This window comes from Oryza brachyantha, chromosome 5 (genome assembly GCF_000231095.2).
Source record: "Oryza brachyantha chromosome 5, ObraRS2, whole genome shotgun sequence".
Classification (NCBI taxonomy): Eukaryota; Viridiplantae; Streptophyta; class Magnoliopsida; order Poales; family Poaceae; genus Oryza; species Oryza brachyantha.
Genome location: NC_023167.2, coordinates 14,169,513 through 14,311,475, shown reverse-complemented (window position 1 = coordinate 14,311,475; position 141,963 = coordinate 14,169,513). Strand labels below are relative to the sequence as shown.

The following is a 141,963-nucleotide window of genomic DNA, read 5'->3' as shown; positions in this document are numbered from 1 at the left end:
TATCAAATTTGGTGTTAACACGCACATGCTAGTCTCCAATTCCCAAAAATAATTTGATTATCTATTATATATATATATATATATATATATATATATATATATAAAAGAATAGGAAAAGGAGGCACCATGTTTACTCTTACGGGCTAGAAAATCCCACATTAATGGAAGGAAAATATGAGAAAAAAACAAGATAATGATTTTCTGGATCGGACGAGAAGTTTTTTGGGGAGAAAAAACATCATTTTTTGATAAAAAAGAACGCGACTATTTTGGATATTTTTTGAAATCGAAAAAAATTAATGATTTTTTTTGGATCAGACAAGGAAAGAAAAAAATCAGGGTTTTTTTTGGATCGAGCCGTTGAAGGAAAATAAGAGATAAAAAAAGAAAATATTTTTTTTTTGAATCGGACGAGCAAAGGGAAACAATCAGGGGTTTTTTGTTAATCGGCGCCATTGTCGTCCAAGGAAAGAAAACAAATCAGGTTTTTTTGGATCGAGCGGTTGAAGGAAAATAAGAGATAAAAAAGATAATATTTTTTTTAGAATCGGATAAGGAAGGGAATATAAGATGAAAAAAATCATGATTTTTTGGATAAAAATGAACGTGATTTTTGAATTTTTTGGAATCGAAAGAAAAGATAATGATTTTTTGGAACGGACAAGGAAAGAAAAAAAATTTTATCGAGCCGTCGAAGGAAAATAAGAGATAACAAAAGAAAAGATAATGATTTTTTTGATTGGACAAGGAGTTTTTTAGGAGAAAAAAGAACGTGTTTATTTTTTGGAATAAAAAAAGAAAAGATAATGATCACCCTACGTAATATTATACATAAAGTAATAGGAAAATAAACCACCACATTCAATTCAAGGGCTAGAAAATCCTATATTAATTAGAATTTAAAATAAAAAAATAAAAATGTCCATGTGTAATAAAGTTAAGAAAAATCTAATTCTTGGATTAAAAAATTTAAATATTTGACTTTGAGGAAGAGTATACAATTTGGAAACATCTAAAAGTCCAGTTAAAAAGAATTAGATTAGAATTACAATTTCAGAAAAATAATAAAAAGTTTCAATGTGTAAATACAATTTAGAAAAATTCAAATCTTGGATTAAAAATTTTAAAATAATTGATATTGAGGAAAGTGTCCATCAATAAATACAATTTGGAAACATCTAAAAAAAATTTAAAACTAAGAGAAGGAGTCAATTTATAAATACAATTTAGAAGTATCTAAAATTTGAAATATAAATTAAATATTATAAAAAAAGAGTTTAGGTACAGTTTAGAATACATGTAAAGGGGTTACGTGAAAAAAAAATATAATTTAGAAAAATTTAAATTTGAATTAAATAATTAAGAAGTAATTATTATCAAGATAAGAGACTCATATAGCTATAATTTATAACGATGCTAGTTGCGCAATATTCGCAGGCCACCATACTAGTTTCTAACAAACAAATAAGCAACATTTCCTGGCACACAACAAAATGTCTCACATTAAGGCCATGTTTGGCCCTCCTATTTCTTACCCCAGATTCCCTCGTTTTTCGCGCGTACTCTTCCCGAACTGTTAAATGGTGTACTTTTTTACAAAATTTTTTATAGGAAAAGTACTTTTAAAAAATCATATTAATCTATTTTATATTTTTTATAATTTATAATTAATTAATCATATATTAATCTATTGCTACGTTTTTCGCACCGGACAACTAACCGTCCTCACCCCCACTCCCGACCGTGGCCTAATTGGGGAAAGTACTACTTCAAGTTTAAGGGCCAGTTCCTGTTTCACAAATCCATGGTTGCAGTATTTCACATATATTATGTCATTACATCTGTTTTCCAAAAAAAAAAAACATGTTCCATTATCTGGAGGTTACTTTTCTTCATTAACCCATTAACATATGTGATCTTCATGATGTTCTCTTTCTTCTTCTTCTTTGCCTTCTCCAAATAGCACCACCAGTTTACTCTCACGAAAGTTGTTCGTACTGAGTTTCAGTTTCCATTGTACTTGGAGCTTTCTCATCATCTGAACTCTCACTTCATAGATCAAATGCAATAAATTACATTAGGTTTGAGTAAATTGAGTGATGTATTCGTACACACTTTGAGAAAGAGTTGAATCTGACTTTTTTTTTTTGAAGTGATAAAGAGTTGAATCTGACTTACTTCATGGAGTAAATGATCAATCCTATGGGTACCACTGCATATGCTAGATAGTAGAGCCAATTTACCTGCGGTTGCACAAAACAATGTTGGTCCATACTAGATCACCTTTATCCTTACATATTCATAACTGCAAAATTTTCACCTGCTGATGATAGAGGAAAACTCGAATGATAACTGCCCAAACATCAGTTGTTAAAAGTGAGAGGTTAAACATAGTTGCTCCACTCATCTGCAAGAGGTGGGCTATCAGAATGGCTAAGTGGGGAATGACTAAATTATAGTTGTTGGTCTTTCTGAACTAGTACTTGGCGATGGGGTTCATATCTACATAACTGTTTGGTAGTAACAATTTTGTTATTTCCTTTTAAACTGTGAATAATATGCATAAAAAAGTTGTACCCATAAAAATAGTTTTAGTTGTTTCCTTCTTATTTCTATGACTCATAAGACATATGGGTTGACCAATCAGATCGCAACTTTCATCACTAAAATGGTTAGTCTGAACTCTGAAGTCTGGATAGCTTGCAGAAACTTAACCTTAAGAACACAAGGGGTAATGGTGCTGAACACTAAAGATGCTACTGCAAATCCAATGAAGAGACTTATCTGGAACAAAGAGAAGGGATGAGTTTTTCTTGTTGATCGAATCAAGAAGTACATGATTAATAAAATAGTTGTATGGTATTGAATTTAGTTTCTTACCATCGTTGGAGACCAATTAATTGCCTCTATATTCTTCCTCTCGAAAAGAGATCTATGGTCTATTTATTTAGGCCAACATGAAACTTTGCTTCATGAGATTTTTGTTCCAGAAAGATTGTGGTGATTATTAAACTAATGACAGGACAAAAATAACTATACAACTGGAACCTAATCATGCTAGTTTTCAGCATATGACATCAGAGAAAGGATACAGCTGAATTCCAGTGACAAGCATCCCGAGTATTCCAAGCATTGCAACAAATTCAATTTTGTCTTTATTCTTGACACAGTATTCCTACATATCATAGGTAGAAGTTTTTTTATTCAAATCATGAGATATTGGCATGCATGTTAGTGATTACAGTGTTTATATCAATTTGACATCACTAACCTCCCCGACGTTGCTAAACGCAAAACAAAATGTTGCAGCAATGATAAGGGCATCCCCCCAAAGTGGTCTTTTACTTGCATCTGCAGAAAATTAGGTTATTCTTAGATTACAACCTTTATTAACTTTGCTCTAGAAATCAGACTCTACACTGCCTGCTCATAGTGCTCATGGAGTTTCTTTTGTTCCCATCACATCCTATATTGTTACCCTTGCCATTTCTTCTAAGATTAGATTACAGAAAACCACATTTAATTCACATCTGAGCAACTAGAATTACATACTTACCCTGCATATCTGAATAATTTGAGTCTGAGAGGAGTACCAGGGCAAGTCCAGCCATGCAAGTCCCTGCTCCTACAAATTGCCAGAAAGAATATCTCGTCCCTAGTGCAAACCTGGTGAGGATCATGACCCATGGGATGGTGCAACAGTTCAACAAGTTTACGCTGGTTATGTATGAGTAGTGGTATGCCTTGATCGCTAAAACACAGGTTTTGGAATGGTAATTATTCAGATAAGTGAAGCATTTACAGAAGTTAAAACTTTATCATGCATAATGCACTGACCTAGACAATTTCCCTGGACATCGATGAAGACCAGGGCGAGGTACCAATACCATGGTATCTGCATGTCAGACAAACAAATCAGCAAGTTGTGGTCTATCATTTATGAGTCATGGTGACAATTGAAGATTTGTTCTTGTGCAACCATGCTTACTAGTAACTTTTGTTGTCGATGCAGGAGAATTGCTCCATAAACTAGAGCCAGCAGCAGGTACGAAAAGAATGACTGTGTAAGTCGTGCATCGGCTCCTGCAAACGATCACCAAGCTTCATCTCTATATATGAATTTTGGATGGATTATACCTATGAGAAAAATGAATTATTCAGTACCGAGGCTAGAAATCTCAGATGTGACAAAGCTGCATACTGCCATGGAAAAGGAGACTAGCTGCCCGAGGAAGACTAGGAACAACATGTTCCATGGCTTGCTCTTGATCTCCATGAGTCTGAGTAGAGTTCAAGAAAACCTCAGGTTGGAGTTGCTTCAGAACTTAACACCTTTCACATGCTTTCAGAAGAGAGAGGAAATGTTGAAGACTGAAGAACACCTTATAACCTTTCTACTACTACTGATCTTTTAGCCCTCTGTGCTCTTACTAATAAAAATCCTTTGGTTTTAGGAGAAGAGAAGAACAGAACACAATGTAAGGTGATGCTACACAATGGAGAAGAGAAGAGTGGGGAGTGGTTGATATATTACAAATGCTTTAATGTAGTACTCCCTCCATATTTTTTATGTATGACATCGTTGATTTTTAGAATCATGTTTGACCATTCGTCTTATTCAAAATTTATATCCAAATATGAAAAATTATAATACATAATTAAACTTTCTATAATAATAAATTATATTATAACAAAATAATTAATAATTATATAACTTTTTTGAATAAAATGAATAGTCAAACGTGTACCTAAAAGTTAACGGCGTATATAAAAAATTATGGAGGGAGTATACACCAAGGTTTTCTGTGCTCTTCAGCCATCCAACTGGTAACCGCTCTACAGGCCAAAGGATCCTAAAGGCCATATTCCACATATTACGGAATCCTTTTCAATTTTGGATCAGCTACGGGACAAGGATTACAAAGGTAAATCTCAAATGATCCAAGCTACCGAACAGCAAAAGGCTCACATACTAACAAAATGCAACACCTTTTCCCTGTGAAACAACACTTGCAAATGTCCTAATGCATGATGCTCTTGCTTAACGTACGAAGTAATAGCTATGGGTTTCTTGTACGACAGCAGAATCAGATTCAGATTTTGTTGTCCACACCGGCACCTATTCTGCTGGATGACCCCAGGGACGTGGATTTATTTACACTTGTGTGTGGTTTTACACTCTCATCTTTTCACATATGTTTATACTTATAAGTCATAATTTAATTTTTTAATTCTAAATTTAAAGTTGATTTTGGAACTTTTTCACCGAATTTTATATTTTAGCTTTAACTTTTAGATCACTACAAACTATATAAAATTAATATGTAGGATCAAAACAGAGTTAACCACGTCTACCAGAGGGGGGTAAATGGTAGGTAGAACCAAAACCCAAAAATCTTTTAGCGGAAATAAAAGATTACTTCTGGTTACGTCGTTCCTGATATTACCTATGACACCGCTCCTATGCCGCCGCCAATCTGTTTATGCCGTTTCTGAGATTAACTTAATCGCGTCACTCCTGTGCCGCCGATCAGATCGTCGGGATGTAGAAAATCACCAGTAGATAAAATCACAAAACGTAGATTGAATGATCTGAACTTTATTGCTTCAACTAGTATTTACAAAGTGCACCAACAACACTCTCAAAATTGTTGACCTAGAATCAACAACTAAAATCTCTCAAAATTTCTAATTCTAAATCTCACGAAAACACACCAAAGACATACTAATCAGTACCTATTTATGTCGTCGAAATTCTATTCGACTCCTACTCGAACACAGTGACACGGCCGCACGATATACTGATTCGGTCTCGTACAACATACAGCCACCAACCAATCATACGGCCCGTACGGCCTACACAGCAGAACGAGCTGCACACGTCCGAACAGCACACGAGTCCAACCGTGCTACAGTTGCGTGTGCTACAGTACGACTCCGATTACTGTAGCAAACCTCATCTTCTTTTTTCTCGTCCGATTTTGATCCGATTCAGTTCGCGATTTTTCTGATGCTTACACATGCAACATGTGAAGCCCGTTACGACTCCATCTCACATGGTGTTCCTTTACCATGTGTCACCTCGTATTCAACATTGTCACCTGGCATTCTTGATCGTCCGGACCTCAGCTCCTCCCTGAGCTTAGTTACGATCCCACCGCCGTTGACCGATATTGACCTCTGAGAATCACGACTGTAGTCCAACCGTATCACATGGCATCCTGACCATCCAGACCTCGGTTTCTCCCTGAACCTAGTCATGGTCTATCCTGACCATCTAGATCTCGGTTCCTCTCTGAACATGACTTGTCATGGTCCTCACCAGCCATTGACTATAGTTAACTTCGAGTCATCTGCACACATAGAGACAAACCAACCGTTTCTGGACACAGATATCACAACCTGACCCACGTTAGTCACACACACTCACACCAACACGATAGCCGTTTCAAACCAAATTATATCAATTTACAAGCCAATTGTTCATCACAAAATATTAATCATGACTATTATCTTACATAATATTGACAATTTCTACGTAAAATAAGTTGGTTTACGATCACCCCTTATTTTCGTAATGGGTGTATCGGTATCTGTGTTTCGGCGAGCAAGGACTCTTGACTCCTGAGGCTTGTGACGTCGGTGCCTATCAATGCAGTATCACGTTGTTCTCACCAAGGCCATGGTAACGACAAATGTCTACCAAAGCATTCAAGGTTGCTGAGGCCATCGTCATTGTTGCTAGCTGACATCTGACATGTGTGATAGCCAGCAGAGCATGGCTAATTATCTTTGCTGACACGTGTGCCAGCAACCAGACTAAAGGCATGGAGGGTGGCATGATGTGGATGTCAAATAGGCCAAGAGTTTTAGCCGTGTGGGTCGAAGATGGCCGACCAAATTTTATCAAGACTAGAGGAGCACAGGGGAAGAAAGGTCCGAGAGGCTGACTACAGCCGCGCGGATGCTTGGTGAGATTAATTAGTTACCCAATCTTCTTGCCACCGATAGTAATACCTACGTCCTACAATATATTAACAACAAAGGGCTGCGCTGCAACTAATTATAACCTTCTTCTATTAAATTTCGTTAATTACTTTTTCCTCTAAACAAATCACAATATTTTTATGGTAGTAGAATTTAATCTGAATTATTTTATCAGAGGGCTGTGATTAAATTATACTACCAATAATATTAGGTGTAGTAGAAATTTGAAGGGACAATATCGTCCTTTTTATTGTGATCTTTATTAAAAAATTACAAAATAATGTTAATCAAGTAATTAACAAAGTATATTTTTTTCTACTGGTAGTATAATACTATAGATAAAATGCAACGGAGAGTTGCCCTAACAACAATAGTATTTAAAATTTATCCTAAAACATAGCGACCTCTCCAATTATATTCTGTTTTCAACTAATTATAACCTTCTTCTATTAAATTTCTTTAATTACTTTTTCCTCTCAACAAATCACAACATTCCCATGTTTAATTTTACATCCTTCCATATATATGCCTGCTAGTGGGTGGGGTTTAAATGGATTTTTTGGGTTGGTTTTCCTTTTGGGTTCGCTTTGGAAGGATTGGAATGAGCTAAGTCCGTAAATGGATTGGTGTGGTTTGGATGGTGGTTAAAATGGGTTGGAGTGGTTTGGGTTTGGTTATAGATATTTTGGACCCAAGTGATTACGATCCATGGATTTTTGTTGGATACCATAATGGATTCAGTCCGCATCATCTCGGATGCCGACGCTAGGCACAAGAGCTGCTCACAATTGCAGTTGAGGGCTGGGAGCGAGTAGCCGCCGCCGGGGAGGAAGTCTCACGGTGGTGCGCGACGAGCAGGACCGGCCGCGTTGTGGCACGAGGCATGGGTGCGGGTGTAGTTGCACACGGTGGCTCCGGCACTACAAATCGGGGTGTGGGCATGCATGCTGATGTCGTGATGTTCTCCGGGGTGGGCAGGAAAGGCAGTATCGCCTCGGTGGGGGCAAGCTCCCGGTCATGCTCACCAAGCCAAAAGGAAGCTGGTGCTATCGTGCGTCGCTGTACTTACCATACTCCCCTAGGACGCAAGGCTCTACTGTGTGTTCCAGCTCTCCAGTTAGCTACTCACGACCTCGTCTACACCGTTGGCCCCAGCAATTAATAGCTTGCTGGGCTCCAACAGATTGCTACCGCAGCACTAACACCCTCCCAACGTCACCAGCAGCAGGAGCACACCTATCATTTCACCATGGCGGTAGCATGATGCCACTCTCCACGCACGCTAAGCAACAGTTGACGACGACGATGAAGATGGAGCAAGGCTCCTCGTGAGCTCACTACATAGCCTGACAATGGTCATTGCACTTGCTTGTTGATGGTCGATTCTAATGGACTGAAATGGTTTTGCAATGGTAGATTGAATCCATAGTAGAGGGATGTATTGATTTGGTTTAGGCTGAGGTGGGAAACGGATTGGATTGGTTTGGATTCAAAATAATGATTTGTGGTTTGGGTTGGTTTGGTCAACTTAGATGGATATTGTGGTTTGGTTTGGGGATGGCGGGTTTTAATCTATTGGCACGTTTATCCGTATATGATATTTGTGAGTCATTGAGTCCTTATCTTTGGATCCAAATCTAATGGCCAGGATACCATCTTCAAGCTCTACATTGAATCCATATATGACGTTTTGTTTAGGAGAAACACACGAGAGAAGATACATATAAGGTAGGTAATTATTGTAGCAATGTGAACCTTGGTGTGGCCTAGATTGCATAAAAGTGACTAAAATTTGTAGCTATTTTCAAATGACTGAAAATTAAGCTAGTGGTATGTCAAGAGATATGGACAACACAAGAGTGCTTGCTTTAACACCATATTATTAGCCCATTAATTTGTCATAAAATGTTACACGATAAGATTTAGTAGCGGACCCACTATTCTTTGGACAAAAGAATTAATACTTTCAGCCTCTACACCAACTAAGGACGAGTGTACGATATTTGTGGACAATGGGATTTAAAATTTGGTAGTTACATGCACCAACACCTCTAACACCACACCAATGATAACCATACTATGTGAAAAAAATACTGTATGCTTGACAACACGCGTTTACCACTAGCTCCATGTTCGAGATGTTAGGACTAAGCCATCCATTGAAAGGGCTGATGGGCAAACACATACGCGAAAACACAACCCCAAGCTGGCCATTTTCACTTTTCAGCCTCATGCTGGCACGAACGTGGGACCAAATTATGGTGTTGGCCTGGTAGGCACTAGCAAGACAACATGAGCCTCGCAGACTAAATAGGCGTTTGTGTACGTTCTTTGTACGTATAATGTTTTCTGCCAAATATTTATATGTATAAAGCTTCTGTACTTTATGTTTCTATGTAGAGATTTTTTAACATCATTAAAAAAGTATCCTGAGATACTATATTTTTTTAAAAAATTTAAGGTATCAGAATTTTGCATTAAAATTATTGGCACCTTAAGGTACTTTTTAAAATGATAAAACGACTCTAATATTTTATTTGGAAAAAATAAATTGTATATGTGTCTATGTCCCTTTTCATTGTGCTTACATCGCCAACTATTTGCACTGAATTTTAATGTAATAGGTTCCACCTAATTACAAACTCATCTTTTTTTTTCTTCTCCGAAGGATATACAGGCAAGAGAAATTGCCTAATAGTCCATGCTGATAAAGCAGGGGTTTCAAAAAACAGAGGAAAATACAAATAGTTATATACAAGGAGGATTCTAAAAGAAGATATACATGCTTTTTTCCCCCTAAATCCAACACTGAGAGGTGTGACCTTCTACATTGACCCCCACTAACAGATATGAACTTCCTCCTGTTGCTTCCTTTCTTGGCTGTCACTGGAACCATTTCCTGTTGAATTATCCTCACCTGGAAGCTGCTGATATTGGGTTGCTGCTTCTGTACTTGCAGTTGTTCCATTGTCCGAAGAGTGATCACTTCATAGATTAAAGAATTAAAAATGTTAACTTTCCACGGCACGAACGGATGATTTAGGTATTATTTCAGCTAACTTACTTCAGTGAATAGATGATCAATCCAATGGCCACAACCGCGAAGGCTATATAGTACAGCCAGTTTATCTGTGGGATTTACCTATAACATGTGAGCATACGGTGTAATATATTTTAGTCTTTGTTCAAGTTTCTGACAGAATTTTTCACCTGTTGGTGATAGAATAAAACTCGAATGGCGACTGCCCACATGTCGGATGTTAGGAGCGAAAGGTTAAACAATGTTGATCCACTCATCTGCAGGCATAATGATCGTCAGAAAAGAACTTAAGTCCTATTTACTGTAAAACTATAATAAAGGGCGTCGTTACAGTATCTTTTACTAGTAGCAGAAGCAGTAGTATCATAGTAAAATTTAGATGGAACCATGTATTTGTATAAGAATATTAAATATTTTGTTCAAAATTTTGGCAAGATATATTTATCAATTTATCGTAAAGTTATATATTTTAGTTCTAATTTTACCCTTATAGAATTTCTCTATCGGTGTAGTATAATAAAATCAGATCTGTTGGATCTAAAGCAAAGAATGGCTCATAATCATTCGAGGGTACCTTAAATAAATCCATAATAAAAGGGCCTTCTAGCTGATATTGAATTCTAGTTCCTAGTTAGGTAATTGTCATAAAATTTGCATCTTTTTATTCTTTGTACGACCAGGTTATTAAAGTAACTCATAACTACTTGATTAAACCACACCTTTTGTTCTGTTATCCCCTACTTGTGATCATTTTTTTCATTCCTAAATCATCCCTACTTGTGATTATTTCCTGCCTTACATGGTGGAGAAACTTAACCTTAAGAACGAAAGGAGTGATGCTGTAGAACATAAATATTGCCACTGCAAATCCTCCGAACAGAGCTAACTGGAAATTGCAGAAAAGAAAAGGACAAAGCAAGAGTGAGTTCAACCAGTTCAATTGTATTGCAGGTAAATCGTGTCTTTCGAACTAAATTACAACTGTAGTTTCACCTACCATTGTTGGAGACCAGGCAATTGCATCTAGGTTCTTTTTTTCAAATATAAATCTATTTTTTAGTTAAAGGTAACAGGATTATTTCTGCCGAAAGAGTAAGAACAAGAACAAATATGAAAATGATGATAATGCTACTGCAGATTATTTGTAATCAGTAGTGAATTATGGTTTGTCGAAAGGATACATCTGAATTATACTGACAAGCAACCCAAAGAGTCCAAGCATTGCGACAACTTCAACTCGATCTTTCTTCTTGACACAGTATTCCTACACATTGAAAGGAAATGAAATGCTCGTTAGAAGGAGAAAATATTGATGCCGCTAGCAGGATATATGATGTATTGCTAACCTCGCCAACATTGCTAAATGCAAAAAATACTGTCCCGGCAATGACAAGGGCATCCCCTAGAAGTGGTATTTTACTTGGATCTGCAGAAGTTATTCATAATCAAACAAGCTTTGATATGGAATTTAAACAGTGTTCATCTATCTTAATGATAAAAAAGCCTACTTTTGCTACAGAAAAGATGACCTAGTATTTTCTAGGTACTCTAGAGAATTTTGGGTACATCTCTGATTTTCGTGGGGCATACATTTCTAATTTTGGATTTTGTATTTTCATCAGTATGCTTCCCAAACTCCTAAATGCTCCGTTTAGTGCAATATACTTTTCTAGAACAAATTTCAACATTGTAGGAGTTAATTATTTGTTTATGAGGCTGACTCTGGTGCATTTTACTGGTAGTAGAATTTAATCTATACCGTTGATCTATTTTTATCAAACGGCTGTAATTAAATTATACTACCAATAATATTAGGTGTAGTAGAAATTTGATGGGGTAATATCGTCTTTTTTTTGTGATCTTTATTGCAAAAAAAAACAAAATTGCAGAATACTGCTAATCAAGTAATTAACAAAGCATAAAAATCCTCTTTTTCTACTGGTAGGATAATACTACCAGTAAAATGCACCAGACAGTTGCCCTTTGTTTATACCTCAAATAGCTCATAGAAATCAGATGATCCATCAATCCAGAAATTTCAGTTATCTCAAACACACTTCAGAAGCAGATTTCAGATTGTGAGGTTCAGAAAGTTATCTTCTACTCCTACCTATTCTCAGAAACTTCATATTATAATAGGTAGATGAAATCCCAATTTGATCTTCTAAGTATAATATTGTATGTTTGAAACAAGATCCTAATATAATCAACTGTACTGAGTTTTGAATTATTACTTCCATTTCTATAAGATGTTTTGGCTTTCCCTAGAGGATACTAATGAGTCTTAACATATATATACAAAATATATACATTGGTTTATAGATGAATTTAGAGAAAATCAAACCACCTTATAACCTGAAACAGAGGGAGTAACTATTTCCTGCTTACCTTGTTCATCTGCTGATTTGGAATCTGAAAGGAGCACAAGAGCAAGCCCTGCCACACAGATCCCAGCACCAGCAAATTGCCAGAAAGAGTATCTTGTGCCCAGTGCATACCAGGTGAGTATGATGACCCAAACCACCGTCCAGCAATCTAACAGCGTTACGCTCGTGATGTACGAGTACTGGTACGCCTTGACAACTGCAGCAAATTAAGTTGTAGGATGAGAACACGTTGAGCTATTCACCACCAGTCGCTCGCAAGAAGCAAGGAGCTGACAGAATCATATTGTTATTATCTAACTGAACGGATTTGGTGTTTCGGATTTCCACTGCAGATTGTGCTCACCAAGATAATTTCCTTGAACATCGATGAAGGCCAGGGCCAGGTACCAATACCAAGGTATCTGCAAGGCAAGAATTTCCCAATCTCAAATTCTCAATGGCTGCAGCCTGCAAGGCATCAATTACGACAGTTTTCCATGAGCCCTACGCTTACCCGCAGCTTCTGCCGTCGCTGCAAGAGGATTGGCACATAAACCAAGGTCAACAACAGGTAGGCGAACAAAGATTGCGTCAGTGGCGCATCAACTCCTGCACAAGAACTATACCCATGAGAACGAGATAGCACATTTTATCTCCAAAAATCGCTAAAATTGCCCTCACCAGAAGCTGGCAGTTTCAGCGTAAGTAAAGCTAAACCGAGGGGAGTAATCGAAGTACCAAGTGTGGCAATGAAGGAGGAGGTGAAGCTGGAGACAGCCATGGAGAAGGCGACGAGCTGGCCGAGGAGGAGCACGAGCAGTAGCCCCCATACATCCTTCCTGTTGGCCTCCATGAGCCCGAGCACCATCTGCGGAAGCCTCAGATCGGGGACGCGATCGCAGGGGCGAGATTTTTATACGTTGAGGGTCTTGAGGAAGAGGAGGAAGCAACAGCTGCCGGAGCTAGCAGAAGAGGAGAAGAATGGAAGGTGAGTGGACTTGCGGGTGGGGCTCGTGCCGTTAACTACGGCAGCACGGTTAGTTGAGCTTGAGAGCAGCATGCACGTGTCTCTCTCTCTCTCGTCCTTGATCCGGATCCTGTGAGGATCTTGTCACTAGCTAAGCAGCTCCTCATTTTAGAATAGAATACACATCCTGTGCCTCACGGCATCAATGGAAAAATATACTTCCTCTAATTTTTTTATATAACATTGTAGGCATTCGAGTTCACCCTTCGTCTTATTTAAAAATTAATAATTATTTAATTATAATTTAATTTATTATTATAGAAACTTTAAGTATGATTTATAATTTTGTATTTTTTATAAAAATTTTGAATAAGACGAACGATTAAATATAGATCTAAAAGTTAATGACGTCATATAAAAAAATAAATGAGTATATTACGAGGCAAACATCGTGGCCCAAATGATTATGGGCCCATTTGATCAATTGGCAAAAGGAAATTGACGTATGGAGATTGGAGAGCCATGCAATTAACCAATTACAGCTGTTGCTGCCGTGGATTGTTAGAGGCATGCAGGTCGAGTTAAAGACCAAACAAATAAACAATACGCTAGGTAGGCGCTGCGTCAAGACATCATTACCAGATAATGACTATACTAACAAAAAATTTCACAATGAAGCTTTCTGAAAGATTGTCAGCATCAGGTGCAAATTTCGATTCTTTGTGGTGGGGGTAACCATCGTGATGTGGTGTGCTGTGCACCACTGAATTAATGCTACTTGCAGTACGGTTTGACAGTTTCTGTGCTGGCATTTGTGGTCGATATGTTGCCACTTATTTCAATTTTTTGAAGCCCCAGTTGTGTCTCAAGTCCGTGCAGCTCCCAAATTTGGCAAAAAAAATCATCGTCTTTGTTTTGACAGTGCGTGGGCCTTGTTTGATTGGGCCCATACCAGGTGTGGCATCACGTCGGTTTGAGGCCCATTTTTCCTGGTGTTAATTGGTCCATGCGCTAGGGCCTAAAGTGGAAACAAAAATGGGGCAAGGTTCATGCCACGCAGCCTAGTTCATGCCTCCTTTCCGCTTGTGCACCGACACTGCATCGATGGGCCAGACCTCGGGTAATCACTTTCCATGCATTTGCATTTGCATGTATGCATGTCGTGTGGTCGGCTTGTCGGATGCGGTGTTTTAGTCGTGGCGCATGGGTCATACATAGTCACTCTATTTATTTAATAATAGTCATACCTAAATTTATATAAACACTAGTTTGTGTATATACCCACATGGGTGGTTGATTGTTTTTCTATAAAAAAAGTCAAACGATATATTTACAAATAAAAATTAATTTATAAATAAAACTTTTATATATATATTCTTAGCGATATAAAATAAATTATAGTTAAAAACAATCTCCTATGTATTTTAAAGTTAAAAATTCAAATTTTAGTTTATAAGTTTAAGTAAAAGCGAAAAGATAAGGCTGACAATATTCTTGCACATTGGAGAGTAATGAAATGCTTGTCAAAAACATAGCGCCTCAAACTACATGTACCACTGATCACTTCTTATTCAAAATTCTTCTCATTTTACTATTAGCTATTCTCCCGACCTTATTCATTTGCTAAATAATGAAAAAAGGCATTATATTTTTTCTTCTTCTCAAACTTAGTCTTTGCTAAATAACCTAGAGCTTATGTTTTGAGACAATAGGTAATATACTATTTTCATTTGAGTTATTTGAACATATTATCATGTAAATCCATGTGTTTTGTATTACTGTGGGATTTTCTTATATATAATATCTTAATCCTATGTTTTTCCCGTCGTTGCTTCTAAAATCTTGCATTAAAGAAGCGGGCACGAAAGGCTGCCATATGAATGAAGAAAAAAATAAGTAAAACTTTTATACGTGTATTATTCACGGTTTAAAACTTAAAAGGCATAGTGCATAGAGTAAATAAATTTAGCTGCACCGGGTAACTTGATAAGCTAGCTAACAAGCAGACAATGAGAGCAAGTATAATAGCCGGTTATAAGCCGACTAAATGCTAATGTGAAGGAGAGAGGGAAGGAGAGAGAATAGAAACGGATTGTAAGCTTATAGCTAGCTCGGACATAAGAATCAAGAAACTCTATGAGATACATGTGAGTCTTGCATTAATGATAAAGATACATGAGTGAGTAAAAAAAACTAAAAAAGGCTTATAGTCAGCTTGTTAACTATATTATTAGCCTTGCTCTGAGAGCACTCCAGAATCATACGAAACTCAGAGCCAGGTAGCACCGTCCCAGTACCAACGTATGTGCAAGACAAGAATTCCCTGCCAATCTCTGTAATCGTTGCAATTGGCTGGCCGCATCCCCTGATGGTAGCCGCCTCGAGCATGCTTGCGCCCCCTCGGAATGCCAGAGGAAGGAGAGCTTGCATATGCGCCCCATGCCGCATGATTTCCTCTCTAATTTTATTCATATAAGCAATTCATTAATTAAGAGGTGATACGAAACAAATCATCTCTGCATTGTCTCCAGTACGTTAACGTCAATCATTAATTATGTCCTGTTTAGAGGCATTGGAATGGCAAATGACAAATGACAAAACTTTTGGTGGCAATGTATTTTTACAAGTTGGTATTTAGAGGCATGCAAAAGTTGTTATTTTTTTTGCAAAAGTGAGAGGTGATCCACGTCCCTATGCACTTTTTAGCGAAATTTGTTAGTCCAGACTGACAAATACTAAATATAAAGTTGTCATTTTCTTACCGTAGTGTTTAGATCTATTTTACAAAAAATGCTTTAAAATAACAAAATTTTTGCTATTTTGAAGATCTAAACAGAGCCTTAGTCAATCTACTCGTCCTTTTTTTCTCTATAAGTTACCCCTTATATGAGAGGTGACTCATTCCTCCTCTCGTACCTTCTCTCCTCCACATCACCATTTAATTCTACATGACATCTTAGGATTTATATCAAGAGACTTACGGTACTTGCTCTTAGACTCTATTGGCGTCCTCCACCTCTCCACCGCCACCACAGGAGTTCAGGTTCAAACCCAACGATCTGGTTGCGCAATTCACTTTTGGCGACACCACATGCTCCTTTAGCACTGACGTCATCCGTGTTGCCAATTACTACTCACCACCCCAACCACTGGAAGAGAGAGGGCACATAGGAGGGAGACGGGAATAAAGGAGAAACCGGTCGCTGACTCATGGGTTAATGTATATATTTTATTTTTTCCTTGATTTTATTGCCACGTATGCGCTACGTGCTACCATATCCACATCAAAGTGCCACATGGATGCCATGTCAACAAAAAGTACTCTCAAAACAATTGTGAGAGTTGTTTTGTACTGGTTTAACAATTGCGGGAGTCATTTTATCTATTTTTGTGGTTGAAGGAAATGATTTAGATTCAACCTATACTTTAAGAAGCCAAATTGGACTTGATCAATGCGCTAGGGCCTAAAGTGGAAACAAAATGGTCTAAGGTTTAGGCAACCAGCCTAGTTTATGTCTCATTTTCGCTTGTGTGGTAAAAAATTGGTGCTATATAATGTGCCTTAAGAAATCCCAACTTCTAAGGTAGTCGTCTATCGAGAGTCTGGATCTATATGTTGTCCAAGGTTATATAGATTTAGAATCACTTTCCAAGCATTTGTATGGATATGATGTGTCATCTGCTTGTTGTTGTTGCGTCTTAGTTGTGGTGCACAGGTTTCATGTATTCTATTTTTAAAAAGAACAAAAGAAATATGATGATTCATACTAATATAGAAAATATAAATTTATAGCCCTGCAAGTTTATGATTAAAAAAAGTAACATATTAAGATCACCTGCTAAACATCGACTCCAACCACCGCTAGGGCCGTGTTCGGCTGAGGGGGAAAGAGGGTAAGTTATCTGGCGCAAAAATATAAAACATAGTAATAGATTAGTATATGATTAATTAATTATTAATTATTAAAAAATATAAAATAAATTAATATGATTTTTTAAAACAACTTTCCTATATAAAATTTTCGTAAAAAATACACCGCTTAACAGTTCGGGAAGCGTGCACGTGGAAAACGAGGGGTCTAGATCTATAAAGGGGTCACAATTATAATACCAAATATTGGCCCCAAATAACTGAAAATCCGTCAGCTCCAAAACATCACCAAGGCAAAGGGTTGCAATTTGCAAAGGATGAGAGTAAAAGACAAGAAAGATCTACTCATTTGTCCATAGACAAACCACCATTTGAAAATATCACATACAATGTTTGAAGAGAAATTAGATAATGAGACATTCAAAGTGACGCATCTAGAAAGAACGTTATGTAAGAAGTACCGACATTGATTATCTAAGAAATGTAGACATGGTTTTCGCTCAAAGAGTACAGCCAAAGAGAGGAAAAGAGAAGCCTTGACAACGACTCTAGAGAAAACATGACACCAAAAAACACCGCATTTGTCGATATGGCGGACTTTTTACTATACTTTCATCCATCCTTACAATTGTGGTTCCATCAACTCACCACCATCAAAGTATTAGGCAAATATTGTTAATTTTATATGTAATCATGGTAATTACCTTTATTTGTGCAAGATATTGAACTATTTTTCCTTGATAGAAAAACTTGAAATAATTTTATATTATTTTTGCCTTGTAGTAAGTGCGAGTGAAATGGACTGACCAAACACATAATAGGCCATTGCAGATACATCCAATGCAATTTTCAGACATGTCTCTCTCAATCGTGTCGCTCTGCAGTCTGCACTTGAACTGTTGTTGCCGACAAACAGAACTCCTTGGTTTTCTCCCTTAACCCCATTGCTCCTCGGAGTTCAGGCCAAGCACGGTGCAACCCGTCCGTTGAAATCAACTCCCCATTTGCTCGTGCAGCCCATATGGCAGCTTTCCTCCGCGTTGAACCTAGCTAGCTCCGTGCATCCTCTGAACGCGGCCATGCTGGCCGTCTCTGAACGTCTTGCACTGCCAGTGTGCATACATACCAATTCGTTTCAGATGGTAGATGATGGATGATTTATCATTCTGATTTTATGACAACTATTTATGGAGATAAATGAAAGGACTAATGTTGGCAAGTGATTTAAACAGTTACTATTAGAAAGTGTCCGTGATAATCTAGGGAAAAATGTGGGCCTAAACAGAGCCAGTTGTCCCGTGCAGAATTGCGTGCATGCATAATTTGGGTCAAACAGTTAGCCGGTCTATCACATTCATATCAAATCTCCATCTGCAGTTCTGCACCGTAGAACTGACCATCAAATTCTTCGGTCAAGGCATAGTAGCAGGCACGCATTTCGAACAGTAGCAATTGTCGAAACTGCAGGCGAAAATGTTGAACATCCAGAGAGCATGCAGGGCCAGGTTTCACATCCTCTCTCAGATGACATGGGTCACACGTCCCCCTTGCGTCTCTGTGAGTGCTAAGCTTCCCAAGTATAAACACGTACTCCACTCTAAACTAATGCCGCACACGTACGCCTGCAGAGACCAGCTCATTTTGTTTAAGGTTTTCGAGCACATCAAGGCTATTGCTGTGCAGGTTTGTGTCACTTGCGTGGCAAGTAGGAGTAGCATGCAGCAGCAGCAGGGGAAGGGGGACAGACACGGAGTCCTAATCAGCCACCCGTGTGACGCTGATTGTTGTGCAGTAAACAAACAGTTTGTTCGTCAGGTCCATGATTCCATTCCCAGCTCGTTGCAGCTACTACTTGCACACGCGCCGTGCATCGGCTTATGCCGTTTACACCGTGGAATGGATATGCTTTGGATAGTTTTTTTTTTTTTTGATAACTATGCTTTGGATAGTTGGAGACTTGGATGGATTTAATCGTACTAACTATCTTCGTCATGGGCTTAATCATATCGAGTCTGACGTACGCAGGGGCTAATACATTAATGCAGAGCAAGCGTGCAGGCTTAAATTAATTTGCTGTGGATTGTTAATTAGCAGTAATCTCGGTTCATCACAGCATCTGGACGTGGCAGCGTGCCGCCACCAAGCTAGTCAAATAACCACACGTCCGCACGCCTCACTTTTTGGTAAGAAATTCCCCAGTTGCGCAGTGATATAATGTTGATATGGTTGCTTTGGTGACGCTACCTGCAAACTTTTTTTTCGCCCTTTTCTCTCTCTCTCTCTCTCTCTCTCTCTCTGAATTTCACCTGTTTTCTATTGGTCATGCACTTACCGTTTCTCATTATATTGCTCTATCATGGGCAGGGTTTGGTTTGTTTAATGTTCATACATCGAACCGGAATCAACCAGTTTCACGTACGCTTGATGTGACGGGACAAATGCTATAATTGATCGAGCATATAGGGACAAGAGGGAGCTGATTGTGTTGCGAAAGCTACAGAAGCTGATCATCGTTCTGGCCGGCCGTCCAATCGGCAGACCAAGACAAACCAGGAGGTATATGTAATCCAGGAAGGATGCCTTCCTTTGCATCGGGGGAGAACACGGAAAGGGAATCTGCTTATCTCTCCACTTTGAGAACAGCTACCTTCAGAAAAGTTGAGCCGTCTATTTAATTTAACTCTGATAAGCTTGAGATTCACAAATTTTACTACGTGCTGGTCAGAACAAAAAATATGTGCACCAAAAAGGAAAAACTCTTCATACGTACTACTCCGGTACGTAGCTGGTGTCTCGGTGACTTGCCTTCTCTCACCATCTTTCTTCCGTGATCTTTAGTTTTTCTATGCAAAGAGCCATGCTTATCTGATTATCTCGATCTCCCCGGCTTGCATTAATTACATAATTATCACATTTGAGCGTATGACTGTAAACTGTATACACCTTCGATCTCCAAAGCTAAATGAGCGGGTTAATTAAACGTGTCCAGCTACTGGTCATTGATCACAACTACTAGTAGCACTTTGAGTTAGCTACCTTATACATGTTGGCCAGACCAAATGGGCTAAAAAGGAGGGATCAAGGTGGACGTCGATCGGCGCGCGCGGCCGACAGCACAAAACGGTGGTGGTGCCGCGCGCGCGAGCGATGGCAACACGCACATATTCCCCCCCACGATCTATGCAATGGGGGAAAAATAGAGAAAACGCAGGCACGCACGCACGTAATTGCGGTTAGCCTCGCGCGTTCTCGCTCGCTCGCTGTCAGCCCAGCTGATAATGATGCACGATGCGTCCAGCTATTTGTCTCTCTTGGCTCGGGCTCGCTCGGGACCCCGTCCTTTTTGACATTCCTGTCACCACGGAATTCCCCTCGCCACCGCCCGCGAGCGCGTCTAGATTGAAGCGTCCAGACTCTTGGCCCCATTCCAAGGTTATTATTACAGGGGATAAAATGAATATTTTAAGGGCTCCTTTGGATTTTTTTTCTTAAACGCGTAAAAGATTTATACGTCAATATATTAGCAGAAAAGAGTTTAACACGTAATACGCCTTAAGTCAGACATGCCTCAACTGAGGACCTATAATAGAAAACGTCGACTAGGCCCAGCGAACGTCTAGCTAGACAGTTAACTAAGGGAGGGGATCAGCTCCTACTAGAGAGAGGGGGAAACCACTCTATACTACACTCACGTCTTCATGTTCTCACTTGATTTCAAAATATAGGAATTTTAAACTTTGGTTATTTGGATGGCTTGTAGGAAACAAATTAAACAAATGAATTTTAGTAGAAATACTTTTTTAAGAGAGAGCTAGAGAGAGAAAGGGCAAGGCACTGAACTCATGTTTGTTTTCTCAACCATATTCCTCCGTTCCAAAAGGAGATAACAAGAAAAATTCCTAACGATTTAAATCCCTCAAATTTCCTTTGAAATTCCTCAGATCCAAATGAGCCCTAAGAAGGGTGTGTAGATTTTAGGTAACTGAAATGTTCACAAATTTTTCCATCACCTGGATGGCAATCAATGGTTCACATCAGTCCTACTATTAATTACTCCCTCCGGATTTTAGGCATAACATCGTTTACTTTTTGTCACACATTTAAACATTAATATTCTTTAAAAATTGTACAAATATGTAAAAAATTTAAGTTATAATTAAATAATCTAATACTAAATCTAATCGCAATAAAATAAATAATAATTATATATGTTTTTTAATAAGTCAAATGCTCAAAAGTGCGTCAATAAATCAATGACGTCATTTATTTAAAATAAACTTCCTTATTTTATAGTAATGTTAAATGATAAATTGAACTAAACTAAACATAAAATAAATTTACAATTCATAAAAATTACTAGATTGCATATAAAAGTATTCAAACTTAGTAGAAAGTAAAGTAATTCCATAAACAATAACAAGCTTATCGTTAGAGTAGACTAAAACTGAACTTAAATAGTCCTGCAATTTTAGGTTTAGCAATGTATAATTTTATATGGCTGAAAATCTGCAAAATTTGTAGGCACATGAAATCTAGAGAATCCCTTTAAGGAAATAAGCTTAACAATAGTTTAAAACAAGTAAAAAATATATTTTAACAACAATATTTCGGCAGAGTATCTGAAAAGAAATACATCGATCTTGACATTCCACTACCCCAGTTGCTGTTACCCCGCGGTCTCAATCTGCCCTGTCTCTTCTATCTCTGTCTTCCTCAAGACAGCATGTGCAGAATTGCAGACGCAGGCCGCTAATTTCAGACGGAGGGTGCGGTGGACACGTATCCAGATTGGAGTCGTCTAATATTCCGTACTAGTAGGCACTAATTAAGCATGGTGCACAGACACATGGCATCGATCATTTATTCGGAATTTTGGGCTGGCACGCATCACGCACGCATGCATGCACCCGTACGTGTATGTGCAAGCACCGTGCATGCTTGTCGTCTTCATGCAAACGTCTGTGCATGGGTAGTAGAAATATTTTAGAAGGATATGCAAAATTTCAATTTTAGTGCAAGGAAATCAATATGATAAATTTGCACGCTACATACAAATATACGGCACTATGCAATACTCCCTCCGATATATTACCGGTTATTCATTATCCACACATGTATCCATGCCCATATCATTTGGGTATTATTAGTATGTATAAACATGAACCAAAATTTTTAAACTCATATTCACGCTACAAACATCTCTCATAGAAAAGGGCATTTTTACCATCCTAAAAAAGTATCTCAAGGTACGAAAAATTTTAGTACAAATTTTTTATCTTAAGATATTTTTTTAAAGATAGTAAAGAAACTCCATAGAAAAAGGTTCTAGGGCTAGAAAATCCCACATTAATCAAAAAGAGACAAAGAAAACAATTAGAATCCAATTTTAGAACTAAAATAAATAAAATAATCCATTTCTAAATACTGTTTAGAAAAATCAAAATTTCGGGTTAAAGTAAAATAATTAATAATGAGTAAATAGTTTATATATAAATACAATTTAGAAGCATCTTAAATTTTTTTTAAAACTAAGTAATATTAAGAGAAAGAGTCAACATATAAAAATAATTTATACGTCAAAAGTTTGAATTAAAAAGTAAATGTTACGTAGAACAGAGTTCAATACAATTTAGAATATATATAAAGTAATAGGAAAATGAGTCTTCACGTTTGCTTTCATGGGCTAAAAAAATCTCGCATTAATCAAAAACAAAAAATAGAATCGGTTAGAAATATAGTTTTGGAATTAAAAATAAAAAATAAAAAAGAGTCCATGTGTATATGGAATACAAATAAATTTATAAAATAGATTTAGTAGTTGTATATCTATAATGTTAGTTTTAGAAAACTTTAACGCCAACCTGTCTAGTTTGTCAAAATTGACTAAAATTTGGAGTAATTGTTTGTTTTATAGAAGAGTAACTTTGTATAAATTTTAGTCTATTTCTACATGTGAGATCCCCGCATTCAATTCTGATCTAGCTCACTCAGTTAATAATACCTATTTAGTTTGGATACAAATATATTTTGAAAATTGGCAAGGGTTAAATTGGGTATGTGTATGATAACCCAACCCTTCATAGTGGCAAACCTACCTTCGTTATTTTACAATGGAGAAAGTACACAAGTAAATGATCAAAATTGTCCCTACTAAAGTCAAAAAAATTAATTTGAATGACTGAGATGTAAATTAAACAAAGTATATTTTCTTTGTCTTTATTACTCCCTCCAGCTCGTAATATTTGAAAAAATGAATAATAATTGATTTAGTTTTACCACTCCTGTGTTATGTTGGGAAATTTCACCTCTCCTTCAAATTGTATTCTCTTTCGCCACCGGTATTTTACGCATACCTCTTTTACCAATATTCAGTCTATACTCATCTCTCGTTTGCCGTGGTCAACGTTAATTGACCAGCATATATGCCCACATAAGACTATTATGCCCTTATGTTTAAGTAAATACGTACTATAAGAATTCCTAAAAATAAGTTCTTGAAAGTTCTATAAAAATCTATGGCATAAAACTTTTCAGTCAGTTTAGAATGTTTCTACATGTAGCTTAAATGACATAGTAAAATTAAAAATATTTTGTGACTCCTGGTATTGGAAAAATCATGAAATATCCATGTTTATAATTACTCAGTATAAATTATTTTGTGAAACGTTTAAGGGCTAACCATTATTCATGGTGCAATTGTTCTGATGGCGGAAGATACAATACGGTTGTAATGAGTGGTAGAAAGATTTTTTTTTTACCTTGTAAGGCATTTCAATAAAATGGACACTTCCAATACTTGCAATTCTATTTATAAAGTAGGTGTGGTCAAACTAAAACAAGACTGCCAATTATTTTGAAATGGAATAATTTAATATCTCTGGATTATTTAACCAAAGAAAAACTAAAATTAAAAAGCAAATGACAAATCTTGAAAATTAATAACATATATAGTAAGTAAATTAAAAAGTCACAATTAAAGGTCAATTATTCAGCTAAAGTAACTTGGCCTTAAATGATTGTTTGGGTCTTGACTGATCAATATACTTACATTAATTGGATAGTTTCAAGCCGCTAATAGATGAATTATAGTACCATGTCTGTAGTTCATATTGTGAATTTATATTAAATGGAATATGATATGAAAAATACTATGGACCTTTAGTCTTTTAAGGTGGTTTGCTCGAATGTACAGAGTTATCGCAAAGCGCATAATGTTTCCATAGTAGGTAATTGACATGATGGAGCTGAGTCGTGTATATAGCTGCCCGCCGTCTTTTATTTTCACATATCAAGGTGAAGAGTATCCACCGTTGGGCCATACGTTTGTGCTTTGATTGCTACGCGGAGTAAATATTTACTCAATTTGTATTTTAATAGATGATACGGTTGGTTTTTTGACGCACGTTTAATCATTTGTCTTATAATTTTTTTCAAAGATATGAAAATCTGAGTCATAATTAAAATATATTTAGTAACAAATCTAATTATGACAAATAAATGATAATTATGGATGATTTTTTAATAATACTAATAATCAAATATGTATCAAAAAGTCAACGTTAACCTCTATTAAAATACGGGGGAATTATATAGCACTATGTTCTCGTTAACAATAAGATCATTTATGATAATAAAAAGTTATATCATTATTATTTATTTTTACATCTTGTTTTATCAATAAAGTAACTTTAAGCATCACTTATAAATTTTCATATTTAAATAATAAGATAAGTGGTCAAATAAATGTTTAAAAGTCAACTTAATGTCAAATATGAAAAGAGGAAGAGAGTAACGAGAACATATATATATATCCAATCATGTAAGAAAGAAATCATATCCTATTAATATTAAAAGAAAATGGTTGCCCTATATTTTAGAACAAAGTATGCAGTGGAACGACATTTAAGCAATCAAATATTTATGACTATGTGAAGCATATTACTTGGTGTATTTTGCATACAATTAATATTTTAATGCTGATAACAATCAAATATATCTAACACTAGCTACTTCATTCAGTTCATGGGTGACCCGTGACCATTTGATCTTAATTCAGGAGGGCGGAGGGCTTGATGAGATGCTATAGTGAGTTAATACATAGGGACGTATATTCTTATAAGACCTTATATTTTTAATGCAGAGGGGAGCAGATAGTACATATCATAGAGTTGTTTGGTTAGATGACTACGAATAGCCAAAACTTTCAACTAACTTTACTAAGGTGTGACCGATAAATATAAAGCCTTTATTTTAGCTACCATGGTACAAAAATGTCACATTTTTTGTGCTATTAACATGTATATTCTGGAATGAGGGAGTATGTGTGCTAAGCTACACCAAGTACTTTTATACTAATTTAAATTGAAAAAAGACCTGGGGATGGATATTTTAGCATGTGCCATATAGCATTTTCACCTGGCCAAAGCGCACTAACATATGTAATTAGTGATCTATAAAACTTTGTTTCCTCTTTTTGGCCTTTTTTACTACCCCACTCAGATCAACTCAGTACGTCAAGGTTGGAATGGACCAAGTAACGTGTGATCTGGTTCAGAGTCCAAAGAGCCCCAAAGTTGGACTTTTAGTCGAAAGGTTAGTAGTACCTCTCCTATATATAAAAGACTTTATGGAAAAAAAAAAGGTATGTCACTCTGCCAATTAACTAATTTTCTCGGCACACAAATGCATATATCTATTGAAAACTCTTTTTAGCTGGACCCTGTGCCGCTGTCCATGCATGCCCGATCTGGATACATAGCTGATTAAGGACCTATTTAGAGAGCTTCTTTTAGCTATAACTTTATCTCTTTTTAAAGCTGCTTGTATCAAAAGCTACCCTAAACGGTCCACGGCTTCTGAGAATCTGTAGTTACCGATTCTGAAAAATAAAACAAGAATCTACAAGTTGAATAAGTTGGGCTTATGAGATTTTCTAGATTTTCAGAAGCTGACTACCAAGCAGCTATTTATCAGAATCTAAAGCTCTCCAAATAAACCCTAAGTAGTGCAGCCCTTGTGTAAATTATCCTTAAACATAATTTATGTCTAATCCGCAAGCGTGCAATGCGTTCGTCGTTTTCTTGACTTCCAAGTTCCAATATCTGTGCCTTTGCGAATGTTGAAACTTGAGACTAATTTATTCGTGAATGACGAGTGCACCCACAGGAAAGGGAAGAAAGTTGTATGCTCCTGAGCAGGTGCTGCATCATAATCCCTTTGTGTACTGATATTTTAATAAATATTTTTTATGAATATATAGTTAAGAATATATTGGAGACAGTAAGATGAATTTGTGGTTCGACTGTTTCACTTTTGCAACTACTTACTAGCCAATATTTGAATTAGAGTAAATTACAGTTTAGACCATATTTTATTATCCAAGTTTCGTTTTGGACTGATTATATTTGCTATTGATATAGATTAGACCACCCCAAACAATTTTTGTTGTCTCGTTGTATGTGCTAAATATAGAAAAGAGTTTGCATAGGTACTGGAGAGGATGTGTTTGAAGTGGTTGGTGTGATGAAAAAATTATTCGGAGTGATCCAATCAACAATAATGACAAATTTATCCGGTCTAAAGTGAAAAAAAATAGGTTTAAGGATGGTCCAAACTCCAAAGTAAAATCTATTCGCTCTGTTTCACAATGTAGACTTTTTAGTCTTGCCTATATTCATATAGATGCTAATGAATCTAGATATAAATATAAATTATATATATTCATCAATTAATGAATTTAGACAAGACTAGAAAGTTTTATATTATAAAACGGAGGTATTAGTTAATAAAATGTGACCCAAACTGTAATTCACTCTGAATTTTGATACTTAATTTTAGAGTTGATTTTTCATCGTAAATTATTTTACAATATTTTCTTTTGAATTATAATGGACGCATATATATAAAAGAGTTCAAAAGGCAAAATAATGGGAGGGATAAACATTTTTAATCTAAGTCGTACGATTTTAGTTACGTGCATGCTGAAATTCTGAAAAATGGCAGATTTAGGCCATCCTTACATAGCCTTAGATGAACTCTCCTACTAACCTGAACAAACGAAACCTACCAAGCAGTTAGCTCTAGATCAACATTATTGATTAATTAACCTGGGAAAGCAAACCTACCGTGATCTGCAGTCTCTATTCAGATTTTGCGTGTATTAATTTTGTATATGGGAGAGTATATTAATACCTGATCGAGGTGTGGAGCAGTTCATGATTTGATAAATCATTAATAATTGTCTAGTGGCGACACACTATATATTCAGGGTATGGCCAGTAGTGCCTCTCCTAGGTTTTGACACATATAGTACAGCTCATTTTAATTTCCTTGATAATGATATATGTCACTACAGTGGTCCAAATGGACAGATGATTAGTGTGATTTAACTTTTGGGACAGTCGATCGAGTCAGTGCACTAAACTGAATAACAAAAACAAAAATAACACATATATGGACGAAACAGGGGATGCATACATTATGCTGCAAGAAACGTATGATCCATGCAAACATAAGGTAATCAAACATAGAGAGACTTGCAAAAAACAGCAACGATCAATCATTAGATGCTGACAACGGATTACTTAACAGATCTTCTTAAAATAAAAGTCATGCATGAGTGATGATACATTGATACATTGGTTGCCAATGCAAACCAGCGTTAGGCTGTGAAGCTGACAAATTTTCTTCCTTGTAAATTTCTAAGCTGCGGGTAACTAACCTTAATTGTGTGTGTGATCAGTCTCCACATGCAACTCCACTAAACATCCATCCAGAAGAAAATTCAGCTGCGTCACTGCCTTTAGATTGTCCTTGGCAACCTAGCTCCATGATCTTATTGCATTTGTGTGTGGGGGTGGTGTGATTAAGGGGGAAGTGTGTACGTGCAATTAGCTATAGCTAGCTAACGATCAAGAAGTAATTAACACTGTCAGTTAATTAATCTTCCGTCATGACGCACAGGCGGCGCCATGGCGGCAGCTCGGTGGTCGTCGAAGTGTATGACTCGCTGCTGCTGCTTGGGCGGCGCGGCGGCGGCGGCGACGGGGAAGTGGCCGCCGCCGAAGGAGCGGACGTGGTCGTTGAGGGAGCGCTTGTGCTTGAAGTCGGAGCCGCAGGCGCAGAACCAGCGCTTGCCGCAGTTCTTCTCGTGCGTGCGCCAGTCGCCCTTGACGGCGAAGGGCTTGCCGCAGCGGCGGCAGGCGAAGGGCTTGGCGCCGTGCTTGCGCTTGTAGTGCGTCTGCAGCGTGCGGAAGTCCTTGAGCGGCCGCGCCCGCGGGTGGACGACGCTGTTCCGGCACCCCGCCGCGCAGCAGTAGCACGGCAGCTTCAGCATGGCCAGCGTCGCCGTCGCCTGCGTCCCCTTCAGCGACTCCGGCCCCTTCCTGTACTCTCGCCCGTGCCCCCACATGTGCATCTGCATCACCCATGCCAAACCATGCGCAGCTAGCTTAGCCCAGAACTCCTCGAATGTAACAGGGAGAATTTTTGTTTTCTTGATTACTGTGTACGTGTGTACTCCAATTTGGTTTTTGCCTCGTCATGGTGGAGAGATAGGATCATAGGAAAAGGCGTGTGAATTGTGCGGTTTTGTTTCTCTTTGCTTTACTGCATTAACAACTGGATTCGTTGCGGCTCATGTGGGTACGTACATGAAATAGTTGCTTGGTATAAACACGAAGAACAGCAAAAGGAAGATAAACAATTAAGCAGTCTCGTGTGTACACAAACAGCATGCACGCGCGTGGTGTATGCACCTAGTACGAAAGTACATGATTGAAAGCATCCACGAGACGCAACAGCCAAAAAGAAAAGAAGAACTCCAACAGATATGCTCGAATTTGAAGTAGTTAATTGAGAGGAGATGATCAAAAATAATCAAGAATTAAGGCATGGGCCGTCCAAATTAAATCAAGATGCATGCATGCATGGGTGCATCGATGGACTGATCAATCACCTGCATGTTGTTGTATCGGTTGAAGGCCTTGTTGCAGACATGGCAGACGAACTGCACCGGGCCGATGAGTATCTGCGCCGGCGTCGGGATCCAATACCGCCGGGTGCGGCCGCCGGCGTCGACATCGCCGGCCTTGCTGCTCTCCTCCACTCCCATGGACACGACGTAGTTCGATCCCTCACTATGCACTTCCTCTCTTTCTTCCACCTTCCACTTCTCATGCCCAGCTGCCTTCTCCTCGTCCTCCGTCTCCTCCTCGTCGTCATCATCGTCTTCATCCATGGGCGTATCATCGGAGCTACAGCCGCCGCCGCTCGCCAGCAAGCCGATGTTGAGGTCAACGCCGGCGTCGTCCGTGGTATTATTGCTCACCTCTTCTTTGACAGGATTGTTCATCGTCCCGACATGATCATCAGGAACAGGCTCCTCACCGAGCCTGCCAAGAAGAGGCAAGCACAGCATGGTACCAGCATCGCGTGCATCCTCTTCACCCCTCGACGGCGCGGCCGTGAGGGAGGAAGACGTCGTCGACGTCGACGAGGAGGACGGCGACGACGGCGGCGGCTTGAGCCACTCGAAGAACGGCACGGCGCCGCCGCCGAAACCAGCTGACCCCTCCACCATTGTGCACGCCCTCAGCACCATCCCGCAATCGAGCTCGGCTCCCAACCTATATACACGTACCACTTCGACGCGGCGATGCGCGTCGGACGGTCTCACCCTGCAACCGAGAGAGAGATCGAGCCGGGTTGCAGTGGAGACTGCTTTATGCCGAACGATCGAGGAGGACGGAGAGGAGATCGAGATCGACAGGTCGTATATGTCAAGCCGTGCATGGCACGCCGGCCTGGAAGAAAAGAGGGAGGGAGGAGGAACCGATCGAGGGAGTTTGCTGCGTCGCTGGTGTTGCTCTCCTTATATGCATGATGCCCTTGTCCCTCTGGGGCTCCGAGGGCTAGTCGCGGTGGTGGTCAGCGTGGCTGAGGTAAGCTAGCGCGCGCATGCTCGCGTGTGAACGTACAGGCGATTCGAGCTGCGGATCAAGCTAGCTTGCTGCCGGCATCGGCCGCGCGCGTGCGGGTGCAGTGTAGGCAGAGCGCAGTGATGCCCGGAGCAAATTCGTTGCATGATATACTTCCCCAGTTCCTCTGTTCTGAAACACTCGTTGCATGATATTTCCTATCTTCTAAAATCATAAGAGTTTCTGCAGTTTAAATATTATATTAAAATATAAATATTTCTGGTATATTCATGGATCGAATTATTCACTTCTCATTCAAACTTTTCTATTTTATTTCCATGTGCGTACCCTTTTACATTTATTTATTTCTTATTTATCAAGAGATGACAAGGTTTTTTTAAACTTTAGTCCTAACTAAATAATGTAAAAAATACTTATATTTAGAATAGTGTCAGTAGCATGTAGCAGTAACTGCCACGGCGCCGTTGGCGCAAGGGGAGATATACTAGGTTCTCTGTTTCTGCTCTTCTGGTGAAACTAAATACTTAGAGCATTTTTCTTATATTTGATAAGGTACTATGAAGTATCACTGTTTTTTGTATCTTCTAGTATCTAATCAAGAGATACCAATTTTTACCTTTTGATTGGTACCTTATTCAGAACGGTAAAATTGCAAGTGGGAGGCTAAAGTCAGGTCAATTCGAGTATACTAGTGGCCCAGGAAGAGAAGAAAAAAACGTGTGCCAACTACCAAGAACAGCTACGGTCGAACGATGTTTGGCTGGAATAGGTAAAACCAGACACCAGTGCGCTTTAATTTATACCGCCAAAACGAAATCTTTACCCCGCCGTACCATACGTGTCCTAAACAATATAAGCATGGATCGAGTCGGCGAAGAAACTTAGCCCGTGTCGTCGTGCCGTACTGGCGCTCGTCGCCTCCTAGAAAACCTTTTTTTTTTTGTTTTTGCACAATGCGACTCGATCTATTGTATAAAAAAAGTCACTCACATGTACACTATTAACACGTGCGTGTATGTAATACTTTAAAAGAAGCAAACGATAGGATGAGTGGTGAATCTTTCACTATCCCACCATCAACATCAACTCCCTAATTCTTGAAAAATAAAATGTCAGACCAACAGGGCCACATACCATGTGAAATATACACGCACAATGCCTCGACACCCAAACTACATCATGCCACCAGTAGAAAATAAAATGACTTTTAGGGTTTAGGAAACGTAGTCACATGTATGAATGATAACTCCGGCCATCTATGAAGTGCTCGACGGTCTGGAGTGCTTTTGGGCCATCTACGAGAAACATTACACACAGATATCTGACATAAACAACCGGTACGATAATGCACGTATTATCGTAGATGGTTGGTTAAGCCAACCACATGTGACCATTTTTTTTCCCCCAAGTGACACTCATTAGTATCTGTTATATAATCATCTCGTAGGTATCTTCTCTTTCTTCGTGCGGTTCATTCTAACCTGACTTTTTTCTCCAAAAACATTAAAAACAGAGAGGGGAGGTTTTGATCTCAAATTATTTGATAAAGGTGATATTTTAAGGTTGGTGTCATGTTTGACACTCTTTGATAAAGAGACGAGAGAGAAATTTTATAACTTTTATCTTGGTTAATTCATAATTCCATTTAGGCCAATTCTCATAGTGTATTTTCAATATGGTGTATTAGGTTTTGTATGTAAAATTCTTTCGTTATAGAATTTTAATTTTATTACGATCGTTCAAAGCCTCAGTCAAAGCCAAGCTCAAGGCGAAATGACCTGTTCTGAGGGGTATTTCAATTTACTCATGTATATTCTTCAACCATTAGTTAAATAAAAGTTTATTGAGTTATATAAAAAAATTAAGAAACAGAGTTATTATATCGGTAGATGGATCGTAGAGCAGTTGGTGGAGATAAATTTTGCGGAGGTGGATTTCCACAACTTGGAGAGGGAGAGAAATAGAATTCAGATATAAAATACGCAAATTTGGTTGGTAACACCGGAAGATATGAGACTGTATGATTATATTTATAAGCCAAAATTTAAATTTTAGTCTTAAATTTAGAGTTGATTTTAATTTTTTTCCACATAAGCTTATTTTACGGCCTTAAATTTTAGAACGCTAAGAATACGTATACAAAATTATTTTTATAAATTATTTTTTGTTTGTAAATATGTTATTTTGCCAATCACCCGTTATGAATGGTGCGATTGGTGTCACTTCTAGGATTTGTGTTATTTTGTCCTCTACATGTATCAAGTTTGGACTTACATCACCCCTGTCTTTTAGTTTTTTCTTATACTTAGTATAAACCAAAATTTAATTTTCTTTAACATTAAATTTAGTGTTGGTTTTGAAGTTTTTATTATTATAATAGTTTATTTTTCAGTTTTGATTTTTAGATCACTGTGAATATATATATATATATATATATATATATATATATATATATATATATATATATATATATATATATATAAAAGTTTTAGGAACACATATATATAAAAGTTTTATTAGCACATTACATTACGATCGTTGACCAACATGTTAGCTGCTGAGCATATATGCTTTTATATCCCTGCAGGTTAATTGTGAGCCCTACACATACCAGACCCACTATAAATTTGGCACGGGCGCTAATCAACGTGCGTGGACAGCTGACCGATCGAAAATTCATGGTATTTGAGCTCTAATTAACTTTTCCTCTTGACGAGAAGTTGCAAAATCGATAGTATTAGTAAAGTCACCGCGTCACCGTCACTTTAATTAGTCAAGCCTCAACCTCAGGTGCAACTTTAACCGCTTTAGAAATAAACCATGCATCAGCATGTTGAGATTTCACATCAGACTCCGTCAAAAAAAGAACATGTACTACGTATGCAGTACGCGCCTCACGATTGACATATATGCAAGCATGTTCGATCGTGTACAAGAAAAAAGATAGTACTATCTACTCTCTTTATGTTAAAATATAAGATCTTTAGGATTTAAATATTAGTCTAATGTATAAATATTTATAACACTATTTATAGTGTGGCTTGCTCCTTCCATTACTTTGCCATTTACTTCCTCCGTTCAAACATACAAGTTTCAATGTTATTTACCATAGATTAATGTTAAAAGAAAAAACTTAATGCACCTTAACAAATATGCGATAAATGAAAGTGGTAGAGTAGGGAGAGGTAAGATGGAAAAATAACTAAATATGAAGTGATAGACTAGATAATTAGTAGTGTGAATAATGTTAGAAATTATTATACTGTGAAGCAAAATTTAAATTGATGGATTAATTTTTTTTCCTATCCTACCTCACCTAGCATGTCACCCACAAACAAATCTCATTTATTAATGTGTGATTTTCTAGCTTAACCTTATTTATACTAAACAACTTAGAAGGAGTAGCCGTTCCATAATATATAGTAATTCTTTCTTTCCTTAGATTTATATGGATACTAATAAATTAGACACATATACAAATAAACATCAATTACTAGATAAATTTACGTAATACTAGAAAATCTCATAATATGAATCAAATGGAGTAGTAGTTTAGGGTATATTTCATCCGTCTCAAAATATAATAACTTATATTATTCAAAAATTTATTCTAAAATATAACGACTTGTTTCTCAATATAATTTCTCTTGTCAGCTAAGCATAATATTTTTCATATTTTATATATATTAGAGGGAGTAGTGGTAGACTCCTAGCGCGGGATCATCTCTCTAAAACTGGACTGCTTGCTCTAACTTGGTGAGCTACACATGGAACCACGGGCCTCTCCTCTCTCGTAACGTTGTGTTCTTTGTTGACGCTATAAACTGCCGTGAAAAATATAGCAGGAGATTAGTATATAATTAATTAATTATTAATTATAAAAACTTAAAAATAATCTGATATGAATTTTTGAAGCAAATTTTCTATAAATCTTTCTAAAAAAATATTGTTTATCAGTTTGAGAAACGTGTGCATAGAAAACAAAGAAAATACAGAACATACGTTAGGAAGAAGGGTTTTGGCCGTAGTGGAGGTGGCGGCACCGTCTGGATCGAGTAGCTAGACGGCTAGACGAGGTAGCATTATTACTACCTGCCTGGACGCCCAAAGCAACGGAATTAATAGTGGGCGAGTCGGACAGACAGCCAGGCTGCAGCCGCCTGAGAGACCGGCGACGACGACATGTACATGCGTCGCCTGAATCTGATACACGCTCCCATTTCACGCGCGCATGTGTTTGTGCGTGGCGTGGCGAAGGTCTCTGGCTGGTCATTGGTTGGACTGGTTGCTGGTGACCGAGAGCCGTTCATTCATTCAGCAAGACCGGACTTTTGGCAGGCGGCAGGCCAGCTAAAAGCTGTCTACCTCGAACGGATCAAGCACGACGAGAGCCGACGTCGACGGCAACGGAAACGAACGGAGACGGCCACTGCTCCGGCAGGGCCCTCGGTGAGGCCCAATACCACAAATCCCCCAATGGATGCTGCTGGCTCAACCATCAGGGGAAGTTGGGCCTCGGCCGGAGTCACACGAACCTGGGCCTTACATTTTGTTAATTAATTTCCCAATCGAATTTTGGTAGTACTGAAGAACAACAATGCACATAATTTCCATGTCGCAACGGCTCTTTAGCTTTTCCTCAGTCTCTTTGCTTTGCTGTTTGCACTAATGTTTTTTCTTTAAAAGCTTAGAGCTAACCCTTCATTCAATTCAAGAGCCATTGGAACATAGCAAGTGATCGAGCCGCCTCAAGCCCCAACTTTCTGCCTAGTGGTGTTCCTTTCTCAATATCTTAATGGTAGAACATTACATTCGCTCCATTTCTCTCGCTCTCGCTCTCGCTCTCACCTCGCTGCTGGCAGAATTTGTACCCTCCTGGACAGGCGTCAAAACCCGGAGAATTGATTTTGCTGAGATTGCTGAATAACCTGGAATTCAGTTCCTGTCGGGCTGGCATTCTCTGTCGCGGTGAAGTTTCTGCCGGAATGCAATGCAGCGAATCAGATCAGATGCAATATTTTGCAGCAATGGCTCAAATCACGAGTCCTTGAGTGTTTCTGTCAGTGCATGGACAGAAGTTGTGACTTACTCGTGAGGACGTGAAGCCCAGAGGGAGCTGAGAGCACGAAGACGGCGATGATACTCTCCAATGGATAGGAAACACCGGGCTGTCTGCCTAGTTGTGAGAATACGCCGCATGTGATGCAGGGTTTCCTGCCTCAGATTATCAGCCTTCGTTTGCAATGGCACATGGGGAGACAGAAGTCAGTTTGCAGATATGGATATATGGCAAGTAAATTGACAGGAAATGTAACGGTAGCACCGGCTACATATCGCGTTGATAACGGCGGTAATATGGTAACTGCAGCATGATGATGCATATTTGTAAAATTAAATAGTATTCGTACATATCTGAAAAGGAGAATGAAATAAAAGGTGGGGGCAATCGGAAGTCCCAATCTCCTCTTTTTTCGAATTCTAAGGGGCAGAGGACAGAACAAATAAAAAGACAGAAACTCCCTTTTATTTACTCCTTTGATGACGTAGGATAATACTAGTTTAATTCAAGGAACCTCTGAGTCATTTCAGAGTGCTGAAGTGAAGTTCAGGCGATTGTGTCCTTTTCTTGACTACGATTGATGAATTGGACAGATAGGCATCCATAATACACTTTTCATACATATGTTTGTGTATCTGCCTATGTTTTAAACAAGAAATATGACCAGCAAGAAGAGCATAGACCCACAGAATAATTTCTACAAGTCAAAGTGAGCATAATACCTACTTAGGCTTAATGTTAGGCCGTGATAAGTGTTTGTGTATATGGGAGACATTTGTTTTACACAATAAGATCTAAACCAAGTAATTAGCACTGCTAACATCATATTTGCAGCAGAGTTAGCAGTACACAACATAATAATCATCCATACTACAAGGTGCTAATGGTGCTTACCTTCATGTTTTACCCAGTTAATCACGCATGGTTAGCCATGCTACAGCTTACACCATTGCATGTTTCTAGTAAAATAGAAGAGATGGACCTCCATTTTTTTTTTCCTTTTGCAAGAGGCAGATGAAACTCAGTGCTAAATTTATACTTCCTTGAAATTAAAATAATTTAAATTTCAGATAGTACAGTTCTATCGCTCTGCACATCGGTAAATTTCTCGCGTGTTCAGAAAATGGTTAATCATGCTGCAAGCAAAGATGTTGACAAGCAGGATGTACGGACCACGAAGAAGAGGAAATACTGACCTGCCGATAAAAGCTCTCGAGGTTCTCGAGCCTGCCAAGAGCTAGGGCCATGAGGCCGGTGTAGTTGGCGACGTCTGCACCGTCGTTGAGAGGACCGGCGCCCACCGCATCGGCCAGTGACTGGTGCAGTTGCTGAAGCCCCTGCGCGAGCGCCTCCTCTGTCTGCTCCGACGACTGCTGCAGGCTGCACATCCCCATCAGCTGCTGCTCCGTCAGTGGATCAAGCTGAGGTATCAGCATCTGGTGAAAAGGCAAATCACAGACAAGGCCCGCGTTTAGCATCGCCTTAATAATCGTGCATGGGTTCTGAGAAAAAAAATTTATATGTTGTCTACTTTGAGAATTTCTGAAGGCCGGAAACCGGCCATCCAGAGGAAGCACCGCTCGGCCGGCGCCGCCCACATGCCGGTCATCAGGTGGAACACATCGGAGCCGGCAAGCACGGCCCTAATGTGGAACAGTTCGTCGTAGTGGCGCATGCATTCTTCAACGATGGCGCCAAGGTTTCCGTCGGGGAGTTGGGCCTGTAGCGCGCCCTGAAGCTCTGCCATGTATTTGCTGTCGTCGTCTAGCCATCGGGTGTACTCCATGTCAAACATTACGGCACCTGTAAAAGTGAAAAAAAAACACGAGCTCTTTGAAACAACTGTTAACACCGTGAAGCTGGTAAGTACCAGTGTAGTAGATGAGATGGTTACCCGAACTCATATCTCCAGGTGCACTGGATCCTCCAGGAAACGAGCCCTGCAATAATTGGAGTCTCATAGAATAAGCCAACCTTTTGTAAACACAGTAGTATTAGATGTTGCCGTCTTGTAAGCCGAGTTGGAACCTGTGAGCGTGCTCTCTGAAGCTCTTGTTCGATTTGCTGAAGCCTAATGCGACTTGTCTCAAGTTGCTGCACATATGCCTGCGACATATGTGTAAATTCTTTGTCAGACATGGTTTCCTAAAAAAAAAAGTGAACTTTGTTACTTTTTTGTTTTGCACCTTTTTCCTCAGCCTGCTCTTTCTTGCAGCTTCTCTGTTCTGAGCCAATCTCCTTTCAGTCTGAGAATATGGAACTGTACAAGTTAGATTATGGTACAATTGCAGGGCGAAGCAAGGCATAACTCTGACACCAAATACAATCACACCTTGGCATCTAACAGTTTTCCGTCTTTTCTTATGGATCCATGCTTCCTCTGCACCAAGCACACCAAAGGTAGTTAGAACAGTGTGAAATGCTAGATATACAGTGAGCAACCTTTTCCAACATCGTATTGGAGCAAAAACTCCTGTTCAGTGTCACTATACTACCTTTTCACAAGCAACTGTTTAACCGTTGCTTCCTTCTAAGAAGAGTAGCCGTTATATGCTAGTATTGCTTCTTTCTCTTTTCCAAAGTTACAGTTCATGGGGATAAAATCATACTGCTTCCATTCAGAACCAGGAGAGAAGATCCACCGGACCATTAGGACGGCCTGGGTGAGTCTGCCATAGATCATGCTTAACCTATGCCAACTCTCTAGTCGTTCTAGAAAATACCATTTCCCTTCTAATAACAACATTAGCACCCTAACAAAGGCATGTATGGTACAGAAATCATAATCTAAAAATCCTAAAGCCAAATTAAAGCTTACATAATTAAATCGTGCTAGCAGGATCCTAAGGAAACAAACAAAAGCTCCAGTTTGCATTGGTTTAATACACGAAGACGACAAGATCGACAAAGTATCAGAATGTCACTGTTACCATGTCTAGGCCTCCTGCATGTTGCTGAAAGCTTGGTGCAGTAGCTATTGCTGCTCCAAGTCCTTGTTTGTAGTTGTAATCATCAATGGTCACCATCAATACCTCCTGTTGTTGCTGTTCCTGCCCAGAGTCGGACCTCATGCTTACTGGGGACACCAACTCGGCCTGTGACATTGTGTTCTGAGCTGAGCTCGAGTCAGTGGTGCTCCCTACTGACTGCGAATTCTGCTGTGAAGCAATTAATCAAAGAAACAAGAGGAGCAGACAGTGAGCAGCTAATTAACCAAGAACACCTTTTTTTCTGTTGTGGTCAGTAAGAAACTGTACGCGACTGTAACTGATCAAGAGAAGCAGTGCTTACACTGTATGGATCCTGTAGATGACTCATTGGCCATGAAGGGAAGATCTCCAGTGTGGGGGGCCTAGCTGCAAGATATCCTGCTGCTGCATACATACAAACGGAATTAAAGGCCTTGTCAATCACTCTCTCTTTTCCCCAAGAGGTTGCAAAAATGTAGACAAAGAAAGAAGACAGAAACAAGATGTAGGGAGTTGTGGGATCACACCATTTATGCTGCCTCCCAGTTACATGTAACCAGTGTTCATGACTGTGTATGGCAAGGAAAAAGGCAAGACAAGCTGTGCCTATGTATGTGGTGCTGTTGGTAGGGAGGCAAAGAAAGAACCTTTCTCTAGGTGGTTAAGGTTTGGAGAAAGAGAAAGATAAGAGGTGTAGAGGAAAGGCAGTCTTACACTCTTTGTACGCATCACTTTGGATCATGCCAGGATCGACACCAGCACCAGCACTGCTGCCATGGATAAGGGCCTTCTCCAACTCACCAAAGTAGGCAGCAGCTGCAGGTTGCAACTCCCTGGACCAAGCAGTAGAGCACAGGATTCAGCACCAGTGGTAACCAATAGGCTTAATGGCCATATGCAATATATGGACGAGCAGATAAAAACTGAACTTTTCAACAATGTAAAGGCAAGCACTGAGTGTGAGCCTATGAGGGTTAGATAAGGATGAGAGCTAAAAGATATGTAGCATGAGGGTAAGCAAATCACTTACAGGATCCAGGCCTTAGGCATTAAGAAACTATTTGGATTGCGAGAGGAGGTGTAATCCAGTGAGAGGAAGCTTGGATATATATAGAGCAGGGGAGTTGGTTATAAAGATGGTTAAAAAGAGGCGAGGAGAAACGATACTTTAAAGCAACTGCAGGACTTGAAAACTAGTACCTAGTTGCAAAAGAACTTTAGCTGTGCTGTCTATGCATGTACTATTAGTTGAAAGAGAAGAACAGTGTAGATAGGGAGATAGAGACTAGAGAGGGAAGCGGCAGTACAGGAAGTTGGCAGGTGGTGCAGCAAGAACAGCATGGCCTTGGATTCCATATGCAACTGCTTGGTTGTGCGGTACTGCTCTATCATGATCATTTGCCATCCTCCAAGAACTCCCCTCACCTTGCACCATGTCAATGAGCAGAACTCTCAACTTAGAAGAAGAGGCTAGACTAGTGAGCTAGGTTCACATATGCATGCACCATGCATTGAAGTGTTGCCATATTCAAGAGAAGGGAGATAGAGGAACTGAGGAAGGGAGAGCATATATAAGTACCATATGATAGGATGTTGCTTCGTTTCCTGTTTGTCTTCTCCCACACTGGCAAATCGAATCCCCCTTGGAGTTTCATCTACTACTGTACCACAAAGAAGATCTTGTGTCCTTTTGAACATGCCCTACGAGCCTGCCTCTCTATATTTTCAGTTTTCACAGCCTACAGAGAGAGAGGTGAGATGAGTGATAGCCTAGCTAGTAGCCTTGTAGTTGTAGGCCTTTCCCTGTCAGGATTTCTGTCTCCTACTCTACCGCTTGTAACCACCTTTCATTTCTCACTGACTGCCCTCTGTGCTCTGGCCTTTCCTCTGAGATAGCAAGTACTCTCAGCAAAATGATCATTGAAGCAAAAGTGGGGAGAGATGAGAGGAAGGGATTCCATTTCCAAAGAACAAATTGGCCATGAGGATCCATGCATGTCCACCTTGTCATGCACCAAATACTGAAGCTTTCTCTGTCAAAAGGAAATTTTATTCTAGAATGGCCTTGTTTCTCTGTTTGGAAATGCTATACATCACTATCGATTATGAGAATATGTGTAGTGACCAAGTTGCCGCTTAATTAACTTATTAGTGCTTGACCCTTTGGATAAAGTAGGGCCTCCAGTATATATATGAGAGAAAGTGTGGTGCGGTGAAGCGAAGATGCATTTATACTCACTGGAAAGCTCCTGACTCGTGAGGTCTGCTCAGATTTGCTGAATCCTTTGGCTACAGAGGCCAGTAGAGATCATTTACTACGATTTCTTTGCTTCACCCCTCTGACTCTTGTATTGGAGTCCAATGCAGCCATGAGAAAAGGAGAATATTTGCAAAGATAAAACATACTTGTGGATAATGATGAATAACCTGGGCATAACACTAAATATACAATGCAGTAACCAGCCAATTGTTTTTCAGACACGGCAGCATTCTTTTCCGGCTGAAGATGAAAGATGAAATATTATTTTTTGATAGCTATTAATGGTGTAAACAGTGTAATTAAACTACTGCAAAGTGGAAAAACTAGTTTAGAAATGTAATATGACGAACTTCTATATTTTCTTTTGCAAAAAATACACCATTTAACTATTTGAGAAGCGTGCATGCAAAAGCCGAGTAAAAAGCTTAGGGCAAAGAACGCACCCATACTTTTAAGTTTTCTATTCAAATATAGCATGCGAGATGATAAATTTGTGTAAAGTTTTATAGATTCCCAACAGCTTCCAACTGAAATTTCTCATGGACATACGTAAGTACCTAACAATGTGCATGTGTATAACTAAGTAGGAGTACTTAACAATGTGCATGTGTATATCTATGCACATGACAAGATATTATTCTATACAAAATGGTAGCACAGGAGATCAAACCTTGCATCTTAGCCATTTCAATTCACAGGAAGTTGTAGAAATTTTCAGAAATTTGAAGTTCATTTAAACCTGTAAAAATCATAAGTGGATTGATCTCTGAACTCTGGTAGATCAGCATTATTGAAACTGTAAGTTGTGGGTGTTAAGGTAGGAATATGGTGTTAAGAAAGCCAACAGCCCTCATCTAATCACAGGATTCAGACTTCAGAGCTGTAGGATGCATTTCGTCATTAAACGTGTAAAATAGGACTCCTAAAAATGTAAATAGAAAAAAGCTAAAAGAGATCATCATACATAATAACAGATTGAAGGAAAAGTATAATTATAACTATTTCTAACTTTTGCAGACTGAATTCCATGTCAGTAAATCATTTTCTTTACAAGGACTGATCACGGTTAAACCAAAGGATGGCCTGACGGCACGAGAGGCATCCTATTAAAGGGATTAAAAGGGTTTAAAGGCAAAGAAAATGATATACTTTTTTATTCTTTTCTTTAAGATATAAATTTTCCTTTATTATATACTTAATAAAGGCTCACTGGGCTCTGTATTGGCGTCAGAAAATGGGTTTACAAGCTTAGTAAATGTTAATTTGGCGATATATTTTCCTTTTGTTAGATAGTTTGATGTCAATATATAAATCTTGGGAATTGGGACATGGTGATCAGATATAGTTGCTCTTTCATCTTATAATGGAGTTGGGGCTGATATATATTTTTTACACCTAGTACCCACAAAAAAAAATGTGAATACGTATACATTAACAAGTAATATTGTTTTCAATTTTATTTTTAAAAATGACATTCTTTGCATGTGTATATGTCAGTGGCTTTACCTGAATTAATCATGTATACAAATTTTAGATTTGAGAATAAATCATGTATATGAATTTGTCATCGGTAACAATACTGGAGCAAAAAGCTAGTATATATAAGATTCTATTGAAGAATAACCAAACATACCTGGCCCTTGTGTCATGGGATTAAGCGCCTCGACAAAATTTTCTGAGTGAAGTTACGAAAAAAATAAAACAAGGTAAATGAACTCAAAAGTTTAATAAAATTATTATTTCTCAATGAAATAGAAGAAATTGAAGAGTTTGAAAAGTAGAACTAGATAAGAAAACAAGTAGTTCCTTTTTACCAGAAAGAAAACTAGTTTTGTGGGGCTATAACTATTGTGGTCCATAAATGGCCAATATTTGCAGCCCTAGTGAACAGTGAGATCCACCTCAATAAAACTGAAAGCTAGTGACCAGAGAGAAGGTAGCAGTCAGAAGGACATGAGAGACAATGGAAACAAACAAGAGAAAAAGGGCCCCAAAAAAAGTGGATTTGCATTGCCTGCAGAGCTGCAATATATAGCTTAAGAATAATGCTGATAGGAAAGTTTTGTGCAAATCGAGCCGTAAGTAATTAACAGGTCGATTCCAAAATGAACCCTTACAACATATAAAAAGTACTTCAACTGAAGTAAGGCATGGTTTAATGGAAGCTGATGAAAGGGCCAGTCTTATTCAAATGAAATAACAACAGTTTGGGAAATCTTAAAACGAGGTTTAAGTACCATCTTGTGCTATTCAAATACTTTCTAGACTCAGAACGAGCACCATGAATCATGAATGGATGCATGGCATGTTTCTTTGCGATGTGGACGCATGGCAACAACTTGCAATCATTCCAAGGCTCCATAGAGCGTGAGGCTCTGAGCCTACTAAGGTACCCGTCCTGCCATCCGGCATAGTTCTGCCAAATTCTCAAATGCAGGAAGGACCCTTGCAGGCCAAATCGTTTCAAAGTTGCTCACATGCACCTACTCGGTAACAAAAGATGCAGTCCACCGACGGCTTTAAATGTAGGCCAATTTTACCACAGGTAAGGTTCAACAGAGCAAACAAAGATCAGAAAACGCGGTTTCTACAGCGCAAAGAGGCCCAGCGGAGAATTCCCATGCTTAACCTGCAATCTGGTAAATTCATGGCAGAGAGGGAAACCTGAGTTCATACACTAACCTAGCACTCCTATTTTTCGCCTGAATATCAATCCCTCAAACGGAGAAAACGCAAAACCATAAGCAGGAAAGAGGAATTCTAACCAGCAGCATCTGTGATCGAGTACGTACAAGAGGGCTTTCAAGGATTCACCGCGTCTCGGTAACGGAAACTGCAGCGATTACCCCCGGGGGGGGGGGTGGACCGGTACCTTGCAGGATGATCGATGGAGGAGTCGAACGAGGCGGCCGGCGGTAGACGAAAGGAGACGAGCTGGATTCGGACTTGCGGAGAGGCGGAAGTGGCCCGGTGTTTGGCGTGCGGTTTCGAAGGGGTAGAGTGGCCGGCGGCCGCGGCCGCGGCCACTCGAGGAGAGTCGGCGACACGGTCCGAGTGGCCGGAGAAGAAGCGGCCGGGTTCAGCTCTTAGGCTAGGAGGTCTCGTCCAGGAGGCCGTCAGGCCCATATTGTAGAAGAGCCGAAAGTTTTGGTCTAATTTCCGGCCCATCTATATGGGCTTTGTGCTTCGACGAGGTTTATTTGTTTCTACCGGCTCCGGCTCCGATTTTCATCTCTCAACCACGAAACTAGAAATATCACATTCATCGAATATCAATTTGCCTCCTTCAGACGTTTGTAAATTGTAACCCAGTTTTGCCCCATGTGGCATATTGGCAGCTTGATCAATTTGTCTTCTTAAGTGGTTTGTAACTTGGTATTGTCCTATGTGACGTAGTGATAAGTCAATCCTTGATGACGTGGTATCCACGTAATCTCTTTTAGTGTGTTCTTGGAGGCTGTGTGTGGAAGGAGATGACAAATGCAAATTGGGTGTCAATCGTGTGGAGCAGTACTATCATACAACAACAGTTTGTCCGGACGGGAGTGTCTTGGTGATGGCGTCGTCGCTCCTATGTGTTGTGCGCCACTCCTCTAAGGTCGCTCTTTCATGCATCAGTGTCGCTTCTCCGTGTTCTTTCCGTACTGGCGCTCTCCTCTATGCTTGCGTCGTGTCTTCGCATCGCACTGCGCTCTCCACCAACGCCGTCCGCAACACCGATCTCCGTCTTTGTTGCTCCTCTTGCCACTGGTGCCGATTTTCGTCCGCCCTCTATGTCTCCCTTGCACTCTACCATGTCATTTGTGTTGTTCTCGTCACACGACGACGATAATACCAACGGTTATCATTTAGTTTATAAATTTATCCTGTTTGAACGGGATATTTTTTTAAGTTGGTTTGTTTTGTATTTTGTTTGGATTGGGAGTGTGTTTAGAATGGGTTGAACACAATTTTTATTTTCTTTTTTGGTTTGGATTGGCGGTGCCCTTGAATTGAATTGGTTTCGACTTTACAAATGATTACTCGATCTGGATTGGTTTAAAAATTATACTATAAGATGCAATGGAGGCTGGGCGTGTTTGGACTGGATTTAAGTCCATTGACACATGGGTTTAGCCTAGCCTTTGGCAACAAGATTCGTCTGAACTGAACACTTGTGCACCGACCGAGGACGCAGTTTTTAACGCATTTGTGTATATCCAACCATTGATCATATGTCATCTAAATAGTCATCAAAAAATATAAAAATTTGATAAGATAGATTAATATGAGTTATATCACTCTATAGATATATAAGTTTAAATTCGACTTTTACATGTGGCAACAAAAATAATTGTGAATATGCGTACACTAGTTTCAGTTTTTTTTTAATTTTTGCTATAACTTGTAGAAGTTGAATTTAAACTTGTATCTTTGTGGAGTGATATATCTCATATTAATATATCTTACCAAAAAAATTTATATTTTTAATGACTATTTATATGACATGCAAGCATGCGGGTGAATGCTTAAAAGAGTTTCTCCACCGACCGATGCTAATTAAACTTTCAAAATTACATCGTGGCAGTATCAACTCACACCAAATTAGTATGTCGAAAATTTTTAGAAAAAATTTGGTTAAACTTTTAAACTCATGGTATAATAAATTTACAAAACGTTTACACTATTTTCTCTAGTCAAAAATATTATCGTTTAGAATAATATTTGAACAAACCTTAAAATTGTTGATAAGCAATTTTATGCTAAAATAAATTATCAAATATAATAAGTTATGATAGTATAGTAGTGTTTTCGAGGATAATCAATATATTATTGTCATATATTTAAACTAAGCATTAGAGGAATTATGAATGGTCGGATTAAAAATTAATCAAATTTTGTCAGAACGACATTTTTTTACATGAGGAGGGAGTCTTACAGGGTACCATTTTAACACAAGCATTGCAGAAGATGTTTTTCTAAATTTTAAAATTTTGATCTTATCTCATTCTAAACGTTAAATATCTGGGGTAATTTTGTAACATGCCATACTAATCAACAAATGAATTCAATTAAGCAGTAAAGCCGAATTACCAGCTACCACAGGCACTCATCTGCAAAACTTCCACCAGGCAAAATTTGGCTGGCATGAACCACCAACCCGAACGAAAGAGGAAAGCAACGAGGAACGCAACGCAGCGCAAAGTCCAGAACGAGAAGCCACGCCACACCAACCCGAAAATAGAGGGAGAGAGAGAGAGAGAGAGAGAGAGAGAGAGATTTCCGACGCGCGCGCGTCCCCCCTTGCCGGATTTGAATCTGCTCGGAGTGCGGTATCGCCTGTTGGCGCCGCCGCCGCGGGGGCGGTTGGGTCGGACGGACCCCGCTCGATGGCGGAGGGCTTCGGGCGGTGGGAGGCGGATCCGCTCTTCCCCGCCGCCGAGTGCGTGCAGGACTCCGCCGACAGGTCCGTGGGCCTTTCCCTTCCCACGCTTACTCTCTCGATCTGTGTATTTGCTACTAGATTTATGCGCGTAGTTTGGTCTGCGAATCTCGCGGGATATGCCGCGCATTTTTTTGGGGGCGAGGATTCGCTGCGTGCTCGACGTGATTACGTGCTACCTGTTCTCAATTCTTCGATGCGGTTTGTCCCGTTCATGTAAATTCTGCGGGATTGCCGGATTGGCTGACCAGGAGAAAGCTACGCTTAGAATTGGTGCCTGATGGTGGAGAACATTTCGTCGGCTAGAGCTTCATGTGAATTCTTTCCGACTTGAGGCACTCCTTTCTGGATGCATAAATGACTTTTTCTGTGCACGCCCTCACAGTTACTAAGCTTTAGCTTGGGGTAGGTTCGTGGAGTATTTTTCCATGTAAATAGAAGTAGGATACACTTAATTAATTAGGTTTTGGTGCTAGTCTTGTGTTTGATTATCATTTACTACTTCATAGCAAATTCTGCTTTGTAACTGTGGTAAATACTAGCCATCAGCCCATGTTTCTGCACTCCACATTTATAGGGGAGTTAGGGATGGGTATGTGTCGATTCACGGGTAATTTAGGATCAGCTCTAGTTTAACAAAATGAACTAAGTTTCACCCCAAAATAAAATGTAGTTTATTTAGTTGAACTAAAAGCGACCCTAAAATCTCCATGGATCGACCCACAGCCATCCCTAAGGGGAGCTGAATTTCATATTTTAGTTGTAACAAGAGGTAACATATACACCTCCACATGCACGTGGTACCATTTAAACATTAAATCTAAGTGCTTCTTTCTCCATATGTGGTCTTTTTCTTTTCTCTTGATTGAGCTAAGAGCTACAAGTATACAGATAAGACCCTCTTCTGACAAAAAGAAATTAGAGCTGAAATGTAATTTTTGGTTGGTCTACAGGATGGAGGGTGTCTATCGCTTGCTCTTGCACGAAAGAAAACTGATACAAGATGATTCTTCACATACCAAGCGTCATGTATCAATACAGTACGAGAGAGATGTGTCCACTGCTCTTGGAACAACAAAGTGGCAGGTTTGCACAGTCAAGCTTTCCTTTTTTAGCATATTTTTAGTTCTTATCTATATATGCATGGTTTTTTGGGTTATCTATCTGCTTATGCATTTAAAGTTCTAAGGTCTTTATTCTCCTAAAACTGGCAGTTGGAGCAATTTGAGAGAGAAGTGAATACAGCTGCATTGTCTAATAAGTCGAATTCAAGGGAAAATGCCATCTTGCAATTTAGGCAGTTTATCAGAGCTATAGCAGAGCAAATTTCTCAGGTGGAAGATAGTTTGGAGAGTCTTAGGACTGATTCCAGTAGAACTCCAAAACATTCATACTCAACGGAACATGATGAATTGGCTTATTTTCTTTCTGGTAGCAACAGAAACAATAATCATGTGTTGTATTCCACCGACACAGATGAAATTGTTGAGCTCAAGCTTGATAGTGTTCCTGCAGTGAATGGTTGCCATTCTGGCCAAGAATGTACATCATGTGAATTCAGATATTCAGGAAAGGATGTGGAAGGAGCAGCCCAACCTCAATGTTCTTGTGGGGGAAGTGCATGTGAAGGGGGTCATAATGATAGCAGTATGCATAGTTTGGATTCTGATGATTCAGTAGGTAGGAAGCATCATTTCAAGAGCAAACTGAGCAGGAAATATCAGAGTTTTATGAGAAATTTATGGTTTACAAATAGAAGACATGAGAGCTTTACAAAGAGGAGGAAAGATGGAGAAGTTTTGGAGAGCTTGAGAAATGGAAGTACACTACCTTCATTCAATATACCTCCATCTGGAAGGGTGTGTTGTTTTCTCCACATTTGCTTTACTTTCTGGTTGATTATATACCAGTATATCGCAATCCATCTACAATTTTGGGCTAACAAGGCTGTACTTAAAAAAAATGTTGTTTCCTATTTATTTCCCATGCAATAACTAATAGTCTAATAGTTCATATTGATTTTTGCAGGCCATGTATTTCTGGCCTGAGCTTATCAAGAGGAGATTAAGTACATTGGAATGTTCTACACACCAAAAACGTCTTCAAGTTCGGTCAGCAACAGTACTACTAATTGCACTTGCTGTACTTGGTGAGTTGCACCAAAGCCATCTGTTCTTGAGCATTTCTGATGATTGAACATTCTCCTATTGAAAACAAAAGGATGATAAATTTCAACTTTCAAGCAGCAAACTATCTTTCACATCGCAATGTTGGGCACTTTTAATACCGTAAAGTCCATGCATCTAATTAGTATTTTTCTTGGTACCCATAATGTTCTATTTGAATATTTTTGTAATAGTTAGTGGTAACATACATGAAAACTAGAAATGAAAGCAACATGGTTGTAAACTCTTCACACCATTGACATGATTTTACCTATTACTAGCAAAGTACTCATGTTTTGTAATGGTATATCAAATGTTTTATAGATTCTTTGAGAGGGATAAACTTGTATTCTTGAGATGAAATAAGATATTAATAACATATAGAAAAACTATTTTTTAACACTAAAGGACATAGAGTAGTTGGTAAAGAAAACAAAATAGGTGGTGGAATGACAGATTCACTACCACCCCCATTGTCTTCTTTTAAAGGAGTATAGATTACCATATCTTTCCTTTTTAGTCAACTAGCAGAATTTCATTACCTGCATCAAAACAGGATATTATTTTAATGAAGTGTAAGATTCTGCAACATGCAGGCTTGCTGGTTTTGCATGGGAGATGACTGCGGGTAGTATCCAGTTTTGGTCCCTGTTGTGTATGTGTCGCCATGTGTTGCATTCTACCAATCAATCTATTTCATAGTTCCTGATGAAGAAGGATCCATGTGCTATGAAGATCATTTGCTACTTCATACTGCCATTCGATGAAGACATAGGTTTTCTGAAGTTTGATTGCTCCTAGTCTGGCCCAGCATCGACATATCCTGTGATTCTCCACCAATCCACGTTTTCGTTCAGACCTGCCACGTGAATACACGATGTATTGTGAATTATGATACTGGCGCAGTCAAGTAATCAACTATGGCCAGGTCAGTGAGATGATAAAGCCTGTCCAGATTTTTACGGTAGCCATCCTGTTAATATATTCTACCCAAAGGAAGGCGCTCGAATTTAATGCATTGTGGGCTTGTGACACAGCCAAGTGGCTCTGTAGCTTGCTAGTGAACTGTTTTCAATTCCGTTCAACCATGGGCGCTGGGTTGTTTGTGTGTGTTTTCCAGTTTGATTCCCTGATTGAACCTGCAACTTTGTCTGTAAGCGTGAGGTTGGCCGCAACTTTGTATCCAAAAAATTGCAGCACTTGAATCGAACTGATTCGTTGTACAAGTTTGTGACTGTCCCTAATCTGGTGTTTAAATTCGCTCGCCTGTGCACTTGTACATGGCCGTTTTGCCCTGTGGGCAGACGCTAGCCATTGCCTTCTCGCGATCGCGAAATCTTCCAAATCAGAAATCGACGGATATATAATTAGACGAATCTGTGTGAGTTTAGCGGCTGTGATTTGTGAACGCATGAGGTAACCGTGGTCACCGGCCCGTGGGTCCCATCCGCCAATTGCCAATAGCGGCCTCCCGCCCTACCAAAGGGACACGGTGCGGGCCGTGCGGCTCGCGCTCGTACACGCAAGAGGCGCAGTGGAAGGGCATTTCTCTCACAATCGTGTTAAAAAATTATCTTTCATAATATAATTTTTATATCTTATTATTACATGACTCATTCATCTTTCTCACCATTAATTTTATTTTTTTAATCTCTTTTTAATAAATAATTTACCACATCATCAAATTACTTACATGCCGTAACAAAAATATCCTTGGGAATTACAAGTGCCCTTAGCAGGAAAAAAAAAACTAATCAGGTCGTGTTAGGCTGTTAGCAACAAAAAGGGCATTTTGTTGGTGCTGCACGCGCCCTTTCGCCCACGCAGCCAGCCGCGGCGCCCCACGGCCCAGCCGGCCAAACCCGCGCAGCCAGCCAGCCAGCCGGAGCCAGAGACAAGGCAGAGGCGCAGAGCGGAGCGGAGCGGAGCGCCCCTATTAATACCGCCGCCGCGCGTGCGCCCTGCCCCCACCCCCACCTCACTCGGCTTTACTCAGCTCGACCAAACCCACCTCGCGATCCAAGGGACAGCCTGACCTCCCCTCCTCCAGCACCCGCCGCCGCCGCCGCGTCGAGAGGGAGGTACGCGTCGACCCGCCACCTTCTTCTCTTCCCCGCTCTTCGATCCCGCTCCGCCTGTTCCCGGCCCCTGCTCGTGCCGGCGAGATCTTCCCGTACCTTACGTACGGCTTAGATCGCCTCCTCCTCCTGGTGTGACCGGCGCGTGAGAGTCCTGGCGCTTTGCCGGATCTGATTCTGTCCTAGTAGTATTGCCACGCTCTGGTAGTGAGTAACTGAGTACTACTACGTACTTGGCTTTCACAGTATCACGCACTCACACGAGGAGGGGCTTTTGTGGGATGTAGGAATGGGTCAACTTTTAGGAACTTCTCCAGGTTTGATAACTCTCGAGAATGAACTGGGATACTGCTGTCCCTCACAACAGGAGGTGGGGCTTTTGTAAGGATTTAGCAAATGCCAACTTTAAGTAACTTACTGTGAAGAGTGGACTGGGATAGTGGCGCAGTAATTGGTCATGTATTTTCATGTTGGTTTGCGAGATTAGTTGTGGATCTTCCATCCGGGGATCAGGCACTGGCTACTGTTGTCGTCCGGTCTGAAGTGCAATTCTTTGGCTTGTCGAACCCTCAATTTCACCTAAATTAGCTGGGGTTTTACTCGCTTAGCATTACCAAATTCTTCGCATTTCACATTTGTGGTTTCTTTCTAATTCATCAGGACTAGCAAGATGTCAACTGCAACCGCTCCAAGACTGTGCTTTCCTAAATCCGGCGCCAGTTCCCGGGCCATTTCTCCGGCGATCAGGAGCCCTTCCTTCGTTGGTTATGCGAAGCAAGCATCGAGCAAGTCGAGCCTAAGGACCTCCAACAGGTTCAGGGCGTCCGCAACCGCCGTGCACAAGGTCAAGCTCATAGGCCCGGACGGTGTGGAGCATGAGTTTGATGCCCCTGAAGACGCCTACATTCTCGAGTCCGCCGAGACTGCCGGGGTGGAGCTGCCATTCTCGTGCCGTGCTGGATCATGCTCCACATGTGCGGGCAAGATGTCATCGGGAGAGGTCGATCAGTCGGAAGGATCCTTCCTTGACGATAATCAGATGGACGAGGGATATCTTCTGACCTGCATTTCATACCCCAAGGCGGATTGCGTCATCCACACCCACAAGGAGGAAGAACTCTACTAGGTTGTGCTCTTTTTATGCTTCTGTGGAATGTTTGCTGATTTGAAAAAATGGATTCGCTGTTCAGTTAGCTTTTGCTATCCTAAACAAGGGCATATCTTTGTATTAGTCGTTTGATGGGACCGCTCCCAGTGAGTTGTGAGTTTGTGACAATAATAATTGTTGTAATCTTTCAGCATTTCAAACTGCTTTTGCTCAATTCACAGCAGGCCCAACTTCCTGACACTTTATCAAAAGTTGTGTAATGGGATGGATGCTTCCCCGTCTCAAAATGTTAAACCTAGTATACTGGATTAGTAATTGTGGATTTGTGGATCACTTTTTGTATGACGTCATTTGTGCACGTACTATGCAAGATGAATCATAAGTTCAAAAAATGTATAACGATTTTGTATACCCCTGAAGACTGCAATCTGCAATCTGATCAGTTCCTGTGTACTGCTTCACTATTTCCTGATGCTCCAGATTGTCGAAAGCAGGTTATAACTTGTTGACATGACACTTCAACTTGAACTGTTTATCTGACGATGTGTTCAATGCTAGTAAATGGCTTAAGTGGTTCCTTGAGAGTGTGCATTCCTTCTTTCAGTTGAGCTACTTACACATGCGCCCTGAAGCAGCACCCACTCTGTTTTTTTGCACTAAGGTTCACAACTATGCTCTCCTAAGATCAAGCGTTACCTACTAAATCTGAATTGTGGAATTAGTACTCCTATGCACTGCAAATGATGTAGCAAAGTCAAATTTTACTCACTGTAAATGCAGCAAATGTCACTTTGAAGCAAGGAAGGTTTTTCTCTGGTATCAAACCGCCCCCCTGCAAAGAGTCATAGATTGGATTAGACACGCCATTTTAGATTTGTAACTTATAACACGATTGAAACACTTGCATCAGTTGCTTTCAAAAAGTTCATATGCATGCATGTTCATCCAACGTTGAACAAGAATATGAAAGCAAAAGATAGAGGAAACACCGGACAATTAACAAATAAATAGAGCTCCTAGCTTGGATTAGTTTACTTAGCCACATCCTTCTTTAATAATTACAATATATGTTCTTAAATAGACCACGCTATTGACCTTTTGAAATGACATTTGACCATATATCTTAATAGAAATATGTTATAAGTATAATTTGTTTTATTGTAACTTATTTTATTATTAAATATGTTTTATGTGTGACTTAGGTTACACTCTTTTTTATTAGATTATTTCTCGATTTTTACACACACTCTCAAACTGCTTAAAAGAGTTTATATATAAACTCATCATCTCATAACAGATTTTAATTTTATAATAGTTAATTTTATCATCTATATTATTAAACAGCTATAAATATTAGATAATCTTTCTCGACCAAAATAACACATCATTTACAAATTTTACATATTTATTCTAAAATTTCAAACAAGGTAAATAATTAAATACTACGTCTAAAAAATTAATAACGTCATGTTCGTGTAGCAATGATTAAAAATTAGCAACTATCTCGAGAAGAGATAATAAAGTAGCTAACCTTTCCATTGCGTTCATATCATCAGGGCCTTTCGTTTTCAAGCTCACCGTCTGACATGACGCGCTGACGTGGAGGCTTAAATACTGGTAAGCGACCGCCACCAGCCGCCTGCCGGCCGCCGCCGGGGAAGGTGGCAGCCCCCGGCGTGCGCGTGCGTGCGGCTGACGGCGGCGGTCCGGCCGGCCCGACGACGTGCAGTGCAGGTGGCAACGGCGTCTCCGTTCCTGCGTTGCATACATCGTCTCCTGTGGATTTTCTTGCCATGGGACATTTAGGACCATTTAAATCATAGGAATGAAAAAAACAAAATAACAGAAAAAATATAGGATTTTAACAGAAATGTAGGTGTAAAATAGATGATTGTAAAACATAAATAAAACATAAGAATGACCGTTACAGGAATTTGAATTTGAGGTGGGAGATAGACTCAAATAATTTTTTCCATGAGGTTCAACCTCTTGTTAAATTTTCTTCAAAACTTACATAGGAAGATGCATTCTATAGGAATTTTATAGGATTCAATAGGGTTCATTTCTTTGATTCAAAGGGTTTTGTAGGAAAAAATTTCTATAGGAATAAAATCTTCTAAAATTTCTATAAAATTCCTTTGAATCAAATGGGGCTTATTTCTTTTGTCGTTGCGTCGTTTTGCCTGCAGGGTTTTTTCTTTCCTTCGAATCCATTGTGTTCGAGTAGAGAGAATTTCTTGACAGTTTGGACGTCGCAGGCCTGGGCGGGCCAAAAACAGTTTGGACCTCGTGATGGAAGGTAATAGTGTATATAGGTATACTAGCGAGTTTGTTTTATCGTTCTTAGAAAAACATCACCATCACCATGAGTACTACTCTCTGTTTTTTTATTTAACGATATTGATTTTTACGTCCACGTTCGATGATCTTAAAAAGTTTATATAATTATTATTTTTATCATTTAAGTTATTATTAAAGGAATTTAGAAATGAATTATAATCTTACATATTTACACCAACAATAAACGGTTTTATGAAAAGTAAACAAAGTCAATTAAGAAAATTCAGAGGATCGAGTAGATATACCTCTGACCTTTAGCTACCATCTTATTGACCATAAGATTTCAGATAATATACTGGTAAATCCGAGCAGGTGAGAGTAGACAGACACTACTATAAAAGCATGGAAAGGTAGAGAAAAACGCTCGAACTTAATGCAAGCAGATGCGCCTAGCTGCTCTCCCGTAGTATATCCAGCGGGCGCCGCGAGCGGCCCGAGGAAGAAGAGAGACAAGACAGCCCAGGCGACGGAAAGAGAGGGTCAGCCCGTCAGAGCAGGAGATCGATGGAACTCCGCGACATCTCCTCCTCCTCCTCGCCCTCCTCCGTTCTGCTGCTGCTGCTCCTCCTCCTCGCTATCATCTCAGGTAGGCAGATACGCAGAGCTGGCTAGCTAGATCTCCTTCCTTTCTGTTCGTTCCCTTGCGTGCGTGCTTGGTTGGTTTGGTCGAGAATTTGTTTTCGCGTAAACACGATGACCAAGGATTTGTTGGGTTCTCCTGCCTCTCTTGTTTCTTTCTCCTCGAATTTGTTTTGGCGATAACACAATGATCCAGGAATATGATGGTTGGTTTCTCATGCTGTTTGTTTGTTTCTTTTATCCTTCCCGTTTCATTTCGGAGGGGGCATTTTAAGAGTTCTGATCGCGGATTCCTTTTTTCTTAAGCGCGTTTATGACCGGAATGAAGAGGAAATTTGAGCATGGAGAGTTGGAGACGGAGTAATGTCATGCAAAACAGCTGTACAATAGTCAAAGTGTTATCTGTAATTAGAGATACTGAAATTAATTATAAAAATTATATTGTCTTTTGATATAATTTTTTAAGTATGATAAAATTGCTAGTTATCTAGCTGGAGTGAATTGCTGAAGCAGTTGTTCTACTATTAGTCTACGAGGTTGTTTTCTTCTACTAATCAAGCATGTTTCAGGCGGCTAGTCCGACGTGTACTGGATAGCGAAAACATTGAATATTCCACGGCGCCAGCGCTTGCTGAAATATTTTCACGGCCATTTGATTTGATATTGTCTGATATTTTCCCTTGCTTGCAAGCTCGCTGTTTCTGTTTGTCGAAAACGACCTCCTACCCAAGAGCATCGCATGTAGTTTATTTATCTGACAGGATAGCTCATTTAATTTCTCCGTGTTAACTTTTCATCTTACGGAACTTCAAATGACAGTCTTCCGAAAATGAGAATTTTGCCAAGTGGGTTTATCTAACTGTTCTAGGTCCTTGTGGTGAAATTTATCTTTAGATCATAGATTTAATTAAGACATGTGCTCGTATTTATGATTAATTGTTCTCTCAATAGTCAGTGGTAGACTAACATAAATATCATATGTTAATAGCAAGACATCGTGGGGATCGATCAATATCATGACATGATTGGTCTAGTTTTTAGATATGCTTATAGGGGGTAGTGTGCACTTGCGTGTGTTCATATGGATGGATACATGCATGTGACACACGGTTGCATATGTCAAGTGTTGGGGAAAATTCAAATAGCCTGCTAATTAGTAATTATTGGGTTTGCAGTTGGAAACATCATGTTTAGATATAATAATACTTTCTCTATATTTTAATAGATGAAATGTTGATTTTTTCGCATGTTTAACTATTATATTTTAAAGAAAACTTACGTAATTATTTCTTTTTCGACTGAATTGCTCATTAAATACATTTTAAGTATAACTTAAAATTTGTACATAATAATAATTTTTTAAAATAAAATATACTCCGTAACTGACAAATATTTGTCATTTTAACCCTCCTTAATCTTAATGTATTAATTTTTGTCTTCTCCAACGCCATCACCGCAGCCAATGACGTCGTGTCGGCGGCGACGACGCCGCTCAAGTTTGGCATCAACTACGGCCAGATCGCGAACAACCTGCCGCATCCGACGCAGGTGTCCGGCCTCCTCCAGTCACTCAGCGTCAACCGGGTCAAGCTCTACGACGCCGACCCCGCCGTCCTCACCGCCTTCGCCGGCACGGGCGTCGAGTTCATCGTCGGCAACGAGGACCTCCACAACCTGACCGACGCCCGCAAGGCCCGCGCCTGGGTGGCGCAGCACGTGCAGCCCTTCATCCCGGCCACGCGCATCACCTGCATCACCGTCGGCAACGAGGTGCTCTCAGGCAAGGACACCGCGGCCATGCAGAGCCTCCTCCCGGCCATGCAGTCCGTCCGCCAGGCGCTGGTCGACCTCGGCCTCGCCGGCAAGGTGAACGTCTCGACGGCGCACTCCGTCAACATACTCGCCACCAGCTACCCGCCGTCGGCCGGCGCGTTCCGGGAGGACCTCGCGCAGTACATCCAGCCGCTGCTCAACTTCCACGCCGAGGTCGGCTCGCCGTTCCTCATCAACGCCTACCCGTTCTTTGCGTACAAGGCGAGCCCCGGCAGCGTGTCGCTGCCGTACGTGCTGTTCGAGCCCAACCCCGGCGTGCGCGACCCGGCCACCAACCTCACCTACGACAACATGCTCTACGCCCAGATCGACGCCGTGTACGCGGCCATGAAGGCCATGGGCCACGCCGACATCACCGTGAGGATCTCCGAGACGGGGTGGCCGTCCAAGGGGGACGCCGACGAGGTGGGAGCCAGCGTGCAGAACGCCGCCGCGTACAACGGCAACCTGATGAAGCGGATCGCGGCCGGGGAGGGGACGCCGCTCAAGCCGGGCGTCCCCGTCGACGTGTTCGTGTTCGCGCTGTTCAACGAGGACATGAAGCCCGGCCCGGCGTCGGAGAGGAACTACGGCCTGTTTTACCCCAACGGCACGCCGGTGTACAATATCGGGTTCGACGGCGCGTCCTTCAGTCCGTCGCCGACGACCTCGACGTTTTCTGCCTCTTCCAGGCCAACGGTAACACACAAAATTCTGAAATTTATCCCAATTTGAAAGTTTGAACATGCAAATAAAAATTCTGCATAACAAAGTGAACTTCCAAAGGCAATGTCTTTTTCTGTTTGCTTATTGCATTTCTTTTTCTTGTGTTCGTTCGGCAGAGTACATTTCTGATGGGGGTGGTTGTCCTACTCGCCGCATTCTTCCTCTGACCATTTCCTCCCCCAAGTATATTGCATCAGTGATTTGGGATTGTTTTTTTTGACCGAGAGTTCGATTTGTTGTTACATAACTAGCACACAAAGCCGGTAGTACAACCTGGAGGTAAGCTTATCTTAACATCCTTGCTCAACTGTGGCTGCTGATACAGTTTTCAGAACCATTTTTTTGTCAGAACAATTACCAGCCATGAAACTGATTACTGCAACATAATCTTGTCAGCCATAATGTTAGGTGACCGATCATCCTATCTCAGTGGAAGGATATGTTTGGCCTTTTTTCTAGGTTCTTTGAAAGTTGCAATGTCAGCCACGAAATTTATTAGTGTAACATAATCTTTGTCAGCCATAATGTTAGGTGATCGATCATCTTATCTCAGTGGAGGGATAGGTTGGCCGTTTTCGCATCTGGTGCTTCATGTGAAGGATGTCGCTCTGCTAGCGTATTCCCCAGGGTGGTAGGCCGGTTGTTGATCGGTTGTTTCATTTTAGGATTCTAGCTCTCGCCATCTCACGGCCATATAGTTCTAAACTGACCAACCAACCAGCCAGCCAGACAGCCAACGAGAAGATTCTAGTTCGCGTCATGCACAAGAATCGAATAAGCATTTGGCACAGAAATGGGCATTATTCTGGACCCATTGTTCATCAATTCTCTCATGAACAGAGCACCAAACAAAGCAACAAATTGAACCCTCAATAATCATTTGACTTCGTTGTCTTAGTTGTGGAATCTTAAGAATTAACTAATTGTTGCAAAAATTAGGATTTTTTTCCCTTCCAGATATGGATGTTTAGGCATTTTCTCTTACATTTCCGCATAAATGAAATGGGTAGGAAGAGTGATCTGTCGAAGAGTTGACAAAACGTAGAATTATGTGCTAGTAGTTAGGACAATGGTTTTCATTCATTGTACAGTCGTCCTATAGATATGATCAAACAAGACCGTATTTCACCTGCTTTCCTCAGCTACTCGCTCTTATAATTAATGAACCGGTAGCTCTCTTGCGGTTAGGTTCAGAGTAAAAGATCAAACAGGATCATGCGCCTCTCTGCTTTTATATACGGCGTGCTCCACCGAAATGAGAAATTAGTTTGAACTCCAGTTTAATTTCTACCGTACATAGTGAAATAATCTCCCTTTTCTAGATCTTACACGTAAAATTTGCAGTTATATATGATGCCATTCTTCATGCCAATACAACTCTTAATAATATGTTGCTCCATCCATTTCTAATACAGGAGAGCTGGGTTCGTATTTTCCATCTCCAGTGTGGATTTTGAGATTGTTTTCATACAGACACAGGAGAATGGTCAACATAGGCTGATATAACACGCCTGCTCAAGTACTCGTTGTCGTCATTTGCCAATGAGTCAAATTGAATCCATGAGTTAAATTGGATCACAAATGGTTGTGGCTTTGTTTTGTAGTATGATAAATTTATGTTAGGTTTTAGACCGTCTCTTGCTTTTTATAATTGCTGTAAAAAAAACCAATCAGTTAGCTTATTCGTTTGGTGCCCAGTTATGGATCAGTTGTCAGTGTGATTGATGATAGAACCTCTAAGCCCAGTTTTCCTAACGGGTAACTTGAGCTAATCACTTGTCTCTAACAACAAAATTAAACAACATAGAATGACACGAAGCAACGCAGCTGCTTGTGTTCATGAGTCCGGTGCTCCGGTGACAATGGCGAACGGCGGCCGGTTTGCCGCTGCAGACGCTTCCTGCGGCAGCAACGGAGCCACGGAGGCGATAGATTTAATGATTTCACACTTTCTTCGTTAACTAATTATTTAGTTAATACTCATAAGTATGATATATTAAACCATATGAATCAATAAAAATAACTAGGATATTAAATAATCGAACATCAATCATACAAGTCAAAAAAAAAAAAAAACAAATCTCTCAACGGAGGCAGAGCCGCATGCCCGCGGGGACGGCAGGCGTTGGGCCGCCGGCCATTCTCGCGTGGTAGGCCATGAAATCTCCTCGGCTCTCCGTGTGCCGTGAAATGGGCCTTCCGGAAAGTGGAGCAGACGGAGAAGCAGGCAAATGAAAGAGGTCCATTTTTGGTATCTCAACCAAGGAGCGAGTTATATTCACATTTCTCAAGGCTTAATCACAAAACCGGTATAGAAAATCATTTAGAGCAATTTTACCATAAATACTTAAGGAGGTACTAAGAGACTATTTTTTTATGTAAAATTTGATATCTCTTGGTACCTTAGATACTAGAAGGTATCAATTTTTACGTAGAAAAAAATGATACCTCCTCAAAAATAGGAAAAAAGCTCAATCACTTAACTATCAAAACCAGAGCCAATTTGAGATCTTCGGCTGTCTAGAATGTGGTTTTGTTCACCTAGTCTTTATCTAACGTGGAGACTACGCGGGAATACGATTAGAGAAAAAATATTTTAAATAAGTAGGATCCACCTGCAAGTCTCCCACCATGAAAATAAAAAAAATTGGGGTTTGTTCTTTGTCAGATGAAAATGAAACATAATCTAGTTTTTGTGATAGTTATTTATTAGTGTAAACGAGAAAATTAACTATTATAGTTTATAAAGTTGACCTACTTCATAAAGATGAGATGATAAAATTATACACGAAAACTTTTTGAAAAAGTCCACCCTTTAATAGTTCTTGAATTGTGCGCGCAAAGTCGAGGGAAAAGATTGAGAATAATCTGAAGAAACAACAGAGCATGCATCTTCTCTCTTATATTCTCCTGTTTCGATCTCTCTCTTTTTTTCTCTCACCTCTCTCTCACCTCTCCCGAACCAGAGATCAAACTCAGACATAGCAGTAGCTCTAATGGCAACGAACAAGATGGGATTGGGACAGGAGAGCTCAAAGCTGACCGTGAGTCCTTGACAGTGCCAGCACGAGTGGAGCAAGTTGGGAAGGCAACAACAAACCTTGAGTTCACGCACACAAAGTGATGCAATGTGCGGCAGCGGGCTACGAGCCTCATGCAGGCCACTCTTGCACACTTGTCCATGCTCGCATACTCCCACCGGCTGCCGCCACTACTCCCTCGTCCATGGCCGTATATCTCATCAAACTATTTCTCCTGTCCTCCTCGGATCTAGGCTTTGGAATAACTCACCCTATCCTGAGCTCAGTATCGTGCACAACAACATTGAGCTCCTGGGTGGCTGCATAACTCCTCGACAAGAGCCACTCCATCGTCGTGATGGTGCCGCCGGTCGCTCCTCGCACCCAATTTGGCTACTCCAACCCACTCAAGCAGCGGCGAGAGGAGGGGAGGTGGAGGCAGGGCTGGGGACAACTCCATTGTGCTTGAGCTATCTACTCCAGCTCGCTTCAGGCTAACAGGGGAATGGGAGGGCTAGCGATGGGAAGGAAGGGGAAGGATTAGGAGAGAAAGGATGATATTGACACGTGGGCTCCACCCGTTTTTATTATTTTTGATTGATAAGTGGGTCTTATAATTTTTTAATTATATTTGCTGACTGGATAACCATAATATTTTTAGGTAGGATAAAACCAACTCATTTGGTGATTGTAGTGTAAAGTAAGTTTCACGTAGGATGAAACCATCTTCTTAACCACGGAGGAATAATTTGCTTTGGTTTTGAATATTATGAATATTAATACTTAGTTTTACATATAAATGATATCCGACACATTTATAACAAATTTAATAGTAAAACCAACAACTGGAGTTATAATAGAACTAACATGTATAATGTATAATATATGTGCTTTTTTAATATTCTTAAAAAAATATCTTAAGATACCATATTTTTTATAAAATTTTAGTACCTTGAGATACAATATACCCTAAGGTACCATAATTTTGTACTAAGATTTTTTTCAAGAATAATAAAAGAGTCCATAATACATTAGTTATAAGATTAGCTCCTTTAAGTTTTGTACCATCTCTATTTTTCACGGAAGTATCTATGTATGAGCACATGTAGAGCAAGAGAGGGCATGAAAGCTAACCCTATCTCTTATTTTTTTTCCTACTTCATATATGCTCGCACCTGTATTTTCATTTCTGTTTATACTTATAAGTCAAAGTTGGAGTTGATTTTGTGGCCTTTTTTATCAAAGTTTATTTTACAGGCTTAACTTTTGGATCGCTAAAAATATATATATAAATTTATTCTTAAATTACTTTTTATTTATAAGTTTGTTGTTCGGTCATTCCCCTTGCTGTTGTAAAATGGAGAGCACACAAAAATGCAAATTCCAAAGCGGCCGTGTCGCAAGTCAGGAATTGGGCAGAAAAAGCTACCGAGGGCGATAGACTACGCTGGTGACGTAAGGGCATGTACAACAGTCCAGACATCAGCTGTCTATTTAACACATAGAGACAGTGAAATAGACGTATTGTACAATAGTTCAGATAGTTGTCTTGTATGTATGTTATTTAATGCATACATGCATCCATGATCAAATATGCATTGATCTTTATACGATTTTTTGTTGCTTCGCTAATATAAGTGACTATCAAGTATAAATAAGTTCAGAATGTTAGTACTGGTCTTATTTTTTGCCATCAACAAAGAAAAGGTGTGGCATTTTTTATGTTGAATGTATTCCAATCTCAAAATTTCATTATTTCGAAAAAAAAGAGAAATCAGACTGGTATACGATCGGAAGCACGAGTATATATCCATGAAGCCATTGGTGAAGCCATTGCTGAGCCAGCCAAGTAGTGCTGGTTGAGCTCTCGGAGCCGGAGAAGTAGGGGAAGCTTGCATCCATACAGCAATCAGTCGTACTCTCGTCGCCGGCAGCAATCGTGCCCAATCTTTTCCTTTCCTCCTCCACCGCTGTTGTGCCTTCCCTACGGCTGCAACCAACGCCGTCGTGGCATTCCGAGCTCCGGCCAACCGTTTCTTTCCTTGATGCCGCGTCCGTAACCCCTTTCCTCGCTGCACACCACATTGTACCACCCTTGTTCTCTACCATCGGTGTATTGGCCTGCTCCTCCTCCCGCCCCATCTACCTCCAATACCAGTGGAAAAGAACGATATGTGAAATGAGAAACAAGGAGATAGGAAGGGAGAAGGAGAAAAATGCGTGTCTTCAATCCTTCCCGCCATCACTGGACTTTGCTTGCACGCGTATTGGATCCGAGACGCCAAGGACTGAAGCGACAGATTGGTACAACACGCTTCCGGGTCGGCGCCTCGCTTTGGAGCACGATACCAAGCCGGCGACGAACAAAACGACGACTGCCTTCTCTCTCCGGGATAAATGCTACAAATAGACAGAAAAATACGTAGACGTGGCACTATATACAGGCCCGTCTAGCTGTTGTACATGCCCTAATTTGAGATTCTCTGCGCCGTCAGATCACACCTGTACGGACCCGATTAATCGAAGAGATGTTGCAGCCTGCAGGCAGAGAGTCTCCGACTACCCCCGACCCCGCGGCCCGCGCGCTTCGTGCGACCGAACCTATCTGTGTGAGTGTCAGATCCGTCTCGCCAGTCGAGCGCCCATCTCGTCCCCACCTCGCCGTCGCCGTAGTCCGGCGGGGGCGGCGGGCCGGAGTCCTCGGCAGCGATGGCGGTGCGCGCGACGCTATCCCGCTTCCCCGCGACGGCGGAGGCGCTGGAGGCGTGCGCCGTCCAGTGGGGCGTCGCCGTGACGCCCTTCGCCGCCGCCGACGAGCGCGGCCAGCCGCCTGCGACGGGCGCCGGCGGCGACCGGGTCCCGCGCTGCGAGCACTGCTGGGCCTACCTGAACAACCACTGCGACATGGAGCGCTGGGGCTGGTCCTGCGCCCTCTGCGGCACCCTCAACGGCTTCGACGACGACGCGCTCGGCCGCCTCCAGCGCTCCGACGCGTGGCCTGAGCTAAGCTTCTCCTTCGTTGACCTCGAGATCCAAGGTTTGTGTCACTTGTGCCTTTCTCATCTTTGTCACTGTGGTTTCTCCTGCCTCCTAGCAGTGACCCGTGGATTGGGTTTGTGCAGTGGATGGGTCGGAGGATGCAGGAGTCGGCGTGCAGGCGAGGCCTGTGTATGTGGCAGCGGTGGATCTTGCCTGTAAGTGGAATCTTTCGCTTACTGCACCCTGATCATGGAATTGTATGCAAATTTTATCCCGTCCGTAGTTTGTAGTGGAAGTTAATTTTGCTTGTTATATGATGAAGTACCCAAGTAACCGAACTACTACATAGACGAGGAAAAAATACTACAGGTAGAGAGAAAAAATGAATCCGTATAGCTCAAATTTGCTTGCTTTAATTAATAATATCTGTAAGTACGAGTCTCGATGCTCAGATATTTCAGAACCTTGTCTTGTTTGAATGTGCTCAGGTTCAGAAGAGTTTCTGGAACTAATCAAGAGTGCGCTCCTGGCAGCACTAGAAGGTTACTATTTTGATTACTTGAAACTTACTGAATTTTTGGTTGCTTGAACTGTGAATTGTGAGCAAGCATGTTATTGTTCCTCAGTTGGCTTTTTCTCCGTGCATCAGCTCTGATTCCAGGCTCCCTGTTTGGGCTTATGACATTCAGTCACAAGATTGGGCTGTATGACGTGCAAGGTCCAATTCCAGTTGTAAAAAATGTTTTCATCCCTCCAGACACAGAAGAGGAGGGGCTGCCGGTTGCTCTTGAAGATGCCATGCCCCTACTTTCTTTTTTGGCTCCTGTATGTTACAAAAGTATAAGAAGTGTTACAGATTGCTTAGTCAATTTGAACATGTCATAATCATAAGATAAATTTTATGAGCAGATCGACACATGTAAAGATCGAATAGCTGCTGCCCTTGATACATTGCGACCTACATCTTCATGGGAGAGAGGTGCTGCTTCTGGGCAGGAACCTGATACTGTTTTGCTTGGTGGGAGAGGTTTTGGGACAGCCATGTCTGCTCTAGTTGACTACCTAAGTTCAGAGTATGGAACTACTTTTGCTTTGGGTAGGTTATATTCCCAATCTGCAACTTTAATAATTCGTGCCAATCATGCATTACTTTTCTACGATAGGATGATGTATTTGCTGATATTTTTATTTAATCTTTTTTTGCCTAATAATTTGCATTTTCTTAAAAAAATCATACAGCTAGGGTATTCGCTTTTCTGTCTGGTGCTCCTGATTATGGAGATGGTCAACTAGACACTAGGAGATATGGTGAACAATATGCTAGCAAAGGGGAAGACCCTGACCTTGCATTACTTCCTGAACAAATACCATTCTATAAAGATCTAGTAAGCTCCCAATGATTCTTGAGAGACAAGTTACATTTTAGATGAACATGTCTGTCATATGTCAACCTTATGGAAATTTGAAACAGGCAGCTGTCGCCGTTCAAGCAGGAGTATGTGTAGACATATTTGCTGTAACTGACGAATACACCGATTTGGCTTCATTGAAGTTCTTAAGTATTGAAAGTGGTGGCTCATTATTTCTGTATACAAATACAGATGATTCAACACTTCCCCAGGACATGTGAGATTGATCATTTGTTTGTCCTTTTTATTCCTGAACTTTCAAGTTTTCTGATCTACATGAATGGCTTTTGCCCCATGGTTTTTCCTCTATCAGATATCGCTTATTGAGTAGACCCTATGCATTTGGTTGTGTCCTAAGGTTGAGAACATCTTCAGATTTTGAACCTGGCAATTCTGTAAGAATTTAAGCTATTTATGTTTATGTTAACTTTAGTGTACTCTCAAGCTAATCTCTAATGCATGTATCTTTCTTACAGTATGGCCATTTCTTCCCTGATCCTCAGTACGAACATGTGCAACATATCATCTGCTGTGACTCATTTGCTACTTATGCATATGACTTTGAATTTAAAAATCCTGAGGGCTTTTCCAGGTATGATTTTTTTTATCTCAGTTATTTTTCACTCTCAAGTCTCAACTGTTGAAAACCATCCAACTTTCAGCCTTGATATGGCTCTGATTTGGGCTCAAGCAGCATCCTGACCAATCCATTGTGCTAGCATATCATCTCGTAAATATGAGTTAGCAATCTAATGCTGCATGCCTCACTCCTTATGGGTCTATCTGCCTCTTGGCTGCATGCCATCTGCTACTGTCCAACGGATTGATACTACCCCCCTTTGTTGTGTCACAAGACTCACAACCATGGGAGGTCATTGCAATTGCAAAGAAGCTTGATTGTGATGCTTCCATACAGGCAGTCAGGAAAATGGAGAATGATCGTTTCATTGGAATTTGCCTTCTTGCCATCAGTACCAAACTCCTGATGAACTGCTCGAGCTGGAGCACACCAAGAGCTGGCAGAACTTAGCCACCTCTAGATTGCATGATCTGCATTCCAGTCCATAAACATCTTTCGAAATAGAAAATAATTCATAATCTATATATTTCCCACAAACAAGCTGAAGCCACCATACTGTTCACAGGACAATGTGTTCTGTTGCTAATCCACAGCCTAGCTGTTGAGATAAAAAGTTTTGCTTATGTTGCACTATGCAATATTTAACTCAGTAACTCATTAGGCTCTAGCTACCGCATGATAAAAACCAAGTGGCAAATGTTTCAGGGTCGCTGAAATGGACAATTATCAGATGCATGTTGCCCATTAGCAAGATTATCCCCGGCCAGAACCATATTATGGGACAGAAGCCAAAGAAAAACATGTATTCTTGGAGGAATATGTAGCTTCTAAACAGCAGGAAGGAGCATAAGCTTAACAGCTCTGAAGTCAATGACAGCATAGAGTTATTGCATATAGTAAACCTGAAAAAGTTAACTTCTGAAGCTTGGAATAATCTTCACCACTAAGCTAGTTAGAAACAGCAATGTTTAGAACCTCATACCAAAGATTAATTAACCTCTTGTCAACACACTTTTAGTTAATCTTGTCCCAAATAGAGGCAATAAAAACATTTCGTTCATTCACAATAATATCAGAGATGCTCCCAATAGTGATGGCTAAACCAGTAAACCCAAGTCAGTGTCTTGCCAGAACCAATCACTGAACCACCGATAACACTTTTTTGCTCCTTTGCAAGACCAGGTCGCCCCTTCCAGAGTGGAGAGGCACCAATGGCTTCACAGGAATGAATCTTAGGCCCAAGCCCCTGATTAAAAAAAGTCAGTCAGCTTGTTCCATGTTTTATCTCTGTCCAGGGAATACCTGCAAAGTCAGGCAGCACAGAGGCATAGATTCTGGTCTCTAATACCAATAACCCCAGGTTGCCGAAGTCCTTTTGACTGTCTAGACACCAATTACCCAAATGGTATTTTAAAGACCCTAAAATTATTTCTGATTTGACATGCAAAAGTTATAGCAAAGTCGGTATTGATCCTCCAGTTTACAATACCATGGAGAAGGAACTGCTAGAATTAGACTATCCTTTTGCAGGTGTCATCTAGTTTAGTCCAGGTAGATGTTGACATAGGTTAGAAGTATGAAGAAGAAAATTTCAGTTTGTAATCACCATTCCGTCAGAACATGCTTTTCAATTATTTTTCATTTGGACTAGATAAAATGTAGTAAAAAAGCCAAAACAACATGATCACATGAAAGAGAGACCAACACAATGTGATTTCGTCACATCATTATCTATAGTGTAGAATGGGGCTTATGTTTTTGTAACAAAAAACTATATACATGTTGGTGAAACTTTACTGTATGAAGAGACTTTCTTCTTGCTTGATCCTATCAATTTAGTGAAGACACATCACATGCGATACCTGTCATCAGTGGTCAGATAATATATTTAACTTATTTCACAGGCACACAGATCCTGCTGTTGTACAAATTGCATTTCAGTATAGTGTTATTGAACCTGTTGAGACATCAGAGAATGCAACACAGTCATCTTCAAGGTATGCAGGATTTTGAGTATCCTTAGTTTTGCTTTCATTCTGGCTGAACATGCCTTACCTCCTGTGCTATTAGCATTTAATATTTCTAGTTTGTCTCAACAAAGTTCCTGTGCTTAAAACAATAAGTAGAGTGATGTTACATATCTTCATTTGTTCCATCTTCAGTTTCATCTTTGTTGCCATGCTTTTGGCCAACCTGACTAATTATAATGTCACACCCTTACAGTTACATGTTTTGTCTAAAGAGACGGTTGAGAATAAGGACACTGCAGTATCGACCAGCTAAAAATATCAATGAGATCTATGACAGTGTTGATCCAGAAGCTGTCCTACATATTCTTGTACACAAGGTAACCATGTTTAGTTTTCTCAAAATCATACCACTTCATTTGAAGATGTTCGTCAGTTTGTGAAGAAAATCTCTAAAGGTTCATTGGGGTTTCTTTGTTGCAAGATATGTTTTTTGAATTAGGAATGTGTGAACTAGAGATCATTAAAATAGTTTGCAATGGATTTCATTGGTGAAGGTTCTGTAAGTAAGATTTCTCTGAACTCTGCAGATTGAACTCTGTAGTAAAATCATTAGAAATACATTTTTGGTAGCTTTTTCTGCAATTTTGTCAAATGATTATCCAAACTTTTCTCCTAGATTTCCATGTTTAGGCCTTTTGATGAACGACACCTGTCAGAAACACTACTTTTTCCTCTTTTTCTACAATTTTGTCAAATTATTATGCAAGTTTTTCTCCTAGAGTTCCATGTTTATGCCTTTTGATTAACGACACCTGTCAGAAACATTACCTCCCCCTAAATTGAGGGATCTGATTTTTTGACACTCATAAGATTGAGGTTCGATTATTTGACATACTGTCCTATTGTCATTGACCCAGATGGTTCCACATGTCATACTCACGAGCGTCAATATAAACAATTGTCTAACGAAGGAAGTGTTAAACAATTAAATTTATCCCCTAAATTAACTTTGATTTATGCTTTTACTACTTTTGTCCTCCTAACTTATGTCTCTTCTGGAATGTTGCCATCAGGTAATTTTAATTTCGTTGGATAAAGGGGTTAAAGAGGGCAGAAGTTTGGTGCATGATTGGCTGGCTCTCCTTATGGCTCGGTATAATCAGGTGTTGAGATCTGATGCACGAAATCCGGAATCACATGTTGATGTTGACTTCTTACACTGCCCACAGCTGCAAATGTTACCTCAGCTTGTGTTTGCATTGTTGAGGAGCCCTCTTCTTCGCTTGCATGAAGAAGGCATTCATCCAGATTACAGGATATATTTGCAATGCCTTTTCAGGTGAGAAATCAAATTTTAAATTGTTACTTGTGGCTTCTGTACACTTGTTTATTGAAAAATATCTAAAATAATCATAGCTCTTGTACATGTTAAAAATATGTGCAATAACAACAACCTGTGAAAATTTTATGATCATGTATACTATAAGACAAAAGATTGTACACATTTGTGCTGTAACAAAGGCAAAATGTTGGCACTCTGACAACTAAAAAAACATAATAATAAATTGCTGATGCTGCCGTTGACCTATCTTGCTTTCTTATGATTCGAAGCCATTTATTTACTTCCATGTTCATAAGTTTCTTTCAACAGCTTTTATAGAAACTCCTTTCTATTGTTATTTCAGTGCACTAGAGCCATCGTCTCTAGCCAAAGCTATGTACCCAGTTTTAATTTCATATTCGTCACCTGACAAGCAAGCATTCCCTCGGCATACATTGAGCCGGGCGGCTCTAATCATGAGTGAGAGCCCAATATTTCTTCTGGATGCATTTACCAACCTTATTGTTTACTATTCATCGACTGCTGATCCTTCAGTTCCTTTTCCTCCACCACGTGACTGTAAGTACACCATTTTTCTGTTTGTAGGGTATCCTACATGCTTTTTTCGACTTGATTACTTCATCTGCTTGTTTGGTTTTTTGACTTGTAGGTCTTTTGAGAAATAAGATTGATGAATTGAAGAAGAACAGGTGTATAACACCAAAGCTAACATTTATCCACGGAGGACGAGAAGATTCAACATTATTTGAGAGCTATCTTATTGAAGAGCAAGATGTTGACGGTTCAGGGTTTACAACTGATAAAGGGTTTGTATCCTTCCGTGAGAGTATTAGGCAAGCTGCAGCAGAGATCATCGAGGCAGAAAGTAGTTTATAGTTAAACACCAAGGACAATTCAGCTCCGCAAAATTAGTATAAGAAAATCATAAAGAGCTACAAGTTCCTTCATGGCTTCATCTAATTTCCTAGTAGTGCGAAAGGACAGTTTTTCAGGAAAGGACAGTTCTTGCACAATTCAAATTCGGATGGATTCTTGCTTATGATTGTTTTTTTTCCTGGTGTTTGGAATTTTGTTTTGTTTGCACATGAAAAGCAGTCTATAAGAGTTTGACACTAGCTAGACTATATCACTAATACGACTCTTTAATGTGTATCATTACCACCTCGGGCATATGGATAACTACTACAACATTAGAAATGTAGCGGTTATGCTAGTCTCTGTAACTGCCCGTGTTTGTATACCATCATACAATCCTCCTATGGTGGGCGGAGCTACTTCTATCAAGGGGTCCTCTCAGAAAAAAAAATTTAGCTTTATTAATTTTCATGTGTATCCTCTTACTCCAAATTCAGTTACCCATAACAGTCTAAACTTAATTTAAAACATTAAAAAATAAATAAGTGACACCTTGTTTATTTCACTCTAGCTCTACTCCTGTTAGGGCCCTAGATGACAATATGCAAGTGCAACAAAGATTCAGCCCCGTGTCCACAAAAGAGTAAAGCACGATAGTCAATCGAGTCGAGACACTCATGCTGCGTTCAGTTGGTTGTTAGATATCGTGCAAAAAATAGTAATAGATTAATACATGATTAATTAATTATTAATTATAAAAATAGAAAATATATTAATATGATTTTTAAAACAACTTTTCAATAGAAAATTTTCATAAAACACACGTCGTTTAGCAATTCAAGAAGCATACACACGAAAAACGAGAAATCTAGGTAAATGAGTGAGGCCAACCGTAGATTTGACCCGATGGAGTAAATTAGAAATTTGTTTTCGTAACAACCGAATATCACTTTGACCTATAGTATGAGATACAATAGAATAGGGATCCCATACAGATCGACTAGTGACGGAAAGTTTAATAGTCTAAAACTGTCTCTATTTTTAGATCAAAATTTAAACGATCCAGTTTTACTAAAAGTACCGTTCACGAGGACGTGCTATAGTAAATGGTACCGTAATTCTTTGAACAGTGTTTTTTTTCCATCTAAACCACTGCTATTTAATCCAACGATGGTCAGTATGACGGCTAAATTTACAGTCATGCTGGCAAAAGTAGGTAATCTCAATTCTAGCAAAATATACCAAGGGCAAGAGATAATGAAACGTGAAAGCTAAGAGCATCTCCAATAACCTTTTCATCCCACTCTCCAAACCAAAATATAGCCATTTAGAATAAAAATCGTGCTCCAACAGTTTCTCCATCCTATTATCCAAGCCATCCGGATGACTAAATCCCCTGTATCACTTGCCAAACTTAGTTAACCTACTCCACTTACCAAACATAGGCCCCATGCATGGGCCCACTATCTTTCTCTCTCCCCCGGTCTCCCATTGACACCGCTCGACTAGCACGACCGCTGCCGTCTCCATCCTCCTCTCTCCAGATCTCCAACTGCCGCAGAGACCGCTACCGTCCGTGTGCGCCGCCGCTCTGGGCCGCACTGCCCCTGTCTCACCGGCCATTGAGAGAAAGAGAAAGAAAGAGAAAGAGAGAGGTGGAGAGAGGAGAGGGAGAGAAAGAGGCTAACATGTGGGTCCCCGATGTCATAGACTCAGAATAAAGAGGATGAATTGAGAGACTGTTGTCGTAGAAAATGAATTTGACTTGACAAAAAAAAAAGAGTAACCAAATAGATATTTAGAGAGTTAAATTTGAAGAGGCCGTTGGAGATGCTCAGCGGACGATGAGGAAGGCAACTACTCTGACTGAACAGCAGAACAGGTAACACAGATCGGACAGTAGTCACAGTACGGTAGTTTCCTATGCATATGCCCTGATCCTGATAGTTTTCTTCAATCCTCGGAAGGTACTGTCCCAAAATAAACAAATCTACACTGCATGTGTATGTATCTTAGTAGAATATATCACGTCTTATATTGGTTTTATTTATTTTACAATGGATAGAGTGATATTAGGGGGAATTTAATCTTTTGCTAATCTTATTAATGATCAAAACAGATTTATTACTCGTTATCTATAACATATGGGCTTTTACGAGTATATGACATTTGGATCGAAACAAATCTATTAACTAACACTCGTAAGAAGAGTGGCACAACTTTAAATGCCCCCAATATTAGGTGGGAAAGTGTGTATCCCGAACATTCGAAGTGATCAATGTCGCGTGTTCAGAGGCTCAGATAATCAACGTAGCAGCGACGCCGGTGGCACCGGCGAGGACGGCCGGCCAGGTGAACCACGGCAGTGCAGCTGCAGCATTACTCTGGCTGTCAGCCTCGGGCGACGGGGCAGGTGCAATGGCGTCCTGCGCCGCCTTGGGGATCCTTGCACCCGCAGGCGGCGACGACGACGGCGCCGGGACGGGCGCGTGCAGGTGACGGCATAGCGTCGGCGTTGACGTCGGCGGCGCTGCCGCCGCCGCCACCACCACCAACGAGCACAAGAAGGCCAAGTGAGCACCTGACAGCGACGCAGCCATGGATCGTACGTAGCCTTTGCGCGCACGACGCAGCTTCACTTCACTTCGAGAGTACAATGCAACCTCGAAGCTGGAGCTGAAGCGATCGAATGGCAGTGTAGAAGCTGGTGACGACGCCGCGCACGTACTGCTCGTAGGATCGTTTATATATGAGGCGCGCGAATGCACGGAAAAGGCGAGAAATTGGTGCCGGTGCGATCCCGGAAGGCTTTGATTTTTGTATGCAATTGCTCGATTCGTCCTGGGCGAAGTTTTCGTGACGAAAATCTGTGCGCGAAACGGGCGAGAATTGATGAGCTGCCAAGTGGTTCTGTAGAAATTTGGATATTTCTGGACAGGGCCGGTCCTGATATTCTAGAGGTCTAGGGCGAGATAAAAATTAAGGCCTCTAAAACTATGACTATCCATTTTAAATTAATCATAGTTGCATGTTTGTCACAAGTAAAATAAATCATATATATCGATTTGCCTCGAAATGGACAAACATAATATCATGAATTTATTTGTTTTTATAAACTTATTCTAATGTAAATTTGATGATAAATTTTTTTATGTTTGATCGAATCTTGACCCAAAAGTTAAATATTTATAACCAGAGCGAGTATTTATTAGATTGTGAAAACATAAAATAGCAACGATTTTATTTTCTATTAATATTACCACAAGTCTAAAAAAATTTAAGATGCTGCTGCTTAAAGAAAAATACTAGTAGAAGAGTTGTTCACCATACCTAGAGACAACAGCTTCTAGTGCTATGAATTAATGAATAGAAAATCATTTGTTGTATGACACGTAGGATGTAGTACATCACTAACAACGGAAAATATCTAAAGCTCGGCGGGGCCCTGGGCGGTTGCACCGCTCGCCCAGCCCCAGGGCCGGGCCTGTTTCTGGGTGTCAGCTCACCTCTCTACACTCGACGAAAAAAACTGACAGCTGTGGGCCTAAATCTGGCGCCTTAGACCACTCGGCCAAACTGTGTAGTTTAAATTTTGTTTCGTACGTATTTATCTCTTGACTTTCTGAGCATAAAATTCAGAGAACACGCTGCTCTTTGTCCGCTTGAAGATTCTGAACTCTTTGTAAATTATGGGTACTTACTGAAATTGGTCTAGGATTCTGTTCAAAAAAATATATAAAATACCATTAACATTCTCCCGTGGGTCGTGGTGGTTGGACCGGATGCGTGGAGGGGAAGTCGGACCACTAGTCTCCAACCTCTCTATACACCGTGGCGACGTAACAGTAAAATTAAGATGCTGCGAAGATGCTCGATAAAGATAATCGGACATGATGCATTGATGCATATCTTGCCTTACTTCGTCTTCATCCCGCCCGCTTGGTGCTTGACATACTACATCGTGTACGGGAGATAACAACATTGTGGATAGCGGCTGGCAGAGACAGAGTTGTGGAGGCCACTGAAGTCGCCTCTAGCCCAAGCCAAAAATGCCCACTACAATGCTATGGATGCCGCAAGGTAGACCAGACTGGCGGAGGCGTTGCCACACATCCTTGTGCTCTTGCATGGCACATCGTCGACGCATGTAAACTGGCAACTGGCGGCACAACGGAAGATGGAGGGGACGATGAGCAGGAGCGGCAAGCGACAGAAATGGGATGACACGTATTGTCACGAAATCGGAGATGAAAAGTTGGATCAATTGTCTCATGTAGTCATGCCTAGTTGGTAATACTTTATTAATTTCACAGGTTGCTTATATAGGCTGGCAGATGATAGCTACTCCCTCCGTCCCAAAATAAACCAATTTTTCACTTTTCACATATAATTTTTAACTTTTCGTCTTATTTAAATTTTTTTGCGATCGATAATTTTGTTTTTATTAAATGATAAATCATGAATAGTATTTTACATGTGACTAATTTTTTTTAATTTTCTGAAAAATTTTCAAATAAGACAGATGGTCAAACGTTAGACACGGAAATCGGAGAATTGATTTTTTTTTTGACAGAGGGAGAGGGAGAGGGAGTAGCTGTGCGATGCTGTACTTGGAGAGGGTCTGTAGTTGAGGAGCGTGGTAGGGTCTAGCTGGGCCGATCGGCCCATCCTGCCTAATAGGTAGGTCCATCGTGGGCGCAACCACTGAACCACCTGGGTTGTTTTTATATTAAATTAAATTATAACAAAATAATTAATAGTTATATATTTTAATAAGACAAATTAAAAGCAGACTCAAAAGTTGATAACTTAATTTTTTTTGAAGGAATACTAAGCTATATACATGAACAATCTGACGGAAATAGAAGTCACTCCCTCCGAACATGTGAAGCATACATGAACAGATAACAAAATAAAAATAAAAAACACGGTCGATGTGCTTGTGTTTCATTTAATTCAGACCACCCTTATTAGCCGGAGGTAAGTAGGAGTTTAACGACTATTTCTAAAATTCAAACCTTATATTACGACATAAATATTTATAACACTATTTACAATATTATTGGTCACATCCATCACTTTATATTTAAAATTATTTTTATTTTATTCCTACATACCATACAACTGGACCTGCCACGGGTTGTTCATTAACCATCCCATATCCATACCTATGTCATTTAGGTATGGTATGAATAAAAAATAATTATCCATTGAGATTTTGGGAAGGGTATTACCCGTTTTATTCGTACTACGTATAAACTCAGACCTAAAAATTTTAAACTTGCATTTACACTCTAAAATTTTATTAAATTTGACTGAAATTTGGTGGAATGATTTATTATGTAAAAGAGCAAGTTTGTGCAAATTTCGATCAATTTCTTCATTTGGGATCTACGTATGTCTCTTGCCTTACCTGTTGATTACTCATACCCATTAAGTAATACCCATTTAATTTAGATATAGGCAATTTTCGTTAAAACATGTATGGGTAAATTTGGGTATGGATATTTGTTACCCAATACCCTACCCAATGTCAGATCTACGTAACACCCCCATTCATTTTGTCATCCATTAAGTGATAATATGATCTTTTCTTTACAACTTTATTTTCTATTTTAATAATTTAAAAATATTTATATTCTTATACGGACGCATTAAATCATACTAGGAATTAATCCTACGTGAGTTAATTAAAGTCGCTGGATCTCAAGATCTTGTTAAAAAAAAAAGACAACCGCATCGAGCGCGTGTGGCTTCCTCCCAGGACACAGCTGTCCAGTAGTCGCACTCGCACGTATCATTCGTGCCGGTCTGCGGCCGGATCATCCACCGGAACTACTTTTCCACGGTTTGTCAAGCGGCCGAGCTATTAGCTAGCTCTCCACACGGTCAAGCGCTTGACGCTCCAAGCTGCCAGCCTGTTGTATGATTTGTACCATCCCGTATGCCGTTGACGCAGCAAAAGCGCGGAAAAAACCACCCATCCATCGGGTCAACACGCCACCCTTTCCGCTCCCTCGGAAACGCGATGCTCGCCGATCTACCGTCGGATCGGTCGATGACGATGGACCACATTCGTGGCAGGGATGATAAAACGTACTCGCCCCTGCCCTCAATTATTTTAATTTTAACTTTAAATTTAGATTTAGAGTTAATTTTAGAGTTTTTTTAAGTCGGTTTTACTTTTAAATCATTAAATACACATATATAATTTTTTTATAAATTATTATTTTTTTAAAAATATATTCTATTTTTTAAAAAAGAAAATGACAAAAGATAAGGCTGCCATTCTCCCACCGGTCCCCATCTCGCCTTTGAATTCACCGCTTGCGTCGCCTGCATGAAGGTGACTGGTACGTACAGTTAAGTGAGGGGTACTGTTGTAATGTCTTTTACCGCGGGTGATACGATGGGTAGCTGTCGAAATGGCTCTACCATGCGTGTAATGTTTTTTTTTCTTTTCAATAATAAAATTCATTCCGGCATCGCTTATATCAAGATGTAGTCGGTCAGTGGCTTACTGACTGTCTCAAAAAAAATATTTTTTTATATCTTGCACATACCAATATATTTCCTTTTTTTTTCATTTCAAATGCATTTATCTCACACTTTCTCCGACCTCAATAAATTTATCCCATGCTTTCTCAATTTTAAAAGCAATGATTACTAAAAATTGAAGTTTTTGTAGGATATTTTTCTTTCATCGAGGAGGGAATGTTTATGAGACGGAGGGAGTATTTACCATCGAAACAAAAATTCAGGGCATGAATATTGTCTTAGTAATTCGATTGTTACGTATTAGTGGTACCAATCACCAAATATTAAAATTCTAATACCATATTAATCATATTGGTTATATTTGAAACTATAGCTATTTATATAAAATAAAAGTCCATGAAAGTTAAAATTTTTTATTTTAATAATTTTATAAATAAATTAATAAAATGCTAAATTGAGAGTCCAAGATGGGTATATGATATCATGTTGCTAATTACGAATTTCAGAATTATCAAATTAGAGTCCATACTACTTTCAATAACATGATTTGTTTAGCACAAACTTTTGGAGTAACCTATGGTCAAGATAATTGCTCTATCAAAATTAATAGCCAAACTTTTATGTTTAACGTGAGAGCTCTTTTATAGTTTTCAGTTACCATAAGTAAAGGTAGATAGATGTTTTATGATATAATTCCCCCTTCTAAAATAAGTGACTACTTTGTATTTAAATTTCATCCGAAAATATATGATCTCTTTAATTATCTTTTTGTTTTAACCCAAACTACCCGAAATTCATAGACATCCCTCATTTAATAAGGACCATCTGGTTATTTTTCTGCGCTCATAAATTATTCTCTCTCTTAAGTGGTCACTTATTTGGCATGGAGAAAGTATTAAACAAATCAAATATTACATTTTGTAACTAAAGGTACAAATTTTTATATAGTATATATTCAGTTTTTAACCATCGTTGATAAAATGGTATTTTGAGTTACCATATTTTCTAATAAAAAACTTGATACCTTCATATGCTATATATCTCGAGATATCAAATATTTTCTCAAAATCCATAAAATAACCGTATGTTCGAAAAAAATAGAACTTTTATTTTCATCTTGCTCCTGGCACCTAAGAGTTTAGGAACGGTCCTGCTCATCTTCCCTTCGACCCGACCATTCAGCACACCGACCGCACCTCTCTGCCTTGCTGGTGTCTCTTCCCCCGTTACTTGGACCTTTACTTCCCCGTCTCTTTCGAATAGAACTCGATTAGTGGGTTGTGGGTTAACATGACTCGTTACTAAACTTTTAATTTTAAATTTAGATTTTTTTCATTGCAATTTATTTTTCAGCTATTACTTTAAATATTAAAAACATATATATATAAATTTTTATTTATAAATTATTTATTCATTTACAAATATATTATTTAGCATCTTTTCGAGGAAAAAAACCATACGGAAAGGGTGGCTCATCGGTAACGGGTGACTACACGTACGACCTCCGTGTCAGAATAAACGAATTTCTGAGCTTTTACATAGAATTTTTGACTCTTTGTTTTATTTTTTACAATCAATATCTTTATTATTATTATATGATAAAACATAAATATAAATAGTACTTTACAGTGAGCTCAGAAAATTTTTTTTGCACGGAATAGTAGGGTAAATCGAGACTATAATAGACCGGGTCACACGCAAAGCACTGCACTTTTAGTAGTAGTAGTACTTGCCGGCGCGCGCGCACATACGCGTGCGTGGGTCGCAGCCGTGAGCTGTCACCTGCTAATAACGATACCGGAATGGGCACGTACGCGTGCGTGGGTAGGTGAAGGCGAGAAGTGAGATCGAGCAAGCGGGATCGGTGCGGTGCTCTCTGCTTTTCCGTGACAGCGCGAGCACTGCACTCCATACGTGCAGTGACCGGGTCGCGGCGTCCGCGATCGACGGATGGATGGCCGAGGGGCCTGCAGGACGCTGTCGTCCTCGCCGACTAGCTGTCTCGCGGTGGAAGCCGAGTAGCGCGCAGCCGGAGGCAAGCGACCACGTCGAGGTCAGATCACTCGCTCTCGCTGGTTCTCGTTTTTTTACGAAGACGCCCAGCACATCGTATACCTGACTTATATTAAGAAAAAAAACATGAGCTAGTTAAAATAATAAAAAACAGAAAAGTAAAACCAAATTTAACTTAGGCAATGTTCTTTTTTTGTCCCGGTAGGTTTAGCCTTATTAGCGGCACACGAAACGAGAAATATGATTAATATATAATTTGATTAAGTATTAGTTAGGAAAAATGTTTTATTTGATTTTTAAAAGAAACTTTTTAATAGAATTATTTTTTGTAAAAAAATCATATGGCTAATAAGCCAAAACGTAATTATTCCTCAATTTCCGTTACCATGTTTTCAAATCAATATTAACACAAAAGTAAAGCAATAATGCACATAACTGCACTTTCTAAATTTAAATATAAGCTTAAAAGTAAAGCACTAATGTAAATAATTGCACTTTTTAAGGTGGTGTTTGGTTATTTAGTTCTAGGACTAAAAATTAGTCTCTGGACTAAAATCTTTCCCTACTGTTGGGTTAGAGCGACTAAAAGAGACTAAAAGTGTATCATATATAGAAATTTTTGTTGGGGGTTGGTGTGAAAGGAAGTTTTAGTTCCAATAAGTACCTATGAAAGGGACTAATAGACTAATATAATTTTAGTCACTCCTGTTTGGGTTTTTAGAGACTAAAATAAATAGACTAATGGATTAGTCACCTAAACCAAAGAGAGCGTAATTCTAATTAATGCATGCATGCAAAAACTAATTAGGGGCAGTGCAAGAAAAACACAAGTTCTACACGTGCATGTCCATGATTTCAGATATCATTTTGTTTGGATTCTGAAATATTTGAAAATTTTATGGTAAATGTTGCTTTGATTTCGAAAGACTTAAGTTTTCAGATAAAACAAGCTCGGAATATTGATGTGCTATATATATATATATATATATATATATATATGAATTGTATTGAAATTCACTACATAATTTGAAACAATAATTCAAAATGTGGATATACATAAGATGTTCAGACTTTTTATAAAAAAAATACATATGCACATTGTAATTTGAATTTAAAAAGATGAAACTAAGGTTGTGTTTGTCCGTTAAATTTTTCTTAACTTTTTACTCGACTTTTGTACGCATGTTGTCCGAACGGTTAAATAATATGTTTTTTTAAAAGTTTTTATATAGAAGTTACCTTTTAAAGTACATTTTAACTTTTTAGTAGTTTATTCCATTATTTCTGTTATTAAAAAGCTATGAAGAAATTAGATAATCTTTCTTATACATCTTCATCTTCACAAAAGAGCACAATATTATTAGTGTTACCTCTAATGAGGTAAGAGTAATAACATCCACTGGATTAGTATGCAATGAATGGTCTAATATAATGCAGAGAACTGTAAGAAACGTTGCTTTTTTACTTTATAATGTTAAGGTTGTGTTCTTTCTTTAGATTATTCTAATTCTTTTTCTTGTTTTCTGAAGTATAAACGGTGTGTTTTTTTCAAAAAGTTTTCATATAAAAATTTATTATCTCAATTTTCTCAAGTAGATTTTTAACTTTATAGAGTTAATACCATTGTTTAAACAATTAAATAGCTATCACAAAAATTAAATAATTTTTCATCTTTCATCTATAGCTAGAAAGGAACTAACTTGATTAAGAAATAAGCGTATATTTGCCAAAGGAAGTAATGTCATTGTATATTAATTTCTTGCTATCTCCATTCCTAAGGGGTTATGTTTTTTAGCTATAAACCTAGATAATGTATTTTATAAACGGATATTAGAAGAAAAAAATTATTATTCTTGAAAAAGTACATCTATGTTCATAAATTTACATCCCAAAATTTGATACGCAGAGGTACAAATAACTTACGATATCGAATTTTACGGCAGAGGTAACCAACCTTCGATTACAGACCAGAACCAACCTGTAGCAGAATGAAAGGAGAAAAGTCGAACGGACTAAAAATGACTATTATACTCATCTTAATGCAGGAGCAGGTGCTAGTAGTCGATCTGCGGAATTCCGTATGGTTGCTGGGCCATTTGGACGACAGCACTATGGTACTAGTGCTACTATTGCCATGTCTCCACTGCTTCACTTGACGCTTTTGATTTGGACTGTCATGTAGGAGTAGTATGACTCGTTAAAAACTTGAAAAAGAAGAAAACGCATGAAGAAGAATAGAGGAAAGAAACAGCAGTTGTTGTTGTTGTAACGCGTGGACCTCCCTTTATTCGTCTCGTAGTCCCCTCAATTTCCATCGATAAGTACACCCGAACCGTGCGCGGTAAGGTTGACATAGACCGTGTGTTTACGCGTTTCGTTGGGTAACGGAGTTGGCGGTATGAGATTTGGTTAATACCCGGAACTTTAAGGAACTTTATAGTAGAGATTCACTAAGGTCATATACGACGCTGTACACAGCTGCTATAAGTTATATATATACAACAAAATAAACAATCAAACAGCTTATATAATAAATGTCTATTTAACTGTCTCTTAATATTTAATACATCATCTTCTATGTTTTATATTTGTTACATGCAACCAATACAGGAGCACGTGTGATGGGACTAAACAGTAGAGGGTGTTTGGTTGCGTGCATGGGACTTGGCTCGCACCAGTGGAGCAGAGAGATAGAGAGATGTATGTTTGGTTGCCTGCATCTCGTGCAGGCGGTCGTCGTCGGGGCGTCGCTCCTTGGCCGTCGTCGCCTCATCGTCGTCGCGGCCGTCGCTCCTCAGTCGTCGCGGCCGTCGTCGTCGCCCCGTTGTCTCCGATGTCGTCTTCGCTGGATCCACTGCCGCCGCGCCGCCCGCCGCCGCCCGTCACTAGATCCGCGCCGCACGCCGTGGGCACGACGCCGCCCGTGGCCGGATCCGCGCCGCACGCCGTCGCTCGTCGCCGGATCCGTGGGCACGACGCCGCCCGTGGCCGGATCCGCGCCGCACGCCGCCGCCCGTCGCTGGATCGGCGCTGAGCACGCCGCCGTAGCGCGCCAAGCTATCATGGCGGTGGATGTGGTGCCTGACGCCGTCGAGGTTCCGCGCGTCGTCGCGGACGCAGGCCACACGGCCGCCCGTCCGCGCGGCGGCGACGGCGAGCGCGACGGCCGTGGCCGGGGACTCGTCGGCCAGCGCGGTGAAGTACTCCATGCTCCTGGGCTCCATTACCACGCCGCCGCTGCTGCTGCTGCTGTATGAATGATAAAATTAATATATGTGCTATTTTTTACCACGCTGATGCTGCTGCTGTAGGAATGATAAAAAAAGTTAATTAATATATGTGCTATTTTATTTGCTGGATTGTTTGAATAATTTTGACCTATAAACCATAAAAGAGGAGATAATCAACCAAACAACATCTTAGGGTATAAAGACTTACAGATACACCAACCAAACAACTTCATTTGCACCCACCTATCCAGGCCAGAGTCAGCCTGAATGGCTCATACGGGCCGTGTTAAACTGATACAAGCAACCAAATAGGCTCTAGATGAACGAACAGATACCTTTCAAGTTTTTTTATGTTAATGATGTCACGTAGGATAATTAATCTGACATGAATGTATATAGATGACTATTGTCTTACTGTTGTATATACCCTAAACTGAACCCATACGATGGTTAAATTATATATATTTTTGCGGTCCCTAATAAAACATATTGGAATACCAAATTTTTTATGTATATTTTTTGCTAATTTGAGATACATACTAACTGAAAATATAAAGTTTTTATCTGAAAAATATGATACTTTGAGATATACCATCGTAGAATTGGTAAAAAATTCTTAAATTATTATGACAGAATAACTTGCTCTTCTTTTTATTAGCCTTTTCTCATCCTCCAGAACGAGGTACCGTATTTTCTAAATGCAGAAACCTAGTAGACACTAATTCCAGAGGTACTTAGGCCGTGTTCGGGAGATGGATAAGTTATTTTATCCCTCTCGTTTTCCACGCGCACGCTTTCCGTACTACTAATAGTGTATTTTTTATAAAAGTTTTCTATAGGAAAGTTGTTTTAAAAAATTATATTAGTATATTTCATATTCTTTTAATAATTAATAATTAATTAGGGCTCGTTTGGCACAGCTCTAGCTCCCAACTCTAACTTATCTAGAGCCGAAGTTATGCCAAACGGTACAAATTCTACTTTTTTGGAGCGGAGCTGCTCCTAAAAAATAAACTACAGGGTGGAGCTGGGTTTTTGCTACTCCACAGCTCCACTCCACGCCAAAAGACCCACTATCATTTGTTATTTTATTATAATTATTCGAATTTGCCACTCAGGTACTAAACATTTATATTATATGTTAAATGTCATATAGGATTTTGTAACCATATAATTGTGTCGTTCAAATTAAAAAAATAATCGGTATTTAATTATATGAAAAAGAAACATAATTAAATTATGGCTTAATCATGACTCCATATGATCCACAAGGGTATTATTGTCAATATACTCTGTATCCTCTCTTTTAGGAGTTCTGGAGCAGACCAAGCTAGTCAAATAGTTTTGATCTGCTCTCCAGCTTCCACAGAAGCAGCTCTCATTGGAGTTGGAGTTTGAAGCTAGGATCTGGAGTTCAGAGCTCTACCAAACAGACCCTTAATCATATAATCTATTGCTACGTTTTTCGGACCAGATAAGTTATTTTATCCATCTCACCCACGAACAGGGCCTTAGAAATTACATTGAAAATTTTATACCTCTAGATATTTTCTCTATGCATTTTCTTGAAGAATCGTACAATATGTTTTTATTTCTAGTGCTCATGGTCTACTCAGAATATAGGTAATTTGTAGAATTTTAGTTGGAAAAGGTCAGTTGCTCAATTTTTGTTTAAAAACCGTCCTATCCAAAAAGGGTCCTCAGTTTGCCTCCATAATAATTTCTTTCCCCACCAAGTCCTTATATATAGCAAGCATAATAGTTGAATAAGACCGCATGATAATTTTGTTATTCAATTTTTTTTGCAAATATGTGAAAAAATTATATATCATTCTTAAAGTTTTTAAGTAATAAATTAAATCATAATAAAATAATGAATAATTATAAAAATTATTGAACAAGACAAATGATCAGGCGTCAAATAAAAAAAGACATAGGAACTAGCTAGTAGGTTAATTATGAGCTAACTATAAGCATAGATAGAGAGGAGAAAAAAAAGAGGAGTGTTAGTTTTCATAGCCCTACACATGTTCCAAAATATATCCATTAAATACATAGGTGATCGAAAGAAATAGAAGAAATATAGTTGAGCTTAATATTAGCTCTACTGTTCCATTAAGTACCATCACCTCACTTTAACCATAAATTAATCTTAATGTTTATATTATATTATTGAATGGTAGTTGTATTGTTATCTTTATGATGCTAATACTTTAAAAATATGTTAAATAATGTGGTCAAAGTTTAAACTTAAATAGTGCCGCCGTCAATTAATATTCGAGAACGGATCGAGGAGTATTAAATTGTTAGTTGCTCAAGAAATTCTTAACACTAGCCTGCAACATTATGATGTTACTAGTGTACCAACTATTGTACTGAACGATGGTTCTCTTTAGCTACCTCCACAGAAATGACATTCAAGATTTATTTCTAATTATAGTAGGTGAATGTTTGGTTTTTTTCCAGTAACAAAGTCAAACAACATATTTATAAATAAAAATAGTTGTGAATAAAACTTTTATATACATGTTCTTACCGATTTAAAAGCAAATATTAAAAAATAAACTAGAATGAGAAAGACTAAAATCAACTCTAAATTTAAGTTTAAAATTTTAATTTTAACTTATTAACTTATAAACCTAACTAGAGGTGAAAAAACGTTATAGTTACCTTTACCGCACTCAACATGAATTATCCTGGAGTTCTTGTTAATTTTTGGCCCTGTTTAGTTGCGAAAAATTTCCCCTAAAAACATCACATCGAATCATCGGATACATAAATGGAGTATTGAACATGGATGAAACAAAAAACTAATTGCACAGTTATGGAAGAAACCGTGATACAAATCTCATAATTAGTCATAAGTGCTACCGTGATACAAATCTCATGATTAATTAGGCTCAAAAGATTCGTTTCGCAGTTTTTGGTTGAGCCGTGAAATTTGTTTTTGCATTCATGTTCGAAAACTTCTTCCGACATCTAGTCAAACGTGTGATGTGACTGCAAAAATTTTTGTTTTTGCAAACAGGTCCTGTTTAGTTCGTAAAAACTTTTTCCAAAAACACCGCATCTAATCTTTGGATACCTAAATGAAGCATTAAATATACATGAATAATAAAACTAATTACATAATTATAGGAAAAATCGTAAGATAAATCTTTTGAGCCTAATTAGGACATGATTAGCCATAAGTGCTACAGTAACCAATATGTGCTAATGATGGATTAATTAAACTCAAAAGATTCGTCTCGTGGTTTTCAGACGGTATCTAAAATTTGTTTTTCTATTTGTGTCCGAAAACCTCTTCGAACATTCGGACAAGCGTTCGACTTGATATTTTTGCCAAAAATTTTTGCTAACTAAACGAGGCCTTAAACACCCCCTAACCTATCGACGGCAGTACTCAACGTTGTAGTTATACCTTTACCACAGTCAACCCCGTTTGATGTGTCGGAATCGGTGACGTCTCTTTCCATGGCCATGGTCTCTCTCCTCTCTCTTATCTTATCTGAGACCATGGGTCGTGGTCTATGGTTAAGCATTTATTGATTCCTGGCTGCTGTACTACTCCGTCAAAAAAAAATAATTTTTGGATTTTGTATGTCCAGCGTTTAACTATCGTTTTATTTGAAAAATTTATTAAAAAATTAAAAAAATTAGTCGTATGTAAAGTGCTATTTATGATGGAGTAACAATAAAAATATTAATTATAAAAAAATTTTAAATAAGACGAAAAGTTAAAAATTTTATCTAAAAACACGTAAATTCGTTTATTTTACATCAGAGGTTGTACGCGGTACGCTGTACGGCAAGATCTTGATTAGAGAGCAGGTCACAAACTGTATCTATTAGTGGAGTATAATATATACTCAAGTACTATGGATCATTCAAGTGGTCAAGAAACTAACAGTTTTATGGGTTAATGTTTAATACAGCTGCTTTAATCATTAATAGCAACTGTTTGATGGTGCCTCCACCAAACAGCTACAGGTGATGAAAAGTTTTCTACGTAAAATGGAAAAACTGCATCATCTTGAAAATTTGAGAGTTCATCCTTTTAATTTCCAGAACTGATATATATGTTGCATCCTAGATAAAATTATAAATCTTTTTGTTCAAAAAAAAGATAAAATTATAAAACTTTTCGTACATAAAAGTTTAACTATTCGATATTTATTGATAGTTGAAGTTAAAATTATACTAGTCAACAGCAAAAAAAAAAATTGAAACCGAAGGGTAAGTAACTTATGGAAGATTTATTTACTAGAAAAACTACTTTTATGATATAAATGGAGTTTGAACCCCTAGTGTGGTATTAATTGGTAAAATATAGTTGTGTTCTTTTAGAAAATTTAGTAAGACATCAAAACCATATAGTACCATATACTTCTAACTTAACCAGAGAATGTTAATATATTTTATAAAAAATAAAAAAATGATAACACTAGAACTTTGTAAGGCTAATTTTAACATAAAACCAAACATGCATGGTCCAAAATTTGCATTTCTTTGTTTATATATGCAACCGTTCCCATTTGAAGAGTCCACACGCCAAGGGGCTTAAAATTGATAGGGAAAATCCTCAAGTTATCTCTGTTTTTTACTCGCTCTATCAAAAATACAGCTAACTTTATAGTTTAAGATATCTTTGTAGGTCAAATAAATTACAAAGGCAGCTATAGTTTACAATGAGTACTTTACATTCTTTCTTTTTCAAATGTAAAAAAGTACACACAAGACACGAATTTTCTTGTCGTGATGTTACTTCTTCTATAATGCAGTGCGGCCGTGCTACGGGTAGCTATCTGATTACTGATGTCACAGGCCCACAGCAAGGATAGCGAAGACAACTAATTAGTTATTACCTCTCTATCATAATAAGTGTATTTCTAAATTTTAAATTTGTATTATTTAGCGTTATCCCATCGATCACCTCATTTTCTAAACTTGATCTATTTTACCTTTAAATACCTATCACTCCATACAATTCCTTTGTTTAATGAGGGATATCTAGCTTATTTTTTCTTTGTAACTATTTTATCTCTGCAGTGCTATAAATGTATAAATGTATTTATATTGAGACGGAGTGGGACTAAATTCGTCGTTAAAGCCCTAACCAGAGGGTTGAAGCGAGTGATTATTAATAAAAGAAATCACAGAATGATAATACTGACCCAGTCCTCCTCTCCCTCCTCCCCTCCCGGCTCCCGCCACTACACGCGTCGTACTCGACCGCACCATTTGCTAGGGATGCGACCTCCACACTCCAAAACTTGGTTTCCACGCCGACCAGCAGCTGAAATTTTCTCCCCGATTAACCCTCGCCATGTCAACCGACGACCACCTCCCCCCGCATCCTATATAGCCTCACGGCCGGCCGGCACACGATTTACCCTAGAAGCGTACTACTCACTCGATCGATCTGTACGATCTCCTTAGCTAGCCACGAGAGAGACGATCGATCATCATCATCGTACATCACCGGCGTCCGGCTGGCTGCTGGAGTGGATTGGTTGAGATCGATTGGCGGCGGTACCTGGTGGCCTGGCCTGTACCATGGGAGAGCTGCCGCCGGGGTATCGGTTCTACCCGACGGAGGAGGAGCTGGTGTGCTTCTACCTCCGGCACAAGCTCGACGGCCGACGCTGCCGCGACATCGAGCGCGTCATCCCCGTCGCCGACGTCTGCTCGCTCGATCCATGGCAGCTCCCAGGCACGCCACGTCGTCTTCACAGTTCATTAGTTCACACCCCTAGCTAGACACGCCGGCCGCTTGCCGTGCAATGTGTGCGGGCCGCGGCTAATGGTTGCTGATTGGTCGGGTACGTTGATTGTGCGTTCTGCAGAGGTGCACCAAGGCGCGTGGACCGGCGACGAGGAGCCGTGGTTCTACTTCTGCCCGCGGCAGGAGCGGGAGGCGCGGGGCGGGCGGCCGAGCCGCACGACGCCGTCGGGGTACTGGAAGGCGGCCGGCACGCCGGGGTGGGTCTACTCGGCCGACGGCCGCCCCATCGGGACCAAGAAGACCATGGTGTTCTACCGCGGCCGCGCGCCGGCGGGGTCCAAGACCAAGTGGAAGATGAACGAGTACAGAGCCTTCGAGGGAGACGACGACTCAGACGCCGCCGCCGCGCATGCAACTGCCCCGGCACCAAACCCTTATCTCCAGGTAAATTAAAAATGCCTCTTTTTATCCGAACCTATATAAAAAAAACCCAACACCATGGTCAAGTTGCAATACTATCAATCATGTCTCATTCCAAAACATATTCCTTTATGCTCTACTTGCAATGGTGATCGTGATCTTGTATGCTAGCTAGCTGATGTCTGGTGATAGTCTACCTAACTGTAGATGCACGAGCCGTGAGGGAAACTGCGACTTGGGATATAATCACATAATACCTATCCAGAGGCCAGAGCAGCTGATCAATAACCGTTTATGTTTGTTCGATCATTTTGCAGACGAGGAGCGAGTTCAGCTTGTGCCGGCTGTACACCAGGTCAGGGTGCCCCCGGCAGTTCGATCGCCGGCCGAGCTCCTCGGTGGCCGCCGCCGGAGGTGGCAGCAGCAGGAACAACCCAGCGCCGTCGTCGTCCACCGCGGCTGCGTTTGCCGACGAGGATGCTGAAGGGGGGAAGGGTCAGAAGAGAAAAAGGAGCCCACCAAACGACGGCAGTTCGTCCAGCGGCGACGGCGATGGCTCCATGCTGCAGCAGCCGCAGCCGCAGCACAGGCAGAGAGGCAACGACGAGGAGCTCGTAGAGTGCAGCACGACGGACTGGTGGGCAGATCTTCTGGGCTGGAATTGATGCAGGAATTCGATTCTAGTTAAGGTCGGCCGTGACCTCAAATAACCGCGGCCGATCTCTATTTATTATTGCTGATTTTTCATAATCATTTCGTCGTTCCAAAATTGATTTTGAGCATAAAGGGGCTGAAAAGTTTCGGAGAGCTCAAAGACGTATACAATTTTGCACCCATAACGGAAACTAAGACCGCAGAAAAAAAAACTAATTGATTGTAGCATTTGTTGAATCAAGCCGTGTTTCTTTGATGCAACTTTTGACAAGAGAAATTGATCATTGCAATGCCAGGAACTAACTATAACAAAATAATCTAGGTTTTTTAAGCAGATATGAGGATTGCAAGGAAAAGACTATAGTGTCATTTAATAAATGAGAAATGTATGATGGTGGGAACGTGAGGTACATGGTAAGTGGGCATAAAATAAGAAAAAAATAAATAAGAAGTAATTAATGTGATAAATAATATTATAAATAGTATAATAAATACCTATATTTTGATACAAAATTTAGATACTAGAATTATTTATATTATAGAACAAAGAATGTACTTCACAAATTTTTTTGGGTTAGGCAGATGAGACAATAATTGCATGGACTACACTGATGTGATGGCCTATTCTGATCCTCAAGCATCCACTTTATAGTTTGATCTGAAGTTGAGTTTATGGATCTCACAAAATTTTTATCGGTTTTTTTCCATAAATATGGATAGTTGAGATATTGAAGTCAGGTGGACACGGAATATTTTTGTCGTTGTTATGTTGTATATTATATTATACTTATTGTAAATGAAGCATGTTCAAATAATAGAGCCTAATATAGTCTCTTAGACAATACATGTCATCTATAGACTATCCTCCTCGAACGGTTAACAAATAATTAATGGCTCTAAGCATAAACCCACTAAAATAGTTTTTTGTACTAATCTTCCTTTTCTTCTCAATCCTCATGAAGAAAAAATTCTCTTGTGGTAGTAGAAGCTAAGAGTTGATGTTAAGCCAATGTATTTATCTCTCCTCTCGCTCCACGTTACTAAATTTGTCTAGTTGGCCAGGCAAAACCCCCTTATTGATGGCTGTCTTATGCTCTAAATTATTGTGGAATGAAAACTTTGCTCCATCCTCAATACTCCTCCGATGTAGTAATTGTTAGTTAGTTTTATGAGTTGAGTATTAGTTAGGTTAAATGTATTACCGAATATCGAATATCGTGTTTTTCTTAATTGTTTTATATAATACTATTGTTTTTAACATATAATAGTTAGATAAAAGCAGTTTACCAAATACCAAAATATCTTCACGTTGGTGCCCTACACGAGATTATGTTAACTCACCGCAATACTAAAAGAGAGCAGAAAATGCAACTATAACTCTACCACCACACCTAAGTTTTTCCTCTGTCCCTACTATTTGTTTTAGTGCAGGTTTTCAAAGGAGGGGCTGACTCTAGTGTATTTTAATTGTAAGAAGAATTTAATCTATACTGTTGATTTATTTTTATCGGACGACTGAGAGTACATTATACTACCAATAATATTAGGTATAGTAGAAATTTAAAGGGGTAATATTGTCCTTTTTATTATGATCTTTATTTAAAAAAACAAAATTATAAAATACTACTAATCAAGTAATTAACAAAGTAAAAAATACCATTTTTCTACTGATAATATAATACTACAAATCACCAGAGAGTTGCCCTTCAAAGGATAGTTTTGGACCGAGAGAAGGAGTTTTGAGCAGCAATTAGTTAAGCTTTAGGACTTAGGAGGGATTTAACTAGAAGTTGTGTATCTCATCATTAAAAGTAATAGCTTTTCTAATAAAGGAAAAGGTAAGATATCAGAAAATATAATTAATATATTATTGGGTTTGTCCACCAATTATTCCATGGAACCAATTAACCATAATGCAAGAGAATACACAGTACAACTTGCATTTTGGTTTTGCATACTTCATATATAACCATCATCATTCACCTTTTTTTTAATGAATGCCACCATTCATAGCCTTCATACCGTTCGAGTGCATACATTTCTCATGGAATAGACAATCGTGCATAATCGATAACTAATTAAATGCAACTTGTTCTTTGGGCATGCATGCACACGGAAAGATTCGTCCGTTGATCGTGACATCTTTATTTCTATAGCGTCGCCAAAGAGATCAAGCCCACAAGCTCCTAGCCACAACATGACGCCATGCACAATTTCTCACCAATTCTCACGTTGACTATCCGTTGAACACCGGTTGCTGATAAAATACAAACATTCCCGTTCGTTTTACACTAGTTCCAAAAGTCTCTTACGTGCCGGTTGAAATCCACGTCAATATGCGGTTGACGAGCTGCCAAAAAAAAAAGAGAGAAGAAGATTGAGCTGGCTCGAATTAGACAGAATCAGATATAACTCCAAATTAAATCAACAAATCAATTCATCAACAATAGACAAAATCAATATACACATATAGATGCCCAAATCAATACCCATAACATGTCACCGGCAACTGTTCTATTAATAAAATAATTAGTGGTCAATCCCTTGTCATAAAAAAAGTCATGTATTTTGAAACAGATGAATAATATCCTGGCATGCTACAGATCTGGTCGTCGACACTGCTCGTGGTGTTTGGCGCGATTAAAGAAACTAATCTAAGGCCCTCCTTGAATCATAGGAGTGAAAAAACAGAGAAATAGGAAAAATATAAGATTTTAACAGAAATATAAGTGTAAAAAACACAGGAAAAATGTAGGAATGACCGTTTGATTGGATCACAGGAAAAACACAGGAATTTGAGAAGATATAAAGAATCATGCCCCCTTTGATTCAAAGAAATTTCATAGGAATTTCAGAGGATTTCATTCCTATATATAGAATTTTTTCCTACAAAGCCCTTTGAATCAAAGGAATGAATCATATGAAATTCTATGGAATTCCTATGGAATGCATCTTCATGTACAAGTTTTGGAGAAAATTTAACGAGAGGTTGAACCTCCTAGAAAAAAATCCTTTGAGTTTATATTTCTCCTTAAATTCTTGTGTTTTTCTTGTGGTCCAATCAAACGGTCTTTCCTATGTTTTTCCTGTTTTGCAATCCTATGTTTTACACCTACATTCCTGTTAGAATACTGTGTTTTTAATATTCCTTCGTTTTTTCATTTCTGTGATTCAAAGGGGCCCTCAAAAGGATTTTTCCATGAGGTTCTACCTCTGGTTAAATTTCCTCCAAAATTTATATGTGAAGAGGCATTCCATACAAATTTCATAGGATTTCATGGGGTTGATTCCTTTGATTAAAAAGATTTTGTAGGAAAATTCCTGTAGGAATGAAATCCTCCAAAATTTCTATCGATTTTCTTAGAATCAAAGGAGGCCTAAGTAGGGGCTATTTTGGCCCATAAGAAAAAATGGTATGCAAAAAGAAAAAAAACTAAGGACGTCCGTGCCTACATAATTGCACGATTCGAATTTAACAAAATTAGTAGCATCCACCTGATTTTAGTCTTAGCAATGGTATTCTCAAATAAGACATTTTAATAGCCGCGTGATCCAATTGACCTAAACACAAGGCCACCATTGCAGGATGGGCCAGCTGGACTATATCGCCTTGTTTGGGCCACACACACACACACACGGACTCGTGCGGGCAATGCAAGCGGGCGTAGCTGCACGGCTCGGCAGCTTCCGAACCGAAAGGCATTTCAGCAACCACGCCGCGCTAGCCGTGGGACCTGATCACATCTCGGGGTCGGGGCCCTGGAATCAGATTCCGATCGAATCGACGCTGCATTGCCACGATCGAGGCACTCTGCATACGTACAGATTCCAGACGCACACTGCAGGCATGCGCCGCACAACACAGAAACGCGCGATCGTGAAAATGTTAGGCACGCACCACGGTCGCCACCGATCGATGAGGAAGCTTCAGATCTCCAGCCATGCATCCAGTTTAGTTCACAGCTGCAGATGAACCTGATATTGCACGCCCCAGGTTTAGTTTACACACACACACATGTTAATTTCAGTTGGAAAGGGATCTAGGCTTCTTTCGGCTGCAAACGCCGTCCAGACTCCAGAGGATGACCCCTCTCTGCCTTGCCAGCAACGTGAACGAATCACGGTGAAGCAACGAGGCGAAATACGCACGTTGGTCGGTTGATCCGCATCTTATGATGACACGATGTACTGCCCATGATTCTATCTCGACTGCGATGCCTCCTTCCAGCTATCCGTTTTTCTAATGATCATTGCAAATATTCCAACCGCGATCAATGTTAACTATTTGGCTAACTAGACAACCACACCAATTAACAAAAGAGTGATCCGTTCGATGGATCTCCTTTTCCTGTCAGCATACACGCACGTACGGCTAAAAGTGAAGAACCAAATCAGCACAATCACCACTGGCAAAAACGAGAGATGCAAGCCTGCAAGTTGTGCCCAATTAGGCCGGCGGATAAGGTGGACTAGTGGAGGGCGTACAGGCGTGCACATATACGTGCCACAAATTCGTCGTGAGCTCGAGAGATCCGGTGGTTTACACGAGATTATACACACGAGACGATGAAAGGTTTGGGTCCGAGACTCCCACTGCTCGGTGCTGGGCCTGCTGGCATCCCAGATGAGCCGTGAGCGTGACGTGACGTGCGTAATGTGGAGGGCTCCGTGATCGTATCCTTGGGAAGCTTTCTGTTTATATTTTTAATTAAAAATTAGCAACAATAGTTTTCTAAAAATCTATTTTTTGATTTTTAATACTCCTCCATATTTTTTTATATGACGCCGTTGACTTTTACATCCACGTTTAACCATTCGTCTTATTAAAAAATTATACAATTATTAATTATTTTATTATAATATGATTTATTATTATAGAAACTTTAGGTATGCATTATAATTTTATATATTTGGATATAAATTTTAAATAAGACGAATGATCAAACATAATTATTAACGGTGTTATACATATTTTTGGAGCGAGTAAGAATGTGTATATATATACAAATAAATAAACTTTGTTGGGCCCACGCCCGGTAGTTGGGATCCGGTGGTCCGGCTCTCACGTCACTTGCGGCCGCGGCCCGCAGGGAATCTCCAAACGTGGGCGGCGCCCCCACTGAATTCCCACGCGCGTTTATGCAAGTGCTTTTATTATTTGGCTATTTGCAATCATGTACTAGGTGTATTAATAGAGTTTTACTTCGAGATATCGGTATCTCATAGTACTAAATCGTTTCTGATCATAAGATCCAACAGTGCATACCGGTACCTTGAGATATAAAAGAAAGGATTGGAGTAAAACTAGTATTAATAACATGGGAGTTGGGTATTCATTTCTGTCGAAATAGCCGAAACAATCCGCTCTAATCAACGAGATTGTCACCTCATCTTCCTGCTTCAATTTATAGTTATAAGTTAAAATTTAAATTTTTAATTTTTAATTTGAAGTTGATTTTTAAAGATTTTTTAATCAAAGTTTATTTTTCAGTAGTAGCTATTAAATCGCTAAGAATATATATATATATATATAATATTTATCTATAAATTATTTTTGTTTATAAATATATCGGTATGGAAAAAAGCCACAGCTTCTTCCAGTTTGAGCGTGGCTATGGCGCTCGCCAAGTCGTCAGCAAAGCGAGGAGTATACCAGATAAAAAGCCGCTTGATTCGTCATTCATCGAGTCGGAATCGGTCGTGCCAATCCTCCTATGCTCCCCCCCCCCCCCCCCCCCCCCCCCCCCTTTTCTGCATTGTTCGTTTGGGCTGCGGCGAAGACGTGAAGAGGTCGGCGCCACGCGACCCGAACCCCCGAATCCGTCCAAAAGCGCATGACCGCAAGGCGCCTACTAGACGAGCACGGCGCGACAAGGGACTTGGCCAGTAGCCCAGTACCGGTTTTGATATACGAATCCAGAATAAAAATTATCGGAAATACTAATTATTTAATTTTTATACTTGTACACTAATTAATATGGTATAATTTAGTAAAAATTAGATAATTTATCCGAGATCCTCGGACCCCGAGTAACTACATATAGTAGGTTCGACCCTGTCAGTTCTCGGTTACTCGCTCCCATCAGTCATCACTTTCTTCATTAATATAGGTTCGGAGCTATTATCTTCATTTTTATCTTCACCCTGATCAAGGCAATTCGTCGTTGCAACAGGGCCGAGTGTGGACATAGCAGTAACTTTGAACGTTCCCCGTAGATGGTCGTGTTAGAACACTACATTAAACTGGTAAACTGGATTTTTCTGTAATATATACTCGCCCTTTTCTCAAATAGAACAACTTAATCTGAGATGTAACACGTCTTAGGACTATAAATCTAGACAAATATGTCTAGTTTAGAACAAGGATACATCTTATCTTAATTCTATGTAGCTATATTTTAGGATGGAGACAGTAAATGAGAAGTAAGCTGCGTTAGCTGAGTCAGTCCAACTATCCGAATCCTGGCGCTTCCATATATGAAAGGACTCCGTCTAACAACAAAGCAATACGAAGGGCATGTTCTTTCGATGATAAAAAATAGAATATTATCTGATTTTTTATAGCTATTTAGTGGTAGAAACAAAGAAATTAACTGCTACGAGATTATAAATCTACTCTATAAACATGACATGATAAACCTTTATATAGATATTAATTTTCACAAAACACACCGTTTAACAGTTTGGAAAACATGCACGTAAAAGTTGAGAAATAATCTAGGATTAATTCATGAAAACAACACAGTAACACCCCATCATTTTGCTTTTGTTTATGATTATAAGCTAAAATTTAAAATTTAAATTTAGAGTTAATTTTAAGATTTTTTACCTCGTAGTTTATTTTTCAGTCTTAGATTTAGATCGCTAAGAAAATAATACATATAAAAAATCCATAAATTCATTTTATTTGTAAATATGTTACTTAGCTTTTTGTGAAATAAGCCAAAGGATCCCCTACGCACAGAAGACTAGAAGTGAGGTACACATCAAAGATCACCATTCGCCAATGAGATTTGTTTTGGTGTAACAAAAAGTATCTTGAGATACCGGTAACTCGAGATACCAAATATTTTCTATCATTGGATCTGGCTGAGTAGGATGTGCATTGTTAGATCCAACAATCAGAAACAATTTGATACCACGAGACACCGGTACCTCGAGATATTTTTTATTGGACGGAAGCAAACATCTTCGCCAATGCTCGTGACGGCAAAGCATCCGGCTGCCGGTCTCCCCTACTGTACGCACGCACGCACGAGCGCACTCTGAGAATACTCTGCTTCGTGTATCTCAGAGTGAGCTTCAATACCCCTGGCTCGGCATATGATCGATGATGTATCATTATCCGCAAGACCACCAAGACCACAACCACCAAAGCAAACATTCCTTTTACATGTCCAAAACCCAACAAACAACACTTGCGCTATCCGCATTCCCAACACTCCCATACCAGTCTCACGCTGCAGAATCCTTCGGTGACGATGAGCTCGGGCGTGCTCTCTGGATAAGAATATGCACAGCGCGCGACGGCCGGCGGAGCGGGCCAGAGAGCCGAGAGCGCGTGCCGAAAATCTCCAGACGGATGGGAGCGCGCGAGGACGGGGCGGGCGCACTTTTTTTGCGTGGCCCACGGCGGACGTGGCCACGCGTCCTGCCACCCACCGTGCGGCCGCCGCCGCCGCAGCAGCAGCAAGTTGCAGCTGAGCTGATCTGAATCCGATGCTCTCGCGCTCGCGCGGCCCCCACGTAGAGGCGATCGATCGATCGCGGCTAAAGTGAGCGGGGGCAGGCCACCGATCCCCGACCTCTCCTATTGCATGTCACGACAGCAACGAGAGATTCGGACGAGCGTGATGGGGACATGTACAGTAGCGCAACGCATGCCAAATCGAGGGGGCGAACGCATGCCTATGTGTTACAGGTTACAACCATATGTATGCACGGGATTGCATGATAGGCTGTGTGACTTCGTGTCCAAAGCGTAAGATTCTTGTATCGATACGAGCTTAACGGGGGAGAAAACGACCGATACCGCCGGCAGATTCGTCGGCCGTACGTGGGCAGAGGAAATGTAGAATTTTTCTCGCGCTGCGCAGCACATCGGAACGGCTCTCCGGCCACGGCTTTGTTCTAAGATTTGTTGAAAAGGTTCATTCGTTGGTGTTAATGGTATATTTATAAACGAAAAATAATATGTGAATAAAATTTTTATGTACATATTCTTAACGATCTTAAAAAAGGCTGAAAAATAAGTTATAATAAAAAACTCAAAATCAACTCTAGGTTTATGGTTAAAAATTTAAATTTGGCTTATAAACATGAGAAGAAACGAAAATATGAAGTTGCTAGTTAAGTTTAATAAAGATTGAGGATATGTAAATAAGAAACATAATTAGCATATAATTAATTAAGTTTTAGTTATATAAAAATTTGAAAATAAGTTTATTTGATTTTTAAACAACTTCTATATAAAAGTCGTTCACACAAAAATGTACCGCTTAACTGTTTAAAAAACGTGCGCTCAAAAAAAAACAAGTAACTAAGCTCATTTAGCTGATTAGAATGGAGCCTGAGTGTTATCCCCACTTATTATGGCACACATAGATGGCGATAGATCAGGGACAAGTTAGAAAATCTTTAAGAGAATTATCAAATAACTCTTTATACCAAATTCTAGTAATTATATTGAAAAAATTATTCTCAAAGAAAATACTCATGTGACTTACTATACCACCTGATCTTGCCCTACCAAATCTTTCACAACTTCAATAGTAGCACATGTATGTTTGATTTGCTACTAATTTTCACCCATAGTTGTACAAATTCTATACTATCAAATTTGGTTGTACCAAAATTTGTCAAGGTTTTGGCAGTACCAATATTTTTGGACTACAAAGGTTTTGGCACAACCAGAACTTGCCAAGGTTATTGCCAACTTCAATAATAAATAGTACCGTATGTATGTTTGGTTTGCTACCAATTTACACCATACTACTATAAATTCTGCATTACCCAATTTAGTAGTACTAGAACTTGCAAAGGTTCTAACACTAAACTTTTCACACATAAAGTAGAAATACAAATTAGAAATATCTGAAATTCAGATAAAATAAATAAATTTAAAAGTTAAGACCATGTAGAAATACAATTAAACGGCAAGATAGAAAAAGAAGAGTCCAAATTCAAATTGAATTAGAAAATATGAAACTCGGAGTAAAAAAATGTTCTTAAAACCAGAGTCCATGTAGAAATACCACTAAAACAAATCTGAAATTAAGATTAAAAATAAGTAATGTTGAGAAGAGATCAATGTTTAAAATTTGGATTAAAAATAACTAATATTGACAGAATAGTTCATACCTAGTACAATTGGATACCAATACCAATTCAAGTTGCAAAGGTAACTAAAATCATATCAGCTATTCAGATTTCAATATGGTTTCCAAAGTCTAATACAAACATCATAAAAATTCAGCAACAATAAATGATAGAATAACAATTTTGAGTATCTATAGAAAGAAGTCAGTATAAAACAATATTCTGTAAGAAATTAGGACTATATGAAATCCATGTAAATCTAATTCTAAGAATGATTTCAAACTGAAATAAAAAAAAAAGTCGACAATATTTGTTTTCGACAGAAACTCTAATAAAACATCTCCATCTTTAAAATATGAAGTAAAAACATAAAATATATAGTAAAAATATTATTAGTTTATATCAAATATACCATATTTGAATATATGTCAGTTGGAGTAATTCGATTGCTATACAGCCTTAAAGTAAATCATTATACATTATGATTTGACATAGACTAGAGATTCAGAAAACATCAATGTATAAAGTAAGAGTAATAACCTAACAGGTAAATTTCTCTGTGCTAATATATAAGATATTATAATAATATATTTGAACGAGCGCATTTATCTGAAGAATACTTTACGTTTAAGATGTGTTAGTAGTATCTCGGATTCTCAAGCAAAAGAATGTCACCAAGGTACTCAACCATGAACACCGCTGTGCTGTCTGTGCATGACCAGCTAGAATGCTAGATAGACCCATAACAGGCACAAGGACAACTCAACACTACACCACCGTACTCACAAAAGACCATCAACGGTTCCTAAACGGTATCATCATTACGTACCGAGCTTGCGTGAAGTGACGGAATCAGACTCTGCAGGTCATATATGCATCTCCATTGAGACCAGCCAATGCAAGAAAGCAAAGGAGCAACTAATACCATCCTAATAAGTTTGCCATTACGATGATTTTTATGGATGTATTGGAAAGATGACAACCGAATATAACCCGTTGCCCCTAACAAGTATCAACCATGTGCAGGACTGCTAAACTCCTTTCAGCTTACATGCATGTCACTCACACACGATCGATGAAGCAGATACAGTTATTATTCAACAAGTACACAAACTACTATATCGCAGCACTTGATCACAGGTTCCAGCCGATCGAGCTTTAATTAGCTTCAGTTCTAGCCTAGCTACATTTTTACACGACGGGAGCGAGCGGAACTAACGGAGATGCATGGTCGGTGACTAGACCCCACCGTTCGTTCTCTCCTCGTCGATGAGGTGATCGAAAGCAACTGGTTTGGGTGAAGCAAATGCATGCTCACTAAGCCCTGGACCAGACCGGATCGTGCTGCATGCAAATATCATATATGTATATGTCGTCGCGCAGGAGCCGCGCGCCCACGCATCACGGGGCGGTGATGTCGTGGATGCTCTTGCGCTTGGTGTCGCCGCGGCTGCCGGCGTTGGCCTGGCGGATGAAGAACTTCTGCGCGTGGCTCGCCACCTGCGTCGGCGTCCGCGTCTTCACCGACCACCGCGAGATGTTGCGCCAGTCGCCGCGCCCGTACTTCTCTAGCCCTTCCAAGAACAACCTACGCAAACATGAAAAAGGAGAAAAAAAATTAGGCGATCCGGTGTACGGTGTACGGTGTACATAGAACAAAAGTAGAAGTACTCCGTACTAGGAGTACTATGAGCTATGGGGACATTTGCCACTCATCTTTTCGCTTCTGTTGATACTTATAAATCAAAATTTAAATTTATAATCTTATATTTAGAATTAAATTTTAAGATTTCTTATCTTATTTATTACAAACTGAGCTTTTAGATTTAAAAATAAGTATAAACAAGTTTTATTTTTAAATTATTTTTATTTATAAATATGTTGTTAGACTTTTTTCCCTGTATAAGCCTAGCCCCTTGGCCCGGGTGACCGTGTGTCGGTGGGACTGGTGTAGTGGGCCACGGAATAATCCGACGTGGAAAGATTCATACTCCTCCAGAACCAGTAGTATCTAGGACCTCGAAAACTAACCGAGAATAGCAAAGGGGGAAAAGGACAAAAGAAAACCACGGAACACACGGCCGAGATTTTCACGGCGCGAGCGGACGCGTACCTGTGCTCCTCTTCGGTCCAGGGCACGCCGCGGCGGCGCTCATCACCACCCGCGCCCCCGCCGCCGCGGCCGCGGCCAGCGCCCTGCACCCCACCGCGGCCGGCGCCGTCGTCGCCGTCGTCCCAGCACCCCGGGGACTCGACCATCCCGCGCTCGATGAGGTCGACGTCGCTCACGAGCGCCTGGTAGTGCTCCCAGACCTCCTGCGCCGAGCGCCCCGGGAGCCGCGACGCCACGAGCACCCACCGGTTCGGCGTGTGGTCCGGGAACGCCACGAGCGCGCTCTCGAACACCTTGTCCTCCGCCTTGCTCCACGCCCTGCTGCTCGGCGCCGCCATCATTGCTGCCGCCCACGACGACGAGCCACCTCGGTAGAAGGCCATCGATCCCTTCGTTGGCGCGCGCTAGTGAGAGCAACTTGCCCGTGTGTTGCGACTGCCGGTGCTCTGCGTTGGATCTTGTGGCACACCGGGAGGCAAATGGGCGCCTTATATAAAGATTTGTAGCGGGGTGGCCAGCGTGTTGCCCTTTTTTTTGTTGTCATTCCTGGTTGCTTTAATTTTTCTTTTTTGTTGCCATATGAGGTGCATGCGGAAAGCTCAAGCTGATTGCCTCATGATGAGGTGGCTGGCTTGTTATTTCGGCCAGAGGCATATCCAAATTGCGTACAGCTCTTGTGCTCTCGTACCATAGATGTTTAGATTTAGATTCCCCGGTCGAAAGGTAAATTTGATCAGCAAAGAATCAAAGATCTGATGAGCACCATCCAATCCACTTTTTTTCTTTTCAATAGATCTTGAACGAAGCCGTGACCAGAGAACCGTTCCGATGTGCACGCCGCGAGAAAAAAAAATCCTACTTCCTTTTGCCCGCGGCCGGCCGACGAATCCGCCGGCTGTACCAATCGTTTTCCCTCCCGTTACACTCGAATCTGACACAGGATCTTACACACTTTCGACAGCACACACCACACCACATCACGCGGATACTGGGTTTAGTGCACACGGATGCTGCAGTAAACACATACGCGTTTGTTCTCGATTTGACGTACGTTACGTTACTGTGCATGTCCCCGTTCGTCGGAATCTCTCGTGCTGTCGTGACCTGGGCGAGGTCAGAACCGGTGGCATGGCAAGCTGCTCAGCCGCAAGCGAGTAGTACCGGATTCGGATCAGCTCGGCTCAGCCGCAAACTGTTGCAGTGCAGAGGCGGCGGCACGGTGGGTGGCAGGGCGCGAGGCCACGTCCGCGTTGGCCCACGCACGTACGCAGAAAGTGCGCCCGTCCGGCCGGTGGGTGCTGTGCGCGCCGCCGTCCGTCCGTCCTCCCAGCCGGCTGGAGGTTTTTGGGCACGCGGTCGTAAACCGGGCCGTCGCGGCTTTGTGCTTATTCTTATCCAGATCGCGCGCGCGAGCTCATCATCATCGCGCTCCTCCGTGATCTCCCCTGTCGCTATCTATTTCTGGAAGGATGCTGCTGTGCTGTGCTGTGCGAGCTCGATGAGAGTTGTTATTTTCGTTTTTTTTCCAATGCTTATAAGCTAAATTTTAAGTTTAGAGTTAATTTTGAGTGTTTTTATTATAATTTATTTTTAAAATTTTACTTTTATATTGCTAAGAATATATATATATATTATTTATAAAAGAGACCCATATCTACAGCAGTGTTAATGGAGGGCGTGGTTTGGTAATACACCAATTTGGCCACTATTAGTAGATATAATGATTTCTTTCACTTCACAATCCCAAATAATTCGCTTAGGAGTCAGTACATAAAGATTTAATTTCATATTTTTTATTTGTAAATATGTTATTTGTTTGTTTTAAAAAAACAAACAATGGGGGTGTGAGTGTGGGGATAATGCAGGTGTTGTTGGGTTTGGACGTGTAAAAGTGATCTTTTCTTTTGTGGTTGTGGATAATGATGCATCGCTCGATCGTATGCTCATATGTGGAGCCGGGGAGTTCGTTGATGCCCACTCGAGACACGAAGATGAATAATCTGAGAGTGCGTGCGTGTGCGCGTTCGTACAGCATGGAGGCCGGACAGCCGGAGGCATTGTCGTCACGTGCATTGGTGAATTAGTGGTGATCTCTGATTCGTACCGCACTTGTGTGAACAGGGAGGCCGGGCGGACGGAGTGTCCTTTCGTACATGGAAACGCCAGGATTAATTCGAACTAATTAACCCCTTCCCATTTATCCTAAGAGTACCAGTTTACTACTTTAAATCTAGTGATACGACTGCCTATACTGGAAGGTTCAAAGTTACTATTACTGCTGTGTGGGCACTTGGTTCTGTTGCAAGGACGATTTGCCTCCCCTGATCAGGAATTCAGGATGAAGATAAAAAACGAAGAGATTAGCTCAGAAGATAGGGATGAGCGAGACTAACTCACTAACTGATAACCGGTAGTATTTGGCTAGTTCCTTGTCGCGGTGCGGTGCGGTGCGGGTCCAGTAGGCGCCATATGGCCAGCACGGTTTTGGATGGATTCGGTGATTCGGGTCGCATGGCGCCGACCTGATCTTCTCGTATTTGGCCGCAGCCAAACAAACAGTGCTGGCAAGGAGGGCAGAGGAGGATTGCGACAGACGATTCAGATGCGACGAATCAATGGAGGTATCTTAGGGAATTTACTACAGCAATTTTGAAATTTTGGTCATTTTAAAAACTTAATTTATAAATAGATCCATAAAAGTACTTATAGTACGAATCAACTTTTTAATCGCGCCAACGGTAGTTGCGTCGATATTGAATAGTACGACACCAATATTGTTGGTGCCGTCCTCCAAGCGTTATACACACCATTATGTTATGCTCATGTGGCTGGAGGACGACGCTAACGACATTGATACCGTCTAATTCAATGTCGGCACCAGTAACGTTGACGGTCAAAATGGTTTATTCATGCAATAAGTTTTTTAGCGATACGATGAGTGGTCTAGTTCGCCACATCGGTGTGACAACGGTAACTTAGCTAATGGCACACCCTTACAAGGATCGTTACTCCTTACAGAGAACACAAAAGCCTCGTTGGACCAGGGCCACGATTGGGGTGAAGCCACAACACCCACTGTGTTAGGAGGGTCATTATCCTGTTTGTGCTAGGAAGAAGAAATGGAAAAGAATGGTGACTAACCTAAGCAAGCGATGGCGAGGACAATGCATCTGCTACTATTGATGATCACCACCACCACCTTTAGGAAGACCGAAAAATTTGGCACAATATACTCACATTTGAGTTATTGCCACCATAGGCTACCGCTCCATCTTTGAGGTCCCCGTTGCCACGGCCCACTGCTTGGAGAAGGAGAAGCACCATCCTTGGAGAAGAGGTGCAGCGACGAGCAGAGAAGGGGAGGGAGAGGCTGGAGGAGGCGGCGCTCGTCGTAGAGAGGGAAGAGTGAAGGAAGAGGGAGAGGGATTACCAATAAAGAACCGGAGGTATATGAAGTTTTATATTTGTTCATTTTGTGGAGATTTGAGAGATAGGTGGATATATTTTTTTGGTTTTTAAGGGCCTTTTTGCAAAATTATGGATTTTCTTTAAAAATAAAAATGACGACTAAAATAAAATATAGAGTAAACTAAACAACTGGTTCTAAACTTGTAGTGATGCGTTATCCAGTCCTCTAAACTCTCAAAATGTAAATCCAAGCCCTAAATTTAGTAAAAGTTGTTTATTTCAGTTCTAAATCGTCACAGCCTCTCCGAGATTTCATGTGGCACGCCAATGGATGCTAATGTGGGATGCAATTGTAGCAAGAAGGATGAGAGCAAGGGGAAAAGGTGTAGTAGAAAAAGAAAAGAAGTAAAAAGGAATTATTTGTCAATAAGCGATGATGCTAAATTAGTGTCACGAAGGATATCTAAGGGGTTATGGTGATTTGGGACTATAATAACACTCTTTGATAACTTTGGGGATTTTGATGTGTATTTTATGTGTTTATAAACCTAGATAACACCTCCTATAAGTTTAAGGATTCCTTGTGCACTTCACTTTAAAATATATTAGGGACCAATAAATCAAAAGTATCACTTAAAACCTATATTATGAAAGAAAAATCTTGATGAATAACTTCAGCTGATATGACAGTTGAGACCACCCAATTTAAACGTCTTGCCTCTCTATTAGGGGTTATTCCCCGAATGGTGTGATCCGCACCTGAACTCATGTCTTGAGATCTGTGACCAAACTCGCTTTGTTGATAACGCGTCGCTTGTTTATGCAATCGACTGTGGCCACGCCTAAAATGTATGAAACAACCTTTTAGGTGATCGTTGAGCCATATTGGTTGGAATCGATTCCTAGTTCCCACAAAATACCAAAATCATTATATTTGTGGGAATGAATTATAATCCCTCAATGTGATGCTCATTCCTTTGTACATATTACATAAATAGTTATGATTTTTTAAAATATTGATAACATAAATAATTTTGTGATATGTCACTATATATAATTTAATCTCTATAAATCGTAAAAAAAATTCGATATCACATGCTGTATGCCTATATGATATGTTTTGTCTCGCTCATCATCTAATCACAGGTGATCTCACGCTTGCTCTTTCCACGAGAACATTCCGATTGCAGCGTCCAAACAACGCCGCTGAGCTGGAGCTGCAGCCTGCAGGACCGCCCGTGGGACGAGAGAAAGAAAAATCGGTGGGCGGCTGGCGCGGCGTGCCCACGCCGCCCACGTTTGGATTCTCCGGGAACGGGAGGAGTGACGCCAGCGCCGGCCCGATCATCCCACCACACAGGATGCCCCACCGCTGGCCGTGGGCCGCGCGTGGTAGCGGCCAGGGATAAAAGATTACGCAGCCCACCACAATTACACCGAGCACCAGCCGTCTCCTCTCTTCTCCTTTTTGCCACACGGCATGTCACGCTTATGGGCTCATGGCATGTCTGATGTCTCTGGTGTGATCTTGCCCTCATCCAAAGATAAAAAAATAAAAGATATATGATTTATTATTAACTATTTAATATTTAATGATATAAACAATGAAATTAGATACTGCAATGTTAAAAATCTATTTTAAAAATGTAATATGGTAAACTTATATAAAAAGTTATAAAAAAGTATATTTTCTGGTAGTTTGGGAGGTGAGCGTGCAAAAATCAAGAAAAAATCATAAAGAAAAAAAAACGGAGTCCACTTACCGGACCTCTGGGGCTCTCGAAGGACTTGTGGCACGTATATGTGCACGCCTGTAACCCGCACTAGTGCACCTTAGCCGCGGGCTAATTGGGCAAGTTGCAGGGCTGGCATGCATCTCTCGTTTTTAGCAAAGTGGTGGTTAATTGTGCTGATTCGGTTCTCCACTTTTAGCCGTACGGCCGCGGGTATGATGACAGGAAAGGGAGATCCATCGACCGATCGATCACTCTTTCGTTAACTAGTTTTCTTGTGTAGTTAGCTAGCCAGTATACATTATATGCTGTTGGAATATTTGCAATAATCATAAAAAAAGAGGGTGGAGGAAAGCGCGCGCGAAGCACATCGTGATTGCGATGGAATCATGGACTATTACACACGCGCGCGTCATTATCTTTAAAAAAAATTGCACATTGCATCATCCTAAGATGCGATCAATCGAGCAACGTGCGTATTTTTGCCTCGTTGATTGACAGCATTCCGCTCACATTTCTGGCGTAAGCGTGCATGGCAAAGAAGAGAGCGATCATCGTCTGGACGTGGTTTTGCAGCCGAAAGAAGGCTAGCTAGATCCCTTTCGTACTGAACGTGTGTGCGTGCCATCTCGTGGCCGGCTCTTCGGTGTATTTTACTAATAGTATAATTCTATCAGTAGAAAAAATATTTTCGTATTTTATTAATTACTTAATTAGCAGTATTTTATAATTTTGTTTTTTTATTAAAGATCACAACAAAAAGAACGATATTACCCCTTTAAATTTCTATTATATCTAATATTGTTGGTAGTATAATTTAATCATAGCGGTCCGATAAAAATAGATCAATAATATGAATTAAATTATACTAAATGCACCAGAGTCTGGTCCCGGTGAACCAATCCTGGCGAGTGCACTGTAATACTGGGACTCTATCTGCAGCTGTAAAAAAATTAAGCTGAACGCATGGCTGGAGATCCGAAGCTTCGTCACTGAACGGTGTCGACTGGTAGTGCGCATGCCTGCAGTATGCGTCTGGAATCTGTATGCAAATTGCAGCATGCGTTCTCGCTCGATCGGTGGGTGAAAGATTAGGTGAAGGTCCGGGCGTGGAAATGCAGGTCGATCGATTCGATCGGAATCTGATTCCAGAGCCCCGAGATGATCAGGCCTAATTAAGGTTCCAGCGCTTGCTCAGTGTGGTTTTTCTGAAAATGCCTTTCGGTTCGGAAGTTGCCGAGCAATGCAGCTTGGGGGGGGGGGGGGGGGGGGGGGGCGGTGTTGGTGCATGTGCGTAGTTTGGCTTGTATATGTGCGTGCAACTAAACAATAATATGGATTGTCTGAGAGCTCAAATCTTCATTATATTTGGGATATGAGTGATCCAACTTACAAACTATTTTAAAGACCGCAACACAAATGCCAATTTATATTTTAAGTATAGATAATAGAACTTAGCAAAAGTGCATCATGATATACGTCTAAGAATCAATAATTAAGAAACGTGACTTAAAGAAGGTTATAAAGCTACAAATGTGCTACAGCAGTCGTAGTGTTTAGTGCAAAAAATGAATGACATGCTACTTAGAAGAATATATGCATCGAACGGTACCCCTAATCAAGCCTGCAAAAACTTTGTGTAAATGATCAAACTAAAATTCATAAATATGGATGATTACTTAAGATGTGAGAAGTGAGAAGATCATAAATGTGGATGATTACCTAGTGGCTTCTTGTGAACTGTACGCCTATTTTGCTGCAGCCTGCCCGGTTGTTCTTGCCATCTGGCTAGCAGAGTCCGCTGGGCCCGGCTGCCCTGGTGCCGCCACACCCTCAGTTGAATATACAAGCACATAATAATTTAATTTATTCTATAAATAAATCATAATATTAACCATGTAAATTATTATGATACGATCTATACATGTAAACTAGACAGTAAAATATAAATAGATCATATATAAAAGACATGACGAACATATACCGAGTGTTCTGATTTTATTGTTGATTATGTTGATGAGGAACCGCGTGTACCAAAGTAACGAAGTGAAGTATTGGATGTTGTCATCAGCACACAGCTCTCGAGCGTAGAGGTAGACAGGTCGTCGTGTAAGATCAGCGAGCAGTCGCGCAATGCGTTACCCAAAAACCTTTTGCCGCCTTCTTTCGGTACAGGACGTCAAATGCGAAGGTTCTGAAGACCTGCTCTCCTGATCGCCGGTGCACGCCATCGAGCAGGACGGAGTAGACTACAAGCGACGGCGCGGTACAGAGGATGAGGCAAAAACCTAGATTACTTTTTCATTTTCGTGTTATACGACAAGGTGGTGGCTCGGTATATATATAGAGGTAATGGGTAACGTGATTAGGCCGCCTTCATTATCTCTATTTCACGTAAACGAGCCGAATAAATCGTGCGTATATTATCCAGACTCCATACCACATTGTTGCATGTACCAGGATATTCTAAACAAAATCAAATCGCAACCGAATTACAGCAAAACAAAACTACAAAAGATAGATGTGTCTACGTAATGATGAGGATCCAATTTTGACGGACCATTCATGCGCATATTTTTCTCTCGTTCTCTCCCATAAATGTCTCAAATTGTTATGACACAATCCCCCTTATAAATAGGTCTCCCTCTCCTACAGTAAGTAAGGTGGTACTAAATTTCCTCATATGTCATACCATGAGGTGTGCTTTTGTGATTTTCCAAAGACTTAATCTTCATATGGGCTAAGGCCCATATATTAGTTCAGCAATCCCCCACCAGATCTCAAAATCCCCCAAAATTTGTCTTTTCCAATATACTGTTTATATACTAGCGTTTTGATAAAGACCGGTTAGGTTGAACATCTATCTAATACTCTCCAAGCTACACTTACTCACAACTTAAACAATGGACTACATCTCGAATTGCAGGTTTTGTGCAAACAAGTTTTACTTAGGGTCTTATGTGATACTAGACTGCCATTAGACTATCCCTCAGGCAAAGCGTATAATTCATACTCCATGGCCTTTTATAAGCTTCCTAGTTACCTAGCTAGGTACATAAGTGAGACAACGATTTGGGAGTATTCTAATTGATTCCTAGGAATTCTCTTATTCTTGCAAAGTAACAAGTTAGGATCATAAGGTATTGAAGAAGAGTTGCTCCGAAGATAGCTAAAATGACTCAACATCTTCTCAACATAATGGGACCACAAGATTTTAGAAGACCGAAGCAAGACAGTATAAGATTAAAGTTAGTGAAGATAAACTGAGTAGGAATTATGTGTGTTTAACCCCACAATTGATGGAATAGGGTGACCTATCGGCTTTGATTTCTAAACTAGATACAGTTCTCGGTAAATATTACTGTTGTTGAGGGTTAATTCTGATAGGTTGGACTAAACCAATACAGTATATGATTGATCACATGTTATTCAACAAGGGCACAGCAACTATAACCAGCACTTGATCACAGGTTCCAACCAAGTTTAGGTCCAGCTATTAGCTATAGCCTAGCTAGAATTAACGGAGATGCATGGCCGACGACTCCTCCGTTCTCTCATCGCCGATTGGCCGGGGTGAAAGCTACTGGCCGGTTGCGGGAAGCCTGGACCACTGGACCGGATCGTGCTGCATGCATGCATATATTGTTTAGAATAAATTGGTGTAACAAACCCCATGAGCTGACCGATCGAGTTTGTGTTGGCCATGCGTAGTAAGTTTCAGTAGAAGGGATCCGAGGATGTCGATCTCAGCTGGGTTGCCGGCGTTGTCGCTCCGCATGAACGTGACTCGCGCCGTGCACTGTGGGAACTAATGGACGCAGCAATATGCGTGCAGTAAAAAACGGTCTTCGTAGCTATTTTTAGTTGTTGCTTATTCATAGCAATGAGATAACCACAGAAGCTGCGAGGTTTTGACACCACAAAATCCTTTTTTTGAAAAATCGGTTTCTGTTTTCTTGCGGTTTTTTGGCCGTACAGTACGCCCTGAGTGTGTGTTGAGTTCATGAGAGACGAGAGATTCTTTGGGATTCCTGACATAGATATATGTCCTCTGACCGGAGTCGTTAATTAACGCAATCATGGGGCGGTGATGTCGTGGATGCTCTTGCGCTTGGCGTCGCCGCGCCTGCCTGCGTTGGCCTGGCGGGTGAAGAACTTCTGCGCGTGGCTCGCCACCTGCGTCGGCGTTCGCGTCTTCACCGACCCCCGCGATATGTTGCGCCAGTCTCCGCGCCCGTACTTCTCCAGCCCTTCCAAGAACAGCCTACGGAAACAGAAGAAGGGAGAAAAAGGTTAGGTGTCATCTTTTGGATCTTTTTAAAAAATAAAAAGACATATTTATAAATAGAAAAATAATTTATAAATAAAATTTTTATATGTGTATTTATAGCGACCTAAGAATCAAAACTGAAAAAGTAAGACTATAAATTCAAAATTTGGCTTAAACAAAAAGATAAGAGTGAAGCGATCTGGTGTGTTAGAGTAACTCCAACAGGTACTTTAAATTGACCAATTAGCTAAATATTGAAGAGTTGTGGTTAAAATTAGAATCCAACAGAATCATCATCTTCCTCCAAGGAAAATCACGGCCGCCATTTTTCTGCCTGCGCTAGCCAAGTTTGCCGATTCCGAGTGGATCGCTATCCCTCTGCAGCGCGGGCGATTTGGTTCTTTCCCGCGACCTCGCGCTCCTCCCTCGCTCGTTTTCGCCCGCTTTACCTCATTCCCGCGCAAGCAATCTTCCCACACGCGCCATTTCTGTTTCCCCTCCTCGCCCTTGTCCCGTCATTCTCCGAATAGATCCGCCCAAGCAGAGAATCGCCGTCAGGTTTCAGTCCTGTTGGAGTCGACATGAACCGACCACGGCCGCATCGTCGTTCTACGACTGGAGGTCATGGAGAGGTATGCACTGATGCCGCTGGATGGTCATTTCCTATTCCTCAGGTTGCGCTGGGAAGGACAGATGCACAGGCCAATCGTTCAGAGGGAGGATTCGATCACGCCGGCGGCGGACTGATGCGCCATCGCGTGGCTCCTCCTACACAGTTCGATGACCGGATGCCAGAGGAACCGATTGAACCTGAAGTAGAAGGCAATGGTGAGTAATTGATAGCAAATTACATATGTACAATTTGTAGTCTATACAATGCACTGTTAAATGAAGTATTCAGTATTAATCTAGCTAAAGTAATTGCAGTATATGACTTGTTAAATTAGGTATTCGTTGTTACATTAGGTTCTGTTTATATACTTCTTCCCAATTTTGTGCGAAGGACTTCAGCTTACAGAACAACATATTCTCCTGGTGAATTCTAGCTATGAGCATTGGCTTGTATTTTACTGTTTGTTGAGAAGAAACAAATAGAATGAAAAGGATGCAAAATTTGTAAGCAAGCTTAGAAATGCAGCTAGGTTTACTTCTGTATGGATATAACTAAAGAAAAAAAAGATCAGGTTTGGTTGCAAGGTGAGATTGGGAGAACTTTTTTTTTGGTTTGTAAATTACTTTATCTAGCAGTAGCATGTCATGTCTCTATAAATTAATCTAATGTTTATCAATCTTGTCTAATTGTTGCAATCTGATAAGTAAAATTTGAGTATGCACATTTCTATATGATGCTGAAGATGTTCAATAATAAACGATTGTGTGCACATATGAAGAGGTTCCTAAGGATAAGGTCAACATTCAGTAATGACAAGCTGGTAGCTTATTTATGCACTATATTTGTCTAGCAGGTTATGTCCACTATTTTACAAACCTCCTAGTGAATAACCAAGAATCTGATGATCTTCCACCTCCTAGTCATACAAGTAATGATGACGTACCGGGAGCATCCAAAGGATCACAGAAAAGAACAGAAAATTTCAGAGATGACGAGGATAGATTTCTTGTGTCAGCTTGGCTTAATATTGGCATGGATCCTATTCAAGGAAGTGATCAACCATTGGGGGCATATTGGAGAAGAATCCATCAATATTTTCATGCTAACAGGACATTCGAGTCAGACCATACACAGGGTTCGTTAATGAACCGCTGGGGTGTCATTCAACATGATGTGAATCTTTTTTTTTTGGATGTCTGTCAAAGATTGAGGGAAGAAACCAGAGTGGTTGTTCAGTTGACGACAAGGTTAGTTTATTTTTTACAAATGAAAATATGTCATGCATGTTCATTGGTGACATCCTAGATTATTTGTTACAAATGGAAGGACAGATTGCAAGTGCATGTGCAATGTTTAAGGCTGAAGACAGTAAGAACAAGAATTTCGCTTACACGCATGATTATTTATGTTTGTTTTATTGGGTGCCCATAGCACTATTGCCAGCAGTGATTCTGGATCCCAACAAGAAAAAGTTATACCTCGTCAATTTATCATATTTATTATGACTGAAAGAGCAAGCACACAAATACACAAGGAGCAAGGAGATAAACCAAAAAGTTAATACTGTAATTGTTTCAAGATGGAAGTTCCTGTCTTTTTCAGAATGCATCGTTCTATACCATCTGAAGAAGTCGACAATGTTTAGTCTTACAGCCCCTTTTTTTATGCTTCAGTTTAGTACAAGACATTGTCTCTCAGTTTCAAAAATGTTGATCTCCTAACTAACTTACATCTTCCTTTTAGGCTGACATTTGCAGCCAAAAAAATCCTTTTTTTCCTGATACGGTTCAGAATACTATTTAATTGTCTTTAATTAAGAGTTGAGGAAACCCAACTTGTTACTAACTGAAAATGGGGCTAAACATAAATCACAAAAACAAATATGCCATCATGTTCTAGAATAAATATTAAATTGAGCTCATAAAATCTGTCTGCACTAATCAATCTCGTATAAATTTAAATGGTTGTGCCACAAGTGCTCGATTAGGTCCGCTTGAAGTCGAGTGTGGGTCTCCTTGTCCTTACTGTTCTTGTAATTTTGAATGAAAGCATCAAGTTCTGGTGCTTTATCGTGAGAAACTGTCATATTTTCTCCCATGTCATCATAGTTGCAATCATATTCCTTATTGTGTTCATCCCTCTCGTCCTCGATAATCATGTTATGCATTATGATGCAAGCCATCATAATATTTCCAAGTGTGTCTTCATCCCACAAACGAGCCGGTCCACGAACAATAGTAAAGCAAGATTGTAGAACCCCAAATGCTCATTCAACATCTTTTCTACATGCTTCTTGTGCTTTGGCAAAATTTTTCTTTTTATTACCTTGAGGCTCTGGAATGGTCTTCACAAAAGTGGCCCATGACGGATATATACCATCTGCTAGATAATAGCCCATGGAATAATCATTTCCATTGATGTTGTAATTAACTTGTGGACCTTCCCCCTCAGGAAGCCGTGCAAATACAGGCGATCTCTGAAGCACGTTGATGTCATTGTGGGAACAAGGCATACCAAAAAATGCATGCCATATCCAGAGATCTTTAGAAGCAACTGCTTCCAGTATGATTGTTGGCTCCTTCTTATGACCCTTGTACATACCATGCCATGCAGTCGGACAATTTTTTCAGCTCCAATGCATACAATCTATGGACCCAAGCATACCAGGAAAACCTCTACTCGCTCTAATTGCAAGTAATCTAGCAGTATCTTGTTCATTAGGCAATCCCATGTACTCTGGTCCAAAGACCTCAATATCAGCTACAACAAACTTTCTCAAAGCTTCTAGAGCAGTACTCTCACCAATACGAATATACTCATCCAAAGCATCAGTCGCTCCTCCATAAGCTAACATCCAAAATGCCGCTACGACCTTCTGCACACAAGATAATCCTAGAGTATCAGCTGCATTCCTCTTCTGCACGAAATAGTTGTCATGTTCCTCAACAACATTCAGTATACGCAAAAAAACATGCCGCCTCATCCGAAACCTATATGATTGACACAATAAATTTTATTTAGCCAAGTTGAAATACAAGGAACATAATAATTCAATAAAACACCGTACAAAACATACAAACCTCTGTCTAAAAACCTTCGGTCCAAAGGTAGGATTGTCTGAGAAATAATGCTTAAAAAGAAGGTTGTGCCACATCAGTCTGTCACGATCAAGTACGTCATGTCCCTTGATAGAACCTATTCGACCCGGATGATTAAGGGAATCCTCAACTATTATATGTGTGGCAGCACGAAATACTCTTTGCTCATCATCCGATGAGGAATGCATCAATTCATCCATTACAAACTGATTGAATTCATCATCTGAACCCATACTTTAAGCGTTGATTTTCCCTAAAAAAACAGATCAACCGAGCAAGAATTCAGACAAACGGAGGCACGAAAGACAATCAGAACATACAAAACTTGGACATACCTCGTCCCGGGCAGGCAATATGGCGTGAATTCACTGGAATGCGATCACCGACGTGCAGCGTGAATACCACCAGTCCACCACCAGGCGATCACCGACGTGCAACATTTACGGCTTGGAGATTCAATCACCAAGCCGATCAGCATGTGTTGTATTTGTATGCGGCGGCGGCAGCGGCTATCACCAGGCCGGAATTTTGTTTCGCGATTGGATTAACAAAAGAAAAGAAAATTATGACGTGAAGGAAGTTTAAAAATATAGAGGGTCTAGATTACCTATTCTGTTGGTTTGGTCCATACTTTTAGGAGGTTTTATTATTTTTTTAAAAAGAGTACGAACACTAAATTTAGCTAGTTGGATAAAACTACTGTTGGAGTTGCTCTTAGGGAGACGGGTGGGAACGTGAGATGGACCATGTAAATAATCCAACGCGAAAGGATCCATAGAAATACTACTCCACTCTAAAATACACAATAGAAGATGTTAAAAGATTTTCTTTTGTCATTTTAATAGTCAATTTTAAATTTTAAATTAATTAAATTTTCTTCCTAAACATATTATTAGCTCTGAAATCACCTAGAGGAACGAATCCCGAACAGCAAGTGAAAAGGATAAAAAGACAGAACCGAGATCTTGATGGCGCGATCCGGCGATCGGACGCGTACCTGTGCTCCTCCTCGATCCAAGGCACGCCGCGGCGGTGCTCATCGCCGGCCCCGGATCCGCGGCCGCAGCCCTCACCCTGCGCCCTGATGCGGCTAGGGCTGTCGCCGTCGCCGTCGTCCCAGCAACCCGGGGACTCGACCATGCCGCGCTCGATGAGATCAACGTCGGTTAGGAGCGCCTGGTAGTGCTCCCAGACGTCGTGCACCGAGCGCTCCGGGAGCCGGGACGACACGAGCACCCACCGATTCGGGGTGTGCTCCGGGAACGCCACGAGCGCACATTCGAAAACCTTGTCCTCCACCTTGCTCCACGGCCTCCTGCTTGGCACCGGCGGCGCCACTGTCGTCGTCGCCGCAGCTCACGACGACGAGGCACCCATGCCACCACCACGGTCGAACGCCATCCCTTCCGTCGTCGGCGCTACACTCTCCACGCAGATTCACGTGTAACAGCTTTGACGTGTTCTTGCGGAGGCAGCTGTTTATAAAGATTTGGAGCGGGATGGCTGGCCCACGTTTTGGGCGTGAGATAGCACCGTGGCGTGCCACCGGATAAACGTACGTGTGTAACGTGGTGGTGAATGGTGAGTATGTGTAGCTATACAATTTGGGAAGTGCATTGAAGCGTGGGCAATAACATGTGGTTTAGTCATTTAGGGTATGCAATTACTCACTCCGTTTTTTATTTAAGACGTATATATCTAGATACATCAGTATCCATATGAATTTAGATATTTCTATAAAGTCTTATATTATAAAACGGAGGTAGTAATTAGTATCGATCCCTATGAGAATCTAGAACGAGTTTTTGATTGGATCAATTTATAAGTTTGCAGCAACAACTTTAAGGTGTAAACAAGTGTCTCAACCAAGTATCAGGCCACCCAGACTACTCAAGAGAAATGGAGAGAACTCCAAAGGGTGACCACCCCTTACTATCTGAATCCAGCTTGTCGTACTTGAGGGTGGTAATGGACCAAAACCCTTGGATCCTTTCACAATACTATTTAATCCTTAAAAACTTTTAGCTAAAAAATATAAATCTTTGTCTAAGTTACTTTGGATCAAACTCTTAAATTTTATATGTTAAAAGATTAGCCTATTACCACCTATAGTCGCACCCAGGGTGATCGTCATCTTGAGAAGTTGAACCTGACTGGCACCCAAGCTCGGACGGCGGTAGGGGCGACATGGGACATGAGTCAGCCCTCAACTAATCACATTCAACAAGGTAGCGATGAGCAGGCAGCATGCCGATTGGCATACATGGCATGATGCAAACAAGATGTATAATGCTTCGTCCCTTATGCACGGATGAACGAGCAATGAGTGACCTATTAAGCATAGGCCACTCCCCTCATGTGGTATACCCCATGCCTTCTAGACAATGTGCCCTGCTTGGGAGACCATGGGGTGTCTCACACACATGAAGGCCTTGGGGTTTCTGTATTGCTCCAGTACAGGACCTAAATACTTAAAATTAACTGAAAATAGGTATGTCAGTTAGCTTAACTAACAAGATATTAAAAAGCGAGATTAAACGCTAAGTAGTTGATCGACCTCTCAATCAATAGACACTTCAGGACCTATCTAATTGTGATAATCGGCCTTATAGGAATTTATATACGAGGAAAGAAATATAAAACAACTCTTACTAACTAGAATAAAATATAAAACCCAATGGATCATGCTATTCATTAGTAACATTATTAGAAGATCAAACCGAATCGAGGTATTTTAAGATTGAAACTAGGGAGAATAGTCTCAAACTAGAATTAAACAAATTTTAGTTCTTAATGACCTAAGGTGACCTATGGGCCTTTGTTCCTAAAGTAGAAAGTCTTTTGGCAATCTTTAGTTTTGCTAAAGGCAATCCTAATAGATCGGACCGAACCAAGACAATTAAACCAAATATTTGTAAGCCACAAATCCAGCCAATAGGCCATGAGATAAATTATTAGTTAAAACTTCAATAAAGCACTTCATACCTATGCACAACTTGATCTAAACTAGAAACCGAAAACATGCGTAATTGATTGGACCAAATTGAGATAGAATTAAACATGGGGCGATTCTAAGCTTGAATCAAACTGATAATACATATGAACTGCGACGAGTAGGGGAATCCCGATCGGTGGGATCTCCCATCGGCGCTGCATTCGATCCGCGCCTAGGGCATCCTTGTCGTGGTTCCCTGATGTCCTCCCCTTCCTACCGGTAACTTAGCTAGGGAATCATATGGTACCACCTAGTATCATGTAGTATCAAATTGAGCACCTTGATACCATTCCCTTTTAATGTATTTTATTATTTTATATATTATTCTTATTTTCAGGATATACTATTACATGATAGTATACATAAGCACTATACATGACCACATTTTACATGGTATTTTCTTACATGGTCAGTTATATCTTACCAGTTTAGTAATGAACTGGAACCACCTGTATCACGTGGTCCTTATGTTTAGTACTGTATATGACCATATCGAGTTGCTTGACCGAGCAACCCGGTGAGAGCACCTCCCTGGGCCCTGGCTGCTCGTTCGACGAGGGGGCGCGGCCGGGCCAGCGAGGACTCCGCATCCAGCCCGCGCGTCGGCATGTCTCAGCCCAATTTGACGTGAGCGCAGCAGGTTCCGGCCCCGTCCAACAACAAGCCCACGCCGATGCGCAACTCGCAACTACTCCAAGCCTGCTGCAATCTGAGGCACACCCGAGCCTGGGCCATTGGAACAGTCTTCTTCTTCAAGTACCAAACCGCGAACGCGAGGCCTAGGCACAAACGTATCACGGCTTATGACGGCCCATCCGATCACCACGTCGAGCGAACTCGCCAAGCTCAAGTCGCATATTATAAACTCGCTGCACGCCGCCGGGCTGCCCTGCCACACAGCAGCAAAGCATCACGCATCATCAGCTCGTGCCCGGGCTTAAGATTCCTCCTGGCGGGACATAAAGACCGGCACATGGCGAGCTAATTCCAAATACCAACCACTATATTTATCTCGCAAATTTAAGCCAGGATCGCTACGTACGTGGTATAGGGAGTGCAGCAGCAGCAGCCAGCAGCATTACTTTGAGCCTGTGGCCTGTAATGACAACCACGTCAGTGCCATTTATGTGCGTGTACACTCCCCTTTTGGGCCTCAGCGTCAGCGCTTAGTAGCAGTGGCGTGGAAGCATTCAGACTGCTGCAGCATTGTTATTTATCGCTTGTTCACCACAGGGGGAGGCAGGGTCTGAACCCGATTATCCCCATGGCAATCTCGATCGGTCGCCCGCAGCTGCCTGCACTGCACGCGCCACCTGCGTTTCAGAAAATCAGGGCGTTTCAGAAAATTAGGGCCCGCGTGAATGTGAATGGGAGTGTGAATTCTGACCGCTGGCTAGCTCGCTAAGTACGCGCTGCCTCGTCGTCGCAAAATCCAATTCCGATCGTCCCGTGGTCCCCCAATTTGACGAGAAAGAAAGAGGCAGAGCGTACGATGGAGTCAGCATAAAGACAATTTTCTCCCGGGCGGTCAGGGACAGACCTGAATTAGGGTTGTCACTTGTCACTTGTATCCGTTACTTACCTCATATTCATACACATATTATTATTTGGGTGAGGTATTGATTACTCATTTGAATTATGGGTATAGAAATGGTATTACCCATCTTTTATGTTTTATATGTACCTATTTTGTAGGTACAAATTCAGATCTAAAATTTTTTAAACTCATTTTTTTATATTACAAAAGTTTGATAAATTTGACTGATATTTAGAGAGATGATTTATTATATAGAAGTGTATAAATTTTAGTCTATATCTGCATGTGAGACCAACATGTATCTTTTCTCTTACCCATTGGATTACCATACCTATTTAGCAATACTTAGAGCATCTTCAAGAGTTGTCTAATATTGATCTCTAAACCTGAATTTTAATAATTATGCTAGAAAACATATCTCCAACATATTTCCAAGACTACTTTCAATATTTATGCATGCTTAAAATCAACCCTCACCCATCCTATATTTGGGACCAATATATCGTTTCTAATGCAAGTTCACTATTATAGAATCGGTTATCTTTGACGGGCCTAAATCATAATTTGTGACGGACAATGGTCTGGCCAGTGATGGGTGGTCACTGATGAGAAAAACCTATCATTGACGGGCCAAAGTCTGTCACCGATGGGCATCATCTTTAACGGGCCAAAAGTAAAACCCGTCACCAATATGCTCATAGCCCGTCACGGATGACTCATCTTTGACGGGTTAAAATTAAGGCCCGTCACGGATGACTCATCTGGGATGAGCCATGAGATACGGCCGTCACGGATGACTCATCTGTGACGGGCGCTTATTACGGCCCTTCACGGATAGTGAAATACACAACAAAAAATAATTTGATTTATTTTGTGGCCTCACAATGTTGCTCGCTATACTCTCAAAAAATAATGAAGAAATATATATATATTCTCATAACCCCCACATATATATCCATCCATACATTATTTTAATTTCAACACTGCAATAAAAACTACAGCCTACAGAAATTTTACTAAAACTACATTCAATTAGAAGTACACTAAAATAATTTCTATACCAAGCCGCCGTCGGATCCCCCGCTGCCGCCAACGGTCGCCCCCGTCCCTGCTCCCGCTGCCCACTCATGTCTACAGATCCGGGCAGGACGGGGCCCGTGTCGCCGCCCACTCTTCGTCGTCGTCGGGGTCAACGCCGACGCCACCATCCGTGTCGTCGTCGTCATCACCCACTCGTTGTCGTCGTCGCCCATCGTTGAGGTAGGTGCCGCCGCAGAGGGGGCAGCGACGGAGGCGACGTGCCAGCCGCCACGCGCACGACGCCCACTCGAGCTCGGCGCCGAGAGAGGAAGAGAAAGAGAGGGAGAGGAGAGAAAGAGTGAGAGATGAAGAGAACGAGTGAGCAGAACATAAATATATTAGGGGGAGGAGGGAGAGATGAGGGGAAAGTTAAAAATTTTGAAGTGGTGAGGAGGAAAAATTTCATTAGAAGTCTTTCATGTCATCTTTGACGGGCCATAATTAGGACCCGTCACGGATAAGTCGTGTCGGGCGTAAATTTTGACCCGACACAGATGATATGTCATCGGTGACGGGCCAAACTGAATAGAGCCATCTACAACGGGCCTTATTTTGGCCCGTCACAGATGAGTGTGGGTGTGACGGGCTATTAGGTTCCGTCACGGATGACCTGTCAAATTTGCTAGGTTCTGTAGCAGTGGTTATTCAGTTTTGAATTTCTTTTATACGAGGATGTAATTTGTTATGGCAAATATTTTAGATTAGTGAAATACAGGATTGTAGGGATGGCATAGGTTACACATTGCCCTCCTCAATGACAGTCTTAGAGTGAAGGATATATATGCGCGATTTCCTCGTTGTCATTGCACTGAACCTTTTAATTTGCTCAATGTCTGTCTGCCTCAGATCGATCTCAGATCGATATGGACATTGCGAGGCAACGTCGATAGGAGGCAGCGTCAGCGGGAACGGGCAGGGCGGGCTGCCGACGGCGGCGGGATGGGCGGCGCGGTTGCGGCGCGGTTTGACGGCGACGTTGCGTGCAGGCAACTGCTGGACGCACGAGAGAGAAATATGAAGAAGCTCATGCACTTGTTGGTCAACGTACACGGGAGAGAAATATAAAGGAGAGAGAAACGAGGCGTGCGATTGGCTTTTATTCGTCCTGTTCGGACAGAAGGACGTGGAATAGTTTTTCTGATTTTTTTTAACCAATACAAGTAGCATTTTCCTATCCTCTTAATCTACGCCAGAGTTCATGCCATAGTCTTAGGTCGTTTAGTTTCCAAAACTTTTCTTCCAAAACATCACATCGAATCTTTGAACACCTAAATAGAGTATTAAACATAGATGAAACGAAAAACTAATTGCACGGTTATGTGAGAAATCGTGAGATGCATATTTTGAGTCTAATTAGTCCATGATTAGTTATAAGTGCTACAGTAACCCACATGCGTTAATGATGGATTAATTAGACTCAAAAGATTCGTCTCGTGGTTTTTAGAGAGCCTTGATTCGTTTTTCCATTCGTGTCAAAAACCCTTTCCAACATCCGATTAAACATCTGACGTGACACCCAAAAGTTTTGGTTTCACTAACTAAACACCTCTTGCTAAAACTGAAAATATTCGCCACGATTCCATCACCATTCCTTACTGCAGTCTGCTAGTCAACCACTTGTCTGTATCTTCGCCAAGAGAAACGGCGACTCAGGCGGAGACACGGTGCATGAATGTTAGCGAAATCAGACGCAAGAAGGGGAGTAAACAACACAGAAGAGCTAGAGACCAAATCAATAACAAATCGAGCAGAGGCGCAGAGCTAGCTGAGAGCAGGTATAATAGCAGGCTATAAAACAACTATAAATATATTTTAAAGAGATAAGAAAGGAGAGAGAAGAGAGATGTGCTACTAATTTATAGCCATGTATTAATGTTTTGTAAGTAACTATTGTATAAATTGGTTATTAAATTAACTATAGATGAATTAGAGCCAGTAGTTGGCTATACTATTGAACTTCAGAGACTCAATATTCAGGGACACTTGCGTCTTTCTCGCAAGAAAGTGCTATGTACAGATCTTATCTGAACCAACAGTTTGGATTTCTCTTTCTTTCTGAAAAAAAAGGGAGCGACAATGTTTGGAAAACGGAAACATCAATAGGTGCATATATAATTTGTGTGCATGGAAAACGAAAGATGCATGATAGTATACGGATCCACGCACTGTCCTCTTCTCCTGCATGCGGTATTTGGTACACCTCTCAACCGTTAAATTAAAATGGATAGATGAGATTTATCGCCACAGCTAATGTTACAGCAATAAACAGTGTTTTGGGTTACTGTTGCTATAGTACTTTATGCACAGTCTGTGGCATTGATTTACTGCTCTTCTACATCAACAGTGCTCCTCTGCATTGCTGTGGAGGAACCTGACCCATGCATGCAGTGGCAGACCTTCTGTTGAATGTACGGCTCCGGTATATGCTCTACCAGGTAAATATTTACTGCAGGCACAGCTAGAGTCAGACAGTAACACCATTGGGCCGTACATCCATCCAGCTAGCTCATTGACGCATCCTCCGTACCTTGGCCATGCATGCACGCAGCATGCGTGCCCTCTCCTAGCTAGCTACTCCCACACTTTCATTTCGACGGATGAATTACTAGCATGTATATATGAATGGATTGATCAGCTACGTACAAGCAGGCTACACACCAAAGTACGTGCATGAATGTCTATCTATCATCCGTAATGTTCGCTTAACTCTTCCCATCCGATTTCGCAATCCAATTAATACATTAAATCTCCAACGACAGGTAAGAGAAGGAGCTGTGTGGTGTAGTGCAGTAGCGTGCTTACTTTAAAATCAAAACGGGAATAATCAATCAAGCAGCTAGCATCGGAATACAGTGTGCGGGAGAGCGAGAGCGCTACTAGCAAGCAAGGATGTAAATGCGAGCTGCTGCTACTGCTGCTGCTTCATCTCGGGCAATTAAGAAAACCATCACCTCCATCGATCGATCCAGCGATTCAGCATCGGCCTCATTATATAACGCAAACGGGAGCTGCACCACCACCCCACAAAAACCCAGGCACGCACGCACAAAGGCCTCGCCCCCCCGGCCGCTCGCTCCTTTCCTCCCGTCCGGCCGGCCGGCACGCCCGCGCGCGCGTGCAGTGCATGCTCTGCCGCGTCCGTCCTACTAGCTCTCGCTAGCCACACAGACGCACGGTCGAGGCGTTAGCGAGCTAGTTAGAGTGATCAAGATGAGCAGGAACAATGGTGCGAAGGGGTCGAAGCTGCAGGAGCTGCGGCTGAACCTGTCGCGGTCTTCGCGCGGGGGAGGGGGGCCGTCGGGGCTGGACGGCGGGAGCAGCCCGCCGAGGAGGCTGTCGTCGTCGTCGTCGTCGTCCACGACGACGCCTTCGCCGCCAAGCTCGTGCGTGTCGTCGGAGGGGAGCCCGGAAGCTGGCGGCGGCGCGTCCGGGATGATCCTGGCCGGGTGCCCCCGGTGCATGATGTACGTGATGCTGTCGCGGGAGGACCCCAAGTGCCCCAAGTGCCACAGCACCGTGCTCCTCGACTTCAACGACGCGGCCGCCGACCCGCGCCAAGCCGGCGCCGGCAAGAGCAAGGGCAAGCATCGCGGCTGACGACCACTCTTACCTCGCGCGCGTGTCGCCGGCCGGAGCCGAGCTAGCTAGCTGACCTGGCCGTGGTCGCCATGACGCTCTAGCTAATCAAAATTCCAAAAGCTAGCCCCTCCACTACAACCGGTCGTCGCCGCGATCGAGCTAGCCCTCTACTTGCATTGCTTGCGTGTTCTTGTTCTTAATTTCGTACGTGTGATCGAGTGTGTGTGACAGTACGTGTGAGTTGATCAAAATGGAATTATCACGTAGACCCGTTGTTCCATGGATCATTGGGCCAGCCGGCGATGTGCCAATGGAACGGGTCTAGGTAATAATTTCGCGTGGGTCGTCGTCGTGGTACGTGTTCGATCAGGGTGTAGTGTTGTAGCGTGTACATGTCCTCCTGGTGACTGAAAGTCATGGATGATTTAAGATGTGTACGGGGCAGTACTACTGCTACGGATTAAGATTTTGTCTCGGGGGATTTCGCGGAACGTAATGCTCCTGTCAGCTGGTGTGCGCGTCAGTCGGGCGAAAAATGCAGGGGTGATTGTGCAACATATTTACTAAAGAAAAATAATTTATAAATAAAACTTGTATACACATATTTTTAGTTATTTAAAGTTAATATTAAGAAAATAAAATTCAGTGAAAAGCCTCAAAATCAATCTAAATTTAAAGTTAAAAATTTAAAATTTGGCTTATAAGCATAAACAAATGCAAAAAGATAGGAGTGGCAGCTGCAGCTTGACACGCATGGGTGTAAATTCGGTGCAGCGGAACAGCTAGCGGTCGGTTCGTATGTGCCGTGTATGGGAAGTGCAGGGTTTAGAAAAAAAGGTTTGCCCAGCGAAAATGCCTTACCAGCAGTTTCGTCGGAAACGTACTGTTACTTAAAAAAAAGTCAAATTCAAACAAATGAAAAAAAATTAACTTTCGGTTTGAATTTCCTGAACCTGATCTGTTTGTAAAAATAGACTAGTCCTAGGGGACCATGGGTGCATGTTCAGCTGAATACCCATATATTTAGAAAATACTTCCTCCGTTTCATAATATAAAATAAGATGTCCATATATTTAGAAAGTACTAAAAAGTATGGTATCTTGAGATACTTTTTTAAGGATGGTAAAAAAACTCTTATACTAAATTTTTGGTACCTCTCAGTACCTATTCAAGAAACGTAACATTGCTCGTTTAGATACCACGCAAAAAATGTGATTTATATATCCTTCCTGATGGATTAGAATCTAGCTATTTCCCTATGTTAACCTACAACGTAGCTTGGGTTTCACACAACCCTGGATATCCATCAGAATTGTGGGTTCACCGTTGCATACATATTCAGCGATATCTGACGACACTAGGTGTCGATATCATAGTATAAGAAATGGACCTGATTTCCTAGCCTTTTCGTGATTTTCTTTGAACCCCTAGGGGTTGTACCTCTTACCTCGTTCTTTTATAATAAAATAGAACAATCTCATGCGGAGTCCTTCAAAAAAGAGATGGACTTGATGGTAGCTCGAGCTAGCTCGGTGAGCACACGGCTGCATATACAGCTAAGCATCGTTTTTTCTATACTTGGAGTAGCGGTGGTTCTCTGCCACCATCTATCCTCATTAAAGTTTTATAATTTAGTCATCAAATTTCTTGATATTAAAAATCAGTTAAATATAGATTGATATCTATATATATAAATTTAAATTAAGATAACTATTTTATATAAAAAAATTTAATAACACATCATAAAATTTGTAGCAAATCACGGCGGTACATATCTCATGATTTGCTTACCTAGACAAGGTTGTGGAGTGGAGCCGACCTAATCCTCCTGGTACGTACGGATATGATTCGACGAGCTAGCTGCTGGCCCTGTAGCTAGCTAGGTAGCACTAGCTGGAACCCGACTGTACGCAAAGTACTTCATAAATACGTACACCGGCAGAAAGAACTTCTGAATACATGCATATCTGCGTATCTTTGTAGTGGTACATGTATATAGCATATAAGGGGGTCATTTTTAGGTTTTTAAATTAAAAGATCAACTGATATATTTGCAAACGGAAATAATTCGTGAATAAAATATTTATATGTGTCCATAGCGATCTAAAATTTAAGACTGTGAAATAAATTTTAGCAAAAAAACATCAAAATCAACTCTAAATTTAAAATTGAAAATTTAAATTTTAGACAAAAGATGGGTGGCAAGAATGCATGGAGTTGAACGCATGCAGATGAAGGCAGGAGGCCAGGATCGATCAAAAGGCCGGGAAACATATGCTAATTGCAGTATGGTTCAGAGTTCGAACTATAATTCAGATACAGATCGACTACGATTCCCTGCATATATGGTTTCAGAATTTCAGATTCTTGGGCAATCAAAAGGAAGCAGATATATGCATATATATGGTTCCAGAATATCAGATTCTTGGGCAATCAACAGGAACCAGATACATGCATATAGCTAGCTTGCAGGCACAAGGTTGAGACTGGCCGTCCGGCCGGCGAGCCGGACGGTGATCGTAGTAGGATCAAAGAGGCTGGCTGATCGAGGAAGGTGCTGGGTGGTTAGGATCATTCAAAGGGGAGACTATTGCGGATTAACTCGCTTTTAAACCCAAATAAATGCACGAGTAATTGGAGACAGTTGAGGGCAATAAGAAGGGGGGATTGTGTCAGGGTGATGAAACCACAGTTCATGCCAACCTTGTCGCTTCAATGCATTGTTGCAAATTAAGGGTCGAATTGAAGCGCACTGCTTCCAGTTCCAGACTGCCACTAAATGCTCCCGAAGGAGTACTGCCACTAGCTTGGATGTGTGTGTGTGTGTAGGCATTCAGCATCCTGCTTTGTTAGGTACTGTAGCTACTCCTCCATGGCTCTCTGCCTCTGCAGCAATTCATCGAGCATGATGCAGTACGTACTCCAGTACACTGCCATGGCTAGCCTAGTGGTGGTGCTTGTACCAGTACTCCTAAGAGCGTAGTAGCTACCTGGAGTAGTACTGGCATTGGGTATTACTACCATGGAGGCATCTATCGATCGATCGCTGATGCATCGCTCGGTGATTTAGCAGACTCTGTTGCCTGCTGCCTGTTGGTTGTTGTATCATGTTAAGGACCAGTACTGTACAGTGATCAGGAGCAGTATAGGCTGTATAGTTAGCTAGGCATTTGGGCTTAAACCAAGCGAGACGTTCCATGCTCTGCATGCATGCATCACACCTCTGTATATCTATCCAACGAATTAGCACTGTCCAAGTGTTCGTCAAGCAGCCACGACCTACTGTGCCAATCTTTTGTTCGCATATGCTACGTGCATGCAGATGTGTGTGTGCAGGGTGCAGCTAGGCTAGTAAGCTCAAGCTAGCTGCACTGTACCGCTGGAATAGTACGTTTAAATGGAAACACAAATATTTGTCTATGTGAACACACAAATATTTGTCTATGTGAACAAATGTGCCCTTCATTATATTCCATCGAATCGATCCAATATGCATGATGCATCCATGTGATGAAGCGAACGAGGGGGGCAAACGCAACGCAATCAAAGTCGGCCAACCACTCGCTGATCGATTTTTATAATAATCCCTCCTAAAAGATCAGCTCGTAACCTCACAGCAATTAAAGGCCATATAGTGCCTCGAGAGAAGATACAACAGTACTGGGGGGTACTAAGTGCTCATGAATAAGAGTTGTTGCTTGGCAGGGTTACAGCTAGCCAGCATTGCATGCTGATCTCCAACTGAGCTGTACTGCCTGCGTGTGTGTGTTCGACAACCTGATCGATCGATCTCTTCTCTCCGTGGATCCACACGACCCATCCATGCATGCATCGCCCCAACGTCCGTCCACGACATGCAAATGCTGACATGAATGAATGCCAGAGAGTGAGTAATGCTAACTGATCATCGTTCATAGCCCACTTGGCGTTGCTCAATATCTGTCGCCATCTAGAAGCTTGGGGCTCATCCATGCAACCACGGTCCAGACTCTGTGTTCTTTTGTTGCCGAAAGATGAAAAATTATTTAATTTTTGTGATAACTATTTAATTATATAACTAATTAGATCGATTATTAAAAAAATTGAAAAATTACTCAAGAAAGGTAATAGATAATACGATCAACTTTATATATAATTTTTTTTAAAAAAAAATAGATCATCTAGCAGTTTGAAAAGCGTACACGCAAAAGTCGAGAAAAACTTAAGAAAAATCTACACGTACACAGCCAGCAGTAACCAGGGTAAATCGAGAAAAACAAATCAAAACTTACTAAAATTTAAAATTTCAGTTTAACTTTTGTTCGAACGTACTTGGATGGGTGGGTTACCTCGCCTAGTTTTACCGTTGTCGCGCTCCTAAGCCGAGCTGCCGTGGTAACAGAACTGAATGCAACATGTTTGGTGGATTGATGGATGAACATTATTCGGAGATGTATTGCCAGTGCTCCTTATAATGAAGTTAGGTTACACAAGTGAGATGGAATTAAGTACTGATCGACAGAGGAGCACATATACAGCTAGATCAACTGACAGTATGCGTCGATCATGCGTACCATAATTAAGGGGGATAATTAAGGGCAAATTAAGCAGTGTGGGTGCAACCATACCTCAGCGGAACTGTCGTAGTTGATAACATCACGCGAGTGTACAGATACAGCTTGCAAAGTTGTTGCGCAAAATCGCTATATTTATGGGGTCAATATATATATATATGGTCCCTGCGTGTCACGCTCCATATTCCATTTGCTAGCTAGCAACTGCAACTCCAGCTCCTAACCTCCCACTGGAATCAGAACACTGCAGCTATGGCCCAAAAGATCACTGCTCATCGTTGGTTCCTAGATTCCCGGTCGTTGCTTCTCTAGGTCATTGATCCTCTCGATCAACAACCGTGGCAATGGCATGCTAGCTAGTTATTGTGTTGCAAAAACATGTAAAACGAGATGTGAAAATCGGACGGCCTGGCTTGATCATGGGCCGGCCTGGCTGGCCATCGTTCACCTTGGGCCTACTGCAAATCTATCAAACAAATCAAATTGGAATCTCGTGCACTTTCGACTGAGAAGCACGAAATCACGAGCTGAAGACGCATGGTCTTGGGCTACGTGCTATGCTGGCCCATGGACTGCACAACTGGATGAAAATGGTACGCAAATTCCCGAGACTGATGTATTTCTATTTAACAATGTTCCAAAAATTGTATAAGTGTTTTTACTGATCCAGTGGTATATTGTTTTCATGTGAAAATTTTGAAGAATCACCATATAATACCGACAATCCATAAGCCACATGTACCTCAAGAGGCTAAAAAAACTATGTTCCGACGTAGATATCTCGACTTAACCTCCATATTAGTCAAAGTATCCTTATGATTTAGCTGCAACATAGGTAATTTCAACTTATGGTTCATCTACTCACAGCGTGCTAACATGCACCGTCAATTTTTCATCACAAACATAACTACCAACAAAACATGGATTCACAAAATGTCATTTCTGGATTTCTTCCACAAAGTTCATAACTGTAAACAACAGAGTATAGGTCAGGGAAAAGAAACTTCTAGCCCGTTCGGCCAGCCAACTTGGCCCATTAGGGCGACAACCATATCCAACTAGAAAATTTATATTACATCCCTCAACTTTAGCCCAAGTCCGATAGGACTCCCTCAGCTACAAAGCTTATAGCACATCCCTCAATTATCAATTCTGACCTATTTTACCTCCTCGAGCATGTTTTGAATGTGGCACTTGTAAAAACTCAGCAATGAATGTTAAATCCTCACTGGAGTCTTCGATGGAAGTTTTTTTCGCTCAAGTAGGAAAGTTCACACCAAATACCACGGTTTTTACACCAGATACTTCGGTATCCCTAAACTTACTCCAAGGAGAGTGAAGTCGAGATCACAACCCAATCAACACACTCTAGCCTCCGATACGATCCACTCTACCAATCAAATTCCAAGAAGAAAGTGTCGTATCCACTATGTTACCATATTTCCTTGCGATGGTGAGGAAGTCTAGGTACAAACTTTCTTGGGAAAATCAAACGATTGAAGAGCTCGTGGACGACACCTTGGTAGGTAGGAGTAACACCTCAAAGAGTAACAAGCTCGAACAGAGGTTAGATGTCGATCACCAAGTACTTCACACCAAATCCTTAGACATTTTCTATGGAATTCAACCTTTTTTGTCTCTAGCCCTAGCTCCCAAAAGAATCTTACACTAAATCCAAGGAGGAAGGCGGGTTGTCCTAGGGAATGTGGCAGTCAACTCTAAAAAATAGGGTGATGAGAATAAATACTCTACGAACTCTAACTAGCCTTTACTCATATAATTCAAACATTGAAGAGTAATGAGGACACAGAAGTTGGATAGAGTCTTGATGCCCATTTTGCTGCTTGGTGCCAGTGGATGGCTTGTACATGCCAGCTCCTCCGGTGCTCATTTTTCCACTTTTTGTTCTTTCTCTATGTGTTTTTTACCACTAGATTTAACTATTTGTAATTTGGGGCCATTGCAAATTTGTGATCAATTTGAATCGTTATTGCAAAATTGTCAATAGAACTATCGTTCGAGTGACATCCTTGCAATAAAAAAACGGTGACAAATTTGCAAAAGCCCCCTATAATTATCACGCCATATTCTAGGAATTACCATTTTATTCCTAAATTTAATTGTTTGTGATTCTATTAATATGAGATTGTGTGAGTAATTGTTTAATCATGTTTAGAGAGTTTTTATTCTGTGTGAGGAAGACAGAGGAAGAGGGGAGTAAGGGCACGTGGACAAAAATGCGGAAAAATAATATCTGAGGGCGTTTCTCGTTTTCAAAATGTGCAGTGGAGAAGAGGTACTTGATCTGGAGTTGAGGGCACATCTTATATCCAACGGTGCAAGGCATGAGCAAATTGAGGGTTGCACTTAACATTTGTCGTCGTATCTTACTCTGATCAGTTCTAATATGTTTCAATTTTTGCTCCAATATAATATTGGTCTTCACCTTACCTTTGTTGCATCTAAATGGTGTTAAGTTGAAAATTAGGGCATGTTTTTCACACGGGCGGGTGAAAAACATTATGGTGATCTTGGGCTCCACCTTATAGATCAAAATCACGGTCAGATAAAGGGTAAAAGTATCTACATTTCAACGTTACGAGCGATACAATTTTAGAGTAAGTCATTAGAACACATCATAGAAAAAAAAAGCAAGAACATAAAAAACAGAGGAATTAAAGAGGCCCTTTTCCCAATCATGTAAGAATAAAAACACATAAAAATAAAATAGAAGCCCTCTAATTGCACAGTAGGAAAAATTTATAAGAGGGACTCTTCCAATATATATGACACACAGAATTACGAACCTATGGGCTTGGGGTATTTCATATATTTTCCCATAAAGTAGATTCGGAAGAAAAATGCTTAGGAAATCTAATCCTCCAAACGTACTTCATCAATCATCTATTTTAAAGAGATTTAAGGGTTTGTTCAAAACTAAAGTCTAAAATAAACTCATGCAACCTCGTGAATAATACATGTTATCTTAAAACTCTTATAGTAGTTGCGACAATAAAAACTCCAAACTCTAACCCACTAAATATTTTTATAATTATTTTTTACCTCCTTTGTGTATCCATATGCAAGAAATTCCACCCTTACATTGTACCAAGAGGCAAGATTAATCTTAGCATGGACTTTTCTCTACTCTTTTATGTCAGCAAATTAATTTATCCAAAGGGACAACAATTCAAGCCGAGACAAGAGGTAACGACAAGAATGATACATTTTTTTTCTCGCTGCACTGCTCATCCTGCACAATGCAAGGTTTTGCTGAATTTCAAAGAGTAAATGGTGTAACACAGTGGCGGAGCCAGTGTCCGGGTTCCATGCATGCCACGACACATTACTCCATGGCATATGCAGCGTATTATTCGTTAATCATGTACCTAATTACCTTGGTTTGTACTCCCTCCGTTTCATAACTTAAGATTTTTCTGTCTTGTCTAGATTCATATTAATGCTAATGAATATAGACATATATATATATATATATATATATATAACTTATGTAAATTTAGATAAGATGCTATAAAAGTCTTAAAATATGAAATCGATACAGTAACGGAGGCTAACTAGATGATCGGCCAACAAACGAGCAAAGCAAGGGCCGAACCAATGAACCATTACGCTGTACCTATAAATGCCAAAGCAACCAAAATCATTAGCATCCATTCTCAAAGATTATATATGCTAGCGCCATAATCTAAATTATCGGAAATACACAACCATCTCATTAATAAATCATAACCCGGCAATTATCAACCTTAGTCGTGTTTACGATAAATTGGTGGATTCAGCTATCTACTGTACGGTTTTATGTATGTAGTTTTCATTTGTTATTCGGCTTGTTTAAGCTCAGCAAAATTACTGGATCCGTCCCTGGTGTAAAGCAAAACCGTGGACAAGTTTTGAAATTCCATTCCATTCCATTCAATAGGGCATTAGGGCATGCTATCCCTCTCGTGAGTTTGGATTCTTGAGTTCCAAACTTCCAATGCTGCAATTTTCCTCTCCGTGTCAGTACTGTTTTGGTCCATGAAGACTGAGACAACAGACAAGGTAATCATGACGGATATGTCGGCCGGACGTGTGCATGCTGCATTGAAAAGATGATGAGGTGCTGAACATATATTGGCGTAGTATGGAAATGGAACAGTACTAAATTTAAGGTGCTGGCCGTCCAGTTGCTGTTCCTCTGATAGCAATGCGCCACACGCAAGACAAGGCTGATATCCATGTGAACTGTGGCGATCTTTTGGGTGGATTTGCCATTGCCGGTAGAAAGGTACTCGTAGAAGTGAAAAGAAAAAAAATATCTACTGTTATCATCGCCAGAGATCCAGGTGTTTAGATTAAGAAAATTTTTGGAAGAAGTATCACGTCAAATATTTGACCGGATGTTGAAAGAGGTTTTCGGACATGAATGAAAAAACGAATTTCACGGCTAGCCTGGAAACCGCGAGACGAATCTTTTGAGCCTAATTAATCCGTTATTAGCACATGTTGATTACTGTAGCACTTATGGCTAATCATAGACTAATTAGGCTCAAAAGATTCGTCTCAAGACTCGTCTCAAGATTTCTTCCGTAACTGTGTAATTAGTTTTTTGGTTATCTATATTTAATACTTTATTTAGATGTCCAAAAATTCGATGTGATATTTTCGGAAAAAATTTTAGGAACTAAATAAGGCCTTAGTTTCTTTTAGAGTAGGTATAATAGTAGACTATAAGACATTTATAAATATATTTTAAAGAGATAAGTCAGGAGAGAGAACGGTAAGATACTAATTTGCAACTAGCTACAGCATAGGCCACAAGACATAGTATGTGTATGACATGTGGAACCATGTATTAATGTTTTATAGATAATGATTATATGAATTAACTATTAAATTGACTATATATAAATTATATAAATTGAAGCTATCAGTTATACCATTGTAACTTGCTCTTACCCCTCTGCTGCTGCTATCTGTGCAAGATAAGACAGCGGCAGCAGCAGGGAAAAAGTTTTCAGGAAGCAACAATTGTTACACTCCACACGCATAAGTTTTTCCCTTTGTCTTGATGTTTAGCCTTACGCTACACTGCAACCAGGTTAAGCATATATACAGGCATGCCAGATCAGAGATCAGATGTGTGACCAGATCGATCAAAAGAAAAATTAAAGACGCATGCGGCCGGTTGCTTTTAACGCGAGTAACCGAGGCAGGCTGCGCTAGCTGCAGGCTAAGCTTGCAGCAGCGGCGTGCATGCAACACAGTGTGCGATGGTGCTACAGGCGAATGCGTACAACTTTCTGGTCATCATGGTAAATAGTCCCCTGATGGCAGCTCGAGCAGAGAGAGCAGCATTGGACACGTCCAAAGATGGCAGCTCGAGTATTACGCCCCCACAGTGAAAGTCTGAATGCTGGGGCACACCGTGTTGATCCTGTCCGAGCCGGCCTATTCATCGTTGGCTGAGGTCTTGTACTTATATTTATATGATAAAATTTTAAATTTTAAAGATTTTGGGTTTTTTACCAAAGTTAATTTTTCAGATTTATCTTTTAGATAACTTAAAATACATATATAATTTTTTTATTTATAAATCCATAAAAAAAACCAAACAACCACCTCCTTCTTCGCTTGTCCTAAAAAATTATGTAGTTTCAGTTTACAGTTTCACATGAGCTGATCAACTAATAGGGCTCCAGTTAAGTTGCAGGTATACCTATTTACTCCACCAGTTTGTTACCTCGCCAATTAAGTGAACAGGAAGTGTGAAGTCTGTTGTGTATTCTGTAAACCTGGTATGCACGAACATTCATTCATTCATTCATTGCTAGTAGGGACTATGAATGAGTACCGTTGATTCGTAGCGAGCATGCATGTTGCTTCTTAATTTGTTCGTAATCATTGGAAAAAAGTGCCAAACAGCCAATATGGTCCTTCAACTTCAAGGGCCTCTTCGATTTGGAGGAATTTTGCAGAAATTTTAGAGGAATTGAACTGTTTCCTCTAAAATTCCTATAAAATTCCTATGATCTGAATAAGCCCCAAGTTTTGTTAGAGCAGGTATAATAGTAGATTATAAACCGGCTATAAATATATTTTAAAGAAAAAAGAGATGAAAGATATAACAGTGGGCTATTAATTTGTAGCTAGCTACAGAATGAGCTCCAAGACGCTTAGTATGTATGACATGTGAGACCATATATTAATATTTTGTAGATAACTATTATATGAATTCGCTATTAGATTGACAATAAATAAATTAGAGTCAGTGGTTGGCTATAGCATTGAACCTGCTCTTAGATGTTTGATTTGGTCATGACGTCTGATCGGAGCCTGGCCCCCAAGTTCTCTGTTTGGGTCAAAATCATTGTCGAACTCATAATAAGCATCGCCAACACAAACCTAGCCTATCGAGAAATCCCACCTATATGGTTCACAGTTTCACGTAGACAAGCAAAAGCAAAAGTAACAAAAAAAAATGTCGCTTTTTGACGTTTTTTCAGACCCTTTTCTGATGTACTGGGTGAATGAGGGGGGGGGGGGAGGCGGAAAATGATAAAATGATTTTGAACCAAGATGAAAATTAACTCGAGAAGTGTTTTGTTTTGTTGCAAAATACAAACGTGGGGTCCCGAGATCTAGCAATTGCATTATTGGAGCTAGCAAACAATCATATAGTAGCTAGGAAGATGGTCCTAGCTCATCCAACCATGAACGTGTACGTCCCATCCCGATGTCCGTATCCGTGCTCCCTGACGATCTTCCTTTCCAGCGAACGAACGATCCAGCTTAGCGGGGAACTGAACCCTCAGAAGTAAAGTGAACCTGGCCTTCGATCGCTTCCAACTACAGATAAATTCTGCACGTAATCTTGCGTGCATCAGATCAGCGGCGCTATTCTGTCCTTCATTTTCCCTTGCAAACACACGTACGTCGCGCTGTTCCGCCGTGATTTTCCTCTCGAGAGGCAGGCGTCCGTCCGTCCGTCCTTAGCGAGAGCGAGAGCTGTCTGAGAGTGATCATTTCTGAAGCTCGGGGGCGCTAGTATCTGCTTGATTCTCTTGCAGAGAAATCAGAATGGAGCTCTCGTGGTCAAGAACAACACCATGGCCCTACTACACGTACGTAGTGCTACGCTACGCTAGCCGGCCGCTTGTGGCTGACGTACTGCTTGGAGCTCCAGGAGCGAATTTGGAGGTGGATCCATCAGCTCGTCTAATGTGTAAGGCATAGTCATGTGCGATTTGTCAGTTTCGTACCAGATTATGTGCAAGCTGCAAGTAATTAGTGCCAGGCACCACTGCCCTGTCCCCCAGATGAGTGAAAATAATGCGAGACATGGATGGTCCAGGCGGACCAGGCGACAGGGACCTACGCATATGCGTGAAAGAGGACGGACGACTGGTATGTAAACTGGGTTGCTCTGCAATTTGAAGCTCGTGGTGCATGAAATGTCCGGGCGCGCAGGTGTGGTAATGTGTTTAACATTATTTATATAAAAAGGTTATGTTTAAAATAGAGCGAACAAAAATTTTATAGATTTTGATATAAAAATATTTTAACGGCTAAGTAGCGCTGAGAAAACTCAAGGACATTGAGTCATTACCACCCCTACTAGCAGGAGGCATTACAGACACATGTTCTCGATTCCTAAATTTGCCAACATCCTGGTCATGTATAATTATAAATAAACGGAATCTCTTTTAAACCCTTAATGGGATATCCGCTCGCTACTTTGCTTGGTATCTAAATAATTATAAAAAAATTAAAACGTAACAAGATATATAAGATATATCACTATGCAAACATTCAAGATCAAATTGAATTTCTCATTGTTACAAGAAAAACACAAATATGACCATGAAAATGTGTATAGCAATTAGAGCTTAATTTGTTCTTTTTTCATAAACTTATAGAAGTCAAATTTAAATACGAACGTTTGTAGAGTGGCATATCGTATATTAATCTATACTTTTAATTTTTAAAGTATTTTATAATTATTTAGATAAAATAAAAAACGAGCGGAGGATTACAGAATTCATGAATGCTTGGGGACTACAAAAGTAAAGCCACGTGACCACGTCCGATCAGCTGAGCCTTACAGGTGTGGAGGCATTTTCATCAAGAGTAGTGTCTGTCACGTAGTTCAAAAATAAATACTAAATTATATGTAAAATTTAGAATTTTCCATTGAGTGTTCCTTTGAATCAAAAGATTTGTGTAGGAATTTCAAAGGATTCAAATCATATTGGAAAATTTCCTATACAGACCTTTGACACAAATGATTGATTTCTATGAAATCGTAAGCGAGAACTCTAAGCTCTGGAAAAAAATTAGAAAGTTAGCCAGAACTCTAAGCTCTTGAAAAATTTTCTTTGTGTCCAGCTCTCCCATCTGATTTCTACTATTATATTTTTCCTGCGTCTATTAAACAGACTTTTTTGTGTTTTCTTATGTTATCTAATTATTTTCCTATGTTTTGTAATTATCTATTTTACAATTATATTACTATAAAAGTCCTGCGTTTTAAATGAGCCATGACTATATTTTGCAAATTTGTAGGGCGCGCGGAAGCCCAAATTGCTCCACAATCCATGTGTGGTTCCACCGATACAGAAGTTAAAATTGGATAGGAATAGTACTAGTACCAGCTCGTGTGCACAATACCGAGGTTGTGTTTGAAGTGTGCTTAAGATAGAATATGAAATATTTTTTGATTTTTTATATCTTTTTAATAGTATAAATAATAAAATTAATCATTATAAAGTAAAAAAATACTATAAATATCAGATGATAAACTTCTATATAGAAATTTTTTTGTTCAAAAACACACATTTAATAGAGCATGTGCGAAAAGACGAGGAAAATCTGAGAAAAATCTAATAAAAGAGCACAGCTTGAATCATGCTTGGGAATACAAATTTTAGGGAGTAATTTGGTAGATATAAAGTTAAAAGGTTTGGCATCTTTGAAACTTTTAAATTCCTATGGAATGCCTAGATACATGAAGAGTTTTGTGAAATTTTTGGTTTGAGGTTAATTTAACCTTGAGAACTTTCCTGTTAGTCTTACAGATTGTACTGGACTTTACATTTGAACATGACCTAAGCAGAGCTCAAGGTATATAGAGAAATCATCTACTCCTACCGTATTTCTCTCACCCAATATGAATGTTTACAAAGACGTCAAATATGATGGCAATGCATGGTACTTTCCATAATTCTGCCCAGTCACGATTTTTTTTCCCTGTGTGACTTAATGTTCTTTTCCAATTTGTGTTCCGTTGCAATGGCAGAAAACATACTTTGAAGCTTCATAATGAGTAATTTTATAAACTTTGATACGGTATCAAGAAAGCGCATATTTTCTAATATAAAATTTTAGTATTTCTTATTACCTCAGAAATAGAACATATCAAATTTACACAAAAAATAATATTTTTTATTTGGTTTGATCAAAAGGCACAGAAAATCTCCCTCTTGCTCTATCATGTCCTATTCTGCCCATATGGCACTTCAAAATCAACAAACGCCCGCACAACTTCTACCGAAGAAAACCCTGCGTCAAACACTTCCTAGCAAGCTAGTGTGGCTGCACTCGCTTCAACGGCCACGCCAATGGTGAGGAAGCTGCCACTAAGCTCCGTCTTCTACACCATCAACTCGGGCGCCAGAGACACACCACCATCGTCGCCTCCCCCTCCGGCGGCCGCTCCACCGGCATGGATGTGGCCTTCTTGCAAGCATCCAAGAGCGGATTCCTTCCGTTCCACGTCGGCCGCAACGGCAGCCGCTGCGGCCAAGACCATCGCGTCCATCTTCCTCGACTCTGGCGAGTCCTCCTTCGCCAACTCATCCGCGCGCATGATGCACCACGACTGCGCCTCCGACAGCCTCTCCACCGAGTCCGAGGTCTCCGCCACGGCCGAAGACATGGCCGACGCCATAGTCCGCGGGCTCCGGTCCGACCGCCTCCTCTTCGAACCCCGCGCGCCCTCCAGCTCCATCCTCGATAAGAAGCCCCTGCGCCGCTCCGCCACTGACGACGCGGCGTCGTTCGGCGGCGGTGTCGCCGTGGCGTTCGACTCGGAGGATCCGTACGAGGACTTCCGGGCGTCCATGGCGGAGATGCTGGCCGCGCACGGCGTCGGCGACTGGGACTGGCTGGAGGCAATGCTGGGCTGGTACCTCCGCGCGAACGGCAAGGAGACACACGCCGCCATCGTCGCGGCGTTCGTCGACCTTGTCGTCTCCATGGCCGCCAGCGGCTCCAGCTCGTCTCGCCACTCGTCGTTCACTCTCGCCGGGACCGACCTGGAGAGCAGCAGCGCCGGCGGCGCCGGAAATATCTCTTTCAGGCTAAGGTAAAATAACTAAGTTAGCCCAGACAATGCAGGCTAGCTACCTACGTGTGCGTTCGCGCATGTGTGTTAATTAATTTTGTTTGTCGTGTGCTAAACTGTAGTAGCACTACTTTTCATTTGATTGACGAATTGGCCCCCGGTTAGCCAAGGATCAGTGCCTGATTACCGATCCTGTCCATGAGCATTGGGCGGCATACACAGGACTCCTATCCTTCCTGTATCAAGCTTGCATGAGTGGAAGTAAATTGTAATATTGAGTGCAAGTAAGATTTTACCTACTGGGTTGTGGTATAGCTAGTTAGCACATATTTATGAAGAAAAAATAATTATGAATAAATTCTTAACGATATAAAGACAAATACAGAAAAATAAACTATAATAAAAAAGCAATTTTCCTATCCTTAAAGAAGTACCATGAGGTACACTGTTTTCTATGTAAAATTTGGTATCTCTTGTTATCTTAGATACTGACAGGATGGGAAAAATATTTATAATAAAAACCCCAAGAAAATTTAACCTTAGCTCGTATAAGTATTAAGAAAAGAGGAAAAATGAGAGGCTAACTACCGGTATGTACGTGCTAACATGAAGTAGAGCAATTTTATAGTCATTGAAAATGTATCCAGAGATGTCACTTTTTTCCATATAAATTTTAACATATCTTAGCACTTTAAATACTAAATTTTATATTAAAATTTTGACACCTCATCCGGGTACCTTTTCGAGTATCATAAAATTGCTCGAGAAAGTAACGGCTAACAGTGACAGCGACATGACCAACGTAGCACAGGACTTTGCAGTAAATGTGACGCCCAGCGAGAGAACTACACACGCACAGCGCGCCGGACAAGGGACGACGAGTCTGGATCGATCGAGTTGAGCCGGCGGCATGCGCATGGAGCCCGGGCCGGCGCGGGCGCGGGTAGCTCTCGATCTGCAGAGGCGACAGCGAGCGTACGTACGCACGCGATCCTGCGTGTGAGACGAAGCAGCGGACGTCTCATCGGAAGCGGTTTGGCCGGCCAGGCGGGGGTGGGGGCTTCGCGCGCGTCTTGGTCCCCGGGATGCACGTGCCGTCGAGATCGGTACGAGGGATACGGACGAGACGCGGGCGCATGCAGCAGCATCCCGGGGCGGCGACGTTGATGCGGCAGCGGCATACATCGATCGGCAGTTTTTTTTTTTTTAGAACGCATCGGCAGTTGGAAGTCGGAACACCTGAAAATTTTTAACGTGTCAGTCGATTCTTTTATCCGTCGGATTTCTTTTATCCGTCGGATTTGCTCGAAGATTCGTACATGCTATTGGAGTATTGGGTTTAGGCTATTGGATGGAGATCCTAACATGCACATAAATAGATTGACACAAATAAAATTTTCAGTCACCTGGTCTGTCGTGTGTACGTTTTCCTTAATTTTAAGATCTGCTCATCGATCTTCTTATTTCGGCATATCACTTTTATACTGTTTACTCTAATATTTATTATTGGAATAACTCCGATAACCACTCCATGTATCTCTCTAATGGACTTGATAACTGGATTGCCAAATGATTTGATCGACCAAATCACTCTTGTTATTAGCCAATAATGGGCAGCTACTATCGCTCACCAAACATGGTTCCTAAAATCTCTCTCCTTAGCACCCCTTGCTCTCCTCTGCCTCATAAGCGATCCTCGATCTGCAGCAACCTATCATTGTCGTCATCTCGAGGTTGCATGTAGGACTGTATTTACTGGCAATGGACAAGCGACCAACGCTACTCAGCATGCTCAGCCTACGAGGCCTTCTTCGTCGGCCAGTAGTCCTTTCCGTGTGCTAACCTGCTCTGGCATGCGGCCCAGCCAAGTGCAAGTTCTTCATCTGGTAGCGTTGCTGGACGGCCGACTTGCTCCAAAAGCGTGGTATTGCTAGCCACTCTGTTTGCCTCCCGTGCGGGTAGGATCTCGAGACAGCGAACCACATTCTCCTTGACTATGTGTTCGTCAGACAGGTCTGGCACCAGGTGCTGTCGCCGCCGGGTTGGACGCTACTCTCCTCCCACAGTGGCAATTGCCTTCAGGACTGGTGACCTTCGGCTAGAGCCTGCTTACCCCTTCACCTGAGGATCAGCTTTGACTCATTAGTCCTCCTCGTCTCCTGGTAGTTGTGGAAAGAGCAAAACGCAGGATCTTCGACTCGACGTTGTCTTTCGTCTTTGCGGTGAAGGAACTCGTAGTTTCAGAAGGCCAGTTGTGGTCGGCCGCCGGCGTCGCCACCTTTGGGGATCTCTTAGGAGTGTAGAGCGGTCTTGTCCCCTCCTCCCTCTCCTGGAGTTGCGTTTTGTTTCTTAGTCACGCATCTAGAGTTGCGTTTTGTTTCTTAGTCATGCATCTAGTTTAGTCGCTTTGTTTTTACCTTCTTAGACCTTAGCCTTAAGCCCGTCAAGCCTGTAGGTGTTGTGTACCAAAACTCTTTCCTGCTAATATATTGACATGCAAATCTTTTGTGCATTCGAGAAAAAAAATCCCTTATCATATATCATCATCACAGTTCCGATCTATTAGATTGCGTCTATCAAATAGCTTATATCAGATCACTGTATCTTGCTTATTGTTTTATCGGAGTTTCAGCCGACAAGTTATCAGTCATTGGCTCATTGGCTTGATAGCGATCTAGATCTATTTAGTATCTATTCTGATATTGCTAGGCGTAGTCTTGAGTTCTCTCGGTTTGGTCCGATCTTCTAAGATCATTCCTAGTAAGTTAGGCTAGATATTTTATAGATCTTGATTGATCGTCAGTCGTTTATAACCGATGATGTTTGTCCATCTGCTTGCTTGTTATCAACAAAGTAATTGATTGTTTTACTTTACTGCTTATGCACCAATTAGCTTAGATTCATTTAGATTAGTATTTATTTGTGTTGCATCAGCTTATGAGGATTACATGGAAATTGGTTTTAGTTGATCGTAGCAAATGATTCATTGTATATTTAAACTATTCAACTCTATTTATATCAAGTTTCTAGCCGATTCAAGCTTTCAACAGCCGATTGTTCAGTCTATCAGCTACACACTACTACATTAATATCCGATCGGCTAGAATTTTTGTTACCTATCGGCTCGATAGCCGATTGACTTGTTTTATTCTTCATCTTATCAGTTACAGGATCAAACTGATTGCCACGCCTGTATATTCTAAGAATTTAGGTCCTGCATTGGAGCAATCTAAGAAGAGACTCTCAGACCTTCGTGTGTGACATGTTAGCAGATCAACTTTTGACGTCAACGGAGATTCAATCGGACCTTGGCACCCTTTCTTGCCACTTTGCCTTGTAGGCTTAGCGGTGCACCCCCTAGGTGAAGGTCGAGGCAGATGGAAGCGACGAACTATGCAGCATGGCCTCGCATGGTGTTGGACGAGGGTCATAACCATTGATGGTGATGGAGGCGGTGCCATTAAATATGGATAGTACATGGATAGGCTATTGAAACACACAAGGAACATTCAGAATTGCCTTCTTTCTTTTTCTTTTTGCTAGGTGGGTGGACAATTAAAGAGCAAGATTTGGAAAAGCTATTGGAGTTATCGTTAGATAATAGTTGTGGGTATGTTTTCAGACTACCTATTTCTATCAATCACGTGGTTTTGGTTGGTTACTTTTAGATAGCTCACTCTAATATTTATGTACTTTCCACCGTTATCTCTATAGTCTCCCTCTAAATTTGTCCCCTTCCACTAAGTTTTGTCTCACCTCTGTTGACAATCTTAATGTGCTAATCGCATATGCTTCCTGAAGTTTGTATCGCCCCATTTTTAGTATAACTTAATTTATATTGAATGTTTAAAACTTCACTAGGTTAAATATTGAAATTCATTTATTTTAAATCTTGAGAATTCATTTATAAACAGCATAAATTTTGAAATACTGTTCTAAACCCGAATCATCAACACGACATCTAATTATTTCTTAACTCGGTCCCCGGATTGAATAAACTGTAGATTTTTGGTTCAATAGTGTCTAATTTTAATGTTCTAATTGATTACTAGATCTCTGTAAAATTGAAGCTGCAAATGAGCCATGTCAAATAAAAAAAAAGTGCGTATATTTTTGTATGCCTTGCAAACCGCCAAACTCTCCGTTTCTCCTGCCCAAGCGTTTTCAGGTGAAAGAAACTACTACTGCCACTGCTACTAGGTACTGTTCAATGCAACGCCCTTTCAAGTTTCAACCGCTGGGCTCCGGCCTCCGGCTAGCTAGCCAGCCAGTCTTGCCTCACGTGGATGGGGGCAGCCGCTTGTGCTTGCCTGCTCCAACGAGAGCTGCGGTCCTCTGTGTGGCAGCTGTGCTTCTTTGTCCGTCGCCCTTAAATAGTTTGAGAGCTTCATGTTCATTTTAGAACGGACGGCACCACTTCCATAAAAGAATCTTTTGGCCCCGTGGTCCACGGTCTTTGGCTTCTAGCCCCACCTGTGTGCCATTGCCACCACTCACCACTGGCCTCATTGCGTCATCCGCTGGGCAGTGCAGTCACGAGACGAGGCTAATATATCGCAGCAGCCACGCACACCTCAACAGTACAAACTCATCCTATGTATATACAAGTAAAGTAACCTATTCATGCAGTAACAGCACCAGATTAATTAACCTTAGTAGCCGGAGATTTTTAGCCTCAATGCATGCATGCACCTTGTAAAAATCAGCAATGCCATTGCCGGTTGTGTCGTTCGATCGGCAAGATCGGCCAACCGGCCGGCGCCGGCGGGCACCGCGGGGCGCTGCAGGTTTTACTGCTACGTTTTCTCGTGCCTTTTTCCCGCGGCGGGCGGCGACAGGCAGGTAGTCACGGTGAACGTGAGCTGCTGCGGCCGGCAGCGAGCGAGCGAGCAGGGCCAGCCGGCCAGCCGCGCCGGTGGTCCAGGCTCTCCCGGGTCTGTCTCTGCGTCTGCGAGCCATTTTTCTTTGTGAGGTTGCGTTCCCGATCGCTGCTCGCAGTGCAGTGCAGTGCAGTGCAGCGCAGCTTTACTGGCGCATGAGCGTTGTGTTGCATTAATTTGTGGTTTCCACCGGCACACGTACTTCTCAACTTTTAGTGTTACGTGCATGCCTATGCCTATCGATTCACAGCATCGTTGTTGGACCTTGAATACCTAAAACTGGAATTCAGGAGTTGGGCCTAGTCCTCACTGACCTATCGGGCGACCCATGGCCTGCAGAGGCAGTTCAGGCATTCCCAAAATTTTTCTACAAAAACATCACATCGAATTTTTAGACATCTAAATAAATCATTAAACATAGATGAACCAAAAAAACTAATTACACAGTTATGAAAGAAATCTTGAGACGAATCTTTTGAGCCTAATTAGCCCGTGATTAGCCATAAGTGCTACAGTAACCAACGTGTACTAATAACAGATTAATTAGGCTCAAAAAATTCGTCTCGCGGTTTCCAGGCTAGCCGTGAAATTCGTTTTTTCATTCGTGTCCAAAAACCCCTTCCGACATTCGGTCAAACATTTGACGTGACACTTCTCCCAAAAATTTTTTCAATCTAAACATCACCTCAGCATGGCGCCAGCCACCGCCGTCTCGGCATCGTCGCACCTCCATCACCGTTCTCATATTGATCTATGGCCACGATGGACGGATGGTGCCACCAATAACCAGAGGTGGCAATGGGTCTAACTTTTAAGGCTATAAGATTTAAATATTTGATAAACAATAGGTTACTTTTTTCTCTTAATTTTAATAGACGATGTCGTTGATTTTGACAAATATTGAGCATTCGTCTTATTAATTTTTTTATAAAAACACAAGCTATAATTAAAAAGGAAAAGTCTGAATTACACGCTTGAACTATTATTGATTGGTATGAATCACCCCTAATTTAATACCGGATATTTTTCACCCTCAATTGATAATACCAACAGAAAACC

At 40.7% G+C, this 141,963-nt stretch overlaps 13 protein-coding genes and 1 long non-coding RNA gene across 34 annotated transcripts; 8 read left to right on the top strand and 6 right to left on the bottom strand.

Annotated features, from left to right (window-relative positions):
• Positions 1 to 1,768: 1,768 nt before the first annotated feature.
• LOC102707123 (solute carrier family 35 member F1-like) lies at positions 1,769 to 4,477 on the bottom strand. 4 transcript variants are annotated; one of them, XM_006655302.2, is made up of 11 exons: positions 4,165 to 4,464; positions 3,989 to 4,083; positions 3,838 to 3,895; positions 3,557 to 3,751; positions 3,272 to 3,351; positions 3,093 to 3,175; positions 2,881 to 2,932; positions 2,716 to 2,784; positions 2,321 to 2,407; positions 2,179 to 2,243; positions 1,769 to 2,049 (listed from the first exon to the last, which is right to left on the bottom strand). In XM_006655302.2, the coding sequence occupies exons 1-11, from the start codon at positions 4,274 to 4,276 to the stop codon at positions 1,980 to 1,982; spliced, it is 966 nt and encodes a 321-aa protein (XP_006655365.1). In that variant the 5' UTR covers positions 4,277 to 4,464; the 3' UTR covers positions 1,769 to 1,979. The 4 variants fall into 4 exon arrangements, 3 of the variants coding, with proteins under 3 accessions (XP_006655365.1, XP_015692884.1, XP_015692885.1); XM_015837398.1 differs by lacking the exon at positions 2,321 to 2,407 and having other exon boundaries at positions 4,165 to 4,468; XR_001550258.1 differs by lacking the exon at positions 2,179 to 2,243 and having other exon boundaries at positions 1,967 to 2,049; positions 2,244 to 2,407; positions 4,165 to 4,477.
• A 5,043-nt stretch (positions 4,478 to 9,520) lies between these two features.
• Positions 9,521 to 13,383, bottom strand: LOC102703491 (solute carrier family 35 member F2-like). The gene is made up of 11 exons (XM_006654415.2): positions 13,132 to 13,383; positions 12,908 to 13,002; positions 12,758 to 12,815; positions 12,416 to 12,610; positions 11,374 to 11,453; positions 11,209 to 11,291; positions 11,025 to 11,076; positions 10,845 to 10,913; positions 10,198 to 10,284; positions 10,052 to 10,116; positions 9,521 to 9,972 (listed from the first exon to the last, which is right to left on the bottom strand). The coding sequence occupies exons 1-11, from the start codon at positions 13,259 to 13,261 to the stop codon at positions 9,828 to 9,830; spliced, it is 1,059 nt and encodes a 352-aa protein (XP_006654478.1). The 5' UTR covers positions 13,262 to 13,383; the 3' UTR covers positions 9,521 to 9,827.
• Positions 13,384 to 27,805: 14,422 nt separating this feature from the next.
• Positions 27,806 to 30,029, bottom strand: LOC102703214 (protein TRANSPARENT TESTA 1-like). Its single transcript, XM_040524289.1, has 2 exons — positions 29,188 to 30,029; positions 27,806 to 28,647 (listed from the first exon to the last, which is right to left on the bottom strand). The coding sequence occupies exons 1-2, from the start codon at positions 29,830 to 29,832 to the stop codon at positions 28,162 to 28,164; spliced, it is 1,131 nt and encodes a 376-aa protein (XP_040380223.1). The 5' UTR covers positions 29,833 to 30,029; the 3' UTR covers positions 27,806 to 28,161.
• A 4,684-nt stretch (positions 30,030 to 34,713) lies between these two features.
• LOC102702756 (transcription factor TGAL5) lies at positions 34,714 to 43,466 on the bottom strand. Of its 17 annotated transcripts, none has more exons than XM_015837706.2 (19): positions 43,330 to 43,466; positions 42,091 to 42,132; positions 41,128 to 41,196; positions 40,625 to 41,014; positions 40,437 to 40,536; positions 39,777 to 40,230; positions 39,505 to 39,622; positions 39,228 to 39,296; positions 38,912 to 39,030; positions 38,520 to 38,602; positions 38,159 to 38,386; positions 37,561 to 37,608; positions 37,415 to 37,474; positions 37,257 to 37,334; positions 37,123 to 37,168; positions 36,760 to 37,031; positions 36,425 to 36,664; positions 35,259 to 35,401; positions 34,714 to 35,146 (listed from the first exon to the last, which is right to left on the bottom strand). In XM_015837706.2, exons 6-19 carry the CDS (start codon positions 39,850 to 39,852, stop codon positions 35,056 to 35,058), a joined length of 1,671 nt encoding a protein of 556 aa, XP_015693192.1. In that variant the 5' UTR covers positions 39,853 to 40,230; positions 40,437 to 40,536; positions 40,625 to 41,014; positions 41,128 to 41,196; positions 42,091 to 42,132; positions 43,330 to 43,466; the 3' UTR covers positions 34,714 to 35,055. The 17 variants fall into 17 exon arrangements, with proteins under 17 accessions (XP_015693192.1, XP_015693194.1, XP_015693188.1 ...); XM_015837708.2 differs by having other exon boundaries at positions 40,625 to 40,697; XM_015837702.2 differs by having other exon boundaries at positions 40,437 to 41,014.
• A 2,155-nt stretch (positions 43,467 to 45,621) lies between these two features.
• LOC102702470 lies at positions 45,622 to 49,299 on the top strand. Its single transcript, XM_006654412.3, has 5 exons — positions 45,622 to 45,903; positions 46,833 to 46,965; positions 47,094 to 47,738; positions 47,908 to 48,028; positions 48,641 to 49,299. The coding sequence occupies exons 1-5, from the start codon at positions 45,827 to 45,829 to the stop codon at positions 48,664 to 48,666; spliced, it is 1,002 nt and encodes a 333-aa protein (XP_006654475.1). The 5' UTR covers positions 45,622 to 45,826; the 3' UTR covers positions 48,667 to 49,299.
• Positions 49,300 to 49,999: 700 nt separating this feature from the next.
• Positions 50,000 to 51,448, top strand: LOC102702192 (ferredoxin-6, chloroplastic). Its single transcript, XM_006654411.3, has 2 exons — positions 50,000 to 50,125; positions 50,783 to 51,448. The coding sequence occupies exon 2, from the start codon at positions 50,793 to 50,795 to the stop codon at positions 51,246 to 51,248; it is 456 nt and encodes a 151-aa protein (XP_006654474.1). The 5' UTR covers positions 50,000 to 50,125; positions 50,783 to 50,792; the 3' UTR covers positions 51,249 to 51,448.
• A 2,483-nt stretch (positions 51,449 to 53,931) lies between these two features.
• On the top strand, positions 53,932 to 58,489 carry LOC102701820 (glucan endo-1,3-beta-glucosidase 14). Of its 2 annotated transcripts, XR_423538.3 has the most exons (4): positions 53,932 to 54,156; positions 55,609 to 56,660; positions 56,804 to 56,966; positions 58,103 to 58,489. XR_423538.3 is itself a non-coding variant. In XM_006654410.2 (3 exons), the coding sequence occupies exons 1-3, from the start codon at positions 54,075 to 54,077 to the stop codon at positions 56,852 to 56,854; spliced, it is 1,185 nt and encodes a 394-aa protein (XP_006654473.2). In that variant the 5' UTR covers positions 53,932 to 54,074; the 3' UTR covers positions 56,855 to 58,096. The 2 variants fall into 2 exon arrangements, 1 of the variants encoding a protein (XP_006654473.2); XM_006654410.2 differs by lacking the exon at positions 58,103 to 58,489 and having other exon boundaries at positions 56,804 to 58,096.
• Positions 58,490 to 62,330: 3,841 nt separating this feature from the next.
• Positions 62,331 to 69,280, top strand: LOC102706846 (protein transport protein SEC24). Its single transcript, XM_006655301.3, has 14 exons — positions 62,331 to 62,744; positions 62,830 to 62,901; positions 63,175 to 63,228; positions 63,336 to 63,511; positions 63,596 to 63,782; positions 63,926 to 64,071; positions 64,158 to 64,312; positions 64,409 to 64,490; positions 64,572 to 64,687; positions 66,580 to 66,672; positions 66,899 to 67,022; positions 67,719 to 67,984; positions 68,331 to 68,545; positions 68,637 to 69,280. The coding sequence occupies exons 1-14, from the start codon at positions 62,417 to 62,419 to the stop codon at positions 68,861 to 68,863; spliced, it is 2,241 nt and encodes a 746-aa protein (XP_006655364.3). The 5' UTR covers positions 62,331 to 62,416; the 3' UTR covers positions 68,864 to 69,280.
• A 16,672-nt stretch (positions 69,281 to 85,952) lies between these two features.
• Positions 85,953 to 87,845, top strand: LOC102701544 (NAC domain-containing protein 90-like). The gene is made up of 3 exons (XM_015837130.2): positions 85,953 to 86,296; positions 86,430 to 86,752; positions 87,046 to 87,845. Exons 1-3 carry the CDS (start codon positions 86,140 to 86,142, stop codon positions 87,391 to 87,393), a joined length of 828 nt encoding a protein of 275 aa, XP_015692616.2. The 5' UTR covers positions 85,953 to 86,139; the 3' UTR covers positions 87,394 to 87,845.
• Positions 87,846 to 97,646: 9,801 nt separating this feature from the next.
• LOC102701265 (transcription factor DIVARICATA-like) lies at positions 97,647 to 99,196 on the bottom strand. Its single transcript, XM_040524640.1, has 2 exons — positions 98,814 to 99,196; positions 97,647 to 98,288 (listed from the first exon to the last, which is right to left on the bottom strand). Exons 1-2 carry the CDS (start codon positions 99,194 to 99,196, stop codon positions 98,102 to 98,104), a joined length of 570 nt encoding a protein of 189 aa, XP_040380574.1. The 3' UTR covers positions 97,647 to 98,101.
• An 8,708-nt stretch (positions 99,197 to 107,904) lies between these two features.
• LOC107304155 lies at positions 107,905 to 110,630 on the top strand. Its single transcript, XR_001550203.2, has 3 exons — positions 107,905 to 108,246; positions 108,899 to 109,052; positions 109,691 to 110,630. It is a non-coding gene; the product is annotated as an uncharacterized LOC107304155 (long non-coding RNA).
• LOC102706567 lies at positions 110,515 to 112,718 on the bottom strand. The gene is made up of 3 exons (XM_015836926.2): positions 112,271 to 112,718; positions 111,918 to 112,188; positions 110,515 to 111,827 (listed from the first exon to the last, which is right to left on the bottom strand). The coding sequence occupies exons 2-3, from the start codon at positions 112,166 to 112,168 to the stop codon at positions 111,464 to 111,466; spliced, it is 615 nt and encodes a 204-aa protein (XP_015692412.1). The 5' UTR covers positions 112,169 to 112,188; positions 112,271 to 112,718; the 3' UTR covers positions 110,515 to 111,463.
• A 7,871-nt stretch (positions 112,719 to 120,589) lies between these two features.
• On the top strand, positions 120,590 to 121,617 carry LOC121054529 (protein GL2-INTERACTING REPRESSOR 1-like). Its single transcript, XM_040524531.1, has one exon. The coding sequence runs from the start codon at positions 120,758 to 120,760 to the stop codon at positions 121,142 to 121,144; it is 387 nt and encodes a 128-aa protein (XP_040380465.1). The 5' UTR covers positions 120,590 to 120,757; the 3' UTR covers positions 121,145 to 121,617.
• Positions 121,618 to 135,247: 13,630 nt separating this feature from the next.
• Positions 135,248 to 136,304, top strand: LOC102700991 (transcription repressor OFP13-like). Its single transcript, XM_006654407.2, has one exon. It carries the CDS (start codon positions 135,300 to 135,302, stop codon positions 136,047 to 136,049), a length of 750 nt encoding a protein of 249 aa, XP_006654470.1. The 5' UTR covers positions 135,248 to 135,299; the 3' UTR covers positions 136,050 to 136,304.
• Positions 136,305 to 141,963: the final 5,659 nt, after the last annotated feature.

Coding starts and splice junctions, on each gene's coding strand:
- LOC102706846 (XM_006655301.3), top strand. CDS start 62,417: ATGGCGGTGCGCGCGACGCTATCCCGCTTCCCCGCGACGGCGGAGGCG. Junction 62,902..63,174: donor GGCAGCGGTGGATCTTGCCT/GTAAGTGGAATC, acceptor GAATGTGCTCAG/GTTCAGAAGAGTTTCTGGAA. Junction 64,072..64,157: donor TACCATTCTATAAAGATCTA/GTAAGCTCCCAA, acceptor AATTTGAAACAG/GCAGCTGTCGCCGTTCAAGC.
- LOC102700991 (XM_006654407.2), top strand. CDS start 135,300: ATGGTGAGGAAGCTGCCACTAAGCTCCGTCTTCTACACCATCAACTCG.
- LOC102702470 (XM_006654412.3), top strand. CDS start 45,827: ATGGCGGAGGGCTTCGGGCGGTGGGAGGCGGATCCGCTCTTCCCCGCC. Junction 45,904..46,832: donor GTGCAGGACTCCGCCGACAG/GTCCGTGGGCCT, acceptor GTTGGTCTACAG/GATGGAGGGTGTCTATCGCT. Junction 47,739..47,907: donor ATATACCTCCATCTGGAAGG/GTGTGTTGTTTT, acceptor TGATTTTTGCAG/GCCATGTATTTCTGGCCTGA.
- LOC102701820 (XM_006654410.2), top strand. CDS start 54,075: ATGGAACTCCGCGACATCTCCTCCTCCTCCTCGCCCTCCTCCGTTCTG. Junction 54,157..55,608: donor CCTCCTCGCTATCATCTCAG/GTAGGCAGATAC, acceptor CCATCACCGCAG/CCAATGACGTCGTGTCGGCG. Junction 56,661..56,803: donor CTGCCTCTTCCAGGCCAACG/GTAACACACAAA, acceptor TTCGTTCGGCAG/AGTACATTTCTGATGGGGGT.
- LOC102706567 (XM_015836926.2), bottom strand. CDS start 112,168: ATGGGTTCAGATGATGAATTCAATCAGTTTGTAATGGATGAATTGATG. Junction 111,828..111,917: donor CCGAAGGTTTTTAGACAGAG/GTTTGTATGTTT, acceptor TCAATCATATAG/GTTTCGGATGAGGCGGCATG.
- LOC102702192 (XM_006654411.3), top strand. CDS start 50,793: ATGTCAACTGCAACCGCTCCAAGACTGTGCTTTCCTAAATCCGGCGCC.
- LOC102707123 (XM_006655302.2), bottom strand. CDS start 4,276: ATGGAGATCAAGAGCAAGCCATGGAACATGTTGTTCCTAGTCTTCCTC. Junction 4,084..4,164: donor ATCTGAGATTTCTAGCCTCG/GTACTGAATAAT, acceptor GATCGTTTGCAG/GAGCCGATGCACGACTTACA. Junction 2,050..2,178: donor TTGATCATTTACTCCATGAA/GTAAGTCAGATT, acceptor TGATCTATGAAG/TGAGAGTTCAGATGATGAGA.
- LOC121054529 (XM_040524531.1), top strand. CDS start 120,758: ATGAGCAGGAACAATGGTGCGAAGGGGTCGAAGCTGCAGGAGCTGCGG.
- LOC102701544 (XM_015837130.2), top strand. CDS start 86,140: ATGGGAGAGCTGCCGCCGGGGTATCGGTTCTACCCGACGGAGGAGGAG. Junction 86,297..86,429: donor CGATCCATGGCAGCTCCCAG/GCACGCCACGTC, acceptor TGCGTTCTGCAG/AGGTGCACCAAGGCGCGTGG. Junction 86,753..87,045: donor CACCAAACCCTTATCTCCAG/GTAAATTAAAAA, acceptor ATCATTTTGCAG/ACGAGGAGCGAGTTCAGCTT.
- LOC102702756 (XM_015837702.2), bottom strand. CDS start 39,852: ATGAAACTCCAAGGGGGATTCGATTTGCCAGTGTGGGAGAAGACAAAC. Junction 39,297..39,504: donor GCACCACCTGCCAACTTCCT/GTACTGCCGCTT, acceptor TATATATCCAAG/CTTCCTCTCACTGGATTACA. Junction 37,609..38,158: donor ATGCAGGAGGCCTAGACATG/GTAACAGTGACA, acceptor TGCTTGGTGCAG/AGGAAGCATGGATCCATAAG.
- LOC102703491 (XM_006654415.2), bottom strand. CDS start 13,261: ATGGTGCTCGGGCTCATGGAGGCCAACAGGAAGGATGTATGGGGGCTA. Junction 11,454..12,415: donor CAAATCAGCAGATGAACAAG/GTAAGCAGGAAA, acceptor TAACTTCTGCAG/ATCCAAGTAAAATACCACTT. Junction 9,973..10,051: donor TTGATCATCTATTCACTGAA/GTAAGTTAGCTG, acceptor TAATCTATGAAG/TGATCACTCTTCGGACAATG.
- LOC102701265 (XM_040524640.1), bottom strand. CDS start 99,196: ATGGCCTTCTACCGAGGTGGCTCGTCGTCGTGGGCGGCAGCAATGATG. Junction 98,289..98,813: donor TGGACCGAAGAGGAGCACAG/GTACGCGTCCGC, acceptor ATGTTTGCGTAG/GTTGTTCTTGGAAGGGCTAG.
- LOC102703214 (XM_040524289.1), bottom strand. CDS start 29,832: ATGGTGCTGAGGGCGTGCACAATGGTGGAGGGGTCAGCTGGTTTCGGC. Junction 28,648..29,187: donor ACCGATACAACAACATGCAG/GTGATTGATCAG, acceptor TGGGTGATGCAG/ATGCACATGTGGGGGCACGG.